At 41.8% G+C, this 144,179-nt stretch overlaps 1 protein-coding gene across 5 annotated transcripts; it reads left to right on the top strand.

Annotated features, from left to right (window-relative positions):
- Positions 1-35,179: 35,179 nt before the first annotated feature.
- Positions 35,180-142,865, top strand: TEAD1 (TEA domain transcription factor 1). 5 transcript variants are annotated; one of them, XM_086612831.1, is made up of 13 exons: positions 35,180-35,426; positions 98,839-98,903; positions 101,694-101,756; positions 101,845-101,907; positions 110,306-110,317; positions 111,517-111,651; positions 111,843-111,889; positions 112,805-112,866; positions 115,531-115,655; positions 128,429-128,602; positions 140,023-140,163; positions 141,618-141,770; positions 142,752-142,865. In XM_086612831.1, the coding sequence occupies exons 1-13, from the start codon at positions 35,279-35,281 to the stop codon at positions 142,863-142,865; spliced, it is 1,302 nt and encodes a 433-aa protein (XP_086468957.1). In that variant the 5' UTR covers positions 35,180-35,278. The 5 variants fall into 5 exon arrangements, with proteins under 5 accessions (XP_086468957.1, XP_086468958.1, XP_086468959.1 ...); XM_086612832.1 differs by lacking the exon at positions 101,694-101,756 and having other exon boundaries at positions 35,231-35,426; XM_086612830.1 differs by lacking the exon at positions 110,306-110,317 and having other exon boundaries at positions 35,279-35,426.
- The last annotated feature ends 1,314 nt before the right edge of the window (positions 142,866-144,179 follow it).

Raw genomic sequence — 144,179 nt, 5'->3', positions numbered from 1 at the left:
AAGAAGTGCAGGGAACAACCCCGGAGGAGGAAGGACGAACCTTAAGTGATTAGCCTTCCAGCCGTGCAGCAAACAGTATTTGCGCCTGGCAGGAGGCCAGGCCGTCAGTACTACGGGTGAGGATCTGGTGAATGAGGCTTGCTTGCAAGTGGTCTATGACAGCCTTGCCTGAGTGGCTCTTGGAGGTGTTCCCTGACAGATCGCCCATGGGACTGGTCAGGCAGTGGTGAAGCGGTTCGCTTTGTAACTCCTAGCACTCCAAGTAGTATCCCGAGTTAAGTGAGGTGGTGATACATTTGACTATGGCTAGCCTCAGAAAGAAACCTCCAGAACTGACTTACTATGGGGATTATAGGAAGGGTATTTCAGAACGTGCCTCCTGTAGATGTAGCACTCCTGATATTTAAATGGTATAAATGTAAGTTTTGGAAATGCGTAATCTTGTATGATAAGTTTGGCAGAGAAATGCAGTATTCTCTTTTATTGTTAGCTACATCCTTTTCCTGTGAGAGCTTATGAGAATGTTTTCATACTTAACATGTTTCCTCTCCACACTGTAGTTCATCTGCCAATCTGACCCTCCCAAGGAAAGTAAGCTGGCTCTAATTGTCAAATAGATGAGGGGAGTGTCGTCTGGAAAAAAGCAGGCAAATTTAAGGTCTAACCCTTTCTGCAGAACTGGGTTTGGCTCTGTGTGATGCAGAAGGTGAGAGTCAAAGAGGCCGTCTGTGTATCTCTGCACCACTGTAACAGACATCAGATAAATACACTGTCTCTTTTGTAAACTTCTTAAGAGAACTTCAGAGCGAACTGTTGTTTTTAATGAAGCAGTGGCAGCTGCTGCATGGCTAAATCTGCAATTGAATTGCCATAGTATATGAGCCCCTCATAAAACTTCGCCGAAAGAGTGTCATATTTATCTCAAAAGTGGCAGGCTTGGCACGATGCCCCCGTAACCTTTTTTCCTAGCAATCCTGAAGTGAAACTAGCTCACCCTAGCTCTGCTAGATTTGAGTTCATCCAGCCTCCTTTTGAAAGAGACTGAAAGAAAGAATGGGTGGGGAGAGATGATTACATGTAGTTTTTTAGATTTCCCTGGCATGTTTCCACTACCCCACATGAAAGATCTTTTTAAATTCACAGTGAAGTTTGAAATACATTTAATAATTAAATTAAGATTGTTCCTATTCAGTTTTGGCTTTGCTGAGTTTAGTGCAGGAGTCAAATAACTACTGGAGACATAAGAAAAACAAATGCTTGGCACTTCTCCCTACAAGGCTGAATGTGAGTCAGTATCTAAGAAGGCTTCTCAATGGAAAATGAGAAAATAATCTTAATAAAAAATTCAAATTATTCAGATGAGCTGCTTGCAAATTACACACACAAATATAGTAGTTGCCACAATGAGAAACTTCTAACGCTTTTTGGCAGACATTAACTTGAAAATAAAGACTGAGAGATAATTACTATTATTATTCTTATTACTACTACTACTGTCATTTCGGTTTGTGCTGCATTAGCATTAAGAGGCCTAAATGAGCATCCAAAATCCACTGTTCCAGACTCTGCTCTACTGTAAAGATGTATTCCCAGCTCAGGAAAACTTAGTTTTTAAATTCACAAGACCAGGCACAAGATAGGGTCTCAAGCAAGGGAAGTTAGGGGTCTTGCTCAAGCCCCACAGGAACTTGTGGCAAGACCAGGGTTTAATCCCTGTCTGCTGAATTCCAGTCCAGCCTTCTAACCAAAAGCTGCATCTCTCATGCCTTTTGAATTCCTCTAATGGGATGAGGCTTTAAATTTCTGCAATATCAAGATAGTGATCAATGTCTTGTTAGAAAGGTTATACCAGACTCCCAATTCCAATTGAATAGATCTTCACGAGGAGCTCGTAGGACATACGGATGCTTCCTGATTTTTCTTTTTTCTTTTATTTCCCTTCCCCCTCACACCCCCTTTTTTTTTAACAACATCCACCAGTTTAATTTTTTTTTTTTTCTTTTCTGAGAGGCTGCACCTCCCTCTCACAACTTGTCGCAGATCATGGAGTGTGGAGGTGCAGGATCCAGAACCAAAAGAGGAAATGTGCTGATTTTGGCAGTTGACCAAAATGACCTCATTTCTTTGCTATTGGAAGTTTGTGCACTTTTCTGGCAGGCAGCACAGTTGAAAATATGATTGCCTAGTTCATAGCATGTCTTCATTGAAGAAAATGCTTGCCAGTTACTTAAATGCTTTATTCAAATCCCTTCTAGTAGCAGAACATACGTGACAGGCGTAAGCAGCTGGGCAGCCTGGTCGAGGAGCAAGAATTGGATGATTGGATTTAGAGGGCAGAAGAAATGGGGCAAACTTTCTCTGCTTTGTGGATGAGGTCTGGTGCTTTTAGGGTTCTGCAGGTGCATATGAGAGAGGAGCAGCATAATGGAACACCTGTGACCTTGCACCTGGGGCTGGTGTGCCATCTCTGTGCTCGCCAGGTTTTGGAAATGCTCTCTGCCTCCCCATGGTGCATGATCTGGCCTCCTAGCAGCTGGGCTGTTGGTGAGCCATCGCCCAACACGAAACTCTGCGAGGAATTGTCTTTCATCGGAGCACTACTGCCTCCCTCTCCCCAGAAGAAGACTGAGACCGTGGAAACTTCTGGTGAGTGACGCAGGTGTATCACTAAATGAGATTATTGTAGGGATATGCTTTTGTTTTGGCTTGCCCAGGGGCTCTGGTGGGAAGGAATCCTGCCAGTGCAAAAGGACACAGCAGCTTGATAGACTGATTTAAAGCTGGCCTGCAAGAAGAAAGGGAATTATTCAGAATTGACATTGAAGAGTCAGGTGAAAATTAAGTCTTAGCTTTTTAAGTTAAAAAAATCCTGAAAGTGGTTAATTATTCCAGGAAGATAAAGTAATAAAAATCTGCATGGAAAAATAGCTCTCTAGATTTGAATGTTGATTGTGTGATTGTATCAGAGGTACGGATGTATGTGTATGTTATAGTCTCCTAGAAATATGCAATCTTCCCAGAAGAACCTGACTGCAAATCACAGAAATCTTCTTTTACTACTTTCCACCCCTCTTGAAAATGTTTCGGGTGTGTCTTATGCATCAGAAGGGGATGAGATTGTTGTTTGAAGGTTTGGCCTTGGAGAGCGTATGGGCCACTGAAATAGTTTGGCAAAGGAGTTGAGCAACAACAAACAGGCTATTTCCCTTCACCAGGTTAATTGTGTAAGAGCTTTCCTTTGCCCAGCATGATTGATTCTCTTTTTTGATTTATTTTGTGAGGATACAACTTTTGGCAACCCACTAACTATTTTGATTACTTTTGGAGACTGAAAATAAAGTGACAAAAGCAAGTCTGCTGCAAACCGGCAAATATATTGATGGACTATTTCCTTGCAAGGAGCTCTTTATGGGTAGACTCCCAGAACCTACTCGAAATTCTTGAGAACTGCTGCATCACATTGAACAAGAAATTTATAATTAAATTTTATCAGGCTCTTCCTTGTAGAGACACTGCAATAAGACATTGCTGCTTTTGGGACATGAAACAGCTTTGTCATGATGTTTATTCCATTGTAGATGCAAAGCTTTGAATTCCAATAACAGCTTCTTAAAGGTCGGTTAGAATAGATGTCAGCTATTAATCGTATAATTTCAGGTGTAAGTGTAAATAGATAAAAACCTCAGCTAGGGACTGAGACATTTGAAATACTGAACAAAAAACTCTTGCTCAAAGCTACTTTCAGGTTAACTGAGAGTGGCCATGGGTTTATAAACTATACAGAAGCATCATATTTAAATAAGTAATTTATCATATTGCATGCACCATATGATATAGCTATGCGATGTTTTTAAGAGACACAAATCAGATTATCTTTGATTGTGTCACCAGATGGTGTGTAATGGGCAATAGAATTACGGATTATGAGACATAACTTTCACTCCTAGGTAACCTGACCGACAAAACCTTTGTGCCTTATAAAAACAAGATACATAAGGACTGAGCGAATGGCAGAATTATTTTTTCCTGCCCGCAAAAATTCCCCTTGACCAGGAAACAAGTTCATACGTGTAGTCAGAGAAAGAAACATGCAATCAAATGAAAATATTCCTACTTCACTCTTATTACTGTTTGCATTTTTTTAACATTAAAACCAAAATTGTTTTAAAAAAGGCTCTCTCCCTATTAATGTAGTTAAATTTCATTAATTTCTGTATCTTGAACATTGCTGGTGTTCTTTGTATAAATATAGACTAGAAATAAACCTGAAAAAAAAAAATCATAATCTTAAAATGGCAGTCCAAGCTGTGAGTGGGAAAAGTCTCTGGTTACCTGCACATACTGGTGTAAATTTTGATTTAGCAGCAGCACTTGCAAGGAAGGCATGAGCCAGAGTCAGTGCTCTGGGAACGGGGAAGCAGAGTGGAAGGGTGGGAGCAGCCAGGGGTTCCTCCTCTTTCTCTGGGTCCACTCACAAAGTAGCCAGGTGCTCATTTGGAGTTAGGAGAATGGTCGGTGGTTTGAAATGGCAGTATGTTGGATTTTGGTACCCACATCTGGTTTGGAGAGCGGGCACAACCCCCCACCTGCCTGATGCCCAGGTAATGGGGTGCAGTGAGTCTGACACTGCATGTTCCCCGACAGCAGTGGGAAACACAGATTTACGCCTTTGTTTTCCGACAGCCAGGAGGCCTAGGAATAGGCACGTTTTTGAAATGCATGCAAATTCAAATTGTGAAGAGACACATTTGGTCGGCAGAGGAGAGCCGCCTGCCTGGAGCACTGGCAGAACCGTGCCTTTAAATTGATGCATTCACATTAAAGGGAGACATTTAAATAATGCAAAGGGGTAAACTAGCTTGAGTTATGTGTGGTTTTAGCTGGGTGACTCTTACTGCCTTTTATGGAAATCTCTCATCTAAAGTCCTGCACAATTATCCCCAAGGGCAAGTATTAACCCCATGAAAGAAAGGATATCTACAGTTCCACATCAGACGTTACGTATCTGTGTGATGGCTGTGGTTGACTTCGGCCGAAGATGGTGCTTTATTAGAGCCGATGCTGGTAGCTGGATAACGGGAAGCTGGGCTGGCTTCCTTTATTCATGAAAGAGAGGGAAACTCTTCAGGCAAAGTGATTAACCCATAGCACTAATTAAGCACTCACATCATTCTGCAATAATGAGGCGCCGTTCATAAAAGAAGGGGAAGGAAAAAAAGAAGGACCTGTAGTGGCCTCATTTTTGAAGGCAGCGAGCCTGGCTGTGCTCGGCCGGGCGGAGGAGCTCGGGGAGGCTCCCGCGCATTCCGCGGCGGAGCTGGGGCAGAGCACAGCCTCCATTCAGTAGGCGCAAAGTGGCAGAGCCAGGGCTCCTCATCACCTCCCTGTCAGCAGGGCTGCCATTGCTGCCGTCAGGATAACATCCTCGCCGCCCCGCGCGTCTCTCCGGCTGGAGGGCAGAAGCGGGAGCCCTGATGCTCCCGCGGTGGCCAGCAAGGTTTGGTCTGTGCTTTGGCGGGGCCTTTGGGGCTTACAGAAAGGGCTGTATGAACCAATGGTTAGTTAGTACAGCAGGCTTGCAAGAGAGTTTTTTCTTGATGGAAGCATTCTATGGAGCAGTGAGTTAGCATTGCATTATCTGATGCGTAGCTGCTGTTCTCCTGCGGGCTGGCTGCCCGTAGCCAGAGCTGCCAAACCTTCCGTGGATTTATTAATCAGGTGATGTCATGAGTCCGGGCCAATATGTCTGCACTGGCCTCAGTGCCTGTCAAAACCGATCTCTGGGGAAAAAAAAAATACACATGCAGTGGGAGTAGGAGCCACAGTCTGCCGTGAGTTGTGCATCCGCGTCTTTGGTCATGCCGCTCTGCCCCTCAGGAGAAACGCTAACCTCTGCAAATGTAGGTTGGAGCTTGTTAGGGAGCTGCTGAGGCTGCGTCCACATGTGTAATACCACGTAACAGCTACTAACATCAGATAGCAGCGGTGTGCGTTTCTGAGGTAGGAAGAGAAGAAAAATATTGTCTCTGGTTGAAGATACAAAGTGGAACTTAAGGAGGGACGGAGCTGGAAGGAAGCCCTGGCTGAGAGCGAGCCAGAACATCTCAGCCGCGGTAATGCCCTGCTGCACCTGGGGAGGGATCTTAACAACTGCCTGACCAAAACGCAGAGGGTAAAATTCTCTGTACTGGGATCGTTGAGGCTTCGGACAGGTGGGAGGTGCTGGCCTTTAGGTATCAGTGGTACTCGGCTTCCAGAGGAGTCAGTGCCTTGCTTTTTGCTCTGGCTTTTCCCAGCCCTGGGGTTAGAGGCCAAGAAGGTAGAGCAGCAGCAACACAAATGGCAAATCGTTTTGAACCCTCAAATTTTATGTTAACTCACTCTCTGTTCTCATTAATCAAGAAGTTGCTTTCTGTGATAGACTGAGCTCAATCTCTCTCTTCCATTCTTTTTTCCTGTCTTCTTTCTCCACAACTTTTAATTTTTCAGGAGATAAAAACAGATAGAAATGTGCAATTACAAAAAAAAAATCTTTGAACTTATAAAATGCAGGTTGCTTAAATTATGCAGTTAAAGGATAAAGAAAATCACAGAGCAATTTTAACAAATTGCCCTTAACTGGATTGCACAAACAAACCTCTCATAAGAAATCTTAGAAAGGTGTGTTTGAGGGTGTAATCTTAGCTTGTGGCTAAGTAGAGTTAAACTTGTTTTTCAAGTTCGTTGTGTATAACTTTCTCATGCTAAAGATTGTGAGCATTCCAGAAGGAAAGCTGTTCGTCTGTAGCAGGAGTTTGATGGTAAATGTTGATTATTTCCAGTAATTCTGGCCCGTGGTCCAGGTACAGTACTTTATACAGTGACTTTCCTTTTGATCTGCATTCTTGTTGGCTGAGTTGTAAAATACCCATGCGTATATATTTCTATGATATAGCCTTGATGTTTGCAAATAGTGCATTTTTCAAATGAACCTAAATATACCAGACCGGACACAGTCCACTCACACTTCCAAATATACTTGTCTTTCTTGTCAGAGGCAAAACAATTTGTAAATTTTGCATGTGTGAAATATTGTCATACCCCAAATTCCCTTTTTAGTAAACATCACTACTCAGTCTTGGGTTCCAAAGAGCTATGAAGTTTCTGAATAGTTTTCTAAGATGGCCAACAGGCTTATTCCAACATTTATAAATTTTTTTCCAGCACATACCATTTTTGTTGGTATTTATGTAGTGTATATGAACTAATGTAAATATTAGAATTTCAATGTATGTATGTAAGAAAGCGTGATACCTGCAAAACCTTTCTGTATAACAGCTGAGCTTATGTACATAAGAGAACTGATGATGCTCTATTACAGTTTAATTTGTTAATGAAAGAAGATGGACTGAGCTCCTACTACACCTCTTTGGATGTTTGAGGCTAGGCACAATTAATTTATTTGTACTGTCTGTGTAGGCGTATGCTAGCTAATGTACTGTAAGAGCTTTTATCTTTATGTTCATAATGAAGAGGGGCAGGTTTTTGGCAACTAGACAAAGATTTTCTGATGACTCATCCTCCCTGGATTGTAAAACACTTTCTTGTAAAATCAAAAAGAAAAGTCGTTCCTATTAGAAGAGGGCTCAACCGGAGTAGTTTGTCCTTCACAAGCAAGCTTCGAAGCAGAAAGAAGAAAGGCTTACCTGCTTTCATTTATTTTAATTGTAGTTGGACCTCTGCTGAAAAATAAATCATATTATTTGAGAGGATGTTCTCATGTAAGGTATTAAAGCACCCTTGGAGTAAAAATGCTATAGGTTGTGTTGTCAAGTACCTTAGTTGATGTCCCGTTGTCATTATATTGTCATTATAATGGTATTTTAACCACCTTGGCGACGTGTTGGACTTTTAGCTAAGTTGGAGCAGACCTCCTTCAACAGTAAGTTATACTGCTTGATTTGTGCTATTCATCTTAGAATCATAAAATCATAGAATGGTTAGGGCTGCAAGGGACCTTCAAAGGTCATCTAGTCCAACCCCCCTGCAAGGAACAGGGATATCTCCAACTGGATCAGGTTGCTCAGGGCCTCATCCAACCTGGCCTTGAACGTCCCCAGGGATGGAGCATCCACCACCTCTCTGGGCAACCTGTTCCAGTGTTCTACAACTCTCATGGTAAAAAATTTTTTCCTAATATCCAACCTGAATCTTCCTGCTATCTAGGAAGAAATGTAGAGGCCAGGATTTGGTAGAAGCTGGAACAGGAGTTGGGTGTGAGTATCTTGAGTGCAGAGCTAAGTCCATTTCAGTATAATATTTAGTATTGCTTTCTATTTAAATGACACATTAGTTAGTGCCAGTATCAGATAAGTGGTGAGCATGCTCCATGTTGCTGCTAGCGGGGGAAAAGTATGAAGATGGACTATTCTAGGAACACTAGTACTAAACAAGTAAGAATAATTGGAATGCGTGAGTAATCAACTTCATAGGTTTGAGGAGAGAAATCTTGCTTTTAATGAAAAATTATCATCATTATTTTACCTCATAGTACCTGTGCATGTTTTTATGGATGCATACTCCTGTAAACACTTCCTCCCACTCAAGCGTTTACTTTCTCTGTGGGAGAAATGAGAGTTTGGGCAGCAGAGGAATATCCATTACTGAACTTCCTCAGTCCTTCTTTGCACTCCATCACAATGCTTTTCCTGAATGACTTCTTGGGGCTCCTGCTCCCTCTTATTAAGGTGATGTCTATGCAAGCCAGAGTGGATTAATTTAAATCTTTGATTTTAATCACAATTTAAATCAACAAGAGGAGCACTTTGATATAAATAATTAAGTATAATCTTGTTTTGCATTTTTGCTTTCCAGTTATTTTCCTACACAAAGGCTCAGTTTTATTGGTCAATATCATTTGTTAACCAGAGCTGTTTGTTGTACACAATTTGGTTTCTCTAAATACATGTGTACCACTTACATACATTTAATCACGTTCTAAATTTTTACATTCTTCTTACGCTAGAAAATAGTGAATCACCTTTCTTAATAGAAAACAATAATAATAGATCTTTTTAATCTCGTGTGATTCATGTGTAGCAAAATGTTGTAGTTTGAATTCAATTAAAATACACAAAAGTGACATTTCAAGACCACTTTTGTTGTTTGACTATGTTTGATGTTCTGGCTTACAAGGCAAAAATTTATATTGGAACACGTTGTGCTTTTAAAACTGATTTGTTACACAAAACTAGTATCTACAGCTAGTGTATTGTGCTGATTCTTTCTGGGCACCAAGTATCAAGTTTTTTGAACTACTTAAGGAGTATATCATTGCACATCTCAATTTTATTCATGAATGGAAAAACAAACTTTGCTGCTTTCTGAATTCCTAATTGTTTTCCTAACTTACAATGAACTAATTATAAACTGAACTAGCTGAAAATGAAGAAAACTTTTGCTGTAACTGTTGCAGAAAAAAATACATTTGGAAAAAAAAAAAACAGAGTAAAGCTTCAACAAATTGTTTTAGATGCCTAGGCAGCGAAAGTTATCCATTCCATGGTTTAGCTTTCTCCAGAAAAATTAACAGATTGAATAGTGTCGCTCATAACAGCTTCGATATAACATAAAATCACATGAATATTTTTTAAAAATGTTAGAATAAGATAAAATGTAATATAGGTTATCATAACTTCATGGTTTTATTTAGAAATACACAAAATGCACTCAATAGAAGGATCTGTATTTTAATAATATGTGTTTAAACTTATATTTAATAGTCTTTTACATTTACAATGAAACACACCTCATCTGTCACTTAAAAATTAAGATTCCTGTTTTATGTACCTTCACACCTATCTAAATTTTATGACATTTTTTGCAACAGATTGCTGACTGTGACAGTCAATCTTTAATGTTTTGCTCGTTAGAAGCATCATGGTCTATATTCTTAAATTAGTGCTAGGGAGTTGTAGGTGGAGTCACAGAACAAAAGATTAAAGGATTATATATTCTTAGCCACTATATTGGAGCACACGAATTAGTGGGTCATAGTTACCACATAGATGTTAACACCTTCATTCACAGAATAAGAAAGGTGATTTAAGGATTTGACACAAAGTATGTAAATTGTAAATTTAGATTCCTTTGCTCTAAATGAGAGAACAGCCAAATCTAGATTATATGCACTCCAAAACATTATTTAAATGTTCCCTTCCACTGATTACTCATAAGAGGACTGTTAAGACAGCAAGTCTGTAATACTGAACGTGGGAATTGCAGTATTTAGTATCATCAGGGAAGTTGTACAGCAGAAATGGGAGCTTGCTCAGTTTAAGATGCCTGAATTTCCTTCTATTTCTTTCCTAATTGTAGATTTTTCTCCTCTGATAGTGTAGCTAGGGAGTGGGAGGTTGATTAAATTTAATTCCGATTTATCTGGGTTCAGTCATGTTATCTCTTAAAATGTGTCTCTAAAGGTTAACAGTCCTTTGGCATTTTCATCTTTGCTTTCCTACCCTGAAGGAAAACTTAGTGGCTTGCATGTCTAGGAAGTCGAAGATAGCTGGTTGTATTTTTCCATATCTACAAAGTGATATTATATCTGGATTCTTATCTGCTCCTGGAAAATTTTTCAGCCTTAATGTTTAATTTCCATATGCTTAAAAGGGAAAGTTGTTAAATCCCAAGGGTTTCATTTCGCCTAGCCTCCAGGCAATTTATCAGTCAAGGAAAGGTCCAAAGTGCTGCACAACCCCGTTTTGTGTTTTGCTTCCTGCCCCACGCAGTGTGGAATAAAAGCTCATGACAAAAGGGAACGTTGCGGGTGCATGTGGTGCCTTTGTGGTGAGGTTGAAGGGGATGGCGACGGATGTGTGTGGGGATGCTGACGCTGCCTGCGCCGCCGGCTCTGCCCGTGCGCCTGTCCCTGCTGTGGCTCTGCCTGGGATCTGCTGGACACAGTCTCCTTCCATCACTCTACTGTAAACCAGGGTTAAGCTGTAGTAGGTCTCACCAACCATGAGCTTCCAGTAAGTAAAATTAACGACTGAAACATTATCTGGGACTTGATACCCCAGTATCTTTATCAGAGGCAACCTGGGGCTTCACTGTAGTGGACTGTGCTTTCCAGTTTGTGAGTTTTGCAGAAATACCAGGCATCTGTAACGTATTTTGAATATTTTTTTACTTGTAAGGATGTTTTCTTTTACCTGAAAAGAAAGAAAAGGCAAATTAACTGAGTTTGGGGGGCATTTTTTTTCTCTCCCAGATGAGAGGATCTGTTTTTTTTCATGATGATTTTTGTAAGTAGAATTCCAGCACTCTTCTATAAGAAGACAAAATATTTCTGGAATGCAACACCTGCGCAAAGAAAATGAATTACCATGTGCCAAAATCATTCAGTAAACGCTGTGTTGTGTGGGTAACTTGACAAAAGTTTTGCAGCAAACCATAAACATCTGCAAAACATTTGAAAATCTGGCCCAGAGTTGGAGCTGCTTGAATTCTATGGTATTTGTAATGATTTACTGTTCCACAATATGTAATTATTTGTGTGCACCTTAGGACTAATTTTCTTGGCAAGAGTAGAAAAAGGCCTATTTTATTAAAGATGTAAGCATGACTGATAACTCTTTACCTGTGCAACTCTAGGATCCCTGAGTTCATCTTTTACTTCTGGAATGCATTTATTTGTCCCTATACACTTGACTTTGCGGCATGGTTAGAAATGGGAAAAGGGCAGCAAGTCCAGTCCAAACTGTAGACATATGTTGCTTTTTTTTCCCTTGGAGAAGCACTGAGAGGATTGAAGTCATTCAGCTAGCTTTGTTCAGCTGAGCTGAACTTTGAAAAAACACACCATGTGTGCTTTTAGTGAACTCTGGGCCTAATCCTAAATCTTTTGAGTTCAGTGACAGGTTAGAGCGTCCAAGAAGTGAATCATCGGCTGTACGCTAGCTGCAGCTATGACGCTGCGCGGGCCATTGTCCTCCTCAGCCCGCTCCTGTGAATAAGTAAGTATGGTCTCAGGCAGGAGTTTCAGCTTGGGCAGGTTCAGCAACGCACGCTGCAAAAAGACCAAAAGAACTGATGCTTTTTTTCTGGGGACAGCACACAGACAGGCGATTTTATTGCACGGTTCTTGCCCCCGCTTCCCAAAATGCCCAGTATCTGTGCTCCTTGCCAGATTTCTAAAGACCTCAGCTTCCTGGAAGGCACCTAAATAAGGGTCAGATTTTGAAAAGAGCTTAGCACCCAGCCTGCCCGGCTTTTCAGAAAATCTGGCACTGAGTGTTGGTGCTGAGCCTCTGTGGAGATGCTGGGAAGAACGCTGCCTTCCCACACGCCGCGCCGGGATAGTGCTGTTCGCTTTACAGGGCTCGCAAAACATTGTTAAGGAGAACAAATAGCAACAGGGAAAAGAACCCCCCAACTCTGTTTTAACAGATCCGGTGGAGGGGGAAGGGTCCTTTCCCTTTTTAAAGATTCAGTTCAGGCATTGTCAAAAGAAATAAATAAAGCAACATCATTTAAAAGCTTTCGGAACAATAGTCTCTTCCACTTCCCTCCCTCATTGTCGAGCCCTGGGCCCAGCTTTTGTTTATTTTGTACTGCCAGCCTCATGATGCCTGATTGGTTGGTGTCTGATTTCATTCCTATGGGTGATGTCAAAAGCTGACCCAGAAGTTCTCTGCAAGTTTGCTTTTAGCTTTTAGTTGTTGTTTTTGTGCGTGTATCCGTGTGCACAAGAGTACTTTTCAGTCCTAGGAGGATTCTGTTACAGACTGAATATTATTCAGCTGCAAAACTAATAAGGAATAATATTTGTGTCAGGAACTGCACGGCTTGTTTCCTACAAATACTAGGAATAGCAAGCCATTCAGGCACTGTGAAATTATGGAAGTTGTAATTAATATTAATTATATGCTAGTATTACTATAAGACGTAAAAGGAAATTCAAAATCTGTATGAGAATTTGATAACACATAACTGAAAATCGGGATGATTAGTTAGGAAGACTAATTTCACATTCATATGTAACACTATGACCAATTTTCTTTTTATAGCTGTGCTAGAACTGTAACGCTGATCTTTAATATTTTTATCAGTTGTCAAGCTGACAATTTAAATATCAGGTTCTCGCTGAGGTGTGTGTACTCCTGACAACAGTATTCAGTGTTTATTTTTATAGAAAAATAAGCAGTGTTTAAGGATTTTTTTTGTGTGTGTGTGCTCTATCTGCAAATACTCCTATCCGTGTTAAACTTTGTTTTCCGTTTCTCTGGCCTAACACTTGGATATTTTTCCTTCAACAGCCTCTGACCCTCTCCTGTGTTTCTCTTTGTTAGATAAGTAAAAGATGAGCGTTACTTTATAAGGACATAGTTTCATACCCTTGTCCTCTGTTAGAGTACAGTCGAGTTGCTTGTATAAACATGAACAGTTTTGCTTACTTTTCAATTTATTCAAATGCCGATGTAAGGTTCTTGAGTCGTGTGTGCCTCCCCGTCCTCCCCTCCGTCTTTTCACCTCTTTGTCCCCGTGCCCCTAGGGAACCATGTTGTCCAACATCTTACGCACATGTAGTACGAGTGCGTAACTAGTTCCATAGGGAGACTATATTGATGCTTCGTATTGCACAAGAAGGTGGGTTGAGCCTCTCTCATTACAGAAAATACTATGTTATGGTCTGGAAGAACATTGTAAAATCACCTTCTCTGTCTCTCCATATATATGTATATGGTTTTGGCAAAGGCTCATTGCCGTGTCAGATTTCACAGCAAAATGCTGTTGATGAGAATTTTATTTAAAGAAAATGAAACGTTCTTCCAGCTCTGCAATCCTGCATCCAGCAAAACATCCCTCGCTTTCCTGCCCATGGTCTTTTTTTGAATTGTCAAGGCAAGCAGAATTCTTGCCCCGAGTTTCCTTGGAAGGAGGACACTTAGAGAAATTTGGATGCTTCAGAAATAGTCCAATATAAAGGAGAAATGCAAGGCTTAAGTGCTTTTCACCTAAAGGAAACTCGTTGCACAGATCCAAGCATGTTATTTCAACGCCTGTAGTTTTTGTTTACGTTCATGAAGGATGTCATTCATTTAGGGAAGTCTGTACAAAGCCCACCGAAGTGTCCAAGGGCTTAGGCTCCAGAAGTTGGCCAGTGGGTCGTGTTGCGTAGTTGTTGGGTCTCCGTTGCCCTAGCTGGGAGCAGCTTGCGTACAGGGCCTGGGGCTGGCCTCGCCACTCGCTCCGGTGCCTGCTGGGCTCAGCTCCAGTGTGTGTCCCAGCTTCGCCTCCCAGGTGCTCCGTTGTTTTACAAGCAGCTACTTTTAGAGACGGCCTCCCTGGCTGAAAGCAAACACTACAGTACAAGTGACATAAGCTTTGCAAAGAATTTGTTAGCTGATGGTGCCCCCAGCTCTGGTGGAAATGTTCAGAAGGAAAAATGATTTTATCTGCATACTGAATCTGTTTCGAATACTGTGCTTTTTATGATTTCCATATGATTCTTGGGGATTTTAACATCAAAAGACGCAGATTATTCTAATTGGTGTAAGAGGTTGGAAAGGTTTTCTTCATGCTGGACTTAAATAGGGTTCCTGCTTGGCTGCTTTTGCGCTGGCTTAGTCCTTTTGTGACATGAAAGCCAGTTGCAGTTAAGCAGATAGTCTCTCTTTTTTTGTTTAATAAACTGAAATAACTATACTGTTAAGTATTAAAATGCAGAAACGTCGTGCATTTTTAAAGCTTCCAGAAATAGCCTACAATGCATTGCAGAAATTAGTGAAGCCATACTTGTAATGAAAAACATTTGGTAATGGACTCTGGATCAGTTAGTATGCTGATTTACTGCCTGTCCTGTGTTTTCCCTTCTCTCCATAAACTATCACAGATAGGAACATCGAGGGTTTTTTGGAAACTTTTTTGAGGAGAGAGGAAAACCCCCTAGATTTAAAAGCGCAGTAAATAGCTTTGTACGGTTTTGCTCCCAATGATTATTTTCCCTGTTTAGCAGAAAACCACCCTTTTATCTTCAGGCTAGTTTTCCTACAGAGAAAGATCACGCCTGGGTCGCTGCTCCCATACAATGGGCGTATCTTCCGCGCGCAGATGGCTGGGCTCGGGGTCGGTACCTGGCCTGAGCTCAGCAACCACCTGGTGCCGGGAGCGTTCCCGCTGCAAAACCCTGCCAGCCCCTCGCCCCCTCCCTGGGGTTGAGTGCCAGGCTCTGGAGGTGTACTCCGTGCTGTGGGATATGCTGCGCTGGCAAAATGTCCCCTGCTTTGGGGCGGACCAAAACAGCCAGGGAAGAGTCCAGATCTGCTGCGTCTCTCTGTATTTTGGCTCCGTGGCTTTGCACCTTGAACAAGGACTGCATGCTTCTCCACGAAGTGGATTAGAAATATTCCATCCCTCTGATAGCTTGACGTCTGGACATAAATGTCGATTTGAGAGGTCATAATTTCTATTTATTTCCTGGTAAATTATTGGGTAAACACTTGAAGTAAAAGTATGCTCTGCTATTTCAGCAGTTGCTAAGAGTCTAAGATACAGATTTTTCCCCTTACCCCTTTTTTACACTCTGCTGTACTTGCCAAAGGCAGTTTGGGTAAACTATGCTTAGTTTACTCACTACTAGCAACATGCTATTGAAAAACTGGGCACCAGAACTTTTTGGGGGGCTGAAAACATTGCTTTGCTTCCAATATATTTCTTTATGGTTTTTAATAAAATTGCAAGCAAAAGAATAGAACAAAAAAAAATGAAGATGGAAGAGTCAAGATGGGCATCTACACACAGGTTAGATTTTCAGCATTTAAATAACTACTTGTTTTGTTTTGCTCTAGCTTCTAAGCTATCTCTGTAAAACATTTACTTGTTTGGCTTTAATCAAACCCTTCACTAAATGTTTGCTTTGCACATGAAACAAAGCCATCCTTAAGACTGCAGTGAAACCATTAGTTAGTATTCATTTTAAAAAAAAAAGCAAAAGCCAAAATCAAGTTGAACATTCAAACATCAATCAAGAATGAAAATAATAGCAGAGTTTCTAATGTGGTGATCTCAGTGCAAATCTTAAATATAACCTGCAATGTACTCTGCAGGTTCTAACTGATTTTGGCCTCTGTAGCCACAGGTCTGAGGTCGTAGCAGGCTCCTGATGTGTCTCACAAGAGACAGTTTTTATTATCTGCATATTGTTCTTTTTGTTTCTGATTTCTGTCACATGGGGCATAGTTACTGGACTATTCCTGCATTTATCTAGGTATTTACTTGCATATTTGAAACTTGATTTTTCCTTCCCCCTCCTTCACAGGAAAGTAAATCATTGAAAGGAAAAGAGTACCAGATAGAAATAGATAATTTATATAGTAGAAAAAATAAATCTAATAAATAAAATAAAATTAAATGAAATAGATTCCTACAGTCCTTTATGCAACAACCATCTTCAAGAATGGAAAAAAGCGTGGAGTGGAAAAGCAATTGGAATTTATGTGAAACTCTCAGTGGGCTCATAGACACAGATAAAGATGCAGTGCTAAATGCCTGGAAAGAACATTTCCTAATTTTTACCCAAAGAACAGTTGTTTGCAGAACTTATTAAAATTGTGGGAGAAAGACACTAGAAAGATGAGAAAGGAGAAGATGCAGGGATACAAATACTCTGATTTTGGCATGTTTTTTACAGAAAAGGTTTTCAGTTAATAGCAAAATACTGTGCACACAGTTCCAAGTCCCTGGGAAAGAAATCTTAAAGTTTCACTGTGAGACAGAAAAGACTGATACAATTTCAGAGGTCTTAGTGAGATTGTAAAGCATGCCTGGGAAAGTCCCTCATGCAAATCATTCATAATCACGTCTGTCCAATTGTAAAAGCCAAACTCTCTGAAACTCAGAGCAACTTTGTTGGAATAGGATGTAGAAATTAAATATTCTGTGCTCCACAGTGACTATGAAGTCACTGACAAGATCTGACACTTTCTTCACTTTGCAGGATTAAATTCATCACATTTTCCAGCTGTGGATGAATGTGTGTATTTGTTTTTCTTTTGTTCCTTAATAGTCCTGTGAAATCAGTCCATCTATGAAGCAAAACCTCTACACATTGCCAATGCCGTGTGCCTTGATAGCCATTTCTTGTGTTAAGTGGAGGTGTGATGTGTCCCATAATAAGGTTGTTCGTGTGGAGTATCGTGTGTGTCTCGGGCTGCTTTTCAAAAGCGTTGTGTCATCCCTTGAATTCACACTGAAACTGGCAGGAATCACTCAGGATCAACTCTCCCTGACCCACAGCGCCTAGTGACAAGACATCTCGTGTCCAAATTCTTCCACTGTTACACAGTTTATGCTCAGTTGGCCCTGACTCGCTATTGATAGTCCTTTACAAGCTTCCTTACCTGAATGAGAAGAGAGAGGAGGCCTGGCATGTGATACTGCAAGCCAAGGTGCCCTTCCCCTACTTGGAGTATGCTGAAAGCCTGAGAAAGCCAGAGGGGAAGGTTTTTTGCCAGCCCCTAACTGATGTAGTGGAGAGTGCAGGGCAACAAGAAGCCACTTGTGGCTTCCTTAACCTGCATCACCAGGTTCCACTGTGCAGCTAGCTCTGCTTTATGGTTTTGATGAGAAATCCCTCTTAGCTCACAGCTGCTGAAGTGAAGTTACACTGTCTCTGTATCAGTCCTGGTGATGAGCTGGACTGTGTGTTACAGCAGAGGCAGGAGCCTCCCAGAAAATCTAGTTCACAAATGCAATGTGGGAGATAGCTAAAACCCACCCTTCTTGTCTGTGAGATTTCACCCTCTGTTTCTGGTGCTGATCAGCTGTGCAGACGACTCTGCTTGGTGTCACCATCCCCCATGTACTCACTGCCCTCTCCCTTGGCCTGCTGAAATATCTGAAATCATTCAAAGAAAGGAATAGAAGGCGCAAGGATGGTGTGAGGATTTTGTCAAAATTTACCATAAATTGACTGTAGTAAAGCCTCACGCCATTCTCAGATCTTCTGCTTCTGTTTTCTACATCAGTTGTCTAACCCTAATGTTACCTGGGAGGGGGCACCTATAATTCAAATTATTATTGTGTCCTTCAAAGGTATAAACTTTTTTTTTTCTCTGCATAGTATCTAGGAAGGAGTGTAGTCTGGACATTCGGTAGTCTCTACAGCTTTCTCCTTTAGCTGATACATGGTGGTTTCTCTAAGGGAGGATCATCAAGATACTGAGAGACATTCAGAGTTTCTGCAGTCCCTATACATCATTCTTGTGAGTCTGGTTGGGACGAAAGTCCTTCTATCAAGGACTTTGCTTTTGAGGAAGGGGAAATCTGAAATACAATGTGTTTTTTCCCTGAGTTACCGTACTTTGTGGCTGAGGTAAAGTAAAGAAGGTTGCAGAACCTCTATCAGGCACACAGGCTATTTTTGACTAGACTGAATCCTAAAGCATTAATTGTCCAATTCTGCTATCAGTCAATTTTTAATTTTTTCAGTAGCGAAATGATTTTCTGACCCTTTTGTACTGTGAAGTGTATCCCCTATTTGTACTACTATTCCAGAACAAGAGCTCAACTCCCCATCTGAACTTCAAGGCTACAGGCCTGAGTGTGAACACGAACCCTCCGTGTGGTAGGCTGAGTGCGGGAAGCTGGAGAGATTCCGTGTGCGCGAACACCGGGCTCCCCTCCGCCTGCGTCTGCAGTGTGGGAAGCAGGACACATGTAGCCAGGGACTTCTGGAGTGATCTACAGATCTTGTGTGAACTTTCATCTATTTGAGAGTGTTAGAGAGTGAAAACTAGAAAGATTTTGGTCCTTGCAGTATCCGTAGCTGCCGTAGATTTGTTATCGCTGTGCTTCTCCTGGAGAAAGAGATCTTTCCTGACAGCATCTAACATACAGCGCTCTCATGGCATAAGGAAGGGGCAGAGTAGCCTTAGATGTCTTAACTGTGAAAAGTGGGCAAAGATAGCCCAGGGAGGCCTTGGAAATTAGGGAGCCATAAAGACCTTTGCTCCTGTTCTATGAGTTGTTTGTGAATTTACTAGTGGGAACAAAATTAATCTTAAGTCCAGGACTCTTAGCTGTTGTAGTCATTCCCACAGTATGGTGCAATGAATAACCTTTCTTCTACATGGGCATGGCTGGTAATCAGTAGCTTGCTATGTACTTCTGGCTTCCTAAAGCAGCTGCATGCACTTACGGGAATCTGAACTTTACATACCCATTTTCTGTCAAATCCAAGAAATGGTGCCTGTGATTCTGTACGTCACATTAGAAAATTCAGTTCTTGTCCTTGAGGGGTCGTGAGTTCCCTGTGATACCAGTTGGCTTCAGCAGAACATGTGGCATTTGGCACCTCCCGCACTCGTGGATCGGCTGTTTGCAAACAAGGGCGAGCGCGAGATGCTGTGCGAGAGGCTCTCCTGGAGCCTAAGGGCTCAGCAAAGCCTTCGATCCTACAGGACAGTCTGCGGAGTTGAAGTCCCAGTCTTCTTGTAAAGCAGTAGGAAATGCAGCAGATGAAGACTCAGTGTGACATTAATCTTTTATATCTAAAGCACCGCTCGTAAGTCTCTGGTGCTCCTTAGTACTGAGGTATGGCCTCCAAGAGGGCTGAATGCACACATCCTGCTCCAGTCATCTCAATGAGATGAGAGCTGTATTTGCCACCTAGGAAGCAAGGTTCAGCTGCAGTTTGGAGATACCAGGGTCCATGATCACTTGGGTCCACTCCTGAAGCTATAGCCACAAGGGCCTCTCTGTATTGTAGTAGTCTATTGCTTAATGTCTGGGCTTTCCGTGGAGCTGTTCCCCTGCGTACTGTTGTTACCTCCAGCCCAGCCCCCAGTGCTTTCCTACACGATGCCTCTTGAGAGGGTCCTCAAATGGCAGTGTGCAGGATGTACCTGGCTGCATAGAGCCTCGTGCCTGTCATATGGGTCTGCAGACTGTGCCACCGCTGCAAGGATGTTTCAATGGGTATAAAACAGATCAGGCCACAGCTTCCTGGTGAATGGCTGGTATAGTCCTCAGGTGGACAAACTTTATCAGTTACTGCTTCTGGGACCTGGTTATCTATCTTGGAAATGGCCACTGTCACCACAGTGCATAAGATTGACTAGGACATGCCCACAGCCCAGGCTGTGGTACATGATTTCGTAGAATTTCGTAGAATTTCGTAGAATTTCGTAGAATTTCGTAGAATTTGTAGGTTGGAAAAGACCTTAGAGATCATCCAGTCCAACCGTCCCTAATCCCCCATTAAACCATGTCCCTAAGCACTTCATCCACCCTTTTCTTAAACACATCCAGGGATGGGGACTCAACCACCTCCCTGGGCAGCCTATTCCAGTGGCTGACAACCCTGTCAGAGAAGAAATTCTTTCTAACATCCAACCTGAACCTCCCTGACTAAGCTTATACCCATTGCCTCTTGTCCTATCACCCATCACTAATGTAAAGAGCCCTTCCCCCACTTCCCCACCATCCCTTCTCAAGTATTTGTAGGCCGTAATCAGGTCTCCCCTCAGCCTCCTCTTCTCTAAGTTAAACAGCCCCAGCTCCCTCAGCTGCTCCCCATAAGTTTTATTTTCCAGCCCCTTGACCAGTTTAGTCGCCCTTCTTTGGACCCGCTCCAGGAGCTCAATATCTCTCTTAAAGCGAGGGGCCCAAAACTGGACACAATATTCCAGATGTGGCCTCACCAGTGCGATTATGTGTGATTTTTTTTTTTTTTCTGTCTGGTTAAAAATTGTTACCTGAGTTAAATTTCCTGATGAAAAGCAGAACAGCTCATAATGTTCACCCTCCATCTGCTGTCATTCATAATTAGACTGTAAACTCCTCAGAGCAAGAACTTGTTATCCTTCTGTACACCTACAGTGCCAAACACACTGAAGTCTTGATATTAGTTGAGTTGCCATTAATAATAAATAGAGAGTAAAAGGAGAATGTGTAAATGCATTCAAACGTGTAGCGATGCTTTTAAGTGTAATTGTTATCACTGCAAATCTCTGCATGGTTGGCAGCTGGGCTGCACTGGACATGCAGAGTCCCTGTAATTGGAATTTGCACATTTTACTGGTTTGTCAGAGCTTGCCTTTGATGGGTAGTGTCTAGAGTACCTATAAAGACTGACCCAGGAGCAGGGCTATTCGGAAGTAAAGACAAGCCAGATGGTTTTCCTTCAGCTCCCTTTCCGAGAGACTTAAGAATGCCCAAGCTCATTGCATTAGGATATGGCTCAAGGTTAAGTAACTTTTCAGTAATTAATATGTAAACATAGGGCTACAATTTCATCCTGGGTTCTGCCTTTTTGAATCCCTGTGTAACGCTATGGAGAAACAGCTCTCTGCTGGATGGGGCGCAGGGCTGGACAAGCCCACAGAGTTCAAGCATGCCCTATGCCTGCGCCCAGGTCTGCTGCACATCTGTACCGCTGTGGAGAGATCTTACAGGGAAAGGAGCTGAGAGCAGGCTCCCTTGTTTTTTTTCATTTTTTTTTACCTGTTAATTTCATTTTGTCAGTCCTCAGTGTTCACTTGTTCTCTGCTTTGTTTTGATCTGGTTTTCATTATTTGTTTGGATTGATTTGTATTTTGGATCAGATTTGTGCTACTAAGGTTTTCTGGTGCCAGTTTTAACAGCAGCAACACGGATTTTGAGAGCAGGATATTTGGGGCTTGTGACTATATTTATGTAACTCAAGCAATTGCTACTTACGGTGGTTAGTGCTGTAAATACCGGAGGTGGATAAATTCCATAGAATCTGTGGGAGAGTTATTGGCCGCTGTAGTGACAACTGATGGAGGAATCTATACAGAATTTTTAAACTTTTCTAAATTTGAACCTCTAGCCTTCAGGTTTTGAATTTTTTTGTTTGTTTATTTGTTTCCCTCTCCTCAGCCTGGTGAATTGTTTTGGTTCTGGGCATTGTATTCATGCTGTGAGAATTCTTTGATTTCATATTCCCACAAAAATTGTGTTTTCGTTTGGATCAGCTGCAGGATCAGGTGGAAAAGTATAGAGTGAGAGTAAGAATCATTTGGTAGGTGCGGCTGTGAAACAGAAATAAATCAAGGTGGCAGAAAGGTGAGCTAGAGAGGGAAAGAAAATGGAAGTTTAATATGAACTACATTCCGTTTTTAAAAAAGTGTATTAGTAAAACAGTGTGTAATACAACATCTTCCATCCATAGCCGATGTAAAACCACTTTTGAGCTCTGACTACAAATGCATTCTTTGTAAAAGTAACGTTCTTGTTGCGCTAAAATCTCGTACCCTTATCTGCTATCATATCTGTCTGTGGTGCAGTGACATTGAGCCAGGAAAAGCTGTTCAAAAACCAATTCAAACGTGAAAAATAAATGTCCTTGGCTCTAAGTCACAATGTTTCTCTACCAAGAGCCAAGCTTACTTCTGTTGTAATGTTCATCAGCATTTTCTTTTATACTTTCAAATAAAATTAAAAAAAAGTCATTTGAGGAAACTGACTGCTAGTCTGAGGCAGAAAGCCAAAATATTTTTTCTGGGTTATTTCCTGGCTCATTTCATTTCTGGGTCGTTCTTTTTTGCCTGGGTCACTCTCTCCTTCTTTATATTCATTTACTAATAATAATAACAAAAATACTCAAATGAAATACATTTGACTAGGATTTTCAAGGATTTAACTGGCAGTAAGTAGAAGAAGGCTTGCTTGGTTTTGAAGGCACTGGATCACAGCCTGACCAAGCTTCTTAGTAAGGAGGCAAAGCACAGGAATGTTTGTTTAAAGTATCATATAGCAAGTCAATGGGTAAGTAGGAGAAGAATCAAATTCTCTAATTTTTTTCCTGAAGTGTTAGATTCACTAGAAACATGACTAGATAGTTCAAGATTGATAGTCAGATCTTCCAGAGACTTGCCAGTTTGACATTTGCTTACCTTGAAAGTCCAGAAATTGTTCTAGCTTAAAGAGAGGTCTATCCTTCAAGTACTGGAAAGCCTACAACCTTGAATTTAAAAAGAAAAAAATGCAGTTTTAATGATGTTTTGTGGTGGTGAATTAAATTGTGATATTTGAAGTCTCAGCTATCAACATGAAACCACCCTTAGCCTCTAATTTGAAACATATTGGAGAAGCCATGCTACAAGTGTTCAGTTTTCCCTACAACAAAAGCATCCATTGATTTAAAGGTACTTTTGTGAATAGACAACATTATGAAAAACAGAGGTAATTTTGAAGAGCAAATGTGATTTAACACAATTTAAAGGTATAAATATTTGAGTCCATTTGTCTTTTTCTGAGCTTGACAAAACATTTTGATGTAGAACTGCGTGCATGCTCATATGAGTATTAACTGTTCTTCATAAACAGATTTTGATAGTGTCTAACCTTCAGATACTAAATAATGCTTGTGTTGGAGGCATTGTACTTATACCAGACAGTGCAACTGTTAGTTTTAGCAAGGTATTCTTGACCACTGTGGGCAGAGACACTTTTCTGTTGTCACTGAAGACATTATTGGAATTTTATTGCATACTCTCCTTCCCCTGGGAAATCTGCAGAATTTAATATATTTTCTTATTAGTACAATAGGTGGAGCGAGAGGCAGGTGACGGCCCATGAAGCTGTGAACGGTGAACGTGAGCGGAGGGGAGGAAGGGGTGCAGCAGCAGAAATGGTGGTGCGCTGCGAAATCGGTATTTCTGTTAAATTCGACGTTTTTAAAGCCCGGTAGAATTATGAGGATTAGTTCCTAGGCTTGTGCTTTTTTTGTTTGGGTTTTTATATGTGTTTTGTTTTCTGCTGCCTGGACCATGCCATCTCGTCTTTAGCTCTGCCGGCTTCCAGTGAATTCAGGATCCTAATGGTTGCCAGCAAAGTTATTTTTGTGGAAAATTGACACCTCCTGAAGCAGGATTAAACTACAGTGAACAAGGAGTTGAAATAGACTGGAAACATAAGTCGGAGCTTAAGACAGAAATTGCTTCCTCAACAGGCGATAACTACAAGAGAAGTGCAGAATAACTACCTAACCTATTATATGGAGTTTTGAAAATGCTATAGCTAGTCATTGTGGGTTTTACTTAAGCTTAGCTATTAAAGATTGACACGGTTTGGGATTGTTTCAGTGTCTCAGCAGGAGAGTGTTTTCTGCTCCCTTGTAGAAGATGTAAGTCCTGCTGCATAGAAGCATCCTTACTTCTCAGAAGAATCTTATTTGACATGTCAGAAATAAATTTTCCATTATGGACAAAATGCAAGCTATAGATCTGTCATTATCTATATGAGACAGTCGTACTGACAAAGCTGATGCCAATGCATTCACCACCTGTGGAAGGATAGGTGTTGGAGGCAAGTGTGAGAAGGAAGAGAGAAGTTGGAGTGCAGAAGTGCTGTATTAGTTATGCTCATTTCCTTACATGGGGGACTTCCTTTGTACTACCACTCAGACTTAAAATTTAATTTGGCAGGTAATTTGCCGGTAACACTACTGTTAGGAGTTGGAAAACGAAATGAGTTAAAATATTTGTATTTCACAGCTACTGCACTTGCAAACAAAATTTTGCTTTGATTTTTCTCTATACACAAAAACACAAGGTGGGGTTTCCAGTGTTGGCTTGTGATGAAGACAAGCCACTCACTAGACATGTTGTGACTAGCTGACATGAACCCCAAGTCCTATCTGATCTCACATGCTGGTTTCTGACATATCTTTCTGCTTAGAGTTGGTGTGAACAAGGCCAGAAACCAGGGATTAAATCCCAGCCCTGCTGAGGGCCGTGGTGCTGTGATTTCACCCCTTCCCTTTTTTGTCTTGTGGTTCTGTGTCCTATCACCAGAAAACAACAGCTTTTCCCAAAGTGAGCCTCCCAGTATTATCAGTTCTCTGTTTCCAGGCTCCTCCAGGGCTGATACGCAGGGCCTTTTTCCAGCCAAAACAATTGCTAATGGAGATGTGAGGAGCTTCATTAAACTTGGAGTGATTTTTCATATGTATAAAATGGCTCTATTTTGGCAGAAGTGGAGCCCGGGGCAATAGCTCAAGTAGTAACACCAGAATAAAACTGTTTCCTCCTGGTTTTGCCTGATGCCAAATCAGCACATTGAGGTGAGCATGAGGCATTCGCAACCTTCTGTAGCATATTTAGAGTGATAGAGCTTTTAGATGGTGTTTGGAAGAGTTTCTTAATTTGTAACATGAATTTTAGCCAAAATTTAGCTTTTTTGATGAATGTTTGAGAAAGTACATGTGTGAGTGTGTTTGCACTTACGCAAAGGAGTGCATGTATAACATCTGCAAAGTGGAGAACAAGTGGGCTTGAGGGATAAAAGTTGCCAGAGCTGGATTCCAGAGGTGGCTTTGGCCAATTAAATGTTGCAGTCGTTAGTCCAAAACTTGCCTTTGTCCTGCTGCATAAGAGAAGGGTCCTTCTTCAGCTTGGTATAGGGAAAGGGTTAACCTTGTGGCTGTTTCTTGTTTAAACAAATGCACCTGAGTAAATGAATGAACCTTTTACTTTACTGTGCCTTTTTTGTACCTTTTTAACAGAATGCTCAAATCATTATATAAAATACTTTTTATGTAGACGAAAGTTTTATGTTACATATGAACCAGTCAGATGTTGGACCACCCTTCAAATAGCATTGGTTTCCCCTTTCCTGACTGAACTTACATAAAGTTATTCAAGCAGGTGGTTTTCTGTCCCTTTTCCCACCTCACTCAGAGCTGTTAGAGTGAACACTCATGTTTTTGCAGCCATTGTGGAAAAAAACCTTTCATCCTTAAAAGAAGTTAAAAAAAAAAAAAACCCGAACATTTAACATCAGAGTAGAAAACCAGTCACTCATATGCCAGGAATAAAATAGGAGAGCTATGAATGTGAGGGATTTGATCTGGTTTTGCAAATGTTAGTGTGACATGGCAACTCCAATAAAATTGGGGAGGCTTAGGGAATCGAGATCAAATGATTTCGGGGCTACATCTAGACAGAGCGACTTGGTGCCAGGTCTGTCATATGTGTGAGCAACGGATCATATGCGGTCCCAGCAGGAAGCTACTGACACGCTAGAGATCAAGGACGTATCTAATTCTAGTGTTTGTAATACTTGGTATGTGGTATTCATGATTTGTCTTTTGGGGTAAAAAAATCTAGTTGTGCTCAGGGATGCTATGGGAAGGCAGTTACAACTAACTACGGAGAAGAGGTGGTCTGTTTGCACGTATGAAAACTATCGACTGCATTTACATCATTCACATACTCCCAGGTAGATGAGACTGAAACAGTGGCAAAAACACCATTAGATGTGCAAGATAGCTCGCTCTGAAGGCATTCAGGATGTTTATGTCTGTATCCATATCCAGATGCCAAAGTTACATGTATGGAGGGATAGGGAGAGATGAACACAACTGGAGCTGAAGGAGGACCAGTGTCTGTTTTCTTTGGGTTTTTATAGGGTAATTCATAATTTGTGGAGTCACTAGGAAGGCACAGAGCTTCTGTGCAGACCGAAACCCTGCCTCAGCCCCCACTGGGTGACTGAGCTTGAGGCATTCAAGGAATAGACAGTTGTTAGATGTAAGCAAGAACTGCCTCTATTTTCGTGTCCCTTCTTCCAATCTTGTATGTAAAAAGAGCCCATTGTCCTGATAGCTACATATACTAGTTTCTGTTTTCTGTTTACATGTGTTGGCAGCGGAATGAATTACAGTGAACTGCCAAACTGCTCTGTAAACACGCCCCAAGCAAAGCAGTGGCTGCAGACCTTTTCCTGAGGGACTATACTGTGGCCTCTGCTTTACAGGTCTTGGGGCTGGGGAGTGTTTCTTGCAGCCGTTTCACCTGCCCTAGGAGCGGAGACCCTCAGGTGTGGGCATACCTCCCACGGTCCCAGAGCATTCGTCTAAAAGCTGAAAAATCGGCAAATGAGTGAAATATTAATAATCCCCACTTCACAATATAGCAGCTCTTGCCGTAGAAAAGTCACAGCTGGAATACAGCTGGGGTGAGCATGCCTCGGCGTTACACTGGTAATAGATGCTGCCATTGCCATTCACAAGCCATCCCTGTTGGGTGACAGTAGGTGCACGATCAGCTCCCACTGCAGAGCACAGCAGCTGGATTGTTGAACAGTTGCCTCCTGCAGTTGCATGAAGAATGGCTTCTTCTTCTGAGAGCTGGTAAATATTTTATCCTTTCCTTTGCTTCATGTTGGTAATTAACAAAAGCAAGTCAGACACGACACTCGCTATTCTTCATTCCACTGAGTGCCAAGTCATATTTAGAATCATCTTTGTTGGTTACCACCACAATGCAGTATTTGAGCTCGGTTAAATCCCAGGAACACCCTTATAATTGAAACCATCTGGGCATAAATGAGCGCTAGCACCTAGGATGAACGTGACTGCGTTGGGATCAGATGAGGAAGGAATCGTTTCTCAAACAGCTCTGACCCTAATGAGATAGAGATTCACAACTGGTACGTTAAGATTCACCTACCCAGTGATACCTTGGTAATAGGTGCAGAACATGGACCACGAGTAATGTGTAGTCCCGTACAAAGCATTTGCATGCTGGATTGCTGGACACTAGCTAGATGTTGTGGGTGGTTTGAAGCTGTAGCTGCTTGCAGAAGGCTTCCTGGTGAGCCAGCACAAAGACGATGGAGCCCGCGAGTGTGGTGTAGTCACAGTCAGAATCCAGTTGTTTCCCCACTGAGAAGATGAACCATTTTATTAATTGTATGAAATTAGAACTAATGGGAAAGAAAAATGGGTTGGAGTCAATGACTCAGCATCCTTACAACAATAATTATAGATCAACAAAAACAGCTTTTGGAAAAAAATTAGGCCCTCAGAGTGGTACAAAATACTCTTTTCAGTTGCGTAGAGTGCAGAGAGACGAAAGCTGTTTGCAAAGGGAAGAATTCCCATGTATTAACATCAGCCCACTCTTTGCTGAGTAATTTGTTTCTATAAGCAAAAAATGAGCAATTTGAGGAGAATGCATTGTTTGTTTTTAGAAATAGTTCATATAATCCTAATTTCACATTTAGGCCTATATGCTGCCTACTCTGCAGATCTAAGTAATTCTTTGTTCAGTAAGTTTCCTCGCAGTTCCTGAAAACCCGTATGTAAATCTTCTCAGATGAGCAGAATACAGTGTTATATTTGAAGGAAACTGTCACTGTACTGATGTTAAGTTACATGTTTTTGTATTTTATACACTGGCATGGCACTGTCCCCCTTCCTACTACTTTTATGCATACCCTGAGTGCTTGAGGGGAAGCAAGCAATGCCTGAATTCACTTGCTGCATAATGCACTCGCTTTAGAAAAAAACATTGTGCTGCTTTTCACAGGTGCTCTGTAGCTCTGGACGAACGGATCGGGTTATTCTTCCACAGATCCTGAAGACAAATCTTAAGTAGGTAGCTTGCAGTTAGTAAATAAGTTGAATCCCAAGTGAGGAATGGTAACCTTAATCCTAGGAGACCAGAACTAGTTTAAGTGAACGATAGGAAGTACATGGAAGCATCATTACATGTAACTATTTGATCTTCGAAAAAGCGCAGCATCAGAATTTCTCCCTGAAGTGTTCATGCAGTCAGAGAAAAATTCTTTTTATTTCATTTCAATGGCAAAAGCGAATGGCTGAATTAGTCTGGCTGAATTTTAAAGGAATACTTTATCCTGGAAATGGGCTGCTTCTCTCTCCTGGTGCTCTTTCTTAGAGGGAATAATTGCTGATAAGTAGACCTTGTAACAAAATTACAATATAAAATCATTTTAAGCTAATGATTTCACCATTGGATGCTCTGTAAATGATTTAAATTTTTATTCTTCGTACTGTGTTGTATCCTTTCCTCATAAAACTAAATTACATATAAAATGACTTGAATATATATATAGTGTTTTCCTGAAAGTAATGCCATTTGAACACCTCAAAGAATCAGAAAAATTCATACACACTTACATATTACAGCTACAGAATCCAGATTATGAATTTGTTTTTAAATAAAGAAGTGTTTTTTTAAAAGCCTTGAGCATATTGCTTGATTAGCATAAACACTGCAAAGATACTTTTACTGGCAAAGTAGAAACTTTACCTTGTTTTTTATTGGAAAAAGTCAAGTTTAACAAAAGCTCCACTTGTAATATTTAGCAGTACCATACACTGCTTTAGATTGGGAGAAGGCTCCTATCTGGCATTTGTTCTAGGGGTGCTCTGTTAGGGAGAGTCAGAAGCAGTTTTCTGTATGCCTTTGGAGATGCCATGACTCTCCCGCTGATTTCCTCCTTTGGGAATAAATCGGCCCATCATGGAGACCTGCAGACGAATTCTGTACTGATAGCAATAGCAGCACCCTTTTTGTTGAACTTGGGAGTTAAACTGACTTTCTATTAGGGAAAATATAAAATCCTAGTAAAATTCAAGCTTTCCACTAATTCCATATTTAATTTAATTGGTGCACAAATAGCTTGAGAAATCCAGATGTGATATGGGGTGTTGGGCAGTTCGACAGGTATCTGGAAGGAGAACAGGGTGGCTGGGTGTGAGGCAACCTCATCTCCCAAAACTCTCGCAGAGACTGCCATCAGGAGAAGCATCCCTCTTCTCCCCAGCCTGATGGTTTGCTCTCCTTCCCCATCCTGCCTGTGTTGATGAGCTATTTCACAGGTGGCTTTTGCCAGTGATGTTCACACAGCAGACTGCCCAGCAGCTGTGCAAAGAAACCATGCAGAGCGAAGGAGCATTTAGCTTCATGGGCATCGGTGGTAAGAAGCCCGGCTTCCCCTAGATTTCTGCCTTGCAGCTGACAAAGCTGTCTGGTCGCTAGGACATCTTTGAAGTCTTTTGGGGATCTGGGTTGCCCTATGGCTAGTCAAAAATGTGCTCCCATTGCAAGTTTCCCTCTGGGGCATTTTACGTTGTCTTGGCTGCTGAGTCTCATGGTATCATCTAGTTTGTTCCTCTACCTCCGACAGGGCAAAGCATAGCTGTGCCATTTCTGAGAAACATTTGTGTCGCCTGTTCTTAACAACACCTCTCCCCACCAGCAGTTCCCCAGTACCCCAAACCTGTTGCTTTCTGCTGTGTGACTGTAGGATCAGAATAGCCTTCCAAATGCCTAAGTCATGATTTCCTTGCTGCAACTTCAGTTGCTTCTTGTCCTATCCTTGGTAGAAATGGCCAAGAGCTGCTTCTCTGCTTTGCTGTTACCTTTTCCTTATTTGAAAGTGGTTATCTTCTCACATCAGTCTTCTCTAAATTTAAACAAACCTAATTCCTTTCCTGGTAGGTCATGTTTTCTAGATCTGATAACTTTCTTCCTCTGGATTCTCTCCAGCAGTTCTTTCCTGAAGCCTTAGCAGTCCAGATGTGGATTTGCACTGCTGAACAAAGCAGAAGGAAAATCCCATGGGCCTGTAACTTTTCAAGCCTTGAGAGAAAATTTGCCATCTGTGAATTTAGAATTAGTTGGTTTTTACTCATCTGCTCATTATCGTCTAAGATGACTTTGTTCACAAACTAAAAATGTATTCTTAAAAGTGTAACTTACCACTTCTACACTCAAAATCTTTACCTCAAGAATTGAGATTTCTCTGAAAGACCCGTTTTAGAAATATTGGGCTGGCTGTAAGAATTATTTGGTAGCCTTCTGCAGCCATTCAGAGCCAGAAGATCAGTGCGGATAACTACACTGGTGCAGGTGCCATTGCAGGTTATCTCAAAAATATTTGCATTTGATCCCTTTCAAGCAGATAGAATTTAGAAGATTGAGGAGACATAACCATTTTTTCTCAGACATCTCTCAGAACCCAGGCATGGTTTTAGTCCTTCTCGTGTTCCTGCACCAATACCTGCAAAGGATTAATCCTCTTCCAGTGATTACGTATGTATACAAGTGATACCTCAGTGAAGGTACCATTCAGCACCTGAACACTGAAATTCAAGAAAGTAAATTAATTGAACAGAGAAAATGGTGTAACTTTTGCAGGATATTGTCAAATAAGATTCAGCTCTGATGATTCTTGAAAGACAATGTTTCCATGTTAGTTCATTGTGCAGGTATTGAAGGATATGAAACATATCAAGGCCTTAAATCTGCACTTGTCCCACACTCCCCTGAAGAGCTATTGATCTCAGTTGTTGGTCTGTGAGCAGCAGCTTTCTGGGCAAGTCAAGGTTTGCATTGCTCATAAAGTGAAGGCATAAGAGAATGTTTTATGCAAGCAAAGAAATCCTTCCCGTGATAAGATGTTGCAGACTATCATTCGGTTTTAGTTAAATTCATTGATTTGATCAGCTCTGACAATAGCTGTCCTTGTTTCTCTGAGTTTTTAAAGTAACTTTTCAAGTTACTCTACCAAGTGAACACAATTAAAATAAGTCATATCTTGTACCTCATGAAGTTGTATTGAATGTATTTGCTATAAGACATGTCTATAAAATCCAGTATCATCCCTAATAGTTTCTCCATTGCTAAATGGAAAATGTTGCGTTGTATGAGGGGGGAACATGCCTCTGTCATGCATAGAAAAAGTGTTGTAATAACTACATGAGAAAACCAGGAAAACCAGATATGCTTAGAATTGATTTAAATGGAGAGAGTAGAAAGTAACTGCAAGAAAGATGCATTCAGGTTTGCAACTAAAAGAGCTTTATGCACAGGGAAAGCTGTCCTGAAATACGTAAGAGAGAGAGACTGGTGTTAAAAGGGAAACTCTGGAGACCTCCTAAACTTGCAGCAGTGTGCTTTCAGCAATCTTAGAAAGTTCAAAAAGGTCAGCCTTTTGTTTTGCTCTTTTGTTTTTCTTTTTTTTTGATTGTGTTTCTGGGTAGTGTTGAAGTGTTTTAATTTTGGTAATAGAAAGTACAAGCACGAAATTGGTTCTCTGAAAGTTAACATGATAAAAAGCAAATACAGAACTCTCCAACTTGATCTGTCATGTGTGCAAGCTCTGCTTTGGGGTGGGTGGGGGTATGGGGTTAATTACCTCCAGGAGATTAACTCTTCCTCCACTGGAAGTTGATATTGTAAGATTTGGAGTTTGCAAATATAAGGAAGGCTTGCTTTTTAAAAATTTTTATTTTTAATTATTTATAAATTTAAATTGGACCTTAAATCTACGTTTTTCACATGAGATAGCTCATTAGAAATGTGCAACACAGCTCATCTATTGACAGCTTGTATTATTTTTGATAATCACGTTGAACTTCGGCATAACAGGTCTGAAATTTTTCATCACAGTTGGGTCCTTAGAATTCAAGCTAAGAAGGAGGTGAAATTACCTTTTGATACATAGAGCTGAGCTGAAAGTGATTAACTGAGTAGCTCATTATTTTCCTGAAATAAGAGGGAGCCATTTAGTGGTTGTAATACAAGGTGTTTTGCTCCTTGGTCCTCCAGCTTGATCTGCAGCATCAGCATTCACCAAAATGTAAATCACTAAAAGCAACCTTTAGCACAAGAGGGATTTTTTCCAGCAGGTTGCTCCCCACCCCTACTGTACAGATGTTCTGGAAGGAACACTTGGTTGTCTAACATTTTAGAGGCTAGAATAGTAGCTACTAATGCCTCAAGATGATATCCAAGTAGGTAAAAAGGAACGGGAAGGGAGATAGCACATTAGTGAAAATTCGCCAGTAAACACAATGCAAGATCTAACATGAATATCAGGTACCATTAATTACTTTAGAGCCTCTCTGTTTTCCTTGTGTGCTTTTTAATTATTATTTCAGCATAATGTAATAACAAGGCCTGGTTTGTAGGATGATAATAAGACCTGAGGCTATGACTGAGGCAGATTTTTGTAAGCAGAGTGGTCGGGTTGAGCGACAGATGCCCGTGGCTGTGCTGTGTGTTGCATGCCGTTGTGCCCGGGATCCAGGAGGGGAAGGATTTCACCTGAGTCACCTTTGAAGAACTGACCTAGTAAACAGTCCCACTCCGTGCTGTCTTCTGGTGAAATGCTAAATGGTGGTCTCAATCATGTGAGGCCAATAAAATCTCCAGTAGCCATTTTTCTCTGCACTGTGGCAGTAAAACTGAAACCCCCCTAATTATCCCAGTCAACATTCAATTACCTTTCGTTTACCTAAAATTCCCCCTGTATTTGAAGGCTTAAGTGGACATGATTGGTTTTGTCAGCCCTTTCCCAGTATTGCTGTGTTTATGTTTCAGCTAAACCTCACGTACAAGGTTCAAATCTTGCAAGGATTGAATCAACCCTTCAGCCTTCGGAGAATTATGAAGGATGACGTTTCACTATTTTATAAAAGTTTGCATCTCTCTTTTTGTCACGAGACTTTCAAAATTTTGTACGTTTTGGATTTTCCAGACCATAAGTGGTGTGTTTGGCCAGACTTCCCACTCACTTATCATTTGTGTGTGGTTCCCTGTGAATCCATCTGCTCTCTCATTATCAGTTATTAAAAGGCGTTCAAGACACTGATTAGCCTTGAGATTACTGGTGGGTAGGCATGAACATTTTCATAAACTGTGCTGAAATGTTCAAACCAACGGGAAGTTAAGAAATGCCTCTTTATAGAAACAGACATGCAAGTAAGGAAAATAAAGTTCTTGGGCGTCCATTTGCATGTTCCAATCCCTCCGAGCTCCTGTTACAGCCTGGAGAAGTGGAAATACCCCATGCTTTGGACGTCAGACCGGTAACATTGGTTAGTGAGACTGAGAGATTACTCCCTGTTCCCCCATTTTCAGCTCTGTGTTTTTGCAAGCCATTGTAGCCTCCGAGGGACTGGACTATCAGGTTTTGGTTATCTCTAGTGATTGGTTAGTTCAGGTGAGGGCCGCTGTAAATATTTTTTCTTTCAGGGAGTTCTCCAGCCCAAAGGTGTTTCATCAGAGCTGTCATGGCCTCCGATGTACAGCCTCCCCTTCTTTGTCTGTGGGGTGAATGCTGTTCTGCCACTTGTCACCTGTTATTTTACGACATACTGAGACCCCACTTCATGTATCAGCGTGAGGATGGAGGTGTGCAGAAGGGGAAGCCCTTTTCTTCTGTGTGTGGAAAGGGCCTGCTTTCATCTCCCCCAGCAGAATAAAAATATTATAGTTTAGGGGTTTTTGAGTGTTTAGCCAACAAACTGGATTTTTAACTGCGTGTGCAGCTCATGCATGCATGTTAGAACACTCCCATCCACTTAGATCAGTTAGAGTCACCAAACTTCTTCGTTTTTCAACGTAAAACTGCTTTATGCCTAGACATGTTGAGCCAAATCCGTTCCTGGTGTTATTTCATTGACTAACTGAAGAATTGCACCAGAGATGAATTTGGTCTGGTATAGCAGCTTTTTAGCCTGGAGCAAGTCTTTATAGCAGAGTTGTATTTCTCTCAAAAATATAAAAGGAACACTGACGGAGCTGCAGCTCTGGTTGTGTGAGCAGGTGCAGCTGTATTAAATTATTTCTTATTAAATTGATTCAGCAACTTGAAGCTTGTAATTTTTGTTCTGCTATGGTTCTGTGACAGAGACCTTTTAAAACAGGCAAAGTATATATCTTTTCTTGTAGTGCCTTCCTCTGGTATTCTCATTTTAAAGATTTCTGTTTGTATGTAGCTCAGATTCTGATTGTATTATTTATTTGGGTAAGATCTGAAAATTACAGCCTTTTCCAGTTAATCACATTGAGCTGTGTCATCGCTAGTGTAATTCCATTTACTCCACTGACATCCGGATGAATGTGAACAATAGTTTTGGCTTTTGTTTTTAGGTTTAAGTGGTTTTAGGCTCTGGTGGTCACTTTGGCGTAAATTTATGTGCCTCCCTTCCAGCCACTGGAAGTATGCTGATTTACCCCTGCCTGAGGATGTGGGTCGTTATTTTAAGGGTGCCAGTCTTCAGCCGGATGAAATGTGTCATGTGCTGCAGAGTTTTCCCCGGTATTAAGACCCACTTTCACTATCTGTGAAAAATAACCCGATGCTCTATGCCTTCATGTAATTGTACGCAGAAAATACGTGGTGAAGAGTTGCCTTCTGACAGCCTTATCGCTCCACCTCTGCTGATTTGGGGCAAAATGGTTATTAATTTTTTTACTTTTCCTGGGCGCTTCCTATGCTTATGTTATTGCCATTACTGCTCAGCTGCTGTTAACTTAGTGTCAGAAGTAGACAGAAACGCTTGCCTGAAGTTCCATGCCTTTAATGCCTTTTGGGGTTGTTTGTTTGTTTGTTTCGTAGGTATATATCCTGTAAGACTCCAGGCTTAGGCTTGGAGACCCCAGCCATCACCATTGAGCCCAGCAGCTGGAGCGGCAGCGAGAGTCCTGCCGAAGACATTGAAAGAATGAGTGATTCTGCAGATAAACCTATTGACAATGATGCAGAAGGTGTCTGGAGCCCTGACATTGAACAGAGCTTTCAGGAGGCTCTAGCTATCTATCCACCATGTGGGAGGAGGAAAATCATCTTATCAGATGAAGGCAAAATGTATGGTAAGTGGTACGCATTTAGCCTTTGGAAAGAATTGTCCCAGTGAGAACTGTAAAGCCCAGCTTGTTTTTACACAAAATCCCTGGCTCTGATTTTCGTACTTTTGGAGTAAATTTTGAAGAAATCTGTAAAGTTGAGGGAGCCCAGCTGGGCCGATGCGTTGCTCACGACTGTCTGAACCAGTGCCTATGCCGCTGGCACTGGGAAGCAATATTGATGCGGAATTGTGTCTTTAGTGAATGCTATGCTGTGGCTGAATGCAAATGTTTAAAAGAGTGTGTCACTCCTTGAGCGTAACGAAACACCTAAAGTTTTTTTCTTTATTTTTCAATAAACGGTGCAAAAAAAGAAATGGGAAATATCGTCTGCATGATCACGTGGCAGAATATGCAGCATTAAATTGCAAAATGATAAAGTCCTTGTCACGTTCAGAAGCCTCTCAACGAAAGAGACGAGTTTGTGGTGCTTCTGTGCCTTTCTTTTTCTTTTTCTTTTTTCCCTTTGCTCTTCCCTCTGTGCGAACTGCTATAAATCAGATGACGTGCTGACAGCATTCCATAAATACGCGCTCCGCGGAGGGATACTGACATCTGCCCGCACCATGAGCAGCTCTGGAGCTTTCGTCCCGCTCGCCCGAGCTCTCTCGCTCCGTCGCTTTTTCTTTCCCCTTTTGCAAACTTCCCGTGGCGGGCGGCGGAGCTCTCGCTCCGGCCGCCGGTTCGGCGGGATGCCGGCGGCGGGCGGGCGCTGTGCCGCGGGGCGGGACGCGGGGGGAGCGCGCTTCCCGGCGCCCTTGGCCCTACCTGGCCGAGCCCGTCCCGAGGCCGAGGAGGGGGCGGCGGGGGGAGCGGCCGGGCCGGGGGCGCAGCCCCGAGCAGATGGTGCTGCAGCTGCCACCAGCTGTGCCCCCGAGCCCCCCCGCCTGAGGTCATGGAAACAGGGACACTGCTGCTGCTGGCGGCGCGGGGAGGGGAGGGGAGGGGAGGGGGGTGAGGGCGGGCAGGGCCCGGCCCCCCCGACCTCCCTTTGCAGCTGCCATGTGACCCCGGCGGCCACACGGACCGTCGTGTCTGAAAAAAGAGAGTTGGGATGAAGGATCTCAGCTGCCCTTGGCAGAAAGTTGCCGGGCCTCGCTTTCCTGCCTGGGTGTTCGCTTTTGTGTTCCCCCTCCTCTGCTTCTCTCCCTGCACAGGGGAGTATAATTTCTCTTGTCCTCTCCTTCTCACCTGTTTCCGCCTATTCTGATTGCATTTCAGTGGTGTTATTTTCCTTTGGAAAGAGGAGATGATTTGCTTAATTAGCAGGTTGTACTCTTTCTAGGAGGACGTAAGCGTGTATATACAAACAAGCTTATTGTGTATTTATGCTCAAAAGCTCTACTTAGGCTTGAACGGCCTCATCAGCCGAAATAAGGATGGCTGCATTTTTTAAAATCGGGATCCCTACAACCACAGCAATCACTCCTGAAATCTCATGTTTGGTGTTTTGAAGCATTCTTTGTGATGTTGTATAAATTAAAGAAATTAACATATTTATCCATTCATTTTGACAATCGCTGTTTTAATTTAATGGTTCTCTAATCCTGAATGTTAACATTTGTTAAATTATATATGTAGAAAACTATACATATCTAATTGCCAATTAATACTACTAGCCAGTAATACTATAAGCATATATGCACATCTCATATATTTATGCTCATCCTGAGTCAAACATTGTTTATTTTCAGTCAAAAAAGGAGCTATGCGTGTATGATGCTGAAAAATTGACTTAAAGTGTTGCCCTGATCAGGAAGAAAAAAGTGCATTAGGAAGTGCAGGGTTCTGTATAAGCAGAATTTACATCCTGAGTTTGCAGTGGATGAACTCATTTTTTCATTCTTCAAGCTGAGTAACTGCTTTGTAGTGTTTGAGGATTTATTGAAACCATGCTAGGTTTCTGAGGACTTTCTAATAGAGTCTTATGGCCCTGAGAGCATAATTGTTCTCCAAGGATTTTGAAATCAAAACAGTGTAAGTGTTTTAGATTCTGTGTGGCATAATGAAAATAATTTAATGCCTTTTAGTGGCATACCAAGTTTATTTCACTTACAAGAGAGACATTGCAATATCTCTAAGCTTTCATAGTGTTGGGGGATATTGTAATGTGTCAGTAATTCATGAACCATGTAAGACAAAAGGTCAAGAGAGCACCATTTCATTTTCTGACTGAAATTACCTTTAGATATAGGCACTAGAACAAATATGATCTTTACGGGGGCAAATATAATGATCACTCTGTGTGGATTAAGTTAAGCAATTGTAGTTTTTTATCTTTAGAGACTTTGAGAAGAGCAGAGATTTTGCTTGAAGAAATATTTTAAGTCTCTGCCTTTGATTTAATGAGAGCTTTGCAACATTCATGTAAGCAGAAGCCAGAGTTTCTTCACTGTTCTTTGTGGTGGTCTAAAAATCGTCCCTGAAAGTGGCATTTCTAAGAGGGCGGTGTACAGGCCTCTGGGTGCTTGGCTTGGGGGGGACCTGAAGGATTGCTTGAGCCAGAATGGTGGGGGCTTGGAATGCGGGGGGCTTGTGGGCTGAATGGCTGAGGGCATCTGCCCGCAGTGCCACCTGGGCAGCAGCAGCGTGGTTGGCCCTGGCAGAGCTGCCCCAGCCGCACTGAGGGACATCTGTGACCTCTCCGGGCAGCCTGAATCGCTTCAGCTGTTCCTCTACAGCTGTGATCTTGGATGAAGGAGGGAAGGGGAGGGGAGGACCTTTTCCTCTCCCCTTACTTTCCCAAAAAAGTAACTTACGGCACCAGAGGATGAGGAGAACAAAAGATTTTGATCCTGCCCCCCCAAAAAAGGGCTGCAGGGCCCTGTGGCAGGGGAAAGGGGAAGAGCATTTCTTGACTTTTTTTTTTGGTTTGGCCCTGAGGCATCCTTGGGCTGTAAGGACAAAGTCCTGACCTGTGCAAAGCCTGGAGCGTTTCAAGCTGCTGCTCACCCTACCACCAGTAAAGGGTTATGGCTCCTTGAAGAAACCATCAGAAAACAAAATAAAAACTTAACAAAACTCTTCTTTTTAAATTTCTAGGAAATGATTGGGTAAGAAGCAAAGACACTCATTTTGGTTCAGAGGGGCTAATTCCAGAAACCATGGTTTGAAATTTCTTGAGAGAAAGGGAGTGCGCTGTAAGGCCAAGGGACCAGTGATAAGGTTTCTGCAGGAAAGCACTATCCACCTCTCCTTTTCCCCCTTCCTGTGTGTATGCATCTGGTTGTGGTGGTCTTGCAGTTTTAGTTTTGCTCCTAGTACAGTATTGACTAGTGGTAAATAATAAAAAGAAAGATGACGGGGGAATAAATATGAAAGCTTGAAGGAGGGTAGAGGAACACACCTCTGAATTGATGCTCACACTCTTTGTGGAAGCTGCTGAGCCTAGGCCATGGAGGAAAGACTCAACTCTTAGCTCCGTTTTCATTTGTCCTACGAAGTATTGTTAAGATTTTTTTTAATCTGTACTATTTCAGAAGGCGTATTGATGAAACACGAATGTCATCCACTTGCGTGAAGCAGGAAACCCTGTAATTTGTCTCCCCTCTCAGAGATCGATTCCGATGAATTTCTCTGTCCTCGTTTATCCAGCGCATAGTAAAACTCCAGCCCATTAGAGGGCATTGGCTGTCCTGTGTTTGTACTTTGTTCCAATTGTTGGTCTTTTACTGCTGACAGTTTAGTTACTCGTAGCAATTCCTGTGAACTCACTTATTGGCAGGATATTTGCCTCTGCTTGTCTTTGCTCCTGGGAGAGTGTTTTGGAAAAGATTACAAGAATGAAAGCTGCTGTGAAATGCAGCCCTACTTTTATCCCTGGTGTAACACTGAAGTCACTGGGGTTACCACCGGAATGGATTTGGCCCCGTGTGCATGTTTCATCTTTTTTTTTTTGAAATTTAGCTATAGCGAGACGTAACTTTAGTGCAGCTCCAGGGACAATGCCAAAGCAACATACGTTGCTAGCAAGTGTAATAACGCCTGCAGATGTGTTACTATCAGCATTGGTAACTTAGCCTCAACGTAGCAAAGATGACTTTTGCCTTTAAGGCAAGAACATAGTTTGATCTTAATTTTTGAGACCTATGAACAGCTCTTCGATTACGAATTAAATCAGTCATCGTGATTTGCATCGGAGGTATTCACCTATGCAACAAAACTACTGAAGAGTAGTTAATGATTATTTAAAAAGGAAGTTTTGTAGCGTGTTTAGTTGTTTTACAGAGACGAATGAGTACGGATTAATGTGAGAAGGTGCATAGCAGCCTTTCAAAACTGTTGTATATGTTTGTTAGGTCATGCATAAAATCTCTTGGTCTGCATTACCATGACAGTAAAGGGAAAATGATACTTTCATAAAAATCTCTGCTCGGATGATAGAATTTTTGCACGATGAGTAATAATAGTCTTCATTTCCAAAGCACCTTGTGTAAATTGAATATTAAAATTGAGCTTTGAACTAGTACGTCGGCAAAAGAAATCCTATTCTGTAGGCTTGTGTGATTCTGTAGCTAACTGCTATTATTAGGTGTCTTTCTGGGTTTCTATTAGGAAACGGCAAGGTAACTAGCTTTATGTTACAAATTATTTTTACTACATGTTACAAATTATTTTTACTATTGCTTTTAATTTTAAAAGTTCCATGCAAGTTACTGCCTCTATAAAGGCACTACCGTATAAAGTTTCCGCAGCATTAAATATATTTGAATGCGAATAAGGTATTTGGAGTGATGAAATACCAGATGTGAAGTATCAGGTTGCATGTTTATTCATCTGTTATTGCAATTATTGTTCGAAGATTGTATTTTTTTTTATTTTTTCTTTTTGGTCTCACAGCAACATACACAAAATGCACTGGAGACAGGACTCCTACTATGAAAGTTACTATTTGGGTTTCTTAGATTGTAAACAAATCTGTCTAGAAACATTCTTGCAATTCTGTGATTGCTCACTGTATTACGTCATGGCACAGTGCATGCGTGAAGGCAGGCTGCAAGCGTGAGCTGAGCAGTCAGTTAAAAGTGAAGAAAACAAAGGTCCAGAGATACAGTGTCTGTTTCAAAAGTTGCTACTTAAATTACTCAGATTGCCAACAAATTGCCTATAAACATTGTTGCAATCTGGTGATATTCTTGCAACATCAGCATGCTGTGCTTGCAAGGAGGCAGTCTGCTTTTGCGAGCTGAGCAGTGGGCGCTGCTGTCGTGAGAAATGAAGGGTATTGAGCTTACTTTTTGTCGAGGATTTCTGCAATGTGGGGGAACAGGGTTTAATCTTTCTATTTTAGGCTTCCAAGAGTAAGTTGTCAATGGTTTGGGATGGAGTGGCAGAGTCTTCACAAGATAAAGAATATTTTTTTTTCCCCCTCTGCCATAAGCTGCCATCCTCAAGGGAAAATCTAAGTGGGACTGTAAGAGCTGTGCATGATAAGGGTATCAGCTTCTACCTGGGGAGCAGGCAGAAGAGAGCACGCTGTGAGAAGCACCACGTCTGAAAGTGCGAGTAATGTTGTGCAAGGTCATACATGGCACAGTGATCAAGCACTCCATTTGGCTGTGTTGGGTCAGGAGAATGATGTATTCCAAAGGGAATGTGAAGTTGTACTTGAAAGTTTTGCTGAAAAATTATGCATCAAAAAGAGCATGACGTCCTTTGAAAGTGCTTTTTAGCACTTTGGGCTTTGTCCTCTCTCTGCTATGTTCTTTTCAGTCATCCATATACCAAAGAACTTGCAGAAAGTTGTTTACAGCCTATTTGTGGGAAACAATGTGAATTACACAGTATGGATGCTGCCCGAGTCTTCCAGTGTTTAGTAGGTACCCTTGTAAAGAGGAGTTACTAGCAACGTTAGTTCTTGCCTGGAACTGAGTGGAAGCTACAAGGGCAGGTTCAGATCAGGCATTTGATCACTTAAGAGTAATTTAATGGCTAGTCCTATTCAAATGGCTATACTAAACAAGAGTAAGAGGATGTTTTTCCTTTATGACATTGTTCCTTTAGTAAAACCATTGTTTAGAAATGACGCATGTTAGCATGAGAGCACTGAAGTGATGTAACCTCACTGGAACATCCAGGATACGTTTAAGTGGGTGTCTAGTATGATTTATATTAGCTCATTTTTCTTCCAGCACTGATTTCACAAGATGAACTTCTGATCCCATAATTGCAGAAGGCATAGTTTTGCAGCCTTAAGAAATACAGTTGTCGCACTAGGAGGTAGTTAAAACAGCCTTGATCAGGCTGATGTGTGTTGGTTGCACAGTACTGAGAGCTCAGGATAATTGAAAATCCTGCATGTAGATAGCATAAAAGAAAATGTACTCATTTATTTGATCGCATTCCTTGCAGAACTGGGATCCCTCCTAGAAACAGGTCAGGGTGAACACCTTCTGGTTCAGACAACCTGAGGACAACATGAGTTAGACAAGTAAGGCCCACATGCTCTTGGGAGTTATGATGGGCTGTCAGCTTTGGATTCCTCTTCATGAGACCAGTATGAGATTATGGTAGAAGTGTATCCTTTCTTACCAGCTTCAAATACGAGCTGAATTATCTCACACAATCATAGCAGCAACCTATCGACTCACATCCTCAGTCAAATGCTTATGTGGGGATGTGCAAGGTGAGTTATATTTATGTTAGATGCTCCTGTTCTGGGCATCCTTATGGAAGCAAAAGAGGTAAGAAAACATAGAAACTGCTGTTTTATAAAGAGAGAGACTTGAACAGTGCAGAGAACATCTTATATGACCAGTAACAAAAAAAATTGATCAAAAATCGACCCCTTGACTGCCAGCAGCACCACTACAACAGTCAGCACCATCACCATGGCTTGCACCAGCAGCCAAGAGCTGCTGGAATTGAAGACTCCTACCCGGCTGTTCAAGCCAGGCAAAGCTGGGGCCAGTGAGATGAATAGTGAAAGCCAGGCATCTGAAGCACTTTGGGAGGGAAACTTCATCCTAATGTTCCCCTCTCCCCTAGTGGATTTGCTCAGTGTGGGTGTGATCACAAATAACGCTACAGGGAACAAGGGGCAGTGGCAGCACAAAGAACTTCTTACAGCATCTTCGGTCTTACAAAGAACTTCTTACAGCATCTTCAGTCTTCTGGGGACATGCAGCCTCACGAGAAGTGGGCTTATATCCCACCCCACACCTCACAGAAGTGAGCCCAGGCTAACTGTTGGAGAGTAAATGCTGTGATTGTTGTGACATGAGTCTTACACAATTCCCTGAGGGCCATGCTATTCAAAATTAATATGTATCTTAACTGTTTCTTACAGGGATTTCCTCATAGATGCATGCAAGAAGTTTTTTTGTGATGCCCTTGAGAAGTTGTAGTCATACCATTGTATGAATATTTTCCTATCCTACAAACAATTTAATGTGGGACACTTGGTCTGGAACATCAGGGAGAAACAATTCGGAGTCTGAGCTTCCCGATTATTTTAGTTCGACTGTATAGTTTAAGGAATTGGTCACTAGTGAATTAACAGTTTACAGATTTCCAGTAGAAGTAATGATTTACCTAATAGAAAAAGCCTCCTCTGAAGCTTTTTTGGTTTTGTTCTAGGCATACTAAAATTTTTACATTGGATGGTTAAAGGACATGTTTTTGTAAGCAAAAATAATACGAATTGGCAAGGAGAAGAGAGATGAGCATAAACGTGCTAATTTCATTTCACCAATGTTCTTTTAAACAGAGAGAAGTAGCATGGCTTGTTAGACCTATTGTAAAAGGGACAGCAATGCATCCCAAATTCACGATGAAATTGAAACCCTGAGAGCGCATTGCACACTGTGGGAGTTGCTGGGATGTCAGTCAAACATCATTACAATTTTACCTACAGGGGACTCAAATAAGCACCGTTAATAGAAACTGTGGTCAACACGCACATTCTCTAGTGTGAGAAGTCAGCGTCACTATCGCAACTGCTTAATTACAGCCTTCCTACAACAGCCATCTCCAACTAGGTCAAGCCTCCTGAGGATTTTCCTGGATGTAGGCACATTTCATGCTTTTACTGAGATCTTCTTTCTATCTCATTTAAAAAAAGAAAAAAAAGGGAGAAATCCAGAGATCAGGCTGTCATGCACCCACACAATCTGATAGAATTTAGGAACTTGGCACAGAATTAAAGTTAGCACAAAATCTGACCTGCCTTTTTAAGGAGACAGTAAGCTTCTCAGAGTTTACTGTGTATATGAGCCATTAAAAAAGATCAGACCGTCAACTCAGTTCCCTGCTTGTTGCCCTCCTTGGAGAGGATAGACAGGGAATCCAACAGGCAGCAATGGATTTGACTTGGTCTGACTGTTTGTCTGTAGGCAACAGTATCAGACTTGATGTCTGATAGTTTTGGAGAGAGCAGCACAGAATATATGCCCGGGGGTGTTAGGGACAGTATTCCAGTAATCTGCATGGAAGTAGGTGAGCTGGATTATACTACACTTGCAGATAAGGATCCTTTTCAGCATGCCCAATGATTGCAGCAAAGCTAAAACATTTGAAGCTCATTTGCCTGAAGCTGCTTCACTTTTGCTTGCTTATACCTTAACATCAACTGGTGTGTGGTTAGCATGGAAAAGAAAAACATTACTTAAATAGAAATCATAGTTCAATTTGCCTTTTGCATCATGCTAGCAATGCAAGTGAGTGGGGAACACAAATGAAAAAGGCATCTTCAGCCACTTGGATTCAGCATAAGTTTTACCCCTACACTAACAGGTAACACTACTATCTTAGTCACTGGGAAATAGAAAATGTTAACCCAAATGATTCCAATTCCAGGTGGTTGGGGACAGCAGGCTTACTGGTTTTTGTGGGTATTGTTGACAATTGTAGATAAGTAGTAAAATAATTTTCCATAGTGAAAGTAGTCTTAGAATCATTTTAACAGGTGCCTTCATGTGACCTGGTAACTTTAGCATTCAGTTCTTCAAACAAGAATTGCTTTTATGTTTGTCTAGTTCTTCCTTGGATAGACTGTCAGCAATAAACCTTTTAGCACAATTAATGGTGAGATAAGTGTTCACTAATAGCTACATACATATATGCGCAAATATATGTGTGCAAATATATGTGTGTGTGTGAATATAATGTGTTCCCTTCCAGCTAATTAACATGTTTTTAAGAGACTTCACACAAAGAATTGGCTACCTCTTGGCTGGGACCTTCCTTCCTTGCTTTGGTGACTGAATACAACCCCCTGTGAGAGCTATCTGTAAAGAAATATTAGGTATGTAGGCATATATTGAGGTGGGTGAGGTATGCAGGCATATATTGTGTGTTACATATTTAGACTCTGTGGTGTATTTTTAGCTCTAGGAGGTCTAATCTCCAGAAGCAGTGAAAGTGCTGAGGAGAATTACTGCAAGGGATAGCAGACTAGGAGCCATCTGCAGAATTTTCCATCCTGCGAGGCAGTGAAAAAGATCATTGGAGCTATATGGCTGAGTTGCCAGAGGAGTGTCACTAGCAGGTGATACAGTTCAGAAAACCCTTTGGCCTGGCCTGTCTGCCCCAAAATCTATTGATCTCTCTCAGCCTCCGTTTGGTAGCAGTTGTCCCAAGTTACAGCCTCCCACTGACCTCTGCAAGTGTGAAATGCACAGAGCTTGTGGGGACAGTGTGGGCTCTGGCGTATGAGGTTAGCAAAGTGGGAAATAATATGAAAGGTATATTAGAATTGGAAATACTGAGCAAGGATAAAAATGAGGCAAAATAGCCATGAAAAAAATACTTCTATTAAAATTACGAGACAGGAAGTTTTACAGGCTTCCCCCAAGCTTTACCTCAATGAAGAAAAGAAGTCTAGTGAGATAAATAACTTGTCCGATGTCATCAAGAGTTTTATAGCAGAGCTGGGAATTGAGCCCCCTTCCACCCAGTGCCATCTATGTTTTAATGCTGAATGAGCCCCTTTCACAGTTTATCCAGTGACCCTTGGGGAGCTTAGGGCTACTGTGGCAAAACCATGTTTCCTGCACCACATCCTGTGTGCTGGGAGAGCAGGCTGCGTCTTCTGAAAAGTACAATCTCTGCATAACTTGACCACAGGATGCCTTGCACCTCTAATAAGGGAGTTGGCTAGATGCCATTTTATTATTATTAGACATTTGTTTAATATAGTGGTTCCTTGAAACCAAACAAGAAAAGGTCCTTGAGGTGCTATATACCATGTACAAATAATGGACAGCTATACAGAGTCTAACATTTACCATGGAGAAGAGAGAGCAAAAGGGGATGGGAAAGTGAGGCAATATTTAGCCCCATGTTGATGCTCCATGAGGTGATGTGGTCCTTCCACAGAGTAATATAGAGGCTGGTGAAAATAAGATGATTTAATTTGTTCATAACATCATTATTCAAAGAACAAAAATGTATGTAGCCTTATCCAAAGACGTAATCTAAGAGGTCTTTACTCTGTGCCAAGCTAAAATTCTGCTATTTAATTACCGATTTAGAAAATATCTTGGGCTCAATTTCCTCCTCAGTTGCACTGTTATAAATCTAATAGAGTTGTTAAAGATTTATGGCAGTGTAACTGAAGGCAGAATTGGGTCCCTTATGCTTAAAACGTGGTTCGCCATGTAAGTAATAATTTCTATTTTCTAGGCAAGAGTTTAAGAATCTTGCAGGCCTCTGTTTCTGTAAAAGAAATATGAACTACAGTAGTGTGGGTGAGTGATTAATGCTGGAGGGGATGTCTGGGGGCAATCTGAATTGGCTGGTGTGGAAAATCCATGTGCAATTCAGATTTAGGATCTGTTTGCAGATGCCTCATAATTTAAAATGTCAAAAAAAAACCCCAAACCTTAGGCCTTCGTGTAGTAAATTAATATACTGCTTGTTCAGTGTGCAGCAAGCTTTGCTGAAGTAATACCCTCATATGAGGTGTGAACTCATCCCGTTCCCGTTAGTAAGGACTTAACTTCAAGATTGATTGTGACCCTTTAAATCCTAACAGTATCTAAATCATTAAAAAAAAATCTGTTTTGTTTTTATTTAAACCATATATTTAATGACTTAAAAAGGAAAAATGTTGCCTTATTTATCCAGACCTAAAGAAATTTTGTGTTAGCACAGATGTATTTTATCCATTGGCTTTTCATCTCTAATGGAAGGGGCTTTCTAATAAGCAGCTGGCTCTTCATTGGTTTTCTCAGCTTTCACTTCAGAAAAGAGGTCAACTTCTGAAGTCTTTGTCTGAAAAGTGAGTTAGGATCTGCCTATATACCGTTCGGAGGTGACTGGTCTGGCCCGAGCACAGCCTATGCAGCTCTCGCCCACCAGCGATGCTCATCAGGTCTCGGTGAATGCCCTGGCCCTTGGATTTGCAGAGGGCTGCTGTGCCCGTGGGCAGTTCCCCCAGTAACACATGGGGACTCCATAAGTTGGAACTATGCTGCTCTGGGATTTATGTCACTTCTGACAAGTTTTATGTTTTTTTTTCTAGAATACTGTAGACCTACAGTGCATTATAGAAATCGTAAAGAATTATGATACATAGCTATCCCAAAATATAAGCCCTTTAAAATAATGTAATTCCATGTCTGTTCAGAATAGTCTATTTTAATGCAAACACGGTATTTAGGTCCAAGATATATTTCTAAGAACTTCATTCAGGAAGGAATCGAAGAATTAATTATTCTAAGCTTTCCAAGCATTGTAAGCTAATATTTTTTAAGATGCAAGAGAGAATAATAGATTAAATACATTATATTTTCTTAGAAGTGATTTTTTAATGGCGTTTTTATTAGCTGTGAAAGCAGTAACTCTGAATGAACATAAATCATTTCGATGTTTAATACAGTCCTGACTTGATGCATTGATTCATGATACCTGTGACTTCTAAGTGTGGATTTTGTGTGTTTTTTAAATACAGATAGATCGTTAATTACCTAAAAATTAGTTGAAATATAAAGTAATAAAATACCCTGTTGTCATTTCTTGAGGTATTTTGCAACCTAAGCAAAGGCTCAGGTATTCCAGATATGATAGATGTGCAGATTGCATAAGACGGTATGCATTGCTCGCTCTAAGATACAGAGTCCTGTCTGCCCTTAAACCCTTTGTTCTCTTGGCTGAATGCAGTTAATTAGCAACCGTCTCCATAGCAACTGCCTCATAGTCCAAAAACATTGTCTCGTTTTTGCAGTTTAGCTTATCGCACTGTTTACCTGAAGGGCTTTTCACTGCGTTGAGTCTCATTTGAGTTGGCTGCATGCCTGCTCACGGAAGTGAATTGTCAAGATAGAAAAACACCATGGCAGCAAGATGCTGAGCAGGGCCCTCTGTGTGAAAGCAGAAACATGAAAAAAGTTCCGTGGAAACAAAAGTTGAAGTTTGCAATGATTTACATCCAAGTTTAAAGCGTATGACTTGCCAGAAATACTGTGCATTTTAAAATACTGCGTTACTTCTGAGCCTTTTTTACAGCCTACCCCACACGGCGTTCCCTTGCCTGTAACACACTCTCAAGCCTATGAGCCTTGTGGGCATATACCTTCGTCCAGGCCTGTAAAGAAACTCGCCTCCCTCCAAGCCTGGGCCATTTCAGGCACCTCCAGCTTGTTCATTAAGGGAGCGGCGCTGTGCACTGGTCAGCTGCGTTGAACATTCTTGTCCTATTTGTTTTCCTTTACATTAACATTGTTTCAAGGGAAATCTGTGAGTGTTGATTCCATATGGTAACTTAATTGGGAAGGGAAGGAGAAGAGCTCCTGTGGTCATATAAATCCAAGTACGCTGGAGATTTTGGCTTATTTATATTAGACACTAAAGTGGTGTTAAAATATCTGCCATGTACTCATATGATTCAGACAGTTACAATAGGCATGGATTTGTACTAATACGACTGTCAGTGTAGGATGACATATTTAAATCACGTTTGAAGTTTATATAGAGGTGTGTACACATATGCACACACCTCTGTAGAGGCTTACTTAAAGGCGTGTGTGTGTCATTGAAATGACAGTGAAGTTTTACTGGTGTCTTGATCTGTCATTTATGTCTGGCCTGAAACCAGGATGATCCTGGCATGAGTGGTTATGTGAGAAGTACCGTTTTCTTGTTTGCTGGCCATTTTGCTTAGTAATGCTTGGTTTGTTGTGGTTTTGTTTTGTTTTGTTTTGTTTTTTTCTTAGTGGGCAGTACAACAGATGAGAAGCTGATTTAGACTGGGGTAATTTTCATTTTATCCTAGGCAGACCAGGAGCCAGAGCTTGTCGTTCAGCTGCGCTAGTACGCACTGGCCTCCTTTCCCTTTTCCAGTGGCAGTTTCAACTGGCAAAGGTCATTCTCCTTTTTAGCCCCAAATGGCTTGTGGGGCTGCTGCGTCTTGATAAAAAGGCTTCTTGAAACAGTCTTTCCATAGATTCGAGAAGGTGTTTGGGGCTCTTTCAGAATAAATAGCTGGATGTGTGCAAAGCCTGCCAGTATTGCTGGTGTACTCCTTTATTCCTGTAGAGCTTCTGGTTGATAGAGAGTTATTCTCTGTTCATGTTAACATCTCGGTCATACTATTCCACATTCACTGTCATTATTAGTAGCATTTGAATTATAGCAGTGCTGAAAGTCTGCAGGCAGGATAAAGGCTCCATTGTAGTAGGTCTTGTGCACACAAGATGAGACAATCTCTGCTCCAGCTGTTTACAGTCTGTTTTAAGACCAGTAGCGTAAGTGGGTTTATCATATGAATAGCAGAGAGGAAAGAAAATGCTACAAATGATAGGAAATCCATGGTTACATGGAGTAGCCGTTCATTTAGGAATCTCAGAGACATTTTATGTTTGTTACACTTCTAACTGTAGAGTAGAAGGTAAATAAAATGCTTTTCTTTTTCCCAGCAGGCAGCTGGTGCTGCTCATCTCCACAGCCAGCACGGCAGCTATAGGGCTCTGCAAGGAAGCTGGAGGGCTCAGGGTAGGAAGAGGCAGCGGGTAGAGCAGCTTGTAGAGGTGCTGGACCAAAGGGTAGGCAAGGTTGGCAACTCAAGGAGTGCTGAAGAGGAGAACAGTTCAATGTGATAAATAGCCTCACTGTTTATCAGGAGCAAACTTTCTGCACCCTTCAGTCTACCACGGGGCATTACACAGGTTTGTTTCCCGTGCTTTCCGACTTAGTGACTGACACAGTTGAAACAACAAATACTTGAAGGCAATCCCCCAGTAACTCCCAAGTGTGTAAGATTGTTTGCTCATGTTCACAGATCTTACACAAACTGACTTTGGATGGAAACCACAGAGAGTGTCCAAACTGTCAGGATATTTTCCAACTTTTAAAAAGGAGTTTAGCGTCGTCAGCACCTTTGAATCTATGGCTCAGTTCTCCTGAAGCCAGACTTGCTAGGTACCTGTAGGGGTCCAGAAATGGAAAACTTTAATGGCCTGAAAATGCCTGCTAGAACTTGACATTATTTAATTAGCTTAAAGTAGAGCTTGGCAGATGGCAAAACAGTGGGAAGGACCTCCCTTTTTAAAAATATGGGCCACATCCTTAGCTTGTGTAAACTGGCAGAGCTCCACTGAAGTAGATGTTCAGCTTCCATCAATTAGTGGGGAAGAGAAAAACTTATGAAAACAGGAAAAACAGTTATAAGGCCACATAAATTATCAATGGGAATTCAGGTACAGAAATTGTTTTTAACATTTTAAAGACTGATCCTTTTCCAACGTAACTGTATCCTTTACTGTCTTGTTTTCATTGATGTGCAATTCAGAGAAAGAATTTGACTTACTTTTCCAGAGCTGTATTAAATCTGCAGAGCTCGCAGCAGTGAAACGTACTGTATGCTGGTTTTTGCAAGTCATTCACTTATAAAATTAAGACATCAATAATTCACTCTAGTAAAGCCAGTCTCTAAAGTTGTGTAAATCCACCTATTATGTGATAACCTTAACCAACCTCAAGTAAGTTTTTTAGAAATAAGAGGTCTTTGATTGAAAGTTGTGAGCTCACCTCAATCTTTTACAGCGAAAATTCTTGCTCAGATGAAAGCTCCCATATGTTTAAAAGCTGTTGCATTCTTACATTTTAATGATTCCCATTAATTGCTTGTTTTTTTATTTTTAATTGGAAACATGAAAACAAAGCCTGAACAACAGAGCTGACTGCTCACTTATCCCATTGCATGGTATCAACCTGACAGTTTCATTAAATCTATAAAAATATCACATCAGAATTGAAGTGAATTGAACTTGCTGAAAACAACGCAGTGTTTACAGTCTGCTTTCAGACTGGCTTTTCTGTACCTACTGGTTTGTCTTTCAATTAAACCATCCGTGTAATTTGAGAAGATGCTGCAGGTCAACCCCATACTATAGCATATTGTAAGGCTTCGGAGTTCACTTGCTCCAAGCTGTAGATTAACTGCAGAAATAAAAACAGTAAGAAGTAAACCTGACTTTAAATACAGCAGTAAGAGGGATTGGAGATATTGTTACAGGTTGCTAAACTTGGGCCATGCAAACAGTTGTGAAGTCACATTTCTAGGGTGGGTGCTGAGCTATGCACAGGCAGCCTGTCTCTGCTCCCACCCACCGGGCCATGTGGTCATGTAGGCAGTAGGTGAAGGAGGAGAAAGTGGGAGAGAAATTGTGTCTGGTGATGCAGGACAGACAGCCATCACTGTGTGTGGGTGGACTGGCCAGACCACTCTCTGGTCTGCCGCAGCTGGCTGGCTGCCTTTTTGATTTTTTATTTTTTATTTATGATTTACGTTATGATTCCATATAATGGCATGACTTTTCATAAATTCTTCACATTCCATAAAACATCCAATTTCTCATCTGTTATGATTTATGTCATTTATGATGCTGCCACCTGCAGCATCATTGCTGCCAGGAGCCTTGGTCCTGCCAGGGGCAGCTGGACACTCCATCCCAGCAGCTGGGGTGAGGTGCCTCCTCCCCAGTTCCCAGCAGGAGCCGGGGCTTGCTGCCCTGCCACCCCTGTCACAGTGACTTATGCCCCAGCCATTCCTGCAATCTCTGCTCCCTCCTGCCTGGTGGACCACCTTTGCCCTCGGGAAGTTATTTTCTCAGCAGCAGATGTGCGCAAGACGTGCTGTGGCCAGTCCGCTCCTCAGGAGCTGGTGACAAATGTCCTAACTCCTGGCAAAAGGGTTGGAGTGGGTGGCTGCGGGTGGTAGTTTTCCAGCCTGTTTCAGCATTTGACTCCAGGAGAGCCAAGCAAGGGGCCTTTTTGGTGCAGGACTGATGGGGAAAGGCAGAACGCTCCTCTCTTCACCCGCTCGTGACAGAAGTCACCAGGTGCGTAGTCCAGCTCTGTGCCTTTAGCAGGCCAACTCGACCCAGGCTTCTTCTGTCTTTCCCATCAAGGAAGATTTATATATCCCCTATTAATAGATATGAACCTTAGTAAATGACTTGAGAGCGCTATTTTGTGGCTGGAGGGCTCTGCTGTTTATGAAACTATCCATTAAAAATAACCTATTTTACTTATGTACCCCACGAATTCAGGAAGTTTCGATGAGAATCTGAGAGTCGGAATGTGTGCAAGCTAGGAGACAAGCACATGACATTTTTGTGATAAGAGTAATTTGACAGGTTGGCCTATAGTATGCCTGTTATCGAAACATCTAAATTACCTGAAAATTCATGGTTAAATGAGTAGACTTGCAATGCTGTGTGTAATTCCAGCTCTCATTATTTTTACAGCACTAGACTTCATAACATGTAGTACGAAATACTCGCAATTGTCAAATTGCTTGTCAGAATTGGAAGTTATACTGGACAATCAAATGAATTGATGGGCTGGCTACCACAGGCAAAACTTGATTTCTAAGCTCGTGTAGATTAAACTATAAAAGATAACCTAAGGTCATAGATATATAGCCTAATAAGAGCTTTCTTTGAAGAAAATTGTCTTGCAGGTTGTTAAGAAGAATGATGCTAAAATACAGAACAAAATTCTCTGGACAAAAATGTGATAGCAGGTTAGACATGAAAAGCCAGACTCACCCGTGCAGCTCCACTAGAGTTTCTTTGGCACAGATGAGGTGAGATTCTGGCCTGAAAACCAGCTCCTCTGGGAAATTGCATCATGAAAAATCTGGCCCATAGCCAATGCAGTCGGGAGAGTGCTGACAAGGATTTTTTTGCATATATTCTTACTGTTCCATTTTAGGATGTTACAAGCCAGGATTTCATGTTGTACTGAAAATTGGCAAGGTGGTTATTTTATTTCACATATTGAATATCAGTAAAAGACCACTCTCAGGCAGAACTGTGTGGCCATGGAAAGTTGAACTGAGGTCATGGATTATTTTTAATGGCATTCCCTACAAATTAAGGTTGTGGATATGAGGGTGCTGGATGCATGAGAAATCCAGCCCGCACTGCACAATTTGCCTGGTGATCCTGTTGTCTGGGTAGCTGCTGCTCTGCTGGAGGTCCCTTCAGGCAGCTGGGGCTGAACACCTGTGCCGTGCATGGTTTAGTCTGAATACCCCTGGAGAACCCATACAAAATTAGTAACTTGTTGAAAATGGAGGCTCAAATTAATTTCTTGCCAAAGGAATAATTGCTTGATATAGGAGTTAAAAATTCTGTTCAGGGCTCTGGTATACTACCTTAAATATAAAGCCACTATGCCTTATAAATAGGGGTGTACGTGCGTGTGTGTCTGTACGCGCCTGAGCACTTTGTGTGTGTTTTAACATAATGGGTTTTATTAGGAGCTCTGGGAGAAATCAGCAAGGAAGAGGCATGTGACTGGTGAGTTTATTTTATAGCATTGCCCTCTTGATTCAGAATTTAAGATATCAGGACTGTGGTGGAGGCAGAAGTGCAGTGATGTGGTGAGACAAGAAGCGAATCCCCAGGTCTGTGAGTGTGGTGAGCCTGGGACAGGAGGGGCTGGTACCCACAGGGGGGAATAAAAGCCCAGGGAGAGACATAGTTTTTGTGTCTGGGTTTTGTGCACTGGTGCCTCACTTAGAGGGAAATGCAAGCCTGTGCATAGAAACAGAGCTTGGCTGTATGTCATTTAGGACCAGTCCAGTTAAAACTTGTAATATTGGTATCTGTTTAAGTACCTGAGTTCTCCATAGCATGGGCAGCTTCACAGATTTCTGGATGATCAATGGGATTTTAGGTTTTGTGGCAGTTTTCTGAAAGGATGTTCAAAGGGAAGGTTTTGCCCCTTCAGAACAATGCTGTCATCTTTGGCTTCCTTCAGCAGGGAGGTCACCCCTTTCTGTGGCAGAACATCTACGCTGGGCAGCTTGGAACATCAGCTCCTGCAGCAACGTAACACAAGGTGCCTGCAGAAAGCCCTGCAACAGCTGACGGGTCACATCTCTCACTTGTAACCAGTGAGGAACAGTGAGGGCAAAGGCTTGTGGTGTTTCTTTCGATGTCAGGGCTTTAACAGAAGCAGGGCAGGTTAAATGGGAATGGCTGCTTTGTCAGGTGTGGAACGTAGGAATGAACTGAAAAATCTGCTGTAGGAATAAAGAAATGGGGAACCGGAGGAGGAAATTTGAGAAACTGAGGTGAATTCGGATTTTGGCTGTTTCTGTGCTGTAAATAGAAGATAGGGAGTGAGATGGGCATCTGTCCTGGTTTTAGCTGGGACAGTGTTAGCTCTTTTTTTTAGCAGCTAGAAGAGCTCTGTGTTTTGGTTTTACTCAGAGGCTCGCTCTGAGAAGAATGTTGATAGCAAGCTGATGTTTGTGGTTGGATGTGAGACTCCAAGGACTTTTCAGCGTGCCGGAGTGCAGAAGCATGGCGGGATAAGGGGGGAGCATAGCCAGGACAAGGGGGCCACGATTCCCCTTGTGATTTGTGGTGGGACTTAAGATTGAGGGCCAAACTGGCCAATTAGTATTCCATATCATGCAGCGTCATGCCCAGTATAAAAGTGAGGGTCAGCTGGACAGAGAAGGGCTTTTGCGCTTTGGCTCTTTCGCCGCTTTTGCTCTTTCGCACTTGCTGCACTTTTGCTCTATTGCCTTTTTTTTTCTCTCTCTCCCAGTACTCCCACTCTCAGAGTACTCTCTCTCTCTCTCCCCCTCTCTATTTCGGGGCCTCGCATTTGTCTGGGATTGCAGCTTCGGGACGAGACAGGCTTCACATAAGAGGGGGTGGTGAGCATCTACACTGTGTATTAAATCATCTGTATTAAATTGTTCTTAACCCACGGATTTCCCGTTTCTCCTTTAATTCTGTCCCTCATCCCTGGGGCTGGGGGAGGGTGAGTGAACGACTGGGGGGGGTGTGTTTGGTTGCCGGAGTGGCCTAACCCATGACACCATCAGAGAAACATAGAGCATTTGGAGCTTAAGCAATGGAAATTTGGTGTTGGGGTTCTTGACTCTAGGTTGGTACTGAGCAGACAGAGGGAAGGATGTCCGTAATGCACAGTCACTAGGTAAGGAAACGTAATAGTATTTGTAAGTGGTGGAGTCCTTCATATATAAAAACTAAGATGTAAACAGATTTTGTATGAGCTGTATTTCTTAACACTGTAAGTCATGGCGTGATAACAGCCAGATTCAGACCCGAAAGGGAAAATACACAAAGCTGATTGCTTAAATCTAGACCTCTAAATCTGCAAACAGGCAAGAGCTAAAAAGGACCTGCCTGTCAAGAGATGCTCACAGTGAGTTGCTGTGCCATCTCAGTAACTAGAGCTTTACAAACAACTGCCACCTACAGGGTTGTACACTGTTGTGAGGACACTTCACATCCCAAGAGTCAGCCAGAAAACTTCCCAGCAACCAATGCTAGACGTGTTCTTGCATAGTTTGCTGAACTCTAGTCTATCAAAGTTAAACACTGTTGGTGAGCTCTGTTTTCATTGAAATCTGTGGACTTTGAAGGAGCTTTCTTGTGTGTGCATAAAACCTGAATGATATTTGGTGTGTGCTTGAAGGGTGACATGAGATGGGGTCTTATTTTTGTAGCTGAGATTAGCAGAGACTCGTTAGTGTCTTCAGTAGGATGTGAGCTTCTCTAACTCTTCCTGACCCCACTTGAATCAATGCAAAAACTTCTCTTGACTTCTGAGGGCATAAGGGGCAGTCCTCATAGCAAGCTTTTGAAAACTTACAGTAAAATATTCTTTACTCTTATTTATATTAAGGTAGCATGTGAGAAACACTGAGTACAGTAGAAAGCTTGAGAGAGTTGACCATCCAGGTCTATTCAGCTGAATTGTCGTTCAGATGGCAGCCGGTGCAGCGGAGGTGTCAGGAACCCATGCTGCAGCCCTTGCTTAGGCCAGACTCCCCTTTCTTGGGAGCTGCAGAAGGACTGATGTGAGCAAGAGAATTTTTGCTCATCTTGGGAAAGGAAAGCAAGCAACTTTGTTAGAGCAGAACAGTTTGTTTTAAAGATAATAGGTTTATATAATTACTTTGTCACACAAGTGCTTTTTATTTTTTATGTCCCTCAACTGTATTTTCTATAGTTATGACTTTGAAGTTCAGTCAAGTTACTTTTGAATAGCTGCTCCCAAAGAAAATAAGTCTATTGCTGCTAGTGATGTTGACGAGGTAAAGTGTTCTATCACTTCGCACGTTTTTATTAAGCAGTGAGTTGAAAGGCAGCATAATTTGAAAGCCCTGTCGTATCTTTGATAAATGCTTTCTAACATTGCTGTGTTTTGCCCAGTTATGACAGAATCCATTAGATTGACATATATTTCAGCTGTCGTTGGTTTGGATCTGCATACGCTCCAGGAAAAAATGTGTTTCCTCTCCTCAAGGGAAAGACCTGTGCTGTGGGAGTGAAAGACCCTTCAGTATAGCCTTTGGGTGGCGGGCCATGCATGACAGACCCCGACAGGATTTTTTGGCCTTAGTTTTGGATGTGGGTTTTTTGTTCTATAGCTGTGGCAGAAGTAGGAGGCAATTAGCCCTACTGGCCCTGCCAATTGGACCTGCCACAGTGTATTTATTCATTTATTTATTCATTTTTTTATCTAGCACAGTGAGGTTCTGCTCTTGGATTTGAAATGGAGGGTGCTGCTCAATATAAGTAATAATCAGATATGTATGTAAGAGGTTTCTTAATGCTAACGTTCAGCTTGATGGAGTGTTTTTTATAAATCATTTCCACAGCTCCTTTTCTAAGGAGAATTTATGCACCAGGTTTCTTTTGGCAAATAGAAGCTGACTGAATTTAAATATAGGCATTATTTGAAAGTATAGTACCAGCTGCAAGACCTTATGTTGCGTCTACTATTGTGTTTAAAAATTATGTTAGTTAAAGAACATTATTTTCCTCTCAAGATTATTAATTTAAAAATTCCTAAAATATCTATTTGTCATTTTGGGGGGAAGACAGACAGAAACCTCACTGTTTCTCCCCTGCGTAGTCATTTCTCATGGTGAAGAGCTTTTTACATAAGAAGAAACAAAATCAGATACACTTACAAATAAAAGTAGGGCAAGTCTAATGTCTTAAAACTTATTATTATCAGAAACTGGATTTAATAAATGAAACTGGTTGGTTAAAAAATAAGCTTGATTTTGCCCCTTTAATTATAAGCGAAAAATACATTGTGAAATGCCATCATTGCTAGAGTGGACAGTAAATTCAGCTCTGGATGAGACCTCACATCGCTTGAAGTAAAACAGAGATATTGCTCTGACTAATTTTGCATTGTAATAGTTGTTTAATGCTCACAATGAAGCCTTGTCCTCAGGGTTTTATGCTTTAGCTGTTTCTTACCCACGCCTTGTAGTTATTAAGTACAGACAAAGCTGCCATTTGGCGAAATGACATAATGTATATCAGTGTATGTCAATGAAAAACATTAAAAAATAGGCATTTTTCTGGTATAATACATTAACTGTATGAAATCTGCAACAGTTTCTCCTTCATCTTTGCAAGTTTCTTAAAGCAGTGCATAAGCCGTAAATAGATTTCTTAAAGTATCAATGACTGTCATTTCAAAATCTGACAAACCTTAATTTTTAGAGAAGTAGAATTGCCCCATTTGTGTTCTGTCATATGCTTTCAGTTAATTCCAAGCTTGTTCTTTTCATATTTAGCACACTCATTTCATCCTATTGATCAGCAAACACTTTGGAAAGATTGCCTCGTTTTTATTAAACTATTGAAAATGCATATATTTTGCATTTCAGTACAAAACAGTTTGCTCACTGCTGTGATGTTTGGATTTAGACACCTTTTTACACAGCTGTAATGAAGGACTCAATGCAGTATTGGAACTGAATTTTGGGTGGTTGGGGTGTTTTATAGTGTCAGGACTGCAGGATTAGACCTAAACACTGTATCCTGGTGGTTGTGGGATGGGAGTAACGAGCAAGACTGGTTGCAATAAATGTGTGAAAATTCAGAAGTCTTAATGCTGAAGTTAAGCACTGATGGTATGACAGTAGCACTTTGGGTCCTGGCTGGGGGCCTGAGCATTTTATGGCCAAGGCCAAGGTAATTTCGGTCTGAATAATTTCATTTGAAGTCGAGGTCAGAATCTTTCCTTCCTGAGGGTGAGAGAAGCCACGAGGGAGTTACCAAGCAATAATGCAGGGAAAATCGCGCGCCCATGTGAAATAACGTCATGGGCTGTTTCCTGCCCTTGGGCAGTAAGTCCTTACCCTTGGAAAAGAGCCAAATGCTCACATTGTGTAAATCAGTGTGATTTTCACTGGCATGCATGAGTGCGTGCTCGTTTACACCACATGAGGATGTTTCTTCCTCAAGCTCCTTCTCATTGTGTTTCTTGATATATATGTATATATAGATATATAATCTAAGTGCCAACACTGTCAAATATTGTATTGAGTATCAAAAGGCTTCTCCATCTCAGATGGCAACTGCGAGACTGAATGAGAGTAGTGTGAAATTGTCCTTAGGCTGCTGCAAGCTCTGCGTGTGGATGCAATTTGTACACGCAGAACAAATACTTATGACCTTTTCTGTACTACTTGTATTTATGAAAGCTATGTGACTCAGGAAGTTTAGCACTGTGTTTGGCCAATCTTTAATAACTGAATTATCGATGATCAAGCAAAAGAAGCACTAATTTGAGGAAAATCTTCGCAAATATATGTAAGGTAGCCCTAATATGCACCCCCCTCCTCCCCAGCTTGTCAGTGACTTATTTATTTTTGTAGCATTAGTATTAAAACTAGCTCAGTAAACTGGGCTGAAAGAGGAAAATCCACAGATGTTATTTAAAAACACTGGTTCTAAGGACATAAATGTAGCATGTTTTTATGAAGTTCACAAAATAAATCCATCCATTGGCCTCTTCCCTGGGAGTTACCCGTCTACATGTTCTGTTTAAAATGTTTTTGTGTGCTCATATCACACTCACCATTTTTAATATAATATTACCATAGAGGTGAGTTCTTAATTTTAACTGTTCAATTTTCTCATCAGATTAGCTATCCTTAGCTAATTATAAGGGCCCTGTACTACTTTTCTGCACAAGACACTCCTAATAGGAGTGGTTGCTCCAACAGATTGTCATTAATCTGTCAATAATGAGATTTTTCCATTTTATGCTTAGATGTAAGCTCTTTGGGGAAAGGATCATCTCTTTGCTCTGTATTTGTACAGTGCTTAGCACAGTGGGGTTTCGGTCTATGGTGGGGCCCCTCGGTCCCTCTGTCATACGTACCACTCCTATAAATAATCGTGTTTGATGTGGAGTAAGATGAGAGGAATTCTTTGTGTGAGGGTAGTTCCTTAAAACCTGAACAACCAGCTGAAACGGTGGGGTTTTTTTCTCCTTGAGGGAACCAGGCTTTTCTCCTTATAGCATACAGCCGGGCACAGCAAAGCCCTGTGCCCTACGAGCCTGGCCCCAGTGGGAGAGCGTGGACATGCCTACCACGGTGCTCTTTCGCTGGCACGTGGGAGCCAGGCGCCAACGGGCAGTGGGGTTATTTTCAGGGCCAGGGTGGCGTTGGTTGACTCTCCTTTCCTCAGCGTGCCAGTGAAGTTCGTAACATTTACGCAGATTTTTCTGGCCGGCGGACGCCCGCCCGGAAAGGTGATCACTCTGTGCCAGGCAGCTGTTCCTCGGCACCCCCAACGCCCCCGCACGCTTTTCAGTGCTGCTGGCACGGGCCCTCTCCCGCAGCGACATGCTGGAAAGCTGAGAATGGTGTGGCCTCCCACAGCCCCAGGAACTTGGAAGATGCCTATGAAAGAGCAGGCAGCCTAGTGCACTGAAACGGGGTAGAGCCCCGTTTCTAAGTTTAGAAAGACACGGTGTTTGAAAGGAGCTGGTTGTCTTACACAGAGCTGTGACTTCGGCTGGGAGCACAGTGAGTCTGGTAGGCACAAGAGGGTCTGAGAGCACTCGTCGAAATGGGAAGAGCTGACAGTCAGGGTTAGGTAGCCATTAACAGCCAGATCATGTCTGCACTGCTGTTGCCAGGGCAGGTTGCTGTTAGAAAATAGCTAAGAAAAATAAAATATAAAAAAAAAAGTTCAGAAAAGTAAAAAAACCAACAACCTAAAACAAAAGAAAAAAAACACAAAGAAAACCCCCAACAGTTGGGCTCATTTGCAATCACAGAGAAAGATGTATTTGCTTTAAATTACTCAAAGATTAAAAGTACTGATAATGGAAAAAATCTTACCTATGGCACTTTTAGTTAACTGAGAAAAGTTCAGCCAGCGATTAAACTGCTGAGAGGGAGGAGAGCACAGAGTGCATTTCAAAGGAATACTCAAGCAATGCATTAACGATTATTAATGTGTGTTATTGTTAAAATAATCATATTTATTATGGTCTAGCCTAGGGAGAACCAGCAAAAATGGAAGCCTTGTTCCGAAGACTGTAGAAACATGCACACAGTAGGTGGTCCCTGGCCTGAAAAGCCTGCAGTCTGAAGTCGTAGATGGAGTGGATAAAGCACCAGCCCAGTTAAGGAAAGAAACAAGGAAAGGACAAGAAACGCTGTTGGTTTGCATCTGCTTTGCAAAGGCCTGGATAATACCTGTTGCCTGGTTCTCCTTCCAGTATTTGCTATAGATATGTGAGGGCTTCTGTATGATCCTGATTTAAAAACAAACAAACACCCAAATGTGAAGAGTAGGGAGTTATTGATTTATTCCTGGTATTGGCTGTCATAGACATAGTGGAGGCCAAGGATGGGAGACAGGGCAACAGCAATCACGTTACAGTGTGAGCCACAGGGTTGGTTCCCCACTGCTTTGTGTTAATAACAGAAGAATTTTACACCCGCTTGCACAGATATAAACATCACCCATAATTAAAAGCAGCAGTTGTTTAGTTGCCACTCAAATATTTTTAATTGTGTTCTGCCTATTTTAATCAGCCTATTCTGCTTGGATGTTTGTGTCCATCAATGCTTGCTGTAGTAAAGGTTTACAAATTTCATCAGTAAGTGATACCAGTTTCCTAGGTGGAATAGTAAACATACTGTTTAGAAAAGCAATCACACAAAACGAAACCAAACTGGTATTAAGGCAGTCTCCCCTGTGCATCCGTCCATGCTTGCCGTTACAAGCAGCTGTTTTTTCCTTGTCTTACAAACTGACTTTTCTAAGTATGTATTCCCCTTGTGCTTTTTGTTATACAATCACGATCAGTGACCCCTAATAAAGAATAAATTTGGTGGAAGGCGTTTTGAAAAGCCTGGGCTGGGGGTGTATCCCTGTGACTCTTTTAGGCTTGTGTTCACTAGGAGAGGTTTGCAAGTACAGCCGTGCTGCTGAGCCCTCCATGGGGAATGCAGGTTGTTCTGGTAAAAGAGGGCATTTGCCACTGCCTGGTGCTTGTTCTTTAGACAAGGTGTATCTGCTGTAGAGCTTTTTTTGCTAGATAGTTATGACTTCACTAGATCAAATTTTGGATCCAGTTTAGTTTTATGCAAAGTTGAGGTTTCTCCCTCCTCTCCCCCACGGTCCCTTCCTCAACCGCCCTTAATCCACTGTCAGGGCTTCACAGTGCTAGCCATGCTAACCTGGAAGCCAAGATGGTGTGTCAGCATGACATAAAAAAATACAGTATTTATAAGCAGGTAGCTCCTTGCTCCAAGGTGTGCTCCCGTGGCAGCTCAGTTCCAGCAGACTGTTTCGGTTGCTTTGTGAGCGCAAGGCCAAGTACACAGCTAGCGACGGTGCCTAACGCAGCTGTACAAAAAAGTACAGCAGGGAGGTCTGGCCAGTCCTGCGTGAGGAATAAGCACCAGAGAGAGAGCGCACACACTCAGCGAGAGCTGTGGCTTAGGAAATCCGGTCCTTCATTTTGCTTTGGTGATGCGGAGCTGCCTTTACCTGCAGAGGGACATAGCTGTGCTGGCTGGGGCATTCCGCAAGAAAATTAGGAGGCTCTTCCACCCTCCCCATCAGGTGACGAGGGAAGGAAAAAAAGCCCTGTAGCTCCTGCTTTCTCCTTTGTGCTGCGATTGCTCTACAGATAGCAGAGGCCCCTTATCCTGCCTCTGTCTTCTTTGACTTACAATTCAGCCAGCTCTAATTATTAAAAAATAAACAAGCCTGTAACTGCTTAAGAGCTTTAAATCCCCTAAATGACAGGGAAATAGCCCCTGAACACCACCGAAATAGTCTCTTCTATGTCTGCCTATCCTGGCAGCAGACACAAATCATCATTAGTGGGTCACTCTGACACAGATCCCTTAATGTAAGTGCTACGTTACATTAACAAGCGAGTCAACAATAATATTAGCAATAAATGAGAAATTAAATTCCTAGTCATTCATCCCTCTGGATTTCCCAGTGTGTCTCTTGTGTTTTTCTTGTTTTGATCCTAAGCATTTTGAAACAAGAAGTGTCTTTATTTTGTGTCTTGTGGCGTGATCCCAGCCCATTAAAATGGATGACAGTACTGCTGTTGACTTCAGTTAGCAATTATTGTAGGAAAGAGCACATGGTGTGATTCAGAAATTAATAATAACCATATACACTAATTTTAAAGGGGAGATGTAAAATTGAACTTTTCTGCTGAACTGATTTTAATTCAAACTGTTTTTTCCAACAAAACAGATAAAAAACTTGATTCGCGTTAAATTGAAATACTTTTACTTTTCTGAACGTGAGGGAGTCACCACTGCTAAGCAACGATAAAAGATGATGTTTTGTACACTCTACGAAAACTCTAATGTGAGCACTCCAAAGCAGAACTAGAGTTTTTGGCTGCTAATTTTAATGGAAGATGTGGCTAAACTCTCAAATGGCTCAACAGTTAAAATATTTAAATTGTTTTGCCTGTGTTTTCTATTTGTATAGGTAGATTGGATCATTGTTTTGTTTTTCAGTTTACAACAGTAGCTTAGTTCCAATATGTGCTGGAAAATTGCTTATTGGACTCTCTTGATCAGAAGTCACTGATTAGGGGATATTATTTGTAGTGCTTTTATGATAAAGACTATTAAAGACTGAACTGAAACCACAACCTCATTCCTTTCAGAATTAATGCTCAGAGTAAACCTGTCTTGTTCCTGAAAGGTTAGTCTGCAGTGCACTAATTCTTTGTTTCTGTCTTGCCAGACGTATTCATTGAATTGCACTGGTGGCCTGAGCGTTTCTAATTTTACTGCCTCTACATCCAAAGTGAATCTGCAGTACCTTGTAGCTACAGCTAGCACAGATTGCCTGTAATCAATTATGGAATATAAAGTATTGCAAATATAGCAAGGCCAGAAAGGGGGAAACTCAACGCTGAGCTCTCTCCTGGCACATGCCTATAAGTAAACATGCATAAACCTTCCTGAAAAGGGAGCGGGGTGTTCACCGCTGCAGCAAAGGCTGGAGTCAGACACGCTGGATGGAGACTCACATCACTACTGGAGCATGGCCTGGGTGCTCCTGCTCTCTGCACCTCTGAGGTTTGGCTCGCTGGGAGCAAGTGGGCTGTGGTTCCCTTCTCACTCGCCTCTGCATACATCCAGGAGCTCATGAAGGTCCTTCTGACCCACAGTCCACAAAGACAATTCTGATGGTGGTGTTTAATTGATTGTCATTTGGGATGGCTACTTTGTTACTGGATGAGTCTGTGTTCTCATTGATTTGAAATATCATCCCTATGTATGGCTCGATGGTTGTCAGTGTGCACTCGGAATAAAGCACCCACAGTGGTGATGCTGCATAGGCTTCCTGAGGTGGAAGTCTTGATAGTCTCCTTCCCACTCCCTGCAATGCTCTGGAGATGAACTAAAGGGTATTCAGGTATGACTGAGCACCTTCACCCATTTTCTCTTCTTGTGCGTCTGAGACAGACAGAACAGAAGAGCTCCGTAGCAGTAATCCCATTGAATTTTACATAAGAAGTTGAGTAAATGAGGGGAGGGGGAAAGGGGGAATTGGTTTTAATTATCGCCAAGTCAGTAAAACTGGATCTGTAGGTGCAAAATGGAACTGCAGAACGGAATACTTGAGTTGTTAGTGGAAACAAGTCACACGTGCATATAAGTATTTTGAGGGGACTCTTTCTGACTTAGCTGCTGAACTGTAGAGCTGGAAGGAAGCAAATTTTCTTTAAAAAGGATCCAGTGGTAATCCTGGGATATGCAGGTCGTTCTTCAGGAGTATGACTCGGTAGCATGTGAGATACAAGGGAAGATCAGATATTTTTGTGGGTAGTAAGAACATGCAACTCTGTTAGAGGAAATAAACATTTTCTAAGGAATATAAACTTATATTCTTCATGTTACCAACTGGGAATAAGCAGTGGACAAGTTATTCTTTCATGTTTTTGAAACTTATTTGGAACATCTAAAGCTTGTAACTGACTGAAACAGGGTATTAAACTAGGTGAGCTACTGATTGAAGCAGAATAGGAGTTTCTATGTTTCTAAGGGACTACAGGTTATCAAATGCTAAAAATGTTACCATATTCCTCTATTATAGTGTTTTGGAGATTTTGTTTGGATTGTTTTCTTTCACCAGACTTTCTCTCAATATAAACTTCTTTGTGGCTTCCTTTGATCTACGACAAGTCTAAATAATATAAAATAAATATTTATAATCTTTAGATATGTAGATTGTAAGTATCATATTTAGTCTCTGCAGCCTTTCTCCCAAGGAGCTGTTATCCCATGTATTTTTCCACAATATATGGACTCAATCTTCTCTTCCACAACTCCAACATTTACCTTTGAGTATCATACTAGTTTTTCAACTAGTTGAATCCATCTAAAAGCCATTGCTGAAATACTGATAATTCCGTGTCTTCTAGCTTTTAGCATCGCTGTTGCAGTGAGGTCAGCATAACGTTTTCTGTGTAGGTCATAGCCTGCTGATCAGCGTGAAAATTTATGAATTGCTGGAATTGTGATGTCAGTTAATAATAAATTCAAGCAAATGTGAAATTTTCGTTCTTTCAATCAGAATTTTTCCAGTTTATGATCTACAAAGTTAGACAGGGCTAGTTAGAAGCAATGAAATGGTTAAATCTATAGGAATATATTGACTTTGTCTCTTGTCCAGTGATTCCATCTTCATGGGTGATCCTTTGCAACAGCAGCCTCAAGCCTTCCATTATGGGCATCTCATGCAATTTATCACTCAGGTTTGTAACGTTTTGTTTCACTACAATTGCCGATCCACTCTGGTCTTGCTTAAATTTACTGACTGTTTCTTACAGCTGTTCCAAGTTTTCAATGAGTCATAAAAAATTGCACTCAGGTCTGCTACTGTGAGAAAATAGTTGATGTTTGTTAGTATTTGCCCTAAAAACACAGGCACGATGTCTCTCTCAGGGTTTTGGCCATATTCTTCGTGCTGTGTCTGAGGGTTCATAGCTAGTTCAACTATGAACCCCGTGGTTCTTGGGTTTACCTCCATATTAAGACGCATCCTCACAAGCAAGCATTAATCTCTATGGTGCCTCAGGCCCAAAATGGTGAACCACACTTGAGCATACACGTGTGAATTTATAGCATGGGAAATGAGCATCAGATTATGTGTAGGTGGTTTTGCATGTATACAGAAAATTCCTGAGCAGTTAGTTGTACCATAGAGGGCAGTTTGAGTCAAACTTGTTTTGTCCCCTTAACTCCCGTTTGGCTGTTTGTTAAAGCACTGAACAGCAGTGTTACTCAGCATGTGGTCTGTGGATGTCTGGAGGTCCATAAAACATCAAAAGATATTGTGAGAGGACTACACATTTCAAAAACTGAAACAATCCAGACCATGCTAATGTTCCCATACTTGCAAGAAAGCAAAAAAATGTGAGCAAATAAAAGTGGCAAGTGATTATTTGATTTTTAGCCTTAAATTTTATTAGGTGATAGAAGTAAGAATCTTCGTGGCAACACTGCACAAAGTGCTCTAGGGTTTTTTTTTGAGAAGTCTGGCTTTTCCTTGGTGCTGCAGGATTGAGGGAAGTTTTCTGTGTCTGGAAGCCAGGGCAGCCTTGCGTACTCTCTGCACTTCAGTTCCTCCTCTCAAAAAGGAGACCTGATCCAGTAGACCTGGGTAAGATTCAAAGAGGGTAACAAGGAGAATCAAGAATTTCCCTGTGACCAGCTTCAGCACAAGCAGTGACTCAGTGGACAGCACCTTTACAGTCCAGAAGAAGTGACTCAAGGGAAATAAGATTGAAGTCTGTAAAATCAAGTTATGCAGAGGTGAACGAGGAGCCGCTGCTCACTATTGCTTCTGCAGCAATTTGAAGTTTAGGTGAGAGGGTCAAAACAAACAAAAGGTGATAACTCTCAATACAACATCTAGTTCAGCTATGAATCTCTTTGGAAGATATAGTGGAAGCTAAATGCTTACATAGAATCATAGAATGGTTTGGGTTGGAAGGGACCTCAAAGATCATCTAGTTCCAACCCCCCTGCCATGGGCAGAGACACCCTCGACTACACCAGGTTGCCCAAAGCCTCATCCAACCTGGCCTTGAACACTTCCAGGGATGGGGAATTCACAACTTCTCTGGACAACCTGTTCCAGTGCCTCACCACCCTCAATGTAAAAAATGTCTTCCTTATATCTAATTGAAATCTCCCCTCTTTCAGTTTAAAGCCATTGCCCCTTGTCTTATTACTATATATCCTCCTAAAAAGTCCCTCTCCAGCTTTCCTGTAGGCTCCCTTCAGGTACTGGAAGACTGCTATAAGATCACTCGGAGCCTTCTCTTCTCCAGGCTGAACAGCCCCAACTCTCCCAGCCTGTCTTCATAGGAGAGGTGTTCCAGCCCTCGGATCATCTTTGTGGCCTTCCTTTGGACTCACTCCAGCAGCTCCATGTCCTTCTTGTGTTGGGGACTCCAGAGCTTAATTTTGTTTGAAAGAAATGAATGCTCTAGTCTAAAATCTGGCAAACTGAGTCACCCGAAATGGCTGATACTTGTTTACTTTTTAATCTGAAAATCTTTAATTGCCTCACCAAAAGCATTCCCTGCAAATATTCACAGGCTCCAAAATCTAAAGGAGGCAAAGTCCCAGAGAAAAAATTAAGATGAATGGAAGAAACCATAATGTGCTTAAACTCACTTTTTCCATCCTCCCAGTTTTAAACTGTGAACAGATTAGGAAAGTTTTTCATGGTCTCTAACTTTTAGCACCTTCTGTTAAGCTACCAGTGTAGCTCCTGATTTGCCTTTAGCAGCACCACTTCTCTCGTGTTGAGGCTTACAAAGGAATCCTCAGGAGGCAATCCTCAAGGATTTGGCACTCTGTCTTAGCTGGAAAGGCCATTTTGTGTCTATTGATTCTCTTATAAAAGAAAAAAGGAGCTGGATTTGGATATTGATTTCATGTATATATGGCACATGAGGTGGTTTTTTGTTGTTGTTGTTCGTTTGTTTTTAAGACAACAACTGTGGTTTAATGCCACTAAGATTTGATTTCTGTTCTAGAAGCTTCTTTAGTTCATTGCATATTCATACCAATGCAGCATTAATATTTTGCAGAAGTTGAGTCTTTCTAATTCTTGGCATGCACCCTGGAGGAAACAAAAAGAAGTATTATTCAGTGGAAGCATAGATTCTTTGGAATGTACCTAGCACTTTTATCTCCTCGTACATGCTGCTGTGTCGATTACTGTGTGGCATATGCTGTGAATTTGGACGTTCTGCAGTACATACCATGAGGAAAGTTATCCAACCCCATGTAAGCATGGGATTAAGTAATTGAGAAGAGAAAAAGACACACTACAAAAAAGTTGAGAGAGCTAACAGAAAATATTCCATTTCCTTAATTTGGTTGAAAAGCCTAAGTTTAGTAAAACTCTGAATTAATTTCAAACCAAAAGCTTTGTTGTCATAAATTTGTGGTCTGTAATGTACTTGAAACTGAGCGCATTGTTGAGGATGTTATTTCATGACTGTACCTGCATCCTTTGTAGAAAATGAAAAATTTGGAATGTGTTTAGCTGTATGAGACATTAGGATGTTTCTATTTACCCAAACATTATTTGGTAAAACCATCGATTTGGTTTCAAAAGAGGTTTTTGACCTTTCCTGGCAATCGCTCCTAATTAATGATGTGAAATCATCTGCTGGTGTTTGAATATGAAGACTACGTTGTTAATGCTGTCAGACTTTTTGATAATGTTACTTTTTTCTCCGTATTGTATGGAATTTGTAATGCTTATGAAATGCTGCAAGAGTGCAACTGGATAAACATTGTCTTATGACTAAATGAAAGTTTTATAGGAACGTTGAACGTCCCAAGGAAAATGAAGAAGAATCTTGTAAATCGGCCTGGCGATCTGTTTGATAGTATTGCAGAATGCCTCATGAAAACAATGTTTTCCTAACTACTCTGGGAAAATGGAGACTCCAGAGTTACCAGTCCTTGCCTTGAAGCTAAAATGAAAAACTTACTGTAAAATATGAAAAAATCTCAAAAGTGACTTAAAATTGTAACTCCACGTCACGTTGATTGTAATTATTGATAAATGTAGCTAAACGCATGGTGGAGTTGTTCACCTGAAGACTATAGAACCTTTTGCCTTGATCTACTTTTCTATAGCCTGTAGGTATTTCCTGTTGAAATAGTTACCATCAATGTTGGGATGGTGCTGCTTATTTTCTGGCAGCCAATATCAGCATTCATCCGCCATTTCCCAATGCCTTTGCTTGCAAAGAAGAAAGAAATGTGCTTGACCTGGGGCCCTAGAGTCTGGGTCCAGATCTGTTTGAGTTTGGTTTTCATCTAGGGTGGTGTTGGTGTAGTTACTCCCAAGATCAGGGATGAATTGTGGAGTTGGTGGTTCGGTAGAGAGAGGGCTCTAGATAGGATTCTAGTTCAGCTTATGGTTCTAGATAGTTTTCTATAATCTTCTCTCTCTCTTTTTTTTTTTTTTTTAAGGTCTAGATCAAGTTCTAGACCACTTCTTGGTTCTAGAGCATGTTCTAGATCACCTGTTGGTTCTAGAGCAGGTTCTAGTTATTACAGTGTTTCAGGATCGGGGTGGTTCACTTCTTGGTTCTAGATTGGGGTTCAATTTGGTTTCTGATTGTTATGTAAGTAGTTTGTAATTCAATTTGCTTGCTGGTTCCTGAGTATTATGTTCTCAAATTCGTGTTCAGGAAGATGATCTTGAACTTCTAGCTCACTTGTTGGGTCAAGACAGTTGTTTTGTTTTGGATTGTGGTCTAGCTTGCTACTTGGTTCTAGATTGGCTTGTGGTTCTCGATCACATTCTAGACCTGTTTCTAGTTCAATTCTGGGTTCTAGATCTCTTGTTGGTTCTAGAGCAGGTTCCAGGACAGCATTTTGTTCTAGAGGAGAGGATGGGTTTTTCTTTTCTTTTTTTCTTCTTTTGAGAGGAAGGCTCATAGAATGGTGATCCTGTCATCCTCCCATAACTCTCCTAAGTTTGTGGCCATTCTTTTCTCTGAAGACAAAATTGGAAACTGGTTATCACATTCCTACTCTGAGAGTTCTTGCCGGCCTGAGCCAGTGTATTCAAATTGGCTTCAGCCAGGACAGGTGTGTCCATGCAGCTCAGAAAGAACTTGACAATTCTAGAGTACACTCAAGCTCTTGCACCCACAGTTGTGAGCAGCACACTAACCTGTAAGCTGAAGAAGAAACAGCTGAATCTCGCTGGCAAGACTGAATTGTCTGCTCACTGCTAACGTACAAGGATGTCACAGTAACCGTTGCTGCCACTGGCAGAGCCGTTCTACAACCTTACCTGAAGCACCTGGGCTTGAAAGGCACGAAGAGGAGATGACCCAGTCTCCTTATTAGCTGGACTCATGCAACAAGCTTGTGATCGCTGTAGCTACTGGAAATGCTGTGAGCAATTACTGGACTGATCCTGCTGCTTTTGTACTACAACGTCAAGGCTTGAATATCCAGCAATAACAGCAATTTTGTGGCCCTCTGCTTTAAGTTGTACTCGGGGCTAGCTTGCCAGTGCAGACGTACAGAGAGGAGTTAGAAATAGCTGTGTCCTCTCCATTTGCTTTGAAAAAGTTTAAGAGTATCCATACTCTGATACGTAATATGTTACTTGATGTTCACTATTTCTTAAGGCAAACAATGTGGTCTGGCTGTACCTAAATTCATGTTGTGCTCTGATGTGTAACTGCTTCTGGTCATGGCTGCTAAAAAGCTGCTAAAAAGCTGCCTGGAGTAATGGAAAGTAGAGGGTGAGGCAGGTAAATATAGGCTTTGGAGATAACTTTTTACGTAGGGTCAGAAAGCAAACGGACAGGAGAAAAACCCCATGTTGTATCCAGGTGCGCTGCCGCTGGCTCAGGCAGCAGTTGAGCTGCAAGTTATTTGAATTTGAGAGACCTCTCTTGAGTTGTCCCCACATTGGCCCTCCTTTACTCAGTGCTGAGACACTGGCCTCACCAGGCTTTGGCCAGGCCCCGCACCCCATTTCACGCCTCTGAGACCATTTTGCTCTTCAGTGTTTTTTCTTGGTCTCCTTGCTGTTCTGCTCCTGATTGTCCACCTGTTTGTCTTTCCTCGGGGTCCTCGTGTTTCTCAGTGCTTTTCCCTTAGCCCAGACTTCCTCTCTTAGAGATTAGAGAGGGTGATGCTGGGGCACGTTCCCTGTCCTTGGAGGTTGTGGAGTGTTTTAGAGGAAATTTGTTTTTTCATAGAGAGGCAGCACACTGGATAGATGTCAATAGGCTCTGGCAGTGTCTGAATTACTTTGATTTGCCTGCCCCTACGTGTGCCAAAATTTATTTAAAAAGAGGAAAATACTGGTTACTTTATCTGGCACAGCTGCCAGGCTATTCTTACCTCTCTGCTATGCCCTTTGCCTGCCCATTACATCTACCTGTTGCCCCTGATTTTCTGTGCTAAACAAACTCTTTGAGAAACTGTGTTCTTAAACAGCCAGGGCCATGGAATTGAGAACTCAAAGTAACAGCAAATATCACGAATAATAAATAATATTATAGCTGCGTAATTATAATGCGATACTGATTCCTTTTAAGAGTGTCTTTGTGTCAGCCTGAGGGTGTGCTGTGATTAGAGCAGTTCATTTTGCAACTGCTGTGTCATCAGGAGCTTTTAAGATTATGTTTACAATAAAAAGAAACACAACCATGAAACAAACTGGCAATTATTGTATATGCTAATTTTTGCCTTCTATTTACAGTAGACTGACTGCAGTATTGATTTTAGCATTTGCAAACCATTTGTTTAGGGCTCAGTTTTGCCTTTTTTGCCCAGAGTACTCTCAAGACCATTCATATGAGTGACAGTATGTGCAACCAAAGCAGAATTACCAGAAGCCTGTGAAGAGAGCTGCTGTATATTCCGTGGTCTGATGGCTTGCTACCTAGCTGAAGCACTGAAAATGTGATTGTCTTGCAGTACTCTTATTTTTCATTATACTAACCACTGCACAGTGACAAGGAGGAGGTCGTCTCCATCTGAAACAACTCCCCATTGCAGAAGAGAGAACAGGTTGATATTACAGAATAGATAAAGGAAACCGGAAGGGTTTGATGATCCTCAGTCACAACACATCAGCCACCTTCCTGTTGTGAAGGGCTGGTTATTCAGTAGAGATCCAATAGAGCTAGACGGACACTACAGCCTCCCCAGCTCAGCAGCAGAAGGAGAACAGTGGCAAAGTCATGCTGCTGGAGCAAATGCCCGAAGAAAGACTTTACTTCCGTCTCTGCTGCAGGTCTTTTAGAGTAAGCGCAGCAATTATGGTCTGGAACAGGACCTCTTAGGAGATATTTTGTCATTTCACTTATTTGTTTCTGTATGTAGAAGTTCAGTTTTGCCTCCATAAATTCATAAAGAGGCTTTTGAAAACTAGCCTGCTGCATTCCTCGGGCAAGAAAGGACAACGAGACCTGTCAAAAAAGGTATTGTTACCTCCTCAAAAGGGTGGTTGCTGCTCAGCAGAGGCTCAGCAAGATAAAACCAGCCTTAGCAATTCAAAGATCTGCAGGGAACATCTCTGCAAACAGAGTCATAAAATTTGCTGTAATGTGGTGCTTGGAAAACATGCTTGTCTGGTTTATCTTACTTTTCACCTGATGTTGGCTTTCACAGCAGCTGAGAGGTGGCAAAATTTCATCTGTCTTGAAAATTAGAATGTGGTTTGCTGTGACTTGCAATTGATCCGATTAGCTAAGTACGTTCAGGGTTTATAATTAAATTTGAAAAGCTTTGTTCTTCAGTGAATGATATTGCACCTATAATTACACATTTTTTTCCCCAGAGATTTAACTTATGCAAAGTTCAGTTTAAGCAAGAAGTCACCTCTTCTGTATAAAAATAAAATCTGCATGAGCCTAAAAGTGATTGGATATATTTCTGTGAATAAGTCTAGGGAGACGACTTAGAATAGATTTCACTGATTTACTCTGATCTAACATAAAAATATCATGTTTACTATGCTAAGCCTAAATCATGCAGGCCATACACATCTGTCTTGCAGAACATCATCAACATGATACAGCAATTCAACATCTTCATCAACATTATGGAATAATTTGCAACACAGTTTTTTAAATCTGACAGTGCCTTGTGAATAAAATAAGTATTAACAAGCATTTATGTACTGAGATCCTTTGTTCAGTGTATCTGCTTGAACAAAGCTATGCAGGGTTCAGAATCAGTTATGCAGGAGCATGAGTAACTTCTCAACTGATTTTGAAACTACAGAGGTCTTCTTTCTTTACGCAGAGTTTAGGATGCACTAGATTCCGTTTTGACCTTGCATGCTAGATTTCAATTGTAGATAATCAGATAAATTTTTATAACTACTCTAATGAAATGTATGACATAAAGTTGATCACAAAGTGATTGAGTTTAGTTTTGTGTTATTTAGTTGCAATGATTTTCCTGGTTCTGGTGTCTTTTCTGGAGTGATGATCAGTAAGGATTACTGTGGCTAACAGCAGCACCATGTCCAAGCAAAACATTAATAGGTCATGGTAAAATACTGTTTTCTTCTTCACAGCACTATGGGAAAGAAATTCTAGTTGAAGAAAGAATGTATGGAGTTGTGATTCTGCATTTCAAAGCATGTAATTTGGAAAGAAAAGATTTAAATCTTTGAGTATGTTTTTTTACATGGCAGACAGATACTGGTAACACAAGGGAAACAATAGTAATAATAATAATAAATATGAGAAATAATAGATTATATGTAGCAACAGACTTAAGAGCCTTGCCTTTATTTTCTTTGTAAATGTGCTTTTGGATATTAATATGGAGATCTATTTGCTGATTATTGTGATGAGGGGAGCTGCTCTCCCAGCTCACCTGAGGGATGATCACCTCATCCCCTCTTCAGGCACAGTTGTGGTGTGGTGTGCCACATTCCGGCCTTGGAAAGAAATCCTACTTCCTGCCTTTTCTGTCCCTTAGACTTGTTATTCTATAAACGCCCTACTAAGATGTTGTAGCAAGATCAAGATGGATCATGTTGATATCAGAGGAGCTGAAAAGAAGTCCGTCTGTCAGGCTGGTTGACAAGGAAGGAGAAGTGTCGTTATGGGTGTTCTGAGTCATCGCAAAGTTACAGAATCATGAAATGGGGGACAGGAGGAGAGTCAGACCTCAGGTATGTTAAAGATCAGTGAATACTAAAGACAAGATTAAGGACAAGAGCATTAATAGCAGATCAGATTCAGGTTACAGAATCGCAGAATGTCAGGGATTGGAAGGGACCTCAAAGGATCATCTAGTCCAATCTCCCTGCCGGAGCGGGACCACCTAGATCAGATCACACAAGAACGCGTCCAGGTGGGTTTTGAACATCTCCAGAGAAGGAGACTCCACAACCTCTCTGGGCAGCCTGTTCCAGTGTTCTGTTCCCCTTACTGTGAAGAAATTCTTCCTCATGTTTAAGCGGAACCTGCTATGTTCCAGCTTATATCCCTTTCCCCTTGTCCTATCATTGGATGCCACTGAGAAAAGCCTGGCTCCGTCCTCATGACAGTCACCCTTTACATGTTTATAAACATTAATGAGGTCTTCCCTCAGTCTCCTCTTCTCCAAGCTAAAGAGACCCAGCTCCTGCAGCCTTTCCTTATAAGGGAGATGCTCCACTCCCTTAATCATCTTTGTGTCTCTGCGCTGGACTCTCTCAAGCAGTTCCTTGTCCTTGTATCAGGGTCTTGTATCAAGTGTATGGCTGACTGTATGGGTCATTATCTTTCGTTAGTGTAGGGTTTGGGGCTTAAGCAAGGAGGTGAGGAAAGGAAAAAAACACGGGGTCACTTTTCTGTGAGCAAACTGTCAGTAAGTCCTTTGAATTCAGTTAACAATGTGGAATCAGATGCAACATGTAAATATTTCCTCCTGTGATGTGATTCTCAAACCTTGCCTTTATTCCAGAAAGAATTTGTCAGAATTTAATTGTGTGCAAAAATTTGACTGAATCGAATCATGGCATGACTGTCAACTTGAGGAGAAGTCACTCATTTGTGGGGCAGGGACAACTGAGACCCTGAGGTGAAATCCTGTCTTCAAGTCCCTGGGAGCACCTGGCCAGATACTGCTTCTCGTTGGGTTTTATCAGAAAGCAGAGAGCATGACGTTCATGGGCTCACTAGTTTGTTATCATCTTTCTGATTTGCTCAATTTATCTAGCCAAGACCTGGAAATTAGTTTCTAGCTTGACCAAAATCGTAGCTTGTGCTTACCTGGTAGAGAACTACTGACTACCCACTAACTTGCATTTGTGGGGATTGTAAGTTATGTGTCTAAAATCTATGGAATCTGATAAATACTTTAGAGCTGATTCTCCTCAGACAGACCTCAGTTTTACATCAGTTTGACTTTGTTGCCTTTTCGTGAAATTACTCCATATTTAAACCAGAAGAACTGACATAAGAAGCTCAATGACTGTGTGGAAACTTGCTTAGAGTTTTTTTCCTGCGGTATGTTTTTTCTTAGATTTTCAGAATTTTCAATTCATTGTTCATACAGAAAATATGTATGTATTCTAAATATTTTTTCATATAATTATTTCCAGAGGAAAAAGAAAATTCAAAGATATCATGAGCTTTGTGGTTTTAGGCTTATTTAATATCCAGCTTTATATAGCTCATTCTTGATTAGTAGGGAGTTCTGTTATGTTTGAGATCCAAGAGCAGCGTTTAAATTGAGAGTTTGCAGAATGGACTCTGGCATAAAATTTCTCCCTTTCATCATTAGTGGAATTGATTGATGCCTTTGCTTAGCAGAAAGATTGCCACATGAATACAAAGATAGCACATTTCTTGCTCTGCTTGAAATGCATCTCATGCCATTTTGCTTTTAAGCATATAGTTCAGAAGAACTGAAATGGTAGAGCCCTCACATCCATCACCTTGGGCTGAGTACAGCCAAGGTACTGCAGATGACCCTCCCCTTCCACGTCTGGGAATTTTCATATAGGTCCAGTGTCAGAGTTTCCCTCCAGCCTGGTGAGTTTTACTGGGTCAGAACCAGACAGCCTGTAAAATAAATCACAATGTAAAAGAAATCTAATGGAGATACCGAGTGGTACATCAGTTTCGGTCTGAAAAGATTGACTTTGTTTTCTCCTGTTTCTGCCCGACTGTGGAAACGCCAACTCAAAGGTTGTTACAGAGGAAGTTAAAGAATATAATTTCTAGATGGAACGAAAGCACCACTTTGCGAAGATGAAAGCCTGTTGCTGTGCGCCGGGAGAGGAGGTGTTCTGGCAGGTGTGTGAGCTGGTGGCGGAGGATGGACCAGCCCTGCTTCTGTACTGTCTCAGTAACTCCATAGATGGCAGAGAAAAACGTTAACAATAGCTGAACTTAAAGCCGGTTTGCTATTATGCTGCCAATATATCCTACTGTTGGACACACAAGTACTGAAATTATGCATTCTTGGTCCCGTGGCGTCTGGCTGGAACAATTGCGGCGCTTGTTCTGTGATGTGTGCGTTGTTAGACAGCGGAGTCTTTTAATGCAGTCAGCTGAGCTGTATGTCCGCACTGTTCTTTATGCGCTTTATTTTATAGTTGGGCATACAGCAGACGATTGAATCAATTAGCTCCTTGTCTTGCGAACAGGGCACAGCTTTCCAGAAGAGCTGCAAGGGTGTGTCTGAGAGTGAGACAAGCTGGAGATTTCTCTTGGGCAGCGCGTGGGCTGGTTTCAAGTTACTCGGTATTTTATTGTCTCCTATTTGCTGAACCTTGGTTTCAAATGATTGCACTTATTCACTGTGCTTCTTAAAGGTGTAGGTTCTTTGAGCTCCCCCAGTCCAACACAAGGAAGCGCATGCGGTATCCTCCATGAAGCCAGCTAATGGTTTTCACCTGAGGGTGTGCGCGGGGAGCCAAAAGCGCACGTTGTTAGTGATACACAGTGCATAGATAGAGGGGTTAGGCAACAAAAAAAAAATCTATTGGCTGTGTATCTTGGATTAAAGGGCTTATCTTCCCTGCATTCTTCAAAGAATAGCTATATCATTACTATAATGAGTTCTTTCTCTTATTTTTTTTGTAATTAATAGGGGCCAATTTAGTAGGAAGTACTGTGATGTTTTACATTCCCATAGTTTCATCGTACTTTTCTTACACTGATAGTGTATCTGTGTACTTTGGACCTGATGCTCTGTGGCGTGGAGTGCCCCCCATATTGTGTTAAATGTACATCGAGAAAAACGTTGTGTTGACAAATGTATTGCGGATACCAGACAAAGCTGCCATGAGTTAGACGTTGATAATAGATTAGCTGGGCCAACCCTGAAACCGGGAAATCCACTTTGATGATTTTTTAAATTTTATTTTATTTGGCTCAGCACCCTTGTCTTCCTGTCAAAAGGCTCAGAAAGACAAAGTATCTCCTTCTTAATCTGCAGCATCTAATGTAAAACTTTAAAAGGGTTCTCAGTTTCTTGAATTTCAAGTGTTCTTTATTATTTTGGTCTGTACCAGTGAAGGCTGCAACTGTTATTTAAGAACAGCAGCTACAGCGGTGTTGCTAATAACTTTCTGTAGCAATGAATTCACAGGTTGACCATATGCTGAGCGGGAGATCATTTCCCTGTGCTGGTGCTGAGAGTGCTCTGAGATCCTTTGGATGAAAGGCATTTCCATGATTACCGTTTTTCCAATATTGTAATTACTGTTATCTTCACAATTAAAGAATAGCCAATGAAGAACTTTAAACCCAGTATTTCTATCCCTGGCAACTGTGAAAGAGGACCTTCATCTACCTCTTCACTTGTCTATGCCCGTGAGTTTAAGTCCAAACTCTGAAGACAATATGAAGAATTCCTATACCAGCCAAACGTATAGAGAAATGTATTCATGTTTGAAGCATAGGTGCTTTCTTTAGGCATTTGTGTTTCCAAACTGTGTTCTGTTGTGTTTCCTCTTTTTAATTAATCATTGGGGCTTTCTTTTGGTTTCCCTAATAAAAATTGCTTTATTGTTATAACATATAATGGTTCACATTTTTGATCTGTTTGAAATAATGGGCTTAAAGAGTTGGGTGTGGATCATGGAAATAGCTTTCCCTATATTCATCTATTTTTTTCCCAGGTGCAATAATGTTACTTGCCAGTTTTCTGCTTCCAAATCCCAGATGTTTGGCAGTGCCCTGTCTAAGGTGTCATTTTAACAGTATGTTTCCCTAACTCAAATTTAAGTATATTATCCAAACCATGATTGTCTGGGTAGCTGGAGACTTCTTTTTGTAAAACAGTAAGATGTAACGGTGCATTTGATACCTTTGTGTTAAAACTGAAGAATATGGTGCCAAGGCTATATGGTCCTGCTATAAGCAGTATCTTTAAATTCAGCAGCAAGAAACGATATCAATTTGTAAGGTCACTTTTTTCTTTCTTGTTTAATTGGTAAAGGATCACTTAATGATCCTAAGGTTCTTCTGTATGAAATAGAATAAATGTGAAGTTGTACCAGAGATGTCAAGCTGCATTCCTGGTGAAACTTTCCTAAAGCGATCAAGATTTCTTCTGCTTCTTGCACTAATCATTAATAACTATGCTGTTGTCACAGCTCAAAAACTTTCCTATTGACACTTCAATCATTTTTAAAGATCCTGAATGTTCGGCATGTATTAAAGTAACCTTTTGCACTCTATTAAAATTTAAGAACTGCTAGATTTTTAGTGAATGCCCAAGCAACTGGATCATGAAAGCATTACCTTGTGCCAAGGGCATGATGCAGAGCACTGATTCCTTTTTAACAAATAATAAGAAGTTTGACTTTTCATTTACACATTCTGCCAATTGCTAACAAGTTTCCATCTTGTTCAAACACTGGATTGATCCTAAGAAATTGAAAATATTGATTTAACCCTCTGCCTGATTTGTGCTGTGGGCACCTGCTAGTACAGTCTTAGCACATTACAATTGCTTGACCGTAATTCCTCAGGGGACCACTAATAACTACCACATTTGTCTTTTCATCTTCTGAAATTATGCTAGCAGTTGTCCAAGTCAATTGTGATTCATTTGATACTGCTCTCCTTCAAGACATATTGCAACCAAATAGACTTGCTCACCAGTAATATATCTGATGACATAGTTAGTTCTAGTTAATTGACAGAATGATTCAGGCTTTTATGGATGGCATTAATTGGTCCCTGGTGTCCATGCAATAATTGACCAGACAGTGTAGGCTACATTAGCTTCTCATCCAGTCAGAACAGTGGTAAGATGAGGTAAATGTGGTACAAATGATAAAGTGGCTATATTTTAAATCAAACATTTATAAACTATAGAAGTGGGAGATTGTGGCATCAAGAGGGTCTGAATAATGGGAATACATAAATGTCCACATTCAAGGGTTGCATTTTCTTTTTTTTTTCCCCCCCACCCAATTAACACATGTGGTAAGTCACATTTAGATGCCTTAATGGACTCTGTTTGAATCGTGGTTTAATGTGTAAAGCAAAGTAGATGGAAGGGCTGCTCGCGGTGTTTCAGCTTCTGTGTGTTTATATGGTACAATTTTAAGCCTGGTGTTAAGTGTTAGAAGGAAGTTAAAGGTGGGGCAGTCCCTTGCGTTTACAGTAGGTCCTTATTTGATTTCATTTTTCCCTCAAAGGAAATGACTTGTGAAAGTATTTTGGCATATTCCAGGTGTATAAGAAATGCAGAGTCTATGCTTAAGTGAAAAGTGTAATTTGTTAGAAAAAGTAAGATAAACAAGAAAAGTGACGTCAATAAAATACTAACTTGCCACAGCTGTTCTTGAAGAGGAATCATCCAGTGATTTATCACCTCCTACTTTTTTTACTCTCTTGTTTTGTGTAAGAAAACCAGAAAGATAAGCAAGGAGTGCCCTCTGGGTGTGGCTGCTAAACTCTCATGTTTAGAGGAAGGTAACTGAAAAGAGTCACAGAATCCTAGAGTATCTTGAGTTGGAAGTGAGCCATAAGCATCATCGAGTCCAACTCGGCTCCTCACAGGACTACCTAAAACTAAACTATATGAGTCAAAGTAAATAACAGTACTGCTACTGTAGGGTTTTTGAGTTTAGGCTGCTTTAGGGATATTTGTGTGGCAGGCCTATTGCATGGCTTATGATGTGCATATCACTTGGGGTTCTGTTATAGTTGTAGATTTTTAAGTCATATAGAAAGAAAGTATTGAATATACATCCATTGGAGGAAAAAAAGAATTGGTGGAAGGTTCCTCCTCTCAGTGTATTTTCTAGTGCGTTGCCCAATTTACTAAAAAGTAGTAGTGCCTCAACATGGGACATACTTTGGAGCTTCTTTTAAATCTGGAAGGTATTTTGTTCCTTAATATTTAAACTTTGCTTTCTTAAGATCATCTTTCTATGTATATTCTCACATATCAAGTAAAAAAAAAAATCTTCTCATCTTCTCTTCATCTTTTCTTCTCATCTTTTTTACATATCAAGTAAAAAAAAAAAAATCTTCTCTTCTGTCTTTATGCAATTCAGATGCCTTCCCTCAGCTGCAGACTGCAGCACTCTTGCCTGTGCTCACCAAGCAGCCCCTGACCCCTGCGCTGCTCTCCCCACCTCCATTTATCAGCCCTTTTCACTCCCACCCATAGTGGCTATGTCCTGCTGCGCCCTCCTTCCATGGGTTCGTTGTAGTGCTGGACCTGACCCGCAAACCTTTCCACGTACAATAGCCACAGCCCTCTAGATTACAGCCTTCTGAAGCACGCAAGAAGCACTTTTACTGTGATTTGTAGGAAATTAGTATGTCAATAACAGGTAGGTTGAGCTGCTTTGGGAATAGTCTCTACCCATAATACAGAGATCACTGTATTAATAGAGAATGCCAGCCATCATCAGCTTCGATCACTTTATTCACTCGTTACACCCCTTTTCACTACCCTATCCCTTTTGCTTAAATCTTTGTAAATTGCAAGTTGTCACAACATAGATCATGCATTCCTTCAACGTCAAGCTCTTAGAGGGTACTGCCAAGTACAAACAATAAAAACGTCGTTGCCCTGCTTTAATTTTTATGAATTGTTGTATGTCCTGAGCTCCCACTGATTTCAGTCTGCTAGTGGGAATGGAAGGCATTCAGAGATTGCTGGGAGACTCAGCCTTTACACCACGTACACGCTGATTGCAATGTCTCCACTTCGTCCTAACTTCTTCACAAATCAATCTTTCCAATCTACTAGTAATTTACTGCTCTTCCAGATGCCTTCAGCATGCTGGTATTTTTTTTGGAACTGAAACCTGCATTTGTGTTGCAGGTTGAGTGGGTTGATAAATGAAAAATGGGAAAATCTTGACCAAAGAAAGTCTCCTGGAAATGTGTTCATTTCTTGTGAAACGGGTCCGTTTCTCCGTTTTCACAGACTGAACTACATTCAGATGAGACTGTTCCTAGATGAAGTCATGTAGTTTCTTTGTTCCTAAAAAAAAATTGTTTAATGTTTATACTTGAGGTCTGTTCCTACATGGTTCAGTAGGTATTTCTGCCTGATTGGATGTAAGCATATACCATCCTTTGGTTTAGTGTGATCTTCTTGGGAATACAAGAGACATTTTATTTTCATAGGTCACTTTAAGGTTATGATCCTTCAAAATACTGATTTTGTGCAAAAGGATGTTATTGCTGGATAAAGAACCCTGCCCACTGGTTAGGTCAAATTTAATGTAATCTGTTATAGGATGTATTGGATTTTATGTTGTAGAAAGCACTGCTGAACTTGTGGACCAATGATTTCTACTGAGCCCAGTATTGAATGCTAGATGGTTTTACTTCCCACATTTTAGGAAAAAGAAAAGGCATTTACATAAAAGAAAAATGGATTTTTTGAGTGTATTTTATTTTATGAAAACCCCCTGTGTTTAAAATCAAGTTCTTCGTTATATACACACTTTAAGATGCCACTGACAACAACTTCAATGAAACCTTTCAAATTCCACAGAACGCGATTGACCTTAAGGGTGTTTAAGCACAGGGATTAAGCTTGCCTAATTTATATAATTTGCACTGGGTTTAAGTGTCTCAAATTAGAATAAATTATAATAGTTAATATAACTTAGTGCAATTTACTCATTCCTAAAGCCAGATAAACCTTTATTTAACATTATAAGGTCAACAGTTTTACTACCTCATTCTCTTCACCCATAAACATTTTGGCATTGTAAAATATTAATATTTTGTACTTAATCATAAACTATTTTAATCTCAAGTTTAGTGAGAGATATGTGTTGAGTATATAAACCATTAGCAATATAAAAGACCAGATGTAGGAACTGGAATTGAATTTGTTATTTTTGTCCACTAAACGTCTCCATCATAAAGAGCTTTATCCCAGGTTTCTGTTGTCTCCTCTTCTCAAGCATAGCCATGAAACTACAAGTTTAGAAGGGAAAATATTTTTGAAAAGGAAAACTGATTTATCCACTTTGGTCTCTTTCTGTTCTTTTCCTGTGATCTTTACTGCTTAACTGTAAGGATAGAGGATCTAGATGGCTGAAAGGAGTTTTCTTCACCCATAGTTTGCAATCGTGTTCAAATGTCATAAGCAGCTGAGCTTTAAATTTAAATTTGAACATAATAGTGAAACAGAACTCTCTCTCTCTCTCTCTCAAACTTTCCTTTTGTCCACAGCTCCAAAGCAGTCCACAAATGTCTGCTTGTCCGTTCTCCCCAGTCACTTCTTGAAATCCTTTGCTCAGCCTTAACTGAACTGGAGAGGTGATGCTATTTAGGAAATGTCTTTTGAAGCTCCTTGAAAACAGGAAAGTAGATTTCAAGGATGGGAGAAAGACCCTATTAGCATCGCGCTGGGGAGAGGCTGAGTGTAGCCCTCAGGAGGTGAGGCACCAGGATCATGTGAAAACTCATTGTTGGGACCAATAGCCGTAGGAAACCATGTCTCCTTGGTTCTGCTGCTTGCAGAACAAGGAGCAGGCAGCAATTCTTGGCAGCAACACAAGGACAACTCTTAATTTAAGAGATAGTGCTAGCAGGATGGACAGTGGGCAGAGGATAACAGCAGGCAGCTCTTCAGCAAAGGCTGAGACTAAGAAAAGGCATTTTCAAGTGAGAGACCTTGATCTTGCCACAGTAGTCCCATGCCTCCCCTGTGCAGCGTGTATACTTACACAACCAAGTGCCTGCCTGGTAGACATAGATGAGTCCGACTGCATTCTCTTTTGTGCAAATACCTGGATATTTACACCTCACTCTTGACAGGCAGGCAGGAGCCTTTGGGGGTCTTGCTTGAGAAGGAACAGAAAGAAGTCAGACTAAGATCTGATTTCTATGGAGATTCACTTTCTCAGATGCACAAGTCAAAGTATTTCCAGTGCTCAAAGAATCAGCAAATAATTAAGACATAAAGGTTTGTGAACTAAATTTTAGAGCTGCTGAGACTGTTTAGCTCATATTCACCCTTGAAAGACCTTATTTATGCACATAGAAATATCTGACATCTTCACTTTTTTTTTGTCTGGAGAATAAAAAAGAGCCCTTTGTCCAGGTAAGAATGAGAAAAGATGCAAACAAAAGCCTGCAGTAATGGCAGATGTTACAACAGAGAATAAATACTAGGATGGAAAGATCTGAGTTACTTAATTTAAGAACTTTTATAAATTGGCTTACATTTTAATTGAAGTCTGTAATTAATGTAGTGAAAATTAAAAGATGAAGGAGAAACCAAAGGGCTCATTGTAAAAGCACTGTAATGACACTTTTGTTTTCAATGTATTAATTTGGGTTTTTAACAAGACTTGGAGTATCAAGAACTGACAGGTGCAGTAGGCACTCTGGATTAGTTTCTTTAGCTAGAAGTGAGTGCCATGAAGACTCAGGCGGTTCAGCTTCAATCATGGTACTAAAGCAAGGCCATGATTTTCCCTGTATAGATTTGAAAAGGACTTTGTCCATATTGACTTGCCTTAAGTTTATGGAAATAATTGTTTTGGCTGTTTTCTGTTTCATCAATTGTGCACACTCTGAACTTGAGTCTTCCGCTATTTGCAGTGGTCGCTGAAGCAGAAGTTCAGTTCTTCTCTTCTGAAGTATTAATGTGGAGCACAAGAGTTTCTGAGGGACCATTTTTATTAGTCAGATCTATGTTTCTTTCAGAGAATACTATAGTGTAACTGCAAGCCAAGTGTCTGATGTGATTAAGAAAGCATATTTCAGGGGTTCGCTTTATTGCTTCTAAGAGTGTCCTTTTGATATCTGAGGCTTACGTTGTATATATCCTCTTTGGGAGGACCATAAGAAAGATGTGAAGATATGAAAACTGTTTCTTGAGATAATCAACAAAAGCTTATGTGATAACACTGGCATACAATCATTTCAGTTAGCATTGGCACAGTGCTCTCCTTAGACTTCATTCTGCTAAGCTTACCTCAGAAATGGGTGCCACTTTGTGCCCATGGCCCAACAGAAGTGGGGAAGTTCTCCAGCTGGAGTGAAGGATGCCAGCATGTCCCTATTTCCTTAACAGACTTTCTGTTTCATTCTGGGTTTTGAGCAAAACTCTTTTTCTTGCTCCCACTCAAGATCTTGTTGCTGTTCTGCTTCCAGATGTGAGGCAGAAGGAACAGCTCTGCTTTGGACCAAACATGTCCCATTTAGTTTTCATCTTCAGCAAAAGATTCAAGTTAACGTCATTTAACAAAACACCTGCTTTGAATCTGTCACTTTTACTGTAAATAAAAAAATCAGTGGGGACTATACAGCACCAGCCTTCTGATGGTAACCACCTCTATCTTCTTTTCAGCACTATTGTGCTGGACCTTTGCATAAATTTTGTGTTTCCTTTTTTAAAAATAAATCCATTTGGCAACAAAAGTTTAGTCATAAGATTTTCTAGCTTTAATTCTCCAACCATTCTCCTTGTAAGAGTTGGAAAGATCATTAATTGCAAGGCATTCTTTTGCACCTATTCTCACTTGAAAGCCTCATGCCTGAGCGTACAGCCATCACAGACAGCTATAAGAGAGATTGTTCTGCTTCAGGCTTGCAGAAGCTACCCTGGATGTGGTCTTTTCCTTTGAATGTCCTCTTGGCATGGGGTTGCCATCTCTGTGAACACACTGCTGGATGTGAGGGTGGTCTTCTGCGCAGGAGGCTGTCCTTGCTGCTCACTGGTGTCCATACAGCGAGACAGGTCCCTCAGCTGTCTGCTGGTGTGGCAAGTTGTATTTACAGGTACAAGAGACACTTGAACATGGTTTTCCTTTTAACTTCTGTGTTCCTTTTAAAATCTCTGTTTTCACATTCATAGCTGTTCTGAGAAATGTCGTGGCAGCAATTCTTCCACTTCTTTTACTGACTTTTTACAAGTGAAATGTTACTGTTTGGCAGAGCCAGGTTTTCTGACTGAGGTGCAGCATGCAGTAGGGGTGCAGCCCAAAATGTTACTGTCGACATCAGTATGATCAGTATTAGGCCCCTGGGAAGTGCTACAGTACAGTCTCCCATCTGGCTTAAAAAGAAAGGAAAGGAAAAGAAATAAAACAAATCTCTTAAGTCCAGGCAAGGGGGCCACACATGTTTTAATGACAGATACTTTTTAAAGCTTGTTTGCGTTTGGGTGATAATGTACTTTAGTATAGTAGGGGAAATGAGAAACTTCACACATGGCATCTGGAAATCCTTGTGGCTCACTACCCTCCTTGACAGCAATAATGTGGCTATAAATTTCCCCCAACAGAAAACATAACTGCACCAGCCATACCAGAAACAACCTTTCATTTTCTTTTAAATGAATGTGTTGTTTTAAATCTCAGCTTTTTAATAGCTTCATATAAACATTTGTGAGCCTCTGAGGTAAGTAAGTATATTTTTACTTCTTGTTCTTATGTCATAGAATCATAGAATCATTTAAGTTGGAAAAGATCCTTAAGGTCTTCGAGTCCAACTGTTAACCTAACACTACCAAGTCCACTAGCCCTTACGGAAAATCAGCCTATGGCTCAATTTAGTGTCTGAAGGAGTGAGTACTGATATATTCATATACTCATCTCACAAAAGATGAAAGGGGTGTCACTCTTGCACTCTTGATAAGTCTCTGCAGCATTAATTTAATCTCTGTGTGCATACGTTATAACTATGCCTGTTGTCAGGTAGCATTTCTTTGGCCATGCTAATGACCGTTTCTTTATGTCTTTTAATATCAAAAACCTAGTGTGTGCTAAAATGTTGATACTGGTGCGATTGCCAGGTTCAGGATGGATTTGCCAGTTGCCTCAGTGAAAATGCTTTCATGACCAATACATACACTATAAAAAGATGAAAATACAGTAGAGTGCTTGGAGGTTTGTAAAACTAAGAAAAATGGCGCCAGGTGGACTTGGCAGAAGTTTAAGTACAGTATAGTACTCTATACACTGCCTGTGTTTTAGCAAAGCACTGGATGATTATTTCTGTGCTTGCATAGACAGAAACTTGTGAATTATGAAGGGAGATGCTGATCACATTGTCATTGATCTAAAATACCCTTTTGCCAAGGGACCCATCTGAATTCATAGCAGTGTCAGAAGGCTGAAACCAACTTTACAGCATTTAACACTTTAGAACCCTTTTTCATTTGCTGCTCTCAACTGCGTACCCCCGAAGCTCAGATCCACTCCCTCACTTGATATGGCAGTTCTCCATGTGTCGAGGCATCCACCCGGCCACTGGCCAAGTTAGAAGTAAGATGCAGGAATCTTGCTCTGGGCTTTGCCCATTAGGAAGTAGCACCTGCAAAATAACCTTCCTGTGGTGTGTGACAGACTGTGCGTTCATTAAGGTAGAGTCTGTACAGTATGGGCTGGGCAGAAGGGCAGTGATCTTTAAAGCTAAACCAATATGGGATGGAGGGTTATCCTGGGAAAAATTGAGTAAGAGGAAAGATTGATATTACTTGTCTTTACTGTTTAAGGGAGGGCAGGGAGAGAGAGAGAGCACATTGAAAGAGGGGAGAGAAAAGTACCTAAAGAGCCATTGTTCAAAAGAAAAATGAAATCATTTTTCACCAGAGACTACAGATTACCGTTATCAGCAGGTTACACTAAACAGGTGATGAAGTCTCATGAGCAAACTGAGAGGTTGGTATGGGTAGGAATCTCTAAGTGACATTAATACATGTTGAAGGCAATTCCAGATCTGTGTGGATTTAAACTTCCCTTCTCTGCTGCATGAGGCTGCCATGCTCACAGCTCCTGCCAGTGCACCCATTGTGAGTCTAGTGATGTTAGCTGTGGAGACTGCACTGGGACATGTTCCCCCGTGCCCTTGTCCTAATGCAAGCCCTAGACCTGCAGCCCTCAGTGAGGCATGTTAGAGCTGAGAACCAAAGTTCCTCTGCTCTTCATGAAGTGTCTGTTGTTGCTGTCAGGACTAGAAGCCACCAGCAGCTGAGGCTGTTTGGTATGATAACCATGCTGGCATGGACGCAGGTGGAGGGGAGGCTCATCAGGTAGAAAGTGGGATTGATCTTTCACGCACCTTTTTCACCACGGTTTTTAAAGAACTAGCCTCTGTAATGGGCAAAAGCTGTGAAATGATTCTAGGGACTCAAGAAGGAAACACGGCAGAGCTGTGGCTGGAAGCCCAGTCTCCTCTCCCAGTCCCATGTCAACAGTACTCAGCCACAAAATAACCTGACTAAAGTTTCTCTCCTACTGCATCAGACCTAAAGAAAGGGGGATTAAGAATTACGTATGAAACTGTGTCTGCACTCCATTACTCATTTATCCAAAACAAACAAAGGAAAGGTTTCCAAATGTACGCTTTTTGGATAAATGTTATGTAAAGTAAAGGCATGAGCTGGGAAGCAAAAGAAAGTAGTGATTTACTACAGAAACAAATGAATGGTAAAAAGATTATAAATAACTGTAATTTTCTTTTGGTTCTCTGGCATGTCCTACCCCTTAAAAATTATTTTTAAAAGAGCCCTCCCATCGTCCGAGGCAACCACTTTAAGTAAAATAATTTATAACGAAAATGACAAATTAGGACTCTAATGTATTTGGCGGACACATGAAGCAAAATTTTCTTATGATTCTCCAAGATAATCCTGCAGATTTTGAAAGGCACAAATGGATATTTTCAATGATAATGAAATCAGCAACATGATATTCACACTGCTTGGGACGTACTGTGGACTGCTGGAGTTGCTGGAGGCCGCAGAGCCTGGGGCAGAGGGGCAGGAGGAGTCTGCAGGCATTTTTCACTCTGATGAATGAGCAGGTTATGAGAAACACTTTCAAATTAAAAAAAAAATACATTGTGGTGTGGTATTATTTGATTACTCAGCTCTTCATTGCTCTCTCTCGTAGTTGAGCTTCAAAACAAGCAGTGGTATCTTCTGTGCTTTAACAGCCTATTGTGTTCTCATACCTGAGTTCAGGATGACATTAAGGTTTCTTTTTCTCCCCTTGGGCTGGTGTCCTGGGGATTCAGAAGTGCAGGGATATTGTTCTCCTCCACTGTAGCTCAAACATCAGTTACCCAGATGGGATCAGCAGGGTGGCAGGAATGGGCAACTGATCTGGACAGTATGGACAGGTCTTTCTTTAGGCTAAAAAAAGAGTTAAAAGAGTCCCAATTTTAAATGTGTTTTGAGACTGGGTTTACAAGAAATTACTTACCCTGTAGCTCAAATATGTTGTGGGTCTCTCTTGTGGGCTTGTAATTGGAGCGAAATATTTATTGTACTGTAGCTAAAATGACATTGTTAGCTATAAAATCTCCACAAAATGTTACTTTGTGCTCATGAAATAACTTGGAAACCAAGGTTAGTGTTGGATGTATCCCAAGCTCTTTCATATGCCGGTCAAACGTTTCTCCACTTGGCCCATCTGCTGTCAGAAGCTGTCATCTAACACAAACTGAGTCCAAATACTCTGGACATAATGAAAATTTAAATACCTCTTTGCACCTGCTGTGAAAATAAAGTGTCTTAACTGCATGGGACACAGACACCAAATAATTCATAAGCTAAATAAACAGTTTTTTCAAAGAGCTGCATAAAATGCCAGCACAGGGTCTGTGGAGCTGAAAACAAAGGCAACTCGCGGGGTCCTCGCTTGCCTGCGGATGAACACTCCCTGCCCGGGAGCCGTATGGTGGGACCCCATCCCTGGCTTCAGGCTCTGGCATTGACCTGGTTTAGACAGCCTTTGGATCTGGCTGGAGCTCCTATCACTGAGCAGGAGAAGTGACCTGCTCTCTTAAAATCTCATTATAGTAAATGCTGAGTTGAGAAATCATGTCACAGCTTTTCTCACGTCTAATGTCATCAGTGGAAGAAATTTACCTCCTTAATGCCTCAGCTTTGCTTTCTATTAATGCTGCTACAGGGCGTAGTGGAATATATCGCCAGTTAAAATGGGTGAGGAGTTAAAAAACATATTTGGCAGTGCACAGACATGTTTTGTAAAATGTGCTGGATTTTCTGGAAGCTGCTTTCTGTCTGTAAATTGGATGTATGACCCTTGCAAAGAGGGGGACCTCCATTACTTTTACAACTCTTGTTTGACAGACAAATCTTGGTTGCTTTCTGCAGGAGTGAGGGGAGATGGTCCGTGGATGTTTCTGGAGTTTCTACATCTGTTTGCGTACTTGTGTGTGCTGACTTGTTCATACAGATTTCTTTCAAAGTTGTGTTGTATAAACAATGTAATGCTATTCTGTAAGGCGAGTCTTTCATTATGTTACTTTGTGCTGCCATTTCTGAATCTTTTAAGTACCATCACTGTGTGCAATATGAATCTAGGCAAAAGAAACATGCAGTGTTTCAAGCATCTGCCTCTTACAGTTCTTGAACCACAGGCTCATACTCAGAACCTCAGTGAAGCATCAATACACAATTTAAAGTAATTTTTCAGTCTTTTTGATCGTCTCTCTCTGAACTCAAAACACTTTTTTGAGTATATGCAGCTTAGCAACACGTAAGCATCATGACATGTACAGTTTAAAGCAGTACATTGTAGTTGTGTAATGTTTTAATATTAAACATGTGAGGAAAAGGATACTGTTGAAGTGATAGTTAAAGTGGATTTCTTTAAGAATACACAATAAAAAGCAAACCAGCATCCAAAATTTCTCCTCTGCAAATGAGCATTACTTAAACAATCATAATTCCTTTTAAAATGATCTTCATTTTGCTTACAAGAACAAACAGAACTGAAGCCACCTAGTGAGAAATTCTATTTTGCTAATTTTTATCTATTCTAATGCAAATAGTGGTTTTAATCCCCTTAACTCATCCATCATGCGTGACAGGTCAGCCAGCCCATTGTCTGTGTATTTGAAGGATTCCTGTCCAAATCAGACTTTCTGTCAGTAGCGTTGGGGAAGAGTCTTCTCCTTTCTGAATGGCTCATGTCACTGAAAAATTGCAGCTACCTTGGAAAACAGCACAGCAATTACCGATGCACATGGAAGTCGCACGGAGTCTTCGCAGATAGGTTACCAAGAGTTCCTGTCATAGCAGGGGGGAAAAAAAAAGAATGTGAGATTAAGGACATCTAGGTTTTTGTATAATCTACTAAACATCTGTAGCTGATCCCGAGAGAATGGCAAAGGTCAAGTTTTGGGATTTTTTTTTCCTGTGGGGATTTCTTTGTATATTCTGAAGCCTAAAAATTGCTGTTTGTTTTGAAATGCATTTTTGGTTGCAGTAAAATACAGTTTATAATAAGTAGAAGATAAAGTAATTGCAAAGGAGCATAAAATTTCCATGTATTTTTGTAACATTTAAATTTTAATTAAATGGGGCTTAGAGTAAATTATAAAACCTTCTTTTGTTGAGACAACTGACACTGACAAAATATTAATTAATGAATATTCAGAGAGATCTCTGGATCACTCTTCTCTCTCTTTGAAATGTGTTCTGTCTGTGTTTTTAAAAACTCAGAAGAAGAAAATTAATAAACATTGCTTATGTGGAAGGTTTCCCAGTATGAAGACCTGCCAAACAGAATCCAATGCATTGCATTAGCGTCAATGAAGACTTTTGAACCAGATGTGTCTATGGGTCTTTTTTGTTGTTTTCTTTAAAACTGAAGCTGGGACAAAACCCAAAAAGTTAAGACTTGACATGAGGAGAATATCTTTCCGTGCTACTATTAGGTCATTTCCCTTCTGCTGTATAAATTAAGTTGTGGTATTGCTTCAATCTGGGATCATTTTATTGTTTTTGTTTTTAATACAATACACAAAAAGTTCTTTTCTTTGGAAGTATCATTATGATATAACTTCAATGAGTCATTGTAATTGTTCGCTCATTAGGATCCGAAGGGATTATTTCGGTTATTTTGTTTCTGGGATCTTTTCTTTTCCCTGTCCTCTTGGGCAACCCAGTTACAGTGCACTTTGCAAGCAGTTAATTTGTGTATAATAATACTTAAGTGGCTTATTGTAATCTTGTGTGTGTGCGCCTGCATACACACACACCACTCCGGCAGCCCTCATAACCCATTTTAGGAATCCCGTGGTCTTTGTCTCCTCCTGGTCCTGTCCTAGGATGGCCATTTTTGTGCATGGTCCCTACCTAAATTCAGAGCCAGAGCCTTGTCTCTTGAACAATTTGGTGCAGATTTAGGCAACAAGCTCCAGCAGGTCTAAGACACTCGGTTATTTTTTTTGTCCCTACTCCATTCCCTGGGGGACTGTGGGGACCTGCCTGCATCCTTGGCTGTGGGTGAGCTGGGTGGCCCGGCCCTCTGGCAAGTGCCCGTGCAGAGAGATGGAAATCCTGTGCTTGATGCGTGTTTGAAGCTAATTATTTTCAGTACAAAGCAAGTGAAAAGCAGCTCCTGTTCTCTTCCACGGGCCAGAGGTGTTATCTCCTGCCTTATATTCCCATTTTTAAAGGCTGCCTAAACTGGAGAGTCCCACAGATTTGCAGATTTGAACTAGGGAATAGTAAATTCCCTAGACAGGGTCTCCCATCTTTACTTTAAGGCATTACGTATACTTCTGCTTAAAGAGGAAAAGAATAAAAATTTAAAAAAAAAAAGGCAAAGAGGGATCAAGGGAGTGTTTGCATTGGCTCACTTGGCAATTAAAAATACATAAGCGAAAGAATTGCCATGAACTTGCCCAAAGGGCTATAATAAATAACATCCTGCATAACTAGTACGTATGGTGTGCTCTATGGTTTTGAATGAAATGACTGTGTTTGTTTTTAGGGTTGTTGGTTAGGTTTTTTTTCAGAATTGTAGCAGTTGGAATACAAATAGGCTTATGTTTTTGTAATTGTGGTAAACATATTTTAAAAATCGCTGTTTGATCAACTGTAAATATTACCAGTTCAGAGGTTAAATGCTGTTGTTGAAATCATTCAGGGAAATCCAGTAGAAGTGTAAATATGGCAGAAAAAGCTAAACAATATGGCAAAGGAATATTTGCTGACTTAAGAGTGCAGGATCAACACCAATATTTTTCCAGTGATGCTAAACCTCTTGTAACTGCTAAATTGGATTTGTAGTTGAATGAAGTATCAGCTGCTGTTGGACAAGCCCATAAAGGCCGGACGGCTGGCCTTTTGTAGGCAGGGCTTAAAGGACGATTGATATGTTTTAGCACTTTTGGGATTATTGTGATTAGGAGGAAGCCATTCTGAATGATAGAGAAAAGGGTGTAAAAAACACAGTCCACAGCTGGTAAGCAGCATGTGTTTGCTATAAGGAGAGGTCATGACTAGTTGATCCTGCTGGTTCTGGCATTGATTGACAGTCGAGAAAACTTGATATTATGAAGCAGACCCTTATTTTTAGTCCCCCCTCTTTTTTTGTCTTAAAGAAGTTATGCTTCTGTCGTGTAAAGCCAAAGTATTTTCAAAATCTGGAACACTCACTAGTTGCAAGCTAAACATTCAGAGACACAGCTGCAAATTTGGAGTTGTTAAAATATCATCTAGAAATTAGTATTCAGCCCATATCTGTAAGAACAGTAAATAAGAGTTACAGAATTAGCTCTGGTGTTACTGTGTTTGCCTTTTTCATATGTGTTAGTCTTAACTAAAACCCTCTTTGTCATATAGTAGAAAATTTATGCTAAGTAGGTGGAAATTTCAAGTTTGCTGAACTTATTAACTATTATGCCTCTGGTATATCTAAGATATTCAGTGAGGAATAAATAATATGTGTAAAAAATGTTTTACCGTCTGGAAAACAGTTTTATCATTTTATTTCTATTAAACACCTGCCCTAGAAAACACATAGGCTGTTTCATCTTATCTCCACTACCCACTTGGAAATGTAGCACTTTTTTTTTTTTTTTTTTTTTTTATGAGCAGCCATCCGAAAGCTCGCAAATGCACATTTAAATAGTTGGATCTCTGACTCTTTTTAGTGGGGCTGTACCTCTTTCAAAATTTGAGTTTAGCATACCACACAGGAAAGAACACAAGCTTGCCAACTCCCGCTGAGCGTTTTTTCAAGCCTGTGAAAAGAATGAATTATTCAGCAGTAAGCATGCTTACAGCTGGCCATTTGGGAGCTTTGATGTGCGAATCAGGCGGTTGCATGAATGCCCTTATTGTCATGTTATGTGTACACAGTGTGTGAATTATTGAAAATAGTGAGGCCTGAGCCTCATCTGGTAGAGATTACAGTGCAGGCATGCTGGGTGAAGGTCTGTAATTGAAAATCCCCAGATGCTGTTTATTTGGCCTATGTCACGTGGCCTTCTGCAGAAAGCTTGTCTGAACAAAATGCTGCCCGCCTGGGAAGCGCCGCCCAGCCCCCTCCAGAGCCCTCCCAAAACCCAGCGTGCGGACGACTTAAACACCTGCCCATAATATTTTTTAAAGCTTAAATTAGATTTGCCTATAACGTTTAAATAGAGGATGCCTTACTTAGGGGTTTAAACTGCTTAGCCAGTTGTTGACTTGCAGAGCTCTTTTATCTACAAGAGGCTTTTTGTTAGCCAATTTAGCTTTAAAGCGTCTTCAGAAAGCGGCACCGGCAAATTTTAGGCAAGCTCTCCCAAAGCCGGATATTCCACCGGCAAAACGGAGAGGAAAAGTGCTGGGGCCGAGCGCTGCAGCAGAGTGGCTCTTCCTCCGAGGGTTGCGAGCCTGATCACCCAAAGGGCCGCATGGCCGCCTTTCGATGGAGGAACATGTTCAAACCAGCTCGTCCCTGCTGGTGATGTCTGTGCGCAGACCCCCACCCCGCAACGTCGGGTGGGATCTGGATCTGTGCTCAGCAGCGAGACAAAGGGCTCAGTGCCGCTCGCCAGGGCTGCCCCAGGAGAGCGCTCGCTCATCAGCAGGCTCCTCATCAAGCAAAATTCCTGCTAGCTCTCCAAATTTGGCCCTGGGCACATATGCGGCACTTATCCATCACCAGGCTGTTCTAGTAGCTTCAAGCGCAGGCCAACAAAAACGGAGTTTACCAAAACCAGCTGAAAACCTTTGCTATGGTGAACGTACAGCCGTGAGCACGACTTGCAAGATGAAATGTTTGTGGGGATCTGTCCTCAGACTTTGTGCTAAGGATGTGAAATACCTGTTTCAAGCCACAGTCCTGTAGAATTTGGAGAAAATCATAGTACGCCATTATCTGAAAAAAATTGGTTTTTCTACTTGGTCATTACTTGAATTATTTTGCCAAGTATGAAAACTTCTAAAATTAGCTGTTCATTTTCAAATTGCTAACTGGCTTGATTTCCCACACTTGCCTATTTTTGTCACGTTCGGATGGTGCCTATTACTGGGAGCTGGGAGGGCGGAGGTTTAATTTGTGTCATTAATGTTCTAAATAAAGATGCCCGCCTGCCACACGGCCGGCAGCTCTGCAGGGATGTGATGCACCGGCTCGCTGCCCCACTGCCGGTGGGGACCGGGTTTGAGAAGTAATGCCCATGGCCGGGACCTGGCGTGGCTGAGTATATATATGTCCACACCTCACATAGGTCCTGGTAGAGCTGCCTGTTGTGACCTGGTGGCTCCCGTTGACCTGGCAGAGGTGGTGGTGCCATTTTTGGCCTGTGAAGGGGTTTCTAGTTAGGCCCTCCTCACCCTGGGGATGATTTTCACCTCCAAGGACCTTGTCCATCCTGGGCGAGTGGGGCCAAACCCCCGCTCAGCACCAAGGATGGCACCCGGGAGCCTCATGGGGACCTTTGCGAAGGCTGATGCTTGGGCTGCTTTAGGCTGTTTCTGGAATAACGTTAGTGGGGGAGGCTTCCCTACACAAGGGCCCTCTGTTAGAGCAACAACTGCCTCCCCGAGAGAGAGGCGGGTGGGAGCCTCCCCACTTTGCAGCTGCTTCTACTTATTTCGAACAAGAGCAGAAATGTCAGTCCTCCATGCTGCCTGTGAGGTGTCCAGGATCACAACACGCTCCCTTGTTTAGGGCGATGCTTCTCAGGGATGGGGCAGTGGTTTGGGAAGGCAGAGGGAGCCCGTGACCCCACTGGTTGGCGGGAGCAGAGCTGCCCTGCGCACCCGGCTGTTCCCTGGAGGGGCCACAGTGAGGCTTTGGCACCCCGCGAAGCCTCGCGGGTTCTCTAGCACCTGCACCCTTTTCTGGCTGAACCCCCTTTTTGCTTTCTGCCATAATTAAAAAAAATGTTCTGTTGTGTAAAATGCCTCTTCTTCATCACCAGGCTAGGGAGAATTATAGTTTGCAATTGTACTGACAGTACAGAAGGGCATGACAGATATAGCCTGAATTTGAAAGGAAAAAAAAAACCACAAAGAACAAGAAGCAAATAACAAGAAACAAAATATTTGTTGTAGTCCTCTCCTGATCTTTTCAAGGTCCTTGGAAAAGACTCCTGTGCTGTGAAGATGTTTTATCTGACTGGGCTGCTCCACATGCCTCTCTTTGATACCTGAACCAAAACGTTCTAAGTAGGAGACTGTCATAGTGGATGACAAGAAGAAGGAGCTGAACATTTACAGTTCATAAACCTGACCTCTTCTCTTCTGCCAGGCAATTTCTCAGATATATATGATGGACAGAGAGGGAGAATGTGGGGTGTGTATGGAAAGTATTTCCACAGCTGAGCTCTTCTTAGGCAAAACCAGATCTATTTATTAATGAGCATTTTTCACCCTAAGGTTTCTAATGGTCAATTAAAGAAGTTCCTTGAGCTTCTTTTTGTTTCACACTCTTCTCATTCTCAAGAACAGGAAAAGGTGGGTTTAGGATTATTCAGCCTTCCTTTCTTTAAAATCCTCTCTGGGCCTTAGTTGACTGGGAGATAAGATCTTTTCTGTTAGTGTCTGTCAGAGTTGGTAAATAAGAACATCAGTGTTTGGTAGGTAACATGGAGGCTGTAAACATTTAGTTGAGGACATCTATCTTGTATATGTCACGCAGTGCTTATGTTTGCGTTTATGGCTTTTTGGTAGTCCAAAAAGAAAGTTATGTCTTTTCAGGTCACTGTGGCTGCGCAGAAGATACTTGGTGTGCCTCATGAGGCTCTCCTGCTCTGGCTAAACCTGGTGCATGTTTCCTCGCTGTGTTGAAAACCTGGCTGTAAGGAAAATCTAAGGCTGTTGCCGTGGCCACTTTGCATGGTTCATTGTAGAGGTTCTTCTCACTGAAAGTCAAATTATTCCACCCTGTTGGCTATTCTCGAGCTAGGCTCCAGATAGACTTCACCTTAAGGGGAAGTGATCACTTTGCAAAACCACAGTCTTGTTAGTCGTACCCCTGCCGGTCTAGATAGCGGCTGGAGAAACTCCCTCTTGATTGAAGCAAAAGCACTTCATGGATGGACTGGGGGTCAACTGAAGGCAACAGTTGACTGGTATTTTGAATAATACAGTCTAGATTTTCAGTGCTTGGTGTTTTTTATAAGGCTGCTTTTCCTGTCAAGTGGCTGCCTGGAAATCTGAGCTTTCCTTTAAAAATAGTTTTTTAGCTCTCTTGACTGGGAAGAAAACTGTGAAACTGTGAGAAGGTTTAACTCTTCCTTCCTTAGCTATGGCTGAGGACTATGTAGGACTGCCTTAATGGGCAAGGGATGACTGGAGGGGATGTGTGCTTTGACCAGGTATCTGAAATCTTCAGTGCAGACACTGATGATGGCAATGCATCCTTTACATCACCTATAGAATCATTGACCTTGCAGAGTCACCAGCTACTGATAAGGACAATCTGACAACTCCTTTTGCACCAAGAAGCTATTCTGAGTGCTTAATGTAGAGATATGCAAAGAAGGTACTTTCCGTAGGGGGGACCTTCCCCAATTAAATCAAAATGCGCATTTAGAAATATGAAAATGTTCATAGCACCTGTCATACTGGTGATTGCAGGAATATGGTGATCTCTGAATCTCACTGATCGCAGAGGGCTGCTTTTGCAGGCTACTTGCCCTTTGGGCTCCTCATTTGCAGGTAGTAAAATGCATCTTCCTGGGTTTTTTTTAACTTTTGTGCACCTCTTTACTGTCTGCTAGCCTAGTAGTCATTAAAGGGACACTGCAGAGACATGAAAAGTACCAAGCAAGAAGGTTTTGGAAAACTCTTGTCCAAAGCACATTTAATATGATGTGCCATCATTGTATACGTTTTCCTTTCCTTTCTTGTTGCTGTGGCCTCAGGCTCTCAACCTCTCTGTCAGAGAGCTTTTCCCAAGCTGTATGCTATTTTTCCACTGTAGAACTTTTCCATCTAATGTTAATGAAGAGTACAGCAGCTCCATTTTTGCTTGTGCCCAACACCTGCAAGTGAATTTGCAGTCCTGTCACTGTGGGGTAGCTGCTCATATAGCGCGAGGACATAGTGGGACAGCCACTGTTATGAAATCTCATTCTCCATATTTGAAGTTAACTGTTTGCATGATGAGAAAGAACATGAGAATAGAGAGATAGAGAGATTGAGTAGTCCCTGGTTTCACCCCTGAACACAAAGGCTCTTGTTCACTGAAAATGGCAAGTACCTTGAGGGCACAACAGGCTGCAGAAATGCTGCCCAGCCAAAAGACAAAGTCTTTGCGTGAAATCAGGTAACTTGCTGCTCCTCTGTTAGCACATGGAAGTCCCTCATTTGTGTGTAGAAACGATTGTGTAACTGTTTGCTCACACAAAATTTACGTCTTGAATTTTGTCCTGAAAAGGCTTGCTGAGGAGCTATGAACCTCACATCGCCATTACAGTGGGATGTGGGAAACCCGGCACGCAGTCCAGAACAAAACAAAAAGGCAATCAGAGAAAACAACCTCTACTCTGAAGCGTGTTGGTATTTCATATCCTAGCATCCATTTAGCAAGCAAACCATGGAAGTGACAGGAGCCATGAGACACTCAATACAAAGAGTGTAAAATAAGGCTCAGAGGGAGAGAAGGAAAAAAAGAAAACGAAAGTCCAGTTTGACTAATTGTGTTCAGTCTTCCAGTCAACAAAACGCCCTTCAGACACAGGCAGGCTACTTCAAGACGTCCCTGTCTCTTTCCCACAACATCAAACTGAAGGTGTTTGAGTCCGTGGCTGATATAATAACTTTCTGCACTCCCCAGCTATGTACTCATCCACTTTAAAATAACTTGGTGGGTGACAAGTTATTTTCTTAACCTCCTCCTTTTCAGCTTGCTGCTCAATCAGTTTTCTCATTTTCTGCACATGGGCTGCTTATCCCCTGTGCTGAATGCAAATAACTCCATAACTTAGGACTTGTTGAACAAGTATATTGAAGTTATTACAACTCATGGAGAAGTAACATAATATGCAGTGAAAATAAACAGCGCACCACATAAAACTGTGTTATCTTCCATGTCAGCAATATTTAGGAAGGAAATTATTTGGAAAGAAAATGTTAAGTTTGTATTAGGTAGCATAATGTGTGACTGAAGAAGAATTAAATAGCCATTTTAGAAACTTTGAAATACTCTGCATTTCCAAGAGAAATAGAGCTCTAAATAACAAACCACCGTGTTGATCGGCCCCACTGCAGCAGGAACGTAGGCACCGCAGGGTGACCACTCTTGTGCGTAGAGTTAAGGGTGTGATTGGTAACCTTCTGAACTGGCACAGCGATTTCAGTCAGTGGAGGAGGCAGAGTGCTTCCTGGCAGAAGGGCAGATTTTGCTATCCTCCTTGTAAAATTAAAACATGGAGAAAAGCTGATGCGAAACGGCAGCATCTGAGTGATTGGCACTTCGGCTTGGGTGGCACATGACCTCCTCAAGAGCAGCTGCTCATCCCAGCAGGGGTCCAGGTGGGCCGGAGGGGCAAACACCACCTGACACCATCAGAAGCAAAACCAGAGTAGTCCAGACCTCATGTTAGTCCCTGGCATGGGGGTTTCTCCAGCAAGAGGTAGTCCTGGGCATCACCACTGGCCAAGGAAGTGCCTCTCTGCCTGCGAACTGCTGCAGGACTTCAGTGGGAAAACACTGAGCCTGTAGTTCTCTGCACATGGTTCATGTGGCACGTGAAATGTCTGTTAAGGAGAGGGAAGAGAAATACTGATGAGAAATACTGATAAATAGTTTGCAAAGGAAAAGTAGAGTAGGTGTATGAAAACATAAGCCTCATATGCATGGAACTCATATGTTTAAATGTGGTATTTTGATGGTGTTTATGAATGTGATGCTGCTTGTCCCTTATCGTGAATTCTTCTTTGTTTCAGGTAGGAATGAATTGATAGCCAGATACATCAAACTTAGAACAGGGAAGACACGGACCAGGAAGCAGGTAAAATAACCCAGTGGGGAAGTATGCATGTCAGCGAATGACAAAACATGGCATTTTTGGCTGCGGTGGCTGTCTGTGCTTCAGCTCTGATGAGATGACGTATTGACTTCACTGTTCAGATTAAAGACACATTGTTTAGAAAATACTTAAAACTCTGGGGTTTTTTTATGTTGTGCATCATTTCAGTGGTGGTTTGAGGATGCATTTTTTATTAACCTCTGTGTACATGAAGCTATTATCCCCTGCATTTGGGAAAAAGAAAATTCAAATGTTGAAGCAGAAGCATAAAACATTGTGCCTTATTTCTCTATAAGGACAATTACAGAATATACTTATTATTATGAGATAGTGAATAATGGAACTTCTGAAAGTCCAGCCAAATTGCCTATATAATAGAGCTTATGATACTTGCGTATGAGAAGTAAGTAAATAAATAAAAGCTGTCTAGCAGGACTGATCCTAATCATTCTCTCAGCTCACGGGCAGTTCTTGCTACAGGATGAAAAAATAATAAAAATATTCCCCTAAGAGCCTTCAGGCTCCTGGTCTGTGACCATGGTAAGATTTCATTCATCAGAGTCAGAATAAACCTCTAACCAGTGTTAAGTCTTTTTCAGATGATTATCACATAACCATTAACTTATCGCATATGACTAAATCCTTTAATTTACAATATCCGTGGTGATCAGCAGCCTCACGGAAGGCACACACTCTGTGTAGCGTATGCGGTGGTTACTAAACCCTTGCACTGTTTCAAAAGGCTTTGCAAATCGCAGAGTCCCCTCACTTTCTCTAACGTCAAGTGCAAGACTCCCCTTCTCCCCATCCGTGTGCATGACAAAGGGGAAGGCAGAGGCTCGTACACGTGCATGCTACGCAAGTTTTATAGTACAGCGAAAGGTGACACTGAGTCAGCACACACAAAGATGGCCTGCTGCCAGTGCTCGGATGTAAAGCACTTTGAACTGGGTGATATTTTGCCCTGGGTGGTGTCCTTTGTCAGTCAGGAAGAAAACATACGTACAAGGGATGAAAAAGGCCATAAGAAAGGAGAGAAACTGCAGCACATGGAGAAGGAACAAACAAAAGATCGGCAAAGAAATCTGAAACAAAAGACAAAGTCCCAAGTTCTGCCCTGCTATGCCCATGCAAGCTCCGGTAGTCAAGGGTTACACTGGGATCTTAAAATTGCATCAGGAGTCAAAATGCAGACCTTGGAGCTATATCCTTGGCCAGCGTGTGCTGGTAGAGCTGTGGTGAAACCATAATGGCTGTGATGGCTGACATATGGTGATGTTCTGCCTCTGTGGTTGCACATCCCTCTAAAGCAACTCATAAATCACTTTAGACCAAGTGTTTAGAGAAGTTTGATTGTTGTAACTTTTGAGCTTCAACTGAGCAAATAGATGTTATTATTGTGCTTCTTCTATGACCTTTAATGCCATAATATCCCACTGAAAGCAAAACAAATGGATACATGTGAAAACTTGGTCTATGTCTTTGACTACAGAATTGCTTAGTAAGCAATAATATAACTGAATTACTGCAAACCGGTTCCTGAGCTGCTTCCTGAAGAAGTCTCTGTAGGTGGCCTTCAGGGGCTGTGCTCATTTATGTATTACTATTTGCTTCCCTACTGAAAACACAGGCTTTTTGGTACTGTTGTCATGGAATAGTCTTACAGAGGAAGGAAATCAAGCTTTGCTTCTCTGTTTCTTTTGCTTTGTTTTTTCTCAGACAGGAATTGTAACTAACTTAGGAAAAATGCACAACACCTGATATGGTATACCCTGGGTCGAATAAGAATAAGAGATTTCTCTGCAGCGCTTTTTGCCATCACTGCAGGCTTTAAATCTTCACGCAGAGGGCTGCAGGATGCTGAGCACTACTGAGCGATGATGGGCAGTATCATTAAACCCTCATCATCAATACCGTGGATTTCAGTATGTGCCTGAGTAAACAGGAATGTGAACCTGGGCCCAGATCCTTCACTTCACAGGCAACGACTTCTGACCAGTAACTGGTCTAGTAGCAGGACTGGGTTTACACAAATTTCTTACCAAAATGTAATAATGATGGGCCAAACCTTGACATCACTCAAGCTGATGTCAAGTTACTGGTCCCCACTTACACGAGTGTTTTGTGGGCAGACTCGATGCTAAGACTACGGAGGAAGCCAGCACAGGTTCAGGGACCTATGTTGTGGCAGTATTTTATTATTTGTTCCAGAATTTAGAGTACTTCAGCAAGGTCAAAACACAGCCTGAGGCTCCTGATTGGAGCTGCAGAACACAGTAAATAATGGATAAAACCTCTCAGTGCCAAGTTATGTCTCGAGCCTAGTGGCAAATGGTCAGAGTGGGCATCTGCATCGCTGGCAGATGGGGTAGAAATCATGTCGGCTCTGTGTGCAAGAGCGCAGGGCCGGGCCACAGATGGGATCCGTACCAAAGCACGTGGGCTGCGTCCAACTGCGAACTGTGTCTTCCGTCTTGTAACTGAATGCACAACCCGGTGGGTTACTTTTTTTTTTTTCCTTTTTTTTCCCTTAATCAAGTCACTGCAGTGATGACCTGTATTGTTAAGCCTCGGTGCTAAGAGCTTGGTATCTGGCTGGGAATGTGGTATCTTTAACAGCAGATCTTACTGAAGATGCAAATAACTTCCTCCCCTCAGAAAAGTTATTTTTTTCTAAAAGAAAAAAAATAGACCTTTTAAATTTGATTTGCTTTTTGTTTTTCTTTTGTTTGTTGTTTTTTTTTTTTTTCCCCATAAACCTGAACAATGTAGGTGTCTAGTCACATACAGGTCTTAGCAAGAAAGAAAGTTCGAGAAATTCAAGCCGCCATTAAGGTACGTTTGGCTTGCCCAGTTGTAGGGGGCTTTTCATCTCCATGGTTACAGGCTTTTCCTTTGTTTCCTCCCTTCCCCTACCCTGCAGGTGTCTAGTCACATTCAGGTTCTTGCCAGAAGGAAATCTCGTGATTTTCATTCCAAGCTGAAGGTATGCGCTTTTCTGCTTTTGGGCTTGTGGTTGCTATGCCTGTCTCTTCCTCCTCCCCGCGGTGATGGGCGAGCGCCTGGTGCTGCCGTGCCTGTAACCTCGTTTTCCTGCATGTGGGAGCTGTCTGCGTCTCTTTGTGTTTAATCTCCGGTTTCTGCACTAGCATCCACATTAAAAACGTTGTTTTAACACTGTCCAAATGCAAAGTGAACTACTCTTCGTAACAGCTCAGCACCTAAACCTGATTTTTAACCCGTTAGTCTATTTTTTATTTTATTTTTTTTAACAATTGAGCGCTAGGAGTGTATATAAATACACAGGGTTTTTATGCAGTTATGTAGATGCTTTTTCTTTTTTGCTTTTTCCGGAGGGGTAATTGGGGTAATTGTTTTCCATTCCCAAATGTTTTTCATCTGTGCTTTTGAAATGCTATCAAGAATACTTAAAATAGATCATTTATTCCAAGTGCCAGAGAGCACAGCTTATCGAGATTACTCTAACCATAAGGTGTTTCTAGAGTACAATCTAGTATCACCTCAAGTTATGGACTATTTACAAGATTCCCTGAAATATTTTTTTTTTTAAGTAAAATATTGACATTTGATCTTTGGAGAGCCTCAGTCAGAGTCCCGTTCAGGGAATATTAAGTATGTTTGCTTAATCTGACGTGATGAATTGTACATGTCCCCGTTTTCCCTGGTTTCCATAAAATAGATTATAAGGCTAAAAAGAAACTCTTGTAAATGCTTAATAGGGGTTTCTTGGATTGCTTGTTTTTCCAAGTTTTCCAGCAGGGATCTTGGGACCCTTTTTGTTTTGTTTTCACATTATTTAAAAGTGGAAGAGGAGGTTTTGCAGTTTTTGCTGTTGATTTTTTTTCTTTTTAATAAAAAGCAAAGGAAATTGTAAATCTTTCACTTCCCTACTTTTTTCTGTCGATTTTTCTTTTTTATTATTTTTCCCTCAGATGAGAACAAATCATGTTTTTGTTTTAGCTGAAAAGCAAAATGCTTCAGAAAGTAATTTCACCATACTAAGCGGTGAGCACTGCGGATGCTTACCACGATCCTAGAACTGCAGCATCCAAATAACAGCCTGGCTTTGTAACAGGCCTCCTTGACAGAAGCACTGGGTTTTTCATCCGCAGTGGGCAGCATGCTGGCAAGCTTGTATGGCTGTTGGTGGCTGGCTTTTTAGCTGCACTGGCTGAGCAGTTGGGGTTCGTAAAGAACGACTAAGACAACTTAAACGTACTGCTTTTTAACCGAGGGTGCAATAATACAGAGATATGTAGCATTTTAAGCTTAAATTGTCAATCCTTGATGCCTAAAATTAAGTATGTAAATAGGTAGCCTTACTTTCAGAGGTGGTCAGCACCAGCAGCTCTCAGGGAGTTTTATAGGACTGGTGAGTGCTCAAGATTACAAAAATCAGGACGCCCACTTAGATACCAAATTACAGACCTAGGAGCCTAGCAAAAATATTGCATTTACTGTTCTGAAATACTTCCCTTTCTAAATGCCCAAAATAGCTTAAAATATGAAGACACTCATAAAGCAAAAAATATTTTTAAGTACTGCACCTGCTGTCTGATTTTAATTGAAGCTTTCTAAAGAATAAAGAAGCTAGCTAAACCCTAATAATATTTGAGACCTCTAGCCTAGATGCCATTTGCAGTAAATAGAGATCCAGAGGGATTTTTCATTTTAAGGAGTCGCCTGAAGAAGGAAAGATCTGTTAGGGCTTCAGACCTGGCTGCCCCTTCCCACCCGTCAGTGAGCTGCAGCTCCCTCAGAGCTGAGTAGAAAGTGGGGGAGCTACTGTTTTGGTGGAAGGAATTGATTGCTTTAAGAAGAGTCTGCCACCTCCATGCCTCCAGTGGGTCCTGAGCTGCTCCTCCTGCCCCTGCTTCTGGGTACTCATGCTGCCTCCAGGATTTAGCTCCCCCAGGAGCCCCGGCACAGCCCTGGTGACTCCTCCACAGCCCCCAGCTGGAAGAGTGCCCAGAGAGGGCAGAGAAGCCAGGCTTTCCCCTTCTCCCTCCTCTTCTTCTTGCTGTTCTTGGTCTCAGAGAGCGAGGTGCCAAGGCACACAGGCCTCTTCTGGAGAAGTTGCAACCTCCCACAGACCTTTTTCTCCCCGCACGGAAGGGATGAAATGTTGATGCAAGAAGGTGCTGTAAGGAGTCTGCCTCTATGAGAAAGAGAGCCCTCACTTTTTCTGCCAAGAAGCTGCAGCAATTACTCCCTAGAAATGGAAGAAGCCGCTGGTTTTGGACCTGAGAAGGAACCTTGCTGCTCCAGATATTTTGTTAGTGCTACTGCCCATAGCTACTGCCCGTTTTCCTTATTATTCCTGTATTGAACAATCTGTATGGTCCAGTGTCCTTTGAAAATTGCCTGAGAAGGACATCGCTGATGTGAAAGACAAAATGAATATCTTTTGGCATCTATGAGTGCCCATTGTTTCAATGGGGACCACTTTGGCAGCAGCCTGGACTGCCCCATTAACCTCCTCAGGAAGATGGTGGGCTCTTGTTCTCCTTGGAGCGAGTGCTGCCCCTGTTTACCGGTGAAGGGGTGATCCAAGAAGAAGACAGCCAAGGGAAGCACTGCTTCTGACCCGCGCCAATCTTGCCCTTTTAACAGTGAGCTGGCGCTTGCAATTGCTCTGTAAAGCCTGTGATTGGTGGCATCCAGAGGAGCAGTTACTACTTAAAATAACACATGCATCTGATGTCGTTTCCTTCCTACAGCATGAAGAGGAAGCACTGTGGGGATTAATGCGGAGATCCTTCATGCCAGTTCATAGCTACGAGTTCAGTCAGCTCTGACCCGAGGCCATCTCCATCTCCCATGTTTCTTCTTCTTGCCACCAGACATCCCCTCTGTGCACCTCCCATGCATACAGGGGCAGGGTATTGCAGAGAAACTGGTCATTCCCTGTGTGCCAGCGTGGCTTTAGCTGAAATAATCACCGGCAGGCACTTGAGCATTGCAGGGGCACGGCACGAAGGATCTTGTCCCCAAGCTGACATCTGTTGCTAGCGGTTTTCTTCATAATACCATTTCTTATCGATCTCTCAGGATGTGGCCGATCTGTCCTGTTGACCTCAGTTCCTCGTCTCTTCCTTTGACGAAGGGTATAACAAATAACTCTTGTTCCCCAAGTACCTGCTGAGTTTATTTTATACCAAGAGATCTTTCTGCCTCGACTTGATCTGAATCCTGCTTATGGCAAGAAGAGGACTCGAGCAGATCTTCCTGTGTTTATCTTCTGTGAAAATCCAAATGGATGGAAGGATTTCAGAGCTATCTGCACCCATGGCATTGGATAGAATATTACTAAAGCTTACCTAATAGATGGAAATCTCACCAGCATGCCATAAAGTCTGCTTGGTCCAGCAAAGTCCCTGTTCTTTGATGATAAGTGCCTACAGTCGCTCTGGACAGATGGATCCTTAGCCTGCAAGAAAGAGAAGTTTCACCCGTAAATGCTATCGCTGCATTTTAAGACCACCAGTAGAGAATGTCCCATCAGCCCTTCCAGGGGTGTTGTACTTTTTATTTCTTTTTACAGCAGGAAAATACTCCTGTTTTGGAGATTTTAATCTTAATTTTCTGAGGTTATTAAAATCTTCCTGAAGTTAGAGAAATTTCACCTAATGAAAATGGAAAGAGAGGCTGAGATAAAGCTGTCCTTGGAGACAGGTCTGAAAGGCGGCTCCCCTTCATGACACTTCCTCTCATGCAGAGACTGGAGGAGGAGAAGAAGAATTTTTGAACTCTGATATTGTATTTCCGTGTCAAATACACCAGTCTATAGTGTTAGGTTGCAGCATTTCCCACCTTTGCACTGCCAGGGAGCCAAATCACCTCTGTCCATTTACAAGAAAAGATCTATTGGAAGTTGTGCATAAATAGAGAGTAAAGGTCCTCACAGCAGGATATACATCTGTCTTAGACTTTCATTTCAGATATTTTTTCATAGTGCAAGATTAATTAGACAGAGACAAAAAGAAACATTAAAATGCCTACAGTTTACACATATACATGTTTTAAAATCCATTATTCTACATTCCACATTGAGGGATAAAAAGAAAATATTGTTGTCAATTATAAAATGCTAAAGATAGCTCTATACTTTTTAAATGAACAATGATAAAAGCCTTGAAAAATTCCCTTTGATGTGAATGGAGTCTTCAGCATTTTGAAATACAATAAGATGGATTAATTGCTACTCATTAGGCAGCAAGTTGGGACAGCTTTGAATGCGCATTCTCTTCTTGGCATTAGCTATTGCCTGGCTGAAATAGCCAGCTTTTGTATTTACTCCTATCTTCTCTAATAATAAGCAAATTGGAGATCAGGGCTAGAAACACTGAAGTGCTCTCTATCTTTTGTCCAGAACAATTGTATATTTTCATGATTTGTTTATCTTTTTTGAGCTACAGCTAATTATTGCAAAGGTTATTTGAATCAATACGAGATCTGAGCAGAAATAACATCTGCAAAATTGCTTATTAGGAATCTATTTTATGTTAGTGTTACTGTAATATCCATTTTGTGAGCAAACTGTTGTTTCTTCTCTTATGTCATTTTTTTTTCCTTACAAGAAAAGTTTTGTATTTTAAATATTGGTGTAGGTTTTAGGGCTTCTTGAATTAATACTGTGTTCTGTTGTGCTTACTTTTCCTCATACTGTCTTAGGCTTTTTTTTTCCAAAGTCGTAGATAACATGATATTCAAAGCCCCATTTATCATTCTAGGATAACAGGTTTTATTTTTTGCTGTAGAACTCATTTGAACTGATTGATTGAATTATTCTTCTGTTTGTGTTGGATTATAAGAAAGTCAAGCACAAATCCTTTTGTGCTTGTCATGTAGAACTCTTGTTTCATGTGGGGCTTTTATAGATATTAATATGTATAATTGGATGATACTGGGAAATTATTATTATCTAATTTAACTATGTATTTTGCATTCCAAAACTAATGGGTGAAAAGTAAACCCCAAGGGCCTGATTCATTAAAAGTTCTATAGTCTCCTTGCATTAGATTCTTAGCGTTTATGCCTTCCAAAAACAAGATGTTTGCAACTGCAGCCAGAAGCAGTCAGCTGAAACATGAGGCAGATCCTGACCTCCAGTACAGTGATGACATTTTAGGGGTTTAGTGGAACCAGACCAGATTTCCACTGATTGTACTCTAAATCCACCTCGGTAACATTCATTACTACTTCCGTACTACAGCATAGAAGACTTTTATAAAGGGAGAGGGGAAGACAGCAGTCTAAGAGTGCAGTCTGTTACTTACTACAGTGTCATTCCTGGGCAGCAGCAATCCCATCAGAGCTCATAAATTAAGTAGGGTCAAGTCAGGTCAGGGCCAGATGGGACCTATCCAAGGAATACCTTAAGCTCCAGCAGGATTTAATGATTCAGTAGGAGATACTGTCCCCCCAAGCCTCTGCTGAGCCTCAGCACGGAACTCTGCCGCACGCTGGGTCAAACTTTTATTTTACATACATCAGCGTAAACCTCATTGACCCGAAACGATTTATTCCAGCTTTATACAGCAGCACGAGTGAGAGCAAAACCAAACCCTTTCTGTCTTGGACAAGATAGGAAATCAAAGTCTAAACTATTTGCCATCATTAAAAATCCCACAACGTTCCTGTTTAGAGTAGGGGTGTTAACCCATTTGTCCTGGCCAAATTCCAACCTGGGTAATTACTGTAATCTGCCTGTTTAAATTACCCCTGCCGTTTTAATTGGATATATTACTTCTCGTGCTGCCTAAACTGTGATGTAATACCATTGTGTGTTATTAATCAGTTACCAAGTTTCATCCCAGAAGCGACTGCATTGCAGCGATAGGTAGAAAGATTCATTCTCTCCTGGTTATGAGCGCTCTCCGTTACAGCATTAAAAAAACCCAACATATACTTGTTTTTTTAAGTGGCAGACAAGGTAATATTTCAATCTAAATAAACAGCTTTAAAATGTGAGTTTCCCATTTGTTTTTGAAGACTATGAAGTCTGCCTGATTACACAAGCATAGGTCACCACCTTGCCGCTCTCCAAAACATTCCTGGAGCTGAAGGTGTTTTTTTGCCAATGGAAGTCAGGACCTCTTATGTATTTGATTTTAATTTTGAACTTGATTTCTGTAATGTTTGAATGTGAAGTTACAGTTTCTTTGAGAAAAACTGATCTTCCAACTGTGCAGAGGTTCCTAAGCCTACAAAAGGTGAAACTTCTCATTGACCTGTGTTGACCTGATCAGTTGACATCCAGTGGAGCTGGCAGATTTGTCACCTTGGGAAACATTGTAGAAGTTGTTGACACTCCTCAAGACTAGCTCTATTGCAAGGGCTGTATTTCTGAGCTGTCATCCTATACATTTTTACTTTCTCTCCATCCTCCTGAAAATGTAATAAGTCAAAGAGGATGAGATGAATGGCCACCACAAAATGTAGGACATTCTGGAGTGAAAAGCAGCAATTGGCAAGAAGGAAGGCACATCCCTTCTCATGTCATGAAACAAAAGATGTTTTCTCCCTCCAAAAATCCTTGTCACTGTTCCTAAAATTGAGGATCATCAGACTCACTGCTAATGGTGGCTAAGAGCTCTACGGGACAGTCTAATGTTCCTCCTTCTGTCAACAGAAGATATTGAAGGAAGTGTAAATTTTTGGAAATTTTTCTTCGGTTCATCTGTTATGGTGGGATTTACCTGCTGTAACTGTTGCCATGAGAAGTTGGGTGTCCAGGCTCCTATTCTAGTCCTTGGACAGTGATAACATTACAGAAAGTAATGCACTCCAGTTGGTTTTGATGCCTGGTAATGAGAAAATAGATTGTAAGTGCTTACTGCACTAACAATAGCAGGAGGTTAGCTGTCTGCCTTAGACTGGAGACTTTAGACAGCTAAAGGAAGGTGAGATAAACTATGTCATAGCTACATAATTTGCCCTGGACTCGTGCAACTCCCAGATAAGGACTTTTATGTCCCTAAAGAAGCTTTTACTTTTAAATTCTCCTTTAGTTTATATCCACCTACTAGTAAGGCCCTTATAGCAGCAGAACAGTATCAGTGCGAGAGGTTGGCAGGAGCACAGGCACTGGCCGCACCTTCACACGGTGGCACTGGCATGGCTGTTTGGGGCCAGGAGGCAGTGCAGGAGAGGAGGCTGTAGTGCCAGCAGTTGTGGAGAATAACAAGATAGTCACAAAAGGGAGTGCTCACATAGTTTTGGGGGTTGCTAGGACCCAGAGGCAGATGTTTCTCTCGAATCATGCAGTTCACACGCAGGATATGGATCCCCTATATGTTTGGTTTTGTTACGATTCAGCTGACTGTGGGTGAGACTTGGATGGTGCGGCATTTCCAAGCCAGCTCACCTAATGAAAAAAGCAGGGAAAAGGAACAGAAAAGTCTGGTAGGGCTAGCATCTCCATATTGCTTAAGGACATCTCCTTATTTTCATGTTTTCATGACGGAGGGTCCTTCCTTCTGTGCAGGGTAGAGAGGTCAGCTTTCTGGAAAGCCGCATGAATCTGAGGACGCTGCCACCTCTTAACACCCACCAAAGCATTTTTGCCCAGTCGTCTGCAGCCATCCAAAGGCAGCCAGGCTGTGCACAAACCTCCTGTGCACACCCTCCTACCCTGGGGCAGGCAGAGGCGAGTGCCAGCAGCCAGCAGAGCCAGAGCTGACTTCCAGCTCTTACCCAGCGAATTGGTCGTACTTATACAGGAAAGCTACAAGTTGGAGAAACGACCAAGTTCTGTTCATGCACTGATGGACAGCATGTCCCCCTGCCTCCAGAAGCTGTCTGTAGGTGCACCGTCAGCTGCAGCAAGGCGATCCTGAGGCTTGGCCAGGTCAGAAGGCAGCGTCCAGCGCCGCTGTGCTGGAGGTAGCGCAGGTGAGTCTGCAGGTGTTAATGGGGCTGCGGGCAGCACCTCCGCCCATTGCGCTTCAGGCTCCCGTCCTGCGAGGTGCAGAGCAGGAACGCTGCTGGAGCAGCTACTCCCCTGCTCCACCTGCCGCTCTCCCGGGCTGCATCCCACAGAGGCGCCCACAGGGGCTCCTCGCACAGCTCTGGGAAACAAGCTCAGCAACAATCCCCTTCATTCAGTATCTGCAGCTTTCGCACAGGGAGGTGGGGATTATTTCCCCCAGTGTTTTGTTGTTAGGGTTTTTTTCCTTTTTTTTTCTTTTTCTCCCTTTTAATGAATCAGTCCCTAGGTGAAAATAATGCGTTTGTTTAAATCTGATATTTAATGTTGAGCAAACTGCTCTTCCTTTGTCTCATACTATTTTGTTCATATTTTGCTAAGAATCTGCTATTCTACACAAGCATTTTAATAAACTGTTTGTTGTTGTATCCAGGTAACAAGCATGGTAAGTATTTTAACTAAACCAAGTATTATGTACCTTAGCTGTGCTTGGCAGAATTTTTGGCTAGCTTTTCCTGTACTTTCAGCCTGTGCTGTTTCTAAAGGAGCTATTCAAAGGAAGAAACTGCTCACCTATAGTACTACTACATACAAGCTTTAGAGGGAGCATACGTGCAAAGTCATGTATCATATATAAGAGCATGCATCTCTTGCCAGCATGCTTGCTACTTTGCTTGTAAAATAAAACCAGCAAAAAAAAAAAAAAAAAAAAAATCTTTGCCTAATACTGCTTGTGTTCCTTCGTTCTAAGTCACGTACCTAAATATTAGCACTTATTAATACAGTACTTCTGGATGAGGAGCCCACTCTACCAGATAGCAGCAGTCTGTTGTTTACTTATTTTACTTGACCTAAGATGCCCACTTAGTTAACTCTGTTGCATTAAAAGGCTTTCTTTTCTGTTCTGTGATCATACTTGATTGGCAGTGACTAGGACTCCAAGTGCTGCTCTAATACAAGTAATCAGTAACAACCCATCTTTTCCTGAACTTGTTCCTGTATGCTTGAAAACAGCAGAAATTTTATGTCCGATTGTTTTCTTTGGGAACACTGCAAATCAGTAAAATACCACAATTGGAAGTTTAGAATGTTATTTACATTTTCGGATCTAACTTTTAAAACGCTGGTCGTAAAACAGAATCTAAAATGTTTCAAAACCTGTAAGCATGAAGAAAAATCTGTCATTGTTTGCGAGTCAGTCGCAGTTCTGTGTTCTCACTTTACAGTGTAAATCGAAAGGCAAACTTCTCTTAGATCTAAATGATAGAGCTCAAATCTCAGTGCTCCCTGTCCTGCAGGCAGAGCCTTAGCAGCAAACTGTGTTTAGTCCAGCCTGACTTAAAATCAGCAGAATTTGCCTAGATAAACAAGCAGGCAGTAGTTTGCTCTCCCAGAGCTTCCTGCATGTTGGCAGAGCAGACTGTGAGAATTCAGGTCTACCATGCATGTCTGAGAGGAGGTTTTGCCTTGAGGTAGTTTGAGTGTTAGCCTCCGTGCTGTATTTTTTTTTTCCTGCATGGTTTGCTATTTTTGCATTTTCTGTGTGGCTTTCTAAGTTTTTAGTTATGTGCTTGTAGCTGCAGTTATTTAACATCATTTGTTGTGCCAAATGTTTTAAGACTCCATGTAATTGTCATATTAAAGGATCAGACAGCAAAGGACAAAGCACTCCAGCACATGGCAGCAATGTCATCAGCTCAGATAGTCTCAGCTACTGCTATTCACAACAAGCTGGGCCTGCCAGGAATTCCCCGTCCTACATTTCCTGGGGCACCTGGGGTAAGTTGTTAGCCGAGTCCCAAAAAAATCCCTGTATTCTCTAACAACGTTCAGTAGAAAACTAAGGCTGAATGAATAGATTAATGCTTTCACTTGTGTTTGCAAAAGGAATCATGCTTGTTCAGAAATATCCAAATTCTTTCAGCAATAAAAACAATTGTGGGTCTGTTTGTTTGTTTTTGCTTTTTCAGTTTTGGCCAAGCATGATTCAAACGGGGCAGCCTGGATCCTCGCAAGAGTAAGTCTGAAAATTAAAATATTCTTCTATATGCAGCATGGGGCTGGCTTGTGCACTTTGCTGCCAGAGGATATCGATGAGGCGAACACTTGCAAATTTTTCTAAAAAGGAGGAGAAGATAGTTGTAGGGAAAGGAAAAGCCTTTACGGTGATGTGAACTGACATTCAAAAAGTTAAAAGGATCTCAGGCCTCAAAGCTGAGACTGAATGCCTAATGGGCACTCTCCTTTTTCTTGCATTGCATGGTGAGATGCAATGATCATGCCAGGGAAGCAGCTGGTAAGGTTTTGCCTGTGAGTTAAGTTTCCGGAACAAATAATTCCATCCTCTTTTAAATATATGAGCAATACTGGTGGCAAGGGGGACGTATTTTCCTGCAGAGCAGGGGATGACTGCGTGAGGCTCGTTAGCGGTCAGTGGGGTTACTGCCCTTTGGCACCGTGGCAGTGACACCTCCATACGGAGAAGGAAGCCTTCACCCCTCTGGCACGTGTTACGTTTTCAGCCCTGAGGTGGTCTCTGGAGCCATGTTTCTCAGATTTATTTTTCAGCTTCTCTCCACTTTATTCCTTTGAGGTCCATGGGAGTCTTTGTGCCCCTGTAGTTCAGTGTCCTCTGGATTTATTTGGAGTCAAAGCAATCACCATCCATGTCTGCTGTGACACTTGCGACAGGCGGGTCAGGTTTCCTACTGTGACTGAGCGCAGATGAGCTCCTCACTTTAAGATGTTGGGTGTGATTCTTATCCCCCCCCCCCTTACCTCTTTACTTACTGTCTGTTAAATATGCTATGCAAGGAAGAGATATGTTTGTGGATAAAGGTCATTAACCTTCTATTTTCTTATAATATGTGACTCTAATGGAATTTACTGTGGATGGCATGGTGTATCATTCTTGTGTAACTCTTTATTCCAGCGTAAAGCCATTTGTTCAGCAGGCCTATCCTATACAGCCATCAGTCACAGCTCCCATTTCAGGTAATTCTTCCATTTATACTCTCCTTTAAAAAGACTTGAATTGTGTACTGAATGTGACGTGTTAATTCCTGAGATGGACAGAGCCAGTACTCCATATCTACTGTTACCTTTAGCCAAACCAAACACCAGTCCCAACATCCTATTATGTCATTATATATGAGGGAAAATCATTGGGTTTGGGTGGGGTTTTTTGTTTTGTTTTGTTTTTACATTTTAGGTAGGAAGCACTAATACATATGCAAGGACTTGTGATATGTGATCTCCAGTCAGCATTCCATATTGTAGGAAAACGCTTTGTAAAAATTGAGTAATAGGATGCATGTTTCTTTTTTAATAGCTAAATCTCACGTCTGTCTGTAAAGAGAATAAGCCTTAATTTATTTAAAACTGAGGCTAAAAACTCTTCCAAAACTATATATGTTTAGCCAAAAGTATAAAACATCTCTGTGTGTCTGGTTGTTGATAACCCTTCTCCTTCTGAAGGTCCTGCTCTGCCTGATACCACTTTGATAAGTACCTAATGTTTGTTCTGATTTCCATTGCTCAAGTTGATCAAGCCCTTCCCATGGCTGCTTCCCTGTTCCTTTTCCCAAGTTGGTTTCATGGCTAATTTCAGGAAAGATCATTATTTCTTTCCAGATGATAACTAATTTTACATCTCCCTTGCCAAATAACTCCATGCTTCTGACTCTATTTGAACTGCAGTTTTCTGACTCGTACTCAGTTTTTTATGATTGTCCTTATTTTGACTGGGATAGAGTTAGTTTTCTTCTTAGTAGCTAGAATAGCGCTGTGGTTTGGATTTAGTAGGAGAAGAATGATGATAACCTACTGATGTTTATAGTTGTTGCTAAGACATCAAGGACTTTTTCAACTTTCCATGTTTTGCTAGTGTGCAGGTGCACAACAAGCTGGGAGGGAGCAGAGCTGGAGCAAAGGACCCACAACTCCTGGATTAGGATTTGAGTTTAGGTTTAGGATTGAGGCCCAAATTGGCCAATGGAATATTCCATATCATGCAATGTCATGCTCAGTATATAGATGAGGGTTGGCCAGGTAGCTCTTTCTTCGAGGCTCGCTCTCTTCTGGGATTGCGGTTTTGGGAACTCTCTTCTTCGGGATTGCTAGCCGGGGCTGGGCCAGTCATTGGTCAGTGAGTGGTGAGCAATTGCACTGTGCATCACTCATTTGTATATGTTATTATAATTTTTATTATTGTTTTTATAATTAATACTTTTAATTTTAATTTATTTCAATTATTAAATTGTTCTTATCTCAAGCCACGAGTCTCCCTTCCTGTTCCCCCTTAATTCTCTCCATTTCCCAGGGGCAGGGGAGGGTGAGCCAGCAGCTGTGTGGAGTTTGGTTTCCAGCCGAGTTAAACGACAACAGTGATTTTCTAACTTTCTGCTATTTAATGCTTAAAACTAAGGCTATCTTTCTGCATCCCTGATTATTTCCTTTTTCTTGATATTCCTAATTTAGAACATTGTTTTCTAAGGCAGACATTTTGAATCATCTTCTTTTATTCTTCCATGTTTTCTTTCAGAATAGGATTATTAGTATTTCTAAATCAGTCAAAACTCATGCATGAGTTTTTGCTTCATTAGAATGTTCATGTCTAACCAGTTGTGTTTGTAATTCTCTCTTTCATACAAGCCTCACACCTTCATTGCCTAAATTTGAGGGTTGGAGTCAGGTACCATACTCCCATTACAGGATGTGGAAACATGCTACGTGTGACCCCTCCCTGGTGCTCAACCTAGTTCAGGATTATCTTTGTTTCCTAACCTTTGGTGCCTCTCCTCTGCCTTCCTTGTGCCTGCGTCTCTCCCAAGATCAGTTTTTGCCTTTGAGCTGCTGCCCTTCCCTTCTTCCTTTACTGTTTTGTTTCTTTTTCATCTAATTTTCCACAATGAGGAGCAAGAGAGAGCATTTATTCTTTCTCTTGCGGTGAATCAGAGATGGTGGTTAACATCCTTTCTCTCTCTAGACCATGTCATTCCCTCTTTATTATCAATTTTAAAACTTCTTTTTCTTTTTAAGGTGTGATTCAGCTCTCTACAGTAATTATTTATTATTATCTGTAATATAATGCTGCCTAAAAGCTCCAAAAGAAGTTAAAGACCCCATGTGCAAATACATAGTAAGAGACAGTCCCTGCTTTGGAAACCTTACACTCTAAATAGGAGAGGGGAATTGAGAGTGGCAGAAGAAATAGGCAAAAAGAGAGGTGATTTACTTGTAACGTGGCACTTTAGGAGCCAGAAATGGAGGCCAGTTCTCTTGACTCCCAAGGCAGTAATATCTCCCGTGAGTCTTGCTGCCAGTTTCTGAGGAAGGGTCAGCTGTAGGTCTATGTGAAGACTCTATAAATCTCTATAACCTAGTATATAATTTAAACAAAAATTCTACAGTGAGTTACAGCCCCAAGGAAACACAGAAATAGATCTTTTATTTGCACCTTTATTAGCTTGCTGGATTGGGACCTCTTTTTCTACATTTTTTAATGTGTTTTCCCAATTTCAACTCGTTCTGAATTTGTTATTTGCTAAAATTAATATAAACATCCAATGGCTACATGCATAATTCCTGATTATATTTAATTCAGAAAATATAAACTGAGGAATTGTCAACTTCATGCAAATGTTTCCTTTATTTTAGGATTTGAGCCTACGTCAGCTCCAGCTCCCTCGGTCCCTGCATGGCAGGGCCGATCGATTGGTACGACCAAGCTCAGGCTGGTGGAGTTTTCAGCTTTCCTTGAACAGCAGAGGGATCCCGAATCAGTAAGTGTTGCCCTCGTGTCTGCCAATCTTCAGCTTTTCTCCATTGCTGCCCACCCTCTGAGGTTGCTTTCCAGTGTTAAGCCTTATGGAATATGTCTGGTGTTTCTGCTGAGTGTAATATTCCTTCCACCACAGAACTGTTTTCCTTTCTTGCCCTCTTTTTTGCCACTTGCAGAAGTGAGAGGCCTCTCTGAAAGCAGGCGTGGTTTGCGATGGCGCCTGTCTCACTGTTGACCTAGTTTAGCAGTTGTACCAAATTGCATCGTGTTTTTGGCAATAATTCAGTACTTAAACTTCCAGTTAAAGCCTAATCTGTTTCCTAACAGAAAGAGAATTAAGGACTTGAATAGAAACTATGCTTACGATTTTAATTAGCTGACATTTGGGATAGCCTCCGAGTATCAAGATTGTCCCTTTTGGTTCCATTCTCCCAGGCATGTACCATTTAACTGTATAACTTTTTTTTTTTTTTAATTAAGGTTACCTATTTAAATGTTCAATTATTCAGTCTTCCTTCCTTGATCTTTAGTTGTGTCTTAGGGTCCAATCCAAGGTTTGGATTTTATTTTTATCCTTATTTAGAAAGTTTTTGTTATGGTTTGGATTTTTAGTCTGCATGCTATACCTGCAAGGGTAGTTTATGAAGTTGGCTGTAATGTTTCGTTTAGTCCAGTGAGCCTTGAGCCTTGATATTAATCATTATATGTTTACCAAGAACATTTGCTAGTAGCCTAGCACTGTTTCTGCTGCATCACAAATAAATCAAAAGAGCTTCTTTCAGCTTGAACTTGAGAATTTTTACTGAGATAATTTCTGAAAAGCAAATACTGTCATGAATGGGTGATATAGATGGGCCATTCTTGTTCAGATTCCTGGTAAAATACAGTAGCTGTCACTTGCTCTTTATAATCCAGCACTGGAAACCATAGCATTCACAGTCTTTGGCCAGGGTTGTTATCCGGGGAGTGTTTACCCTGCATAATGGAGATGGGAGATGTAGCCCAGAAATCTTACAACAGAGGAATGCTCCTGGCGGAGAAACATCCCAGTGAAAACACACCATATCTCAGCTATTCATGTACTAAATACGTGGCAGTGTGTTGGTTTGCTAAATGTCACGTTTTGCCAGGTTGAATTAACTTTGAGAGATGAAATGTTTGGCAGCAGGTATTGTTATCTCAGCTCTTACCTGACTGTTAGATACTGCATGGTTTCCCTAGAATCCCTTTGCCTTCCCATGGCCCTGATTCCCACGCTTTCGCAGCAATCCTGGCTCTGGCAGGCTAAAGCTTCATCTTAGTGTTCTCCAGACTAATCCACAGCTGGAACACCTTCTGCATCCCCAGCCCTGAGTTCATCCAGATGGCAGTTTGTATTTCTAATGCAGAAACACAACCTACAGGTTTTCTCATCAGGCGGCCTTATCGATACACAGCTTTTGGAGTCCTTGGCTCGCTGACACCCTGTAACGTGTCCTGCTGATTTATGGGCTCTGCCGTATCCAGATTGCTGCACACCAGGATGCGTGTGTGTGCCTCGAGGTTATCGGGAAAACAGGATATGGCCATGTAACACTCAGCATTACTGTGCTGAATATGAATGAGATAGTATTTTGGTATATTTTGATTTATTGTTTTGTTAGTATACCACCTAATTATCCTTTTTCTATAGATTTTTGTAACGCAAAACTATTTGCAAAACCCGTGGGCTTATATGGTGTAGAGCCTCTGCATATCTCCACGGCTTTATGTAAAAGAGAGTGAACAAGAGTTCAGCAACTAACTAACTTCTATGTCTTTCCCTCTAAGAAAAATCTCCCTCAAACCAAGTATGCTCTTAACAGATAACATGTGGTTGCCCATCACACCGCTGGTGTCTGCAACATGAAACCAGCTGAGTGACATGAATATATTTGCAACATGACTGACAGACTGAAAATGAGGAGAAGATGCTGCTTTGGAATTGGAAGGAGCCGTGGGTCTCACTCTGCTGTGGCGACACTGCTCAGAGCTGCTTGTGCTCATGTGTGGTGTGTGGGCCATCAGCTTGGGGACATGTTGGGGCTCTCATTTTTCAGGCAGGTGCAGGCTCTGGGGAATGCCACACATCCACTCGCGTTGCAGAAAAAGAGTGGACACCTGAATAGAAACACGGTTACCCAGGATGGCCCCATAAATGCTGTAAAGCCTTTTTTAGGGTAAACTAATATTATTTAGAATTCCTGAGGGAGCAGCGAGGCCCACCAGAGCTTGTCTCAGCTTGCAAGTGTGCTACTGAGAAACCTACCTTTTATGCAGGAGGTTTTCTAGAGAAGAAAGAGCATCAAACTACCCAGACTTGTTTTTAAAAAACGTTACCCATGTGCTGTAACATTGAAAAATGAGACACGAAGAGAAGTCAGTTCCCAGTCATGCATTAAGCCCAATTTAGACCATTCTTTACACCCACGCTGTAACCACCGTGGGGGCAAGGCTGTGCAAGGGCTGCGTGGGGACCATGGGGAGCTGAGGGATGAGCCCCCATGGGCAGCATGTCACCACCACTGACTGGGAAAGGGGAGTCAGGAGAAGGGGAAGTGTTGTTTAGATCAAATTAAGTAAATCTGATTATTTAGGTCTTAAGCAAGGGTGTAGAAAAAAACCTCAAGACAGTGTGACCAGTTCGCAGGGCAAACGCAGAAGGACATGTGCTGGAGAGGCACTGAGCAGAGGCACTGGTGCACGCCTGTCTGCAGGGACAGCTCTGAGGGGCCCTGCCTCCTGCCAGCCTTCCAGTCTCCAACGCACAGACTTTTCCAGCGAGCACCAAAAGTCCTCCTTGGAGCTGAGAGCCAACCCCCAGCCTCATTTAGAGCTGTTGAAGAAAACACGAATTCTCCCTGTTTCTTTGTGTTGGTGCGACATTTTATTGCAGATACGGTTCGCGCAGCATAGAAATGGTGGGGTTTTATTACTTTTTAAATAACAAAATCAGCAAGGCAGCAGCAAGATGTGTGTTTTGCACAGTGTGCATATGAAGTCATGTAAGCATGTGCTGTGGTTGCCTTTGTGCCTTCGCTGACCTCAGAAATGAGTATATCTATACGCTGCTACGTGAGAGCCAGTAAGAGTTCTCATGTATCTTCTGAAAAAAGATAGTTATATGTTCACTACACTTCTGACTATTTGCAGAAAATGACATAATTATTTTGATGAAACGTGTTTCCAACATTTTATTTAAAAAAAGATGGCCCTTCCTCCCTCTCTCCCCTAACCCAAAACCAGGTCAGAAAGCCTCATAGTAGTGGGGGCAAATAGACCAATTCCACCTTAAAATGTAACCTGGAAGTTTATTGAAAAAGGCTTATTTGACATGGCACCTGGGGCCAGGACTCAATGATCCTGGGAGGCCCCTTGCAGCCTATATTCCTGTACAGCAATTAGAAATTTAGATCTGTCTGCCCATGGTGACTCCCAGCGACTTCAATGGGGCTGTATATGAGCACAAAGGTCCACCCACAGGGAATTCGTTGTAGGAGTGGGGCCTTAAGCATTTCTGGGGTTCTTCCAACGGCATTTGGTGTTTAAAAGTACAAAAGCCCCTCAATGTCAGGCAGTTATGTTAATTTAGAGTGAGCATTCTGTTGTGTCCTAGAGTCCTGTCACTTGCGAAGGGCTGTTGACTTTTTTCCCTTGCCTAGGCACAAAATTGTTCCATTTACAAAAGAAAAATTTATAGAAAGGAAACAATAAGCAACTCTCACTGTAACTGCATGGCAGAAGATGGTCTGGGAGACATAAGATAGCACAGTTCCAAAATTACTCCTCCTTATACATGAAGATCAATTCGGTTTAGAAACATCAAGCTGTGTTTTCCTTTTGTGGCATTTTGTGCTCAAGTACAATTCCTAAACGGTTCATGGAAACTGCCCTTGTAGGTCCCAGCACCAGCATTTTAGTTGTCTTTTATTATTGCCTACGCTGTATAACTGTATTCTAAATAGATTAACAAGTTTGTGTATCCATCTGTTGCTTTCAAGACAGATTTTCCTCAATGGGGGCTTTCCATTTTTGCTGTAGTGGTTCTGTGAAAGTTTAGGACAAACACTTAAACCAGGTAATCCCATGGTCCCTAACAAAAGCAAACTGAGTATGCAAGCAGATTAGAAGGGATCTAAGCAGTTGACTGTTACACAAGTAGCTATAAAATTCAAAGGCTGTAACACTGAAATGATAATTAATTTCAATTTTATTTATTTCCAAGCTTGCTTTCCAATCAGGGAAAAAACCCTGCCACCACCCAACAAAAAAAGCCTTTTCTTCTCTTCCTCTTCAAGGTTTCTCACTCTTGCTGCCACATTCATTTTGACTGTGAGCACTTCAGACAACTTTCCGTCTAAAATATCTATATAGAGCTATAAAGAATATGACTGATGGGCATTTTCAGTATTAATCCACCTATCCAAACTGTCAGATTGTGTTAGGTTCAAATTTCAAAATGTATTTTAAAAAGTGGTGAAGAAATAAAATATTCCTTATGTTTTAATTCAAGTTTTATGGTTGTTGTAAAAGGGCTTTGTGAGCCCAGGGAGAATTGTGCCTGAGTACCAGAAAGTGAAAGCAATTGCTCAAAGGCCATAAAACCAGCCTGCCATCATTAGCCAAATGCAGTAAAATTCACCAAAGTTAATCAAACCACCTAAATGTTGAAAAATAAATGAGATCTTTTCAAAAGAAGCCCTCCATCTTTGTACAATATCCATTGTTACAAGCATTGTTTATCCTTTCTGTATTCCCTGTGAACAGTGTAAAAAGCAGTTCAGCATTTCAGTCAAAAGGAGGTCCTTGGTTTAGTGTCTTGTCATGTGAAAGGACAAGGAAGCAAACCCACATTTGGATGAATGTCTTAAGAGTGGCAGACTCAGGATTTGAGGTTATTTTAATCTAAAATCAGACAAAGTTTAAATAAATGCAAGGGTCATTTATTTTACAGTGCTGGAGAGCTACGTGCTGGCCCTGGGAAGCGAATGTCATACTCTGTAAAACGTACATATTCAGGTGTCCGTAGTTAGAAGTGCCAAGAAACCACTTTAAGGGTGTCCAGTATTGACACAGGCTCCGATCTTGAAACTGCAGCGTCACAGCAGACCTCCCAGCTGGCAGCGTTCCAAGGGACCGCGTGGAGGTGTGGTGGGCAGCCTGGGCCAGCTCCCTCAGACCAGTTGTAGGGTCAGGACATGGGCTCTTCAAGGGAGTGTCCTGGGGTGAAAACACAGTGGAGTGGGCAGAGAGACCGAGCACAATTTATTCCTCAAAGTCGGTCCATGTTAAGCGCTGAGGATGGGTGGAAGGACCACTGGGGCCCGACTGTTCGCTGGCCGTTGCCTTCACGCACGCTCTCTCCCTTTTCTCAAAACCCACCGCTGCTGCGGGAAATTTCCCAGCAAAATTTAAAGCACAGCTTTTGGGTAACTGAAGGGGAGCATGGGTGCCAGCAACGATGGTGGCTCCCTCTGCTGTGCCCTGCGCTGCAGCTGGTGCCCCAGCTCTGTCCGTGCCTCCGCTCTGCCCATGCCCCAGCTCTGCCCATGCCTCCGCTCTGCCCGTGCCCCTGTCTGTGCTCCCACAGCGCCCAGGCGCCGGAAACAGCCAGGGTAGGGGCAGCTGCCTGCAGTTATGGAGGGCACCAGATCTGACCAGGGAAACATGAAATCGGGGAGGAGGGAAGGAGGGAGCGAGGTTGTGGGCTCACTGGAGCAGAGCCCAGGCACGCAGCCCCTGCAATGAGCCCAGCAGAGCTGTAAAATCAGGGGGATCATCACAGTGGGGGCCCTCTGCCTCCCACAGCCTTGCACTGCGCTGCACTGTTCCCACAGGGAGGAGGCGTGGGGGAACACGTGGGTTGGGCTGGCATCAGCAGCGCGGTGGGCTATGGCTGTGCATCTCCCCCACGCTGCCTGCCCTTTCCACGTGCAGAACCCCGAGCATCCGCCCTCACACCCGCTCCAAGGGGCTTCATGCCTGGCTGTGCCTCTGCCCCGCGTTTTCCCATCTCGTTCCACTGCAGCTTCCCCCACCCCTACACTCACCCCAAAATTGCTTAGCTGGGCTGCAGCGTCGAGCTCTCAGAAGTTGGGAAATGTCCTTGTGCGTCTGCGCTACGGTGCAGCAGTTAATTACATGCTCACATGTTTGTTCCCGCTTCATTCAGTGTAGACATAGATGGCCCTTCTTTGATAAGCAACTATTAAGTAGTTTGTTTTCTTCTGTTGTTGAAATGCGTGGCCCTGTGCCCTGCTCGCTGTGCACTGTCTAACCTCTCTTCCAAGCAGAATTAATCATCTCCCCCATTTGCATTTCACAGATGTTAGTGCAGTCATTTTTCAGATGAAGGGGCATTATTACTCACATTTGACAAACCAAGAAGTTCAGGTGCAGAAGAATGAATGGGCCACTGATTTTGAGGGTCCACTTTGATTTGTCATGAGCCTGATTTTGCACAATACTTAGCGTTATTGAGAGCTTCCTATATTCAGGCATAATTTTCCCATCTGAGCACTCAGCACTTCTGGAATTGGGACTGCAGGGTCTCAAATCAGACAGGCCAGAACTGAAGGATGCATCTTCAGCATTGCAGGAAAGTGGATGAAAATGTTTTGTGAGCACCTTGCCCAACCAGCAGGTCCCAGTTTCACACTGGGGACTCCTGTGGCAGTAGCTGGGAAGTGCTGGGCAACATTGATTTGTCAGGGCTGGAGACTGCCCTCACTTGTCACCTGCCTCCCTGTTTCTGCAACCGTGAAGTAGCCAAAGATCTTTTGCTTCACACTCCTGATTCAGTCCCTGAGCATATCCAGGCAGGAGTCTGAATGGATGGAGTTCCTTGAAAGGCTAGAGAGACCCTGCAGTTGTGTCACAGCATACCAGCACAGAAAGGTCGATTAACATTTCACATGAAAGTGTTAAAACCTTAATAAAAGGAGTTGGTACAGACTCCAGTTATAGCATTAAAATGTCCCAAATATAACTCCCGATCTGCTTCAGTGAAGGATAACAGCAACAGGAACTAAATATTCAGTTACTAGTGTTTTGGTAGAAATAAGAAAAATTGTTGGCAGACCAAGTGATTTTCTTACATCAACAGGAAATTAAAGATCATCAGATTTACAAGATACAGCAAGACAGCAGAGCTGAGGCTGGGTAGGATACAGGTTGGAGCCGTGCATAGACTGCTGAGTACTAGTGATTGTTTTTCAATCAGTCCACCCACCTGGCTCCTTTTTCCTTCAAAATCGCAGTTGCTGCGCAGGCAGCGGTACGTTTTTAAAAGCTAGGTTGGACTGGTCTGTGGAGGTGCAGAGGGAATCGCTGCGCGGTGGCAACCACTTGAGCAGTGCTGTTTTCTTCCTCTCATAGAAGCTCAACATGAGCCGGCAATGTGCACTGGCAGCCCAGAAAGCAAATCGTATCCTGGGCTGTATCAAAAGAAGTGTGGCCAGCAGGTCAAGGGAAGTGATTCTGCCCCTCTACTCAGCTCACGTGAGACCCCACCTAGAATACTGTGTTCACCTCTGGAGTCTCCAACATAAGAAGGGCATGGAGCTACTGGAGCGAGTCCAGAGGAGGGCCACGAAGATGATCCGAGGGCTGGAGCACCTCTGCTATGAAGACAGGCTGAGAGAGTTGGGGCTGTTCGGCCTGGAGAAGAGAAGGCTCCAGGGTGATCTTATAGCAGCTTTCCAGTACCTAAAGGGGGCCTCCAGGAAAGCTGGAGAGGGACTTTTTACAAGGGCATGTAGTGATAGGACAAGGGGCAATGGATTTAAACTGAAAGAGGGGAGATTTCGATTAGATATAAGGAAGAAATTTTTTACATTGAGGGTGGTGAGGCACGGGAACAGGTTGCCCAGAGAAGTTGTGGATGCCCCATCCCTGGAAGTGTTCAAGGCCAGGTTAGATGAGGCTTTGGGCAACCTAGTGTAGTGGAGGATTTCTCTGCCCATGGCAGGGGGGTTGGAACTAGATGATCTTTAAGGTCCCTTCCAACCCTAACCATTCTATGATTCTATGATTCCAGGCAAAGCTCAGGCTGTCCCACCTGCCTTCCACTCACCTGTCCCTCTGAGCTGCAGTGATCGTCCTTCTCACCTCCAGCACGGAATATATTCAGTGGAAAGAGAGCAGAGAGGCTGTCCCTTTGCGTCAGGGAGAGAGACGACCTGCAGCAGAGCCTTTTTAATGTGCTTCTCCTTTGGGTGGTGGAGTTTCTTTGGGCGCGCAATATCTGTTCAAGTTGCCAGCCTCTCCCTGTGGTATTTTCTCACAGGGATTTGTTGCTGCAAGTAATGATATAGACAGCCTCACCCTCATGGATGTTATGCTTGAAGTTTGCAGGAACCTACAGTTCTCATGAAGCAGCCCAGCTAGCAAAGTGCTGTTACTGGGCCATCCTGGGTGCGCGAGTGGGATTCAGTGGGGGGTGACAATCACGGCTGTGCCCATGGGTGCAGCGGGAGGGTGCAGCGTCCTGCGGTCAGGGTGCTGTGCCTATGAGCAAGGCCATCCCTGCAGAAGCAGCTGCCATTGCCACCTTGCTCCACATCTGTGACACCCAGCCTTGGCATGACCTCAGGAGCTACTCACCCCTCTATGTGCTGCTCAGTATGGTTCTGTAGGGCCACACAGCCCCAGTGGGCAGGAGCAGCGAGGGAGCAGGTACCCCAGAAGCTCCGCACGCCTAGCTCACCTGCACCAGGAGCATGGGGGACTGGCTTCACTGCCACCTGCATCTTAGCCACCACTATTTAGTAAAAAACTTGGTTCAATACAGGCTTGTAAAGGCTTGGCATTAGCTCCACAGGTGTGGAGAAGCACAGGGATGCAGCAGAGAGAGCTGTAACGACTTGCAAACCTGTGTTTCATGGACCAGAAAGGCTGTTGCCTTAGAGTATAAGTGCAAAATTGGTGAGGAACTGTTACAAATATGTATGTTGGCTGATAAAACAAATGTAGGTGATTTGTCTTTGTTCTGCATCAGCTTAAATACTTGCATCCCCTGCCATTGGCAATTTGTCTTGGTTCTTTTAAATTCCTAAGTGGATTATAATTTTTCTCGTGGTATTATTTGACAACAGTCATATTTCATGGCTTTACTGCATTCTTTGAATAGTTAGAATTTTTCTAAGGAAGGGAGCTCAGTAAAAGGCAGCCATCTCCAGGGCATGTCGTGTAATGCAGATGCTGAAGACGTGGCTGAAAATGTTATTTGTATTTTTATGTAATTTTTACCCTCAGAAAATACAGGATTTTACCTATGGTGGTTTACAGCATTTAAAGCATGTTATTACCCCAGTGCTGGATGCAAGTTCTTTAAATGCTATAGCATGAGTAAATTCCTCAGCACCTAATGTATTTCAGTGACTCTGGAATACTCAGTCTAAAATAACAGTGAATTCTTAATATAGTGAGGGGTTTTTTAAGCTTTTCAGACACTAATGGGCTCAAAAATATAGGCATAAAACTTAACTTCTTTGCTTTTATCTATACATAAATTGCTGTCATGAAGTATGTTTGTATAAAAAAGATAGGGATCATTTCAGTATCCATTTACTCTGCTCCTAATACTACATTATCGTTTGTTAGTTCGTAGAAATATGCCATATCTAATTAGGTTAGTAATGATTGTACTTAGCATAGGAATTGCAGCAACATAAGGAGAAAATAATCACACATTGCAATATCAATATAAACATTTCTGTCCTAAGAATGTTGTCAGGTGATGTCATACCATCTGTCCTACTGTACCCGCTTGGAAATTTCGCTGCAGCAGCATCTGGTACTTTGGCGAGCTCCGCAGACAACTGTGGTAGATTTACAGCTGCCTGTAACTTTGCTTTTATATTTAAACAGTATTAAGACTTCATGCTCCATATTCCCATAAATGTGTTTGCTTTTGCTAAAGTTTGGATACTGAGCAATTTGTATATTTTCCTGGTTTACAGAATAAGGTACAGTGTGTGAATTGTCTTGGGAATTTGCACTTGCCAAACTGTAAAATACAGCTCTCCCTTCCTCTTTCACTCCATGGCCACCTTTGGGCCCAGGAGAGAGACACCCTTTTGGCGAGGACACTTTCCTGGGCACAGGAGAACCTGAGCCCTCAGTTCTGTTCTGATAAAAAATGTGGTTATTTGTACAATCTGGAACAACTCCAGCAGAGAAGACTGAGAGAAAACAATCCCAAAATAAATAATAACCTGGTCACTAATGGTGGGGATGGTATTTCAAGCCCTTACTCTGAATGAGGGAGAGAAGAGAGATGCTTTGGGACATCCCACGTCCCCAAGGAGAGCACAACTGCTGGGCACTGCTAGGCAGGCTACAGGGGTCCTGGGGAAAGGGAAATGTTTCGGTTTAATTTTTCAGAGAAGGCTAAAGTGCTTACCTCTACTGGAGAATTCTGATCATTCTGCTTGAAAAATGGAGATGTTTGCCTGATCACAGATAGGCTTCCACTGATAGCCACATTTGGTGACCCAAGCCTGTGCCCTGTCCTCCTGCACTTCACCCCTGGTAACTCAGAAAAGCAACAGAAGCAGGTTTCTGGGGTCTCTTTCTTGCGTTCTGGCAGTTCCCGGGTGTGTAGGGCGCTGGTATGTTCTATTCAGATTGAAATTTTTCAGTAGACAGCAAGATACATTAGAAATGTTCAGCGTGACTTTTAGTTACTTACTTACAGTACTGAAAGCTAAATATGTGACTACAGAGTCAAAAAAAAAAAGAAAGCTGGAGCCATGGTGCTTTCTCATATTATTTTGCATTTTTTGTTTTGTCATGTTAAAATGTCTCCTCAGTCCACCATTGCCACTACTGCATAAAGTAACATGCTAAATCTGACCACGGACACTGTTATGGTGAACACTCATGGTTGCCAACTAGTATAATGTTCTACTGTATCATGTGTAAATGAGCAGCATGCAAGCTAGACCAGTGCTGGGTGAGGGCTAGCTGGCACACGTTCATGGGCACGCTCACTGCTGCATGCATGCGTTCAGCTCCCCACCGCCAATGTATTTCTCTGCCATGCCTGTTTTCCTCTTCGAGGTAGAAACAGGTCCTTTGGATCGGCTGGGATCCTTATGGGCTGCACACGCACCAAGTAAAGGCTGGGCAAGTTTTCCACTTGTTCACAGAAGCAGCTGAGATGGCATTATTTTGAAAGAGGGCTGCAAGGAAAATCTGGGGAACCAGTTCTCTCAGACTTGGACTTGCTTGTGCAAACACCTTAATAAAGTGTTACGCTTTCCTTTTTCCTTCCAGAAAATTAAAAAAGAAATACAACTCCTGTATAAAGCACGGAACATATCTCATTTTTGGACCCATACACAGATGAATGTTCTCCGTTTCTAAATTCGGATTTCACTGTGCTAGATGATTTTTAAATAGATTTCAATTTAATTTCATAAGTGCAGAAATCTAGCCAGTCCTTTTCCTTTTCCCCAGAGTTTTGGACATCTGCTAGGGAAGACTCCATCTACACTGAAGGAAGGCTCTGAGTAGATGTCCAATCAATCTAGATTTGTCATTTCAATTTGTTGATTCGGCAGGTATATTGTAAAGAAAACAGCTTAAATGAGGTCTGCTTGGGAGTTTTAAATATTTTATTTGTGCTTAGCTTTTGGGAATTGCTCCTGATATACAGCATCTGTTCAATATGATAGGGTTTTCCAGTGTTCATTGACTACATATCAGCTTTCCTTTAATTGAGTTAGCAAAATGTTTTGTGATTTGCATGGTTAAAACCCCCAGTGTTTAATCCTGCCACTCTCCAGTTCCTTCAGTGTGCTCACATGACACTGGGATCTGCTGATTGACGAGCGGAGGGTGTTCAAGGCTCATCCTTCCGCTTTCATTTCAGGTGCTGAAAGGTGCTCTTGTCGTGGAGAAATGGCAGCCCCTAAAAGACCATATCAGACTCATTAGGGGCCTGCTGTGGACTTCACTGGGCCAAGGATTTCCCCTAGGCAGAAGAGGGGTTGCTGATGTGATTCCCACGATTGTAATAAGGAGCGATGGGGTAAAGTGAAGAAATAGGAAATTGAAGCTGAATGTGTTATGGCAAAGATGGTCATCTATAGAGCTAGCTCTTGAGGGAAGTGGTAAAAGTTTGGCTCTTTAATATTAGATGAGTCAAAACACTGGAGGACTTACAATGAGGACAACTGTAGTAACAGCAACACAGAGTAACTGGCCTTCATGTTGTTGTTATTCTGGGGTCAAAAGAAAATCGCTTCCATCTCTTCTAGTTAAGTGGCATTAGCATATGCTATAGATAGAGGTTTGGGTTTTTTAATAGACAAACAGGAGGCGTATACATGTGGGCTCTGTGGCACTAGCAGAAATTCAGGCTCTGAGGACATGAGACAATAAAAGGCATGGTTTAAAGAGACAGAAATAGGCTTTCCTCGTGAGCATATTCATCTTACTATGCTCTGTGAAAGGCTCTTTGTCACCATGCTGCCGCTGGGTCCTTCAGTGAAAATTACTCCCTTGAAGATGACCATGTTCTGTGGTTTGCAGCAGGGACACAGGTTTTTTGATGTTGGCCCTTGTTCACAAGAGGCTACAACACAATCACTAAGTTGTTCATGGAAATCGTACTGCAGAAAATCACAGTCCCAGGAGTAATGTGCGAGTCATTTAATCCATCAAAGCGCGCTACGCTCCGCGGGAGCACACGCAGACCCATGCCGTAATAAACCTCTGTTCTTTTTTTTCCCTGTTTCTTTCTTGCAGTACAATAAACACCTCTTCGTACACATTGGACACGCTAACCATTCTTACAGTGACCCGTTGCTTGAATCAGTGGACATTCGTCAGATTTATGACAAATTTCCTGAAAAGAAGGGCGGTCTGAAGGAACTGTTTGGGAAGGGGCCCCAAAATGCTTTCTTCCTCGTAAAATTCTGGGTAAGTAAGACAGGACGTGGAGAACCTCTCTTGTCAATAAGCCCTGTGTGTAGTATTTAGCACCCATCAGGGCGCTTGTGGAAATTTCTTCTGTCGTCATTTAAGAGTGCAAAGCTGTATATCCTTCAGGTAGGACGCTGGCCCGGAGCCGCTCTCGTCAACAGTTCCGCAAGAAGCCTGTGCTGCAGACGACAGGCGGAGGCAGATGCAGATGCGTGCCTCCCCGCTGCTTGGCACGAATGCCGGGCAGCAGCAAACAGGGAACCAGAGCCCGCGTTCCTAAATGGGGAACTGCCATCTAGTGGTCCCAGACGCGGTGGGGGAGCTGCAGGAACGAAGAGTCTGCTTTTTAATATTTCAAACGCAGAGCTCTTGCCAAATGCAAGCAGTACAAGCATCAGTCCTGCAGTCAGTCTGCATTTACGCAGACAGGACCAAGCAGGATTTGAACCGAGTGTGCAGCAGGACAACCGTGGGCCTGGGAGGGTTCCAGGGTTTTTCTTAAACGTTTTTTGGTTGCTAGAGCACATCTGCTTTCCCCTTGCCTTTTTGCTAGTCAGCCATGGGACTCTGCTTCAAAAGTCATATCCATTCGTATCAGTTGTGAGCAAGAGTGAAAAAAGAATTTAAATGGGAGGCTGAGATGTTGTACTTTGATCTAGTTTTCATAACTTCCATTGATACATCAAATTTTTCTTACTGTATTTACAAAATCTCATGTTTGCAATGCTATAGGTTCATCCAAAGGGATCATCAAAACTCCAGGTTGGACCTTAGGCTTACACTAAAGCTTTTTCTACTCGTTAATTTTTGGGGGTATTTTTATGTGGTATACTCCTTTTCCTAGCAACAGTTACTATCTAAACAGTTTAAATTTGTCTTTTAAAGCATCAGTGAAAGGGGCATATTCAGAGTGTAATTACAGGGTGGACAGGTTGATGCTGAAACCAGAAAAGATTGATCTGGAATCGCTGCTTATGATCAGATTTCCCGGTGTTTATTGCTTTCAGTTACAGTTTATCTATGTAATCTGAAATTCAATCCACCTTGTACATACCCCAGACTTCATATCCTGCCAAGAGTTTCTGTGACACCAAATTTGGAGCTGGAAACTTGAATTAAGGGAGACTCTTTTCTCAAATCTGGGCGTAGAAGGGATAAACCACTGAGCAGGAGCTCTGCTGGACTGCAGAAGAAATCTTTGAGAAATTCATGGGGCTTAAAACTGAGCATGGGAGCTGTAAACCAAGCATTTGAGGGCTGACTGAGCAAAGAGGCCAGGAACAGGAGACCGCAGAGAACTGGGAGCTGAAACACAGCAGGCTTGAGGAGTCTGGAAAAGGCAGCTGAGAACGTAGGGTCAAAAAGAGGGAGGCAGTGGGAAGAGGGCGCATTTGGGATAAGGAGCCTGCGGAGAAACGTACGGATGAAGGCACACAGCAGAGACAGGTATGTGAGGGTTGGGAACAGGACAAGCGTAAGGGCAGAAGAAATCTGGCTGCAGAGGAACAGGGCTTGGAGGTTAAGAGTGTGTGACCACTAAATACATTTCCTTGTAAAATTTGGGCTTGATCTGAGAACCGTCATCTCACCAATCCACTTTGCATAATAAATACTTGCGAAACCCACAGGCAAAATGCATGTCACCTCACTTGCCTATTCTCAGTTCCCACAGGGAAGGACAAGCCTCAAACTTGATATTAGACATGGAAGCAGCAGAGATTTGTGATACGGTCATTGATGTATGTGTATCGTATGTTCTGCTTTTTATCCATGTGGAAACTGATTTTCAGGCATGCTGAATGCTCAAAGATGTATCTAAAGCTGGCAGAGATCTTCTTTGGATCATTAAGGTCTGTGTTGTACTCATGACTTTGAAAATTCAAGTGCCAGCCTTCTCTGCTTGATCTCCTACAAGCAGTGTACACCTTTAGCACTCTTGCCTCAGTTCCCCATCTGTAATATGGCAATGATACCATCCCTTCACCTCAGGTGGTCACTGAGAAATCAAACTCATGGCTGCTTATAAACAATCAAGATAATGCCATGAAGAAAACCTTTATAAAATTAATTCTGTGTTCAGCACAGGTTTTGAGTAATGTGCAGGAAATAGGGCCTGGGCCACACTGAATAATGACAACAAAGAAATATTATATGGATGCTCAGAGGGCAAGTGTGCAGTTGTGTAGCTAAAGACTGGATCATGATGCAGTTCAGCAGTCAGGATGCACAGGCAACTTCAATCCACCATTTCCTAACCTCGCTGTGCCTTCCAACATAACGGCCTTTTAATGCAATTTTGTGTTATATTAACTTGGAGATTAAAAAGCATACAGTGCTAACATCCTTCTGAGTTATGCATTAAAAATGTGGTGAGAATGCCTTCCTGAGCCGTGACCTTAAAATAAGCCAGTGGATTTTCTCTCTCATTGGGAGAGTGAGGCAGAGGGAAGATGCCAGTGGCAGTGTTTGGGTGTAGTGAGAGTCGCAACGAATGCCCTTCTAGGAATAAACTTCACACCAGTGCCCCTCAGCTAGAAGTATGTATAGAAAAAACAGAAAATGGCTGTGTAATTAGTCATGGGAATTAGATCCTAAACCATCAGCTCACTATTCTTAATTTCTTTCACCCCAATAGGACATTTCTTCAGAAAAAAATGATGTTGTTCCAATTTTCATGGGGAACATTGAGAAACTGTTCTAAACAGTCATATATTACCAGTGTAAAGCTGACAAAGGCTGCTGACAATCTTTTTGACCCTATTAGTAACTTCAAGTTTATTAAAATGAAAATGGATTAATTTTTGTATTCTTGTCCTTTTCTTTTAAATTAAGTATCCACTTCTGGATCAATATCCACTCTCTCCTTATCATTTGCTTCCTCCTCCTACTCTGAAAGTTCAACTTCTCCCGGCTTCTGTTCATGTTGCATGGTTATTGCTTACTGGCAATACTCTCTCTCATCCTTTATTTAACCGTTGCCCCCTTCCCATCCCTTCTGTTGTCTTCTCCTTTCATTACCATTTAACCACCAGTAGTTTGCTCAGCGCTGTAAGCTACTGAGTGCACCCTAGCATCAGTGTCCAGTGACTGTCCACGTTTCGGTGGAATGTGATTGTAATGTGAGTAAAAGAGGACTATGAAATTGTGTTGGGCAGATAAGTACAGGTGAGAAAGCACTGCGAAGAGAATCAACAAAAGAAAACCAGGGACTAAGTGAAAGGAGTCAAGGGAAAGCAGAGAAGAAAAGCAAGTGGGTGTCATGGCATGTGGAAGCTTGAAAGCGAAGGTGAGGATTTGATGCCAGAAGGGATGGTGAGCCTGTAAACAGATTTAAAGAGAAGTCAGCATGTCGCTGGAGGCAGCAAAAAGGATATTTTGTTTAGACATTAAATCCAGTGTTGAAAGGAAAGATGGGAAACAGGAAGACCAGAGACAAGCATTCACATTGAGGATGGCTAAGGCAGAAAGCAGCTTAGCTTTGGCAGCTGGAAAGAGTACGCTTCTTGCTCTTTCCTGTTTAGTTCTGCTTGAGGCTTCTCAGCAGCATGGTTTTCCCTGTGATAGAGGTAATAAAGTTTGATTACAAAAAAGTAGGAGGGAAAGGTCTGAGATCTTGCAAGAAGACATTTGGTAATTGTGAAGTTGACTTGGCAAAGCATCACAGGTATGGAGTGCAAAGCCAAGTGTTGCTTTGCTTTGCAGAGGTTTATTGGTTCATACAGATTGTATCTCCTGTGAAATACAGCCTGATGCTGGGAATGGATGAGCTTCTGGCCTCAGTCCTGGTGACACATCCGGCCGTCACACTTTTGGGCCTCTTCCGACCTAACAGTGCAGGAGGTATAAAAGGAAGAGACTTCACCTTTTACATCACCCCAACCAACCAACTTTACAGCCCTGCAAAGCAATTTCCAGGTCCTTGTCTTGCACCCTGAATGCAGTGACTCTTTTCTGCTGTTTATCCCAGGTAGTCACTGGGAACCAGAGTTCAGGGAAGTCACCCCAGAGACAGGCTCTTACAGTACTAGATAGAGGCAGCTTTACTTGGTATGCTATGAGTAAATAAGGAACAACATACTAACGATATGGCACAGGAAATTTGTGTGACGGTGATATGAAACCGGAGATTACAGGGATATAAAACAACAATAAAAATACAGGTTCTAAAATAAATGTAAAAGTTATTCGCGAGAACACTGAAAAGGAAGTCAGGCAAGGCTACAGAATATCTGCAGATGAAACCTTTCCCTGGGTGCGGGTTGAGGGCACAGCCCTGCTTATGTTACCTTAGTCACTGGCAAAGTAAGCCCCATCTGTTTAAAGCAATCACGAATGATTCATGTCATCTTTTCTTAATCTGAGTGAGGTCTACATGCCTGTTGGTCAGTTTGTATTGAACTGTTTTTGTGACTTGAGAAAAGGCCTGAAGTTTTCTGGTCTTAGAAACTTCTGAGTAGCCTATGTAAAAGCTAAGTGAACAAGTCGCCTCTATTGGTTTCTTTTATTGGTTGAAGTTTTGCTTATATTGCTATCTAATGCTACCCCCACTGACTGCTCACTACTATTCCTAAATTATCTAATACTAAATAATACACTTAGGCCTTCTGAAAGAGTTCAAGCTAATGACAGATCGCAGCTCCAGCTTTACCCCGGAATGTTTGCCTGTAACATTATTGCTGGCCTTGCCTTCTTGGCCCCCGGTGCTGACCACCCAGCCCTCTGCCTCCCCCGGCTCTCCACTGTCCCTTGCAGGACGTTGGCAGCACGTGTGTTCCACTCACACCACCTCCCTTTGGAATCTGGTGACTCTCAGCAGCATCTCCAATGCCTTCATTTTGACTCTGGTGTTGTGAGCACGTACACCTCCGCTGACTCTGGCAAGGGAATTTCTCTAGGAAGGCACAACTCATTATCTCCCTTTATGCCCCTGCTGGCTTTGCTGGCTCTGTAACTTGCCCTGTCCAGTGCTAGTTCATCCAGCACGCACTTTTCTCTACTAGGAGCACCTTTAACATTAGTTCAGCAGTGCATATCTGTCCACTGCAGCCTAGACTAAATTCTTCTGCTTTAGCTAGCTATTTCTCTCTCACGTTTTGCCTCAACCCCCAACTGCAAATTCTGAGGCAGAGATTCTCTTTTTGCATGACTCCTCTACGTAACCTCCTTAATGCTGGTATAAACACACCTTGCAATAATGCGGCCATGGGTTTTGTGTCTCTGACACTGCCAAATGCTCTGTATCAAGCCTGAACTCTGACTTTTGCAGCTACAGGAACAGTTGTGGGAAGCAAATATACCTGAAAAGAGGAGATATATTTTCTAACTAGAGGCAGAAGAAAAAGAAACAGCTGATATAAATGAATATTGGGCTGTCAGGCTTTCTACTGATCTGATCCACTGGCTTAATTTTAAATGTTTGCGGTGGCTTTAACTATTCTTCAAACAGAGGAAAGCTTAGTCAGAGCTCAGTGCAACTCTGAAATAAAGACTCAAACTCATCTGAAGATGCGTGGATGATATTAATTGATGTTTAAAATGAATGCCTCTATTTGCAGGAATCTGCAATGCAAACTAGGAGTTTTAGAAAGTAATGCATATTATAATTAGGGCAAGCTTTTAAAGATGCTTTGAAGTCCTAAACATTTTTGAAATTCAAATGTGGGATGGAAATAAAGGAATCTACACAATAAAGGGGCATTAAATTGTGTACCCCAAAATTTCACTGTTTTATAAATGTAAATATATGCCATAATTAGTGGTAAGTAACATGAGGAGGATGGTTAAGTTTATTCCTATTCTTATTCAAAACAGCTGTGGCATGAAAAATAATGCTCCTTCTCTTTGTGATACACTGGAACAAACAATGTACCCATGTAATCAGTGTTCAGAAATGGCTTGCGCCTGTGGTCTCCTCCCACCCCCTCCTGGATTTATCCCCATGTGCCTCCAGCCATCTTAAAAGGTGCAGAGATTCTTTGTGCCCTTCATTCACACACACACGATTGTGGCTATTGCCTTTTTTTTTTTTTTTTCCCTATTTTTTACATGTAATTTATATTGCACAATCTAGAATCTTGGATTTCCCTCCGCGCACACAGGCACACAGGCACACTCGCCAGCTTTGACTGGCAAATGATCTGCAACTCGCAAACGGGATCTGTAATGTGAGTGGGTCTATGGCCAGCATGCAAATGTATGCAAAACAAATTAGATACGGAAGAAAGCAGACATCCATTTTCTTTCTCCCCATCACAACCCTCGTGGCGCAGGGGGCTCACGTGGTGCTTGTGGAGGACCCCTTCGCAAATTGATGCAAGGGCATTAGCGCTTGAGGCTGGATAATGAGTGGAAGGGGCCGAGCAGCTGGGAAGCCAGAGCAGCTTGGCCTGTCCATCAGAAGCCCAACCATGTGGCAGACCTGGACGCAATTCCTGAGCTGCAGTGTAACGCGTGGTGAAACGTGCCAACGACCCAGATGCTCCCGTTGGAAAAAATTGCTTCACAATTTGGAATCTCTGCTCTTTGATCACTCTTTGGAGAGGAGGAGGGGAGGCATGATGCGGTCATATGAGTAACACACCTCCCTGCAGTCAGCAGTTGTTAAAACCTATATGTTGTTAATAAGTGACCTTGTGTGCTTAATGTTAACTACTGAATGCCAGTGTAAATTGTTCTGGCCCTCCCAAAATCCCACTGTTTCCAGTAGGTGCTGTTTTCCTTCTACTCAGCAGGAAGGATTTCGACTCTTCTCAGTAATTTTTGCTGGACTTGCTTTTTTGTTAGCCAAAGCTGTTATTATTACACAAGCGCTCTACCCTCTGCCCCCATCTTTGACACAGAGCCTGAGAGCTCTTCTGAAGTGAACGCGAAGAATAATTTTATTTTTATTTTTATTTTTACTCTTTATTTTGGTTGCAGCCAGCTCTGCTTTGGTGCTTGCTCCAGCACACTGGCAGAGGCTTCTCTGTGCAGCATGTCAAACATTTGGTGCTCTTAATATGTAATATTTTCAGTGCTACCCATTGTCAAGCTATGCTTTATTAATGAATTAATCATACTCTTACACAACCACTGTAGATAGGGTGCCAGAAAGCTGAGTGCCTCTCCCGCCCCCAAATGCATTCAGCTAATTTAAATCTCATCTCTCAGAAATAAATCAAAATTAGAGTTTCACTCTTGAAAGTAAATATATATATATATATATATATTCCATTTGTGTTTTGAAGTTTTGGGTTTTTTTGCCTAAATTTTATTGATCTTATATTTTAAAATTCAGTGAGTAAATGGACTCCTGTTCATCACATGTGATCATACCATAATATTTGATATGCCATAATGTTTGAAATCATGCCAATATATTTGAAACAACCATTCAAGAGGTTATTTATCTGTATATGCTACAATAGTGCTCACCAACCCTAATTCCCGGAGCCATGGGTCAGAGCATAGCTGCATGAGGAGCTGTATAGAAGGGAAAGCTGGTTTGCAGCCCAGGAAGACTTGCAATCTGAGACTGAAATGCAAGAGAACAGCTAGAGACAGACTACCAAGGCAATAATGAGACAAAGCTGGTTGCAGCATGAGAGGCTGCAAGCACAGCGCTCCAGAAGCTTGACTGTTGTCACGTTTTTCACAGGGATCATTGAAAAAGGAAATTATAAGGAGAAGGTTAATTGAGGCTAATAAGATAAACTCCTATATTTCAATTTTGCTATTATTATATTTATCTACTGTTGCCTCTTCTGTAATATAGGCAGTGAACCTCACTAACTAATGTCTGCCTCTGGACAATAAGCCTACTTGAACTGGAGCATCCCTGTTAGTTAGATATTAAGCTCGGTTAAAAAAGACCCCAAGTAATGGTGATTCCACCACATTTGAAAATTATGCCAGCATCTCCTTGCCACCAGGTTACCAGCTTTTGCCTTGTTTCTCATTTAGCTTTTGCATAGCTTTAGCTTTCTGTCTTTTAATGTCCTTTTCTGCAAGATTTAATCTATCAGAAGACTCTTCCCCATGTAGCAACTTGTAGGCTATGACAAAGTCGTGGAAAAACTTCCCTTGGAAAAAGTAAGTAGATGGAGTTTCATTAGTCATTCACTACAAAGGATGTTTTCCAGACCTGAAATCATTCTTGTAACTCTTTTCTGAACACTTTCCAATTTTCCAACATCCTTTCTAAAATGTAGACACAAAACTTGGAATCAATACTGTAGTACAGAGCCTGCTAAAACTGAATACCAGGGTAACACATCACCTTATTCCTGCTCAAAACTACATCTACACTCTTATAGCCACAGCAGTGCCCATTTTTACCACAGCCTTTTTTTTTTTTTTTTTTTTTTTTGGTAGTATCATAATCTTTTTTGGGGGGGGGGAAAATCCCCTGAATTTTAATTGTGACCTGCTTTCATCAGTTTGAGAAACACAATTTTACTTTCAGGTGTTAGTGTTTAGGCAAACCCTTACTATGTAAGCCACAACAATATAATTAGCAAGTCCTTCACCATCGTTTTTTTTAACCAAAGGTTTGCATTTTACTAGAATTGATAGTCTTTCCTTCTTTTCTAAAGATATTCAACATGGAACAAAGCTTTCAACACCTGGTTCAGAATACTTCCCTGAAGTGACAATCTCCTCTTCACAATGATATGCACTCCTGACTAATGTTCATGTATTTGGCCTCTAGTGAAAAAATTTGACCCCAGACTGAGTGGCAAGATTTTTTATAGTATGTGAGAACAGACAAAATTCTTTCAGTATTAAAAGAAGCTTTGGTGAAGCCTTCGTTTAAGAGTATTTGCCGTTGCCAACTCTTATGATTTTTATGTTGGTGTTACACTTTTTGGAAGAGTCTTAAAGCTTCAGCTCTCAGCAGTTTGTAATTAGTTGAACATGAAGATTGTTGTTTAAAAGGAAAATTCTGTCTTTCCTTGAAAACACCTTTATTGTGTGCTAGACTCAAAAAAGAAAAAAAGAGAATAGCAAGTAAAGCAAATAAAGATAATTCACGTGTATATTACCATCATGGGACTTTTGCAACAATGTCATGATTGCATAAGAGTAAATCATGACATTTGCGTGGTAATTGCAAGCGTTCCTCATTCAAATATCAGGGCCGCAGCCTGTATTTTTTGTGTACACAGGACTCCTGGTGATTTCAGCAAGAGTTGTACAAGCTGCGGGAGTGATCAACAGGGTGCCAGATGGCCACAGGCGTTACTTTTCCAGGTTAAATGTCAGCATGTAAATACGATTAGATTTTTCTTTCAGTGGGCTTCAAAATCAGAAGGCAGCAGATAAGAAGTTATTCTTATTTTTTAACTCTATAAACACTTGTTATTGCAGCTTGAAATGTAAGATCTATGCAGCTGACCCTTTTGACAGCATGAAATTGTGAGGAGCATTTTAGTTATGATTTCTTTAAATATTTTGTCTGAATCTGAAAGGAAAAAAAAGAAAATGTTTTGATAGTAAAATTGTAATTGCAGTAGCAGCAGGAATAACCACTTTTTAAGAGATTATTACTACTATTTTTTGTTTCATTATTATTATTTTTTTTTTTTTTACAACAATGCAATTGCTTTCTCAGAAATCCCTTTTCTTCAGAAATTCCAGTGGAGCAGCCGTGGCATGGCTGATGGCTGCTACACTTTGTCATGTTTAGATGTTTGTCATGTTTTGATTGCAAGCCAGCTGTGATGGCAAATTGCTTATTTACTATTAGCTTAGAACAATTTCTTACAGCTCACTGCAAACACGCTGCTTTAGATGTACATTAAACATTAACTCCTGACCTCATGCAAAACATGTGCAACAAACAAGTTGTAATAGCGATAGGATTTCTTTCTGTTATGCAAAATACGTGACTGTAGGGCTGTTTGTGTTACTGTATGTAAACCTCAGGAGGCTTCTCCACTGATTAATTTACCAAAGCCAGCCTGAAGTAATCTTAGACCTGTGTCTTCTCCCTACCACAAACTAGCTCAGTGTGCGCTATTACCAGCATATTGCCTCAGTATGTTGTACCACAAGTAAGGACTGTAGACACTAAGTAGAATTAATGAGTTGTTGCCTAGTTAAAAATTAAATAGCAGTTACAAATGACCTGAACTGTAGTGAAGGCAGGATTGTAAATGTTCCACGCTAACTAGTAAATAAACCTACCTGTAAACTGAGTTTTTAAAAAGTCTCAAGGTAGACGTGAAAATATCTGTCAAAAATATTTGTTACTTTTCCGTATTAGCAGTAAAAACAAGCAGAGGTAGACTTGCAAGTGAAACAGCTGCGAACATGCGTTTCCCTGCTAAAATGCTCATCTCGGAGTAAGTGAAAAATTCAGGCGATTCTTAGATGTTACGCTGCAGTAGCTGATGAGCTATTTCCACCTAAAAAGAAAACCCTGCCCACTCTCTCCTTGGGCACCAAAGATGTCAGCAGAGCTAATGCCTGAATCAACAAATCCAGCTGCGGATATCCCTAGACTCTGCCTGTGTCCATATTAGTGCTCTTTCAAGTTGAGGGCTTTGAAAATGGATTCGTGATGACAAAGAGCACAGTGGCAGAACAGCTTCAGTGCTGCTGGGGAGGCTGGATTCAGCATGTGACCTGTGCTGTCGCTTTGTAGCCAAATTAATCATGCTGTGCTGAACTTGGATTTGGATATAAATAATTAAAGGTAGCACTGTTCCTCACTTGATCCTGCAAGTCTCAATCTCTGTTACGAGAAATCAAAGGCAGCCGGGTAGTTATGGAGGCTGCAGAGAAATACTGGAAGAAATCAAATACTTTCAGTAATGTTTTGCTGGTGCGGTAGGCACGGAGGCTCCGCGCGCACACGGCTTGTGTGAAGCCTGTGAGTTGTGTCATGCAGCTCCGAGAAGTCGAGCATTTCGCTGGATCAGGGCCATATGGGTTGAGACAGTCGTCTCAGAGATCTTTTCCTGTTCTGCGCAGCCGCCTCCCTTTGCCGTGAGGATTTCGTTGCTTTGAGAAAGGAAAAGGAGAACGTGTACTGTGGCCCCTCAGGAGCGGGATGGCTCAGTTGAATTCGAGGCTGAAGGGCAGGTTCTCTCCAGAGGAGTCAGCTCTGGAGGCAGGCTCCGCGCAGGTGATCGTTCCCTTTGCTCCGGGGACTTCATCAGCTGTCTGCCAGACAAGAGCGTCACCTGTAGCCCAGAGAAATACTGGGTTGTCTTTTGTTGTTTAAAGTTTGAAAAAATTACCACTTCCCTAAGGTTTTTACTGCAACAATTAGGCAGGTACTTTGTTGACAGACTGTAACTGTGGTCACTATAAAACTCCTCCCACCCCTCTCCCTTGTTTCTGAAAAGAGCAGTGAGCTAATCACAAATTATACTACTGACATTGTCAAATAAAAAATAAAATCTTCAACGTCTATTACTTTTTCCCAACAGGCTGACTTAAACTGCAACATTCAAGATGATACAGGAGCATTTTACGGAGTCACTAGTCAGTACGAGAGCTCAGAAAACATGACAATCACCTGTTCCACCAAAGTCTGCTCATTTGGAAAGCAAGTAGTAGAAAAAGTAGAGGTGGGTGTTGTGATGGGATGTGTGGGATGCTTCTCTGGTTCCCTTTCATTTTGTTTAGGCTTTTCTCTCTCTTGTTTTTACTTTGCTCTTATCTGTCTTTTCCTTCCCTCCTCTAATCTTTCCTGAAAGAGTATTTTCCTTCCCAGCAGTGTTCAGGTTCATTTTAAATCACCACGTGAATGGTGACACTACAGTTAATTAAAATCCTAGTTACCTGTTGCTTTGGAGACCCTCCTCCACCCTGTCTGTGGCACCCTTCAGTGGGGAACCTGCAGCTGACATCAGTGCCACCTCCTCCTGGATGTCACCTGGATGGAAGGAGCTGAAGCAACAACGCTTTTGCTCCCATTTCCAAACACTTGGCCATTCATGTAGCCTGTTTGGAACCATACTACAGTGACGAGCTACCCTCTTATCATCTAGATTTTTTTATCTCAAAGCCATGGATGGTGCACTATGTTTCTCCTATAGCCATGCATATTTTATCTTACTTTATGCACAGAAAGGCATGCTTTCCCTAGTCAACAGTAGCTTTCGAATACAAAGTTGCATATTTTCTTAACATGCACGGGCCTTTTTTTCACCTTTTCTTTTCTAAGCTAGTTGGTTTATTCTGTAATGGTACTGCAGCTATTTAACTTGTCTTCTGTGTAGTAAGCCCCACACCCACATCTGTTACCTGCATTATAGTTTTTGTACAGGAATTTTAGCCTAGAGCTACAGGTTGAGCCTTTATAGATGTCCTGGTCACTGTTCATGTCTTTCTTATACTAAATATGTTTTCTGGGCATGGTGACCATAAAAAAGTTTTCCATCATTTTCATTATTCCAAGCTTAGAGAAAACCAAAAAACCTCAAAGTCACTGAGTACCTGATCTGAGCAATCGGTAGCTGGGCAGCAAGAGTCCAAGAGTCACAGCCTTACCATCCTTCAGCCTCTTGTGAGCCCCTGCAATCTAAATCAGTCTGGTTTTCTTCCGACTGTAGTCTTGCATCTTTCTGTAATTCATAAATTGCCTATTAAATAATGCAATAATATAGCTATGTTTATATGTGTATATTTATACATAAATATATAAGCTTATTTTTGCTGTTTCCTTTGCAGATAGTTGCCTTGAAACTACTGTAAAATAGTATTTTTTCTTACCACAAAGCTTTCTGCTTAATTCATTTCTAATTGACTTGGATTTACCTTTTTCTAATCCTCATCTGTTCAGTTTTTTAATTCACAGATTAGAGAACAAGTAGTGATGTTATAATTTTTAATAATTAAGGGCCCTTGAATTGTTAGCAAGGCACTGCATAGCTCAGGCAAGGAGTTAGCAAGTGGGAGGAGTGTCCGAGAGCCACTTTCACTTTTTTCTGTCTATATAAAGAAAAAACAGATTTAGTATTCACTTTTTTGCTATTTCTGAATTATCTTATTCTAAATGATCTTTTTTTTTTTTTTCCAGACTGAATATGCAAGGTTTGAGAATGGTCGATTTGTGTACAGAATAAATCGCTCTCCAATGTGTGAATATATGATCAACTTCATACACAAGCTGAAGCATTTACCAGAGAAATACATGATGAACAGCGTATTGGAAAATTTTACAATTTTATTGGTATGGACTCACTTTTATGTTTCCATGTCTAAAATACTCTCAGGCTTTGTATGACTTGCTTAACTTGTAATATTTAAAACCAGTTTCTGAATCTCTTAGTCATGTTGCTTGACTTCAGAGTAATACTCTTGGAATTGTGCACTATAGACGCTAAGGATGAAAAGGCTAAGCTGGCTGAGAATGTGAACAGACATCTTTGTTACTTTCCAAAAATTCATCTTACTTCTCTCTTTTTTTCATGCAAGTCTCTATTTGGCCTTTGTAGTGCGCCTGAGGCAGTAACTTTGAACCACCCAATTCAGCCATTCAGCCAATGGGTTCTCACTGAGATGCCAGTTACAATACTGCAAATGTCAGTGGTGTTAATTAGTTCTTGGGTGAGGAAAGCATGCAGTAGTGGGTACACCCAATGGGTGCTCTAAAGCATGAAGGCTAGGCCTCATAGTGGCCTTTAAGCCAGTTTCCCCCCAGTTACCCAGCTTACTTTTCACTGTGGCTTTGTGGTGGTGGCACCTCAGCCAAGCACCTCGAGCCATGCGCTGCTGCAGCGACAGTAGGATTTGGCCAGGACCAAGGGCTGACGGCACAGGGAGGGGCTGTGAGCACAGAGCCATGTGCACCTCACTCAGCTGCCTTTTGGCAAACGAACACAAGGTGATGAGGGTGCACTGGTCTGGCTTTGCTTAAGTGGGGCTCAGGTTGAGGAAGGCTGAGCCAAGACCACACGATGGCCGCTGATGGTCAAGCAGCCAGGGTGGGATGAATGTCAGGGCCCTCAGCTGGGAGCTACAGCCCCACAGCACAGCCCCAGAACACAGTACATGAGCGCAGTCACGGAGGTCAGTGTAAATTGCCAAAGAGAGCGTGAAAGGATGCACGTTTCAAACAGTCACAGCTAATTTAAGCCAGTCGTTTCTTAGTTTGGCCCTGGTGTTTCCAGGCTTGTAATGTACTGTCTACCTCTTCCTTCCCCTCATACAGGTTGTAACAAACAGGGATACACAAGAAACCCTGCTCTGCATGGCTTGTGTATTTGAAGTGTCGAACAGCGAACATGGAGCACAGCATCATATCTACAGGCTTGTAAAGGACTGAGCAGTTATTTATATATACACTTCATTTCACTTATCAAAACACAGACTGTAAACCTCAACACTAAGTGGCAGTGCCTCTGGCCCAACTTTCACCCACATTTTTCTAAATCCTGTTTTAGTGAAGTCATTTTTAATGTGTTCATATATAATTGTAGCTGTGAAATTCTGGTACAGTTGTAAAAATTATTTCTAAAACTAAGTGTTCTTCAAATTTGTAAACCACAGTTCTTTGGGAAGACTGTATTTAAGAACCTAACGCCTCTGTCTGTGGAGGCCTATTTTTAATTCTGATAGAAAAATGTATGACAGAGCATTTGCCATGGGGAAAAACTGACAGCATTTATAAGAATTTATTTTGGGTTTTTTTCCAACATGAAATACTTGTTTTACGATGCAAGTGAAATTGAAATGAATCTTTAGCTATAACTGTAAATGAGTACACAAAGTTAATAATCTTTATAGAATTATCTTTGTAACTAATTAGGGTGGAAGATATGGACGAATGTAATTCACTAAATTATTTTTTAAAATGAAACATTTTTCTGTTTGAAACCAAATGAAAAATATAGCCTTAAGAAATGCCTGATAGAAACAGACAGGTCCTAAAATTAGGCAAATTTTGTATTTTTTTCTCAACGCTAAAACTAATCTTCTAATCCATTAAACTTTCAAACAGGTATTGCAGAGAAAGAAAACATCATCCCTTACCCTTAACATATCTAGTGTATTTTAAAAGAGTATAAAGTTGTATTGTACTAATATGAAAATTTGATTATTTAATGAAAAAGATGGCTCATTTTGCAATAAGTAGGTAAATACTGAAGATTTAGACTCACATTATATGTAGTCTTGTGTGTGCAGTTATATTTTATATGGACAACTATGTTTTCTAATAGGTTGAGTGAAAAACTTGCAACTCTGAAATTAACAGATGAACGGAAACAACTGACATTGTGACAGCATAAGTAATTCGTAAACTGAAAGCAAAACACTAACGTGTTTGAAAGAAGAATACGTACACCTCTGAAAGGATTAACAGCTTTAATATCTATGAGATGCTAGAAAATCACAACCAACATCAGGCAAAGAAGATTGGAAAGTGGAGATTTTTTTTTTCTCCTTTTCCTCTTTATCATGGTGCTCTTACACCTCTCCCAGTTGTCTCTCCAGTTCCAACTGGCAAAGACCTTGTATGAAACAAACACGTATGTACGATGTGGGGTCTAATGTCCTTTTGCATCCAGATGTGGTAGTATTCATCCTTCTGATATATTCAGGGAAGACTCCAGGAAGTGAAGTACAGCTGGAGATATTT

This window comes from Tauraco erythrolophus, chromosome 6 (genome assembly GCF_009769465.1).
Source record: "Tauraco erythrolophus isolate bTauEry1 chromosome 6, bTauEry1.pri, whole genome shotgun sequence".
Lineage (NCBI taxonomy): Eukaryota > Metazoa > Chordata > Aves > Musophagiformes > Musophagidae > Tauraco > Tauraco erythrolophus.
The sequence above is the reverse complement of the archived record's forward strand: the minus strand, read 5'-3'. Positions and strand labels throughout refer to the sequence as shown.

Excerpts from the sequence above, each read along its gene's own strand:
- TEAD1 (XM_086612831.1), top strand. The coding sequence starts at position 35,279 with ATGAGTGATTCTGCAGATAAACCTATTGACAATGATGCAGAAGGTGTC. Across the intron at positions 101,757-101,844 it reads AAATTCAAGCCGCCATTAAG|GTGTCTAGTCACATTCAGGT; the intron begins GTACGTTTGGCT and ends CCTACCCTGCAG. Across the intron at positions 128,603-140,022 it reads TCTTCCTCGTAAAATTCTGG|GCTGACTTAAACTGCAACAT; the intron begins GTAAGTAAGACA and ends TTTTCCCAACAG.